This window comes from Scatophagus argus, chromosome 19 (assembly GCF_020382885.2).
Source record: "Scatophagus argus isolate fScaArg1 chromosome 19, fScaArg1.pri, whole genome shotgun sequence".
Classification (NCBI taxonomy): domain Eukaryota; kingdom Metazoa; phylum Chordata; class Actinopteri; family Scatophagidae; genus Scatophagus; species Scatophagus argus.
The window spans coordinates 1593090-1730897 of NC_058511.1; the positions used below are offsets into that span (position 1 = coordinate 1593090).

General features: G+C 44.9%; 11 protein-coding genes, 2 long non-coding RNA genes and 4 other non-coding genes across 31 annotated transcripts in view; 7 read left to right on the forward strand and 10 right to left on the reverse strand.

The window, feature by feature from the left end:
* Nucleotides 1-1906: 1906 nt before the first annotated feature.
* Nucleotides 1907-4578, reverse strand: nkx2.2b (NK2 homeobox 2b). The gene is made up of 2 exons (XM_046373368.1): nt 3765-4578; nt 1907-3046 (listed from the first exon to the last, which is right to left on the reverse strand). Exons 1-2 carry the CDS (start codon nt 4009-4011, stop codon nt 2496-2498), a joined length of 798 nt encoding a protein of 265 aa, XP_046229324.1. The 5' UTR covers nt 4012-4578; the 3' UTR covers nt 1907-2495.
* Nucleotides 4579-8377: 3799 nt separating this feature from the next.
* Nucleotides 8378-41594, forward strand: pax1b (paired box 1b). 5 transcript variants are annotated; one of them, XR_006841680.1, is made up of 8 exons: nt 9152-9274; nt 10870-11433; nt 12570-12682; nt 13162-13396; nt 18786-18880; nt 20363-20516; nt 39728-39836; nt 41445-41594. XR_006841680.1 is itself a non-coding variant. In XM_046373537.1 (6 exons), exons 2-6 carry the CDS (start codon nt 9213-9215, stop codon nt 14246-14248), a joined length of 987 nt encoding a protein of 328 aa, XP_046229493.1. In that variant the 5' UTR covers nt 8378-8408; nt 9113-9212; the 3' UTR covers nt 14249-14941. The 5 variants fall into 5 exon arrangements, 3 of the variants coding, with proteins under 3 accessions (XP_046229493.1, XP_046229494.1, XP_046229492.1); XR_006841681.1 differs by lacking the exon at nt 39728-39836 and having other exon boundaries at nt 41445-41593; XM_046373537.1 differs by lacking the exons at nt 18786-18880; nt 20363-20516; nt 39728-39836; nt 41445-41594 and adding exons at nt 8378-8408; nt 14178-14941 and having other exon boundaries at nt 9113-9216.
* Nucleotides 35438-39905, reverse strand: LOC124050732 (hepatocyte nuclear factor 3-beta-like). 2 transcript variants are annotated; one of them, XM_046373535.1, is made up of 2 exons: nt 39791-39905; nt 35438-36700 (listed from the first exon to the last, which is right to left on the reverse strand). In XM_046373535.1, the coding sequence occupies exon 2, from the start codon at nt 36677-36679 to the stop codon at nt 35573-35575; it is 1107 nt and encodes a 368-aa protein (XP_046229491.1). In that variant the 5' UTR covers nt 36680-36700; nt 39791-39905; the 3' UTR covers nt 35438-35572. The 2 variants fall into 2 exon arrangements, with proteins under 2 accessions (XP_046229491.1, XP_046229490.1); XM_046373534.1 differs by lacking the exon at nt 39791-39905 and adding an exon at nt 38266-38580.
* A 174-nt stretch (nt 41595-41768) lies between the features above and the next one.
* On the forward strand, nt 41769-44489 carry LOC124050735 (protein CEBPZOS-like). Its single transcript, XM_046373540.1, has 4 exons — nt 41769-41952; nt 42374-42491; nt 42567-42611; nt 43220-44489. The coding sequence occupies exons 2-4, from the start codon at nt 42374-42376 to the stop codon at nt 43300-43302; spliced, it is 246 nt and encodes an 81-aa protein (XP_046229496.1). The 5' UTR covers nt 41769-41952; the 3' UTR covers nt 43303-44489.
* On the reverse strand, nt 42932-51788 carry cebpz (CCAAT enhancer binding protein zeta). Its single transcript, XM_046373529.1, has 17 exons — nt 51537-51788; nt 49324-50831; nt 49001-49232; nt 48475-48640; nt 48194-48282; nt 47709-47762; nt 47508-47610; nt 47344-47394; nt 46974-47040; nt 46651-46757; nt 46502-46562; nt 45643-45839; nt 45449-45487; nt 45233-45304; nt 45068-45135; nt 44752-44833; nt 42932-43494 (listed from the first exon to the last, which is right to left on the reverse strand). The coding sequence occupies exons 1-17, from the start codon at nt 51735-51737 to the stop codon at nt 43334-43336; spliced, it is 3258 nt and encodes a 1085-aa protein (XP_046229485.1). The 5' UTR covers nt 51738-51788; the 3' UTR covers nt 42932-43333.
* A 543-nt stretch (nt 51789-52331) lies between these two features.
* ndufaf7 (NADH:ubiquinone oxidoreductase complex assembly factor 7) lies at nt 52332-61789 on the forward strand. 4 transcript variants are annotated; one of them, XR_006841678.1, is made up of 12 exons: nt 52335-52776; nt 52908-53068; nt 53585-53665; nt 53823-53933; nt 54119-54332; nt 54528-54586; nt 54822-54935; nt 55815-55958; nt 56604-56777; nt 57184-57544; nt 61101-61256; nt 61652-61789. XR_006841678.1 is itself a non-coding variant. In XM_046373533.1 (11 exons), exons 1-11 carry the CDS (start codon nt 52674-52676, stop codon nt 57227-57229), a joined length of 1245 nt encoding a protein of 414 aa, XP_046229489.1. In that variant the 5' UTR covers nt 52332-52673; the 3' UTR covers nt 57230-57373. The 4 variants fall into 4 exon arrangements, 2 of the variants coding, with proteins under 2 accessions (XP_046229489.1, XP_046229488.1); XM_046373533.1 differs by lacking the exons at nt 61101-61256; nt 61652-61789 and adding an exon at nt 57006-57043 and having other exon boundaries at nt 52332-52776; nt 57184-57373; XR_006841679.1 differs by lacking the exons at nt 61101-61256; nt 61652-61789 and adding an exon at nt 57725-57934.
* Nucleotides 59903-89228, reverse strand: LOC124050730 (serine/threonine-protein kinase D3-like). 2 transcript variants are annotated; one of them, XM_046373531.1, is made up of 19 exons: nt 88852-89228; nt 87383-87989; nt 77556-77694; nt 75855-75986; nt 73645-73802; nt 70342-70531; nt 70107-70184; nt 69839-70022; nt 69087-69210; nt 68792-68869; nt 66388-66664; nt 63758-63810; nt 63237-63309; nt 62924-63030; nt 62206-62367; nt 61941-62039; nt 61563-61830; nt 61136-61221; nt 59903-60610 (listed from the first exon to the last, which is right to left on the reverse strand). In XM_046373531.1, the coding sequence occupies exons 2-19, from the start codon at nt 87671-87673 to the stop codon at nt 60437-60439; spliced, it is 2673 nt and encodes an 890-aa protein (XP_046229487.1). In that variant the 5' UTR covers nt 87674-87989; nt 88852-89228; the 3' UTR covers nt 59903-60436. The 2 variants fall into 2 exon arrangements, with proteins under 2 accessions (XP_046229487.1, XP_046229486.1); XM_046373530.1 differs by having other exon boundaries at nt 87383-87992.
* Nucleotides 70530-75829, forward strand: LOC124050736. Its single transcript, XR_006841682.1, has 3 exons — nt 70530-70985; nt 73520-73785; nt 75682-75829. It is a non-coding gene; the product is annotated as an uncharacterized LOC124050736 (long non-coding RNA).
* A 10542-nt stretch (nt 89229-99770) lies between the features above and the next one.
* cnksr3 (cnksr family member 3) lies at nt 99771-123580 on the forward strand. Of its 3 annotated transcripts, XM_046374089.1 has the most exons (14): nt 109502-109773; nt 109882-110045; nt 113536-113738; nt 114406-114493; nt 115747-115788; nt 117119-117238; nt 117519-117578; nt 117746-117814; nt 118039-118188; nt 119715-119845; nt 119979-120154; nt 120275-120361; nt 121124-121425; nt 121594-123580. In XM_046374089.1, exons 1-13 carry the CDS (start codon nt 109662-109664, stop codon nt 121411-121413), a joined length of 1692 nt encoding a protein of 563 aa, XP_046230045.1. In that variant the 5' UTR covers nt 109502-109661; the 3' UTR covers nt 121414-121425; nt 121594-123580. The 3 variants fall into 3 exon arrangements, with proteins under 3 accessions (XP_046230046.1, XP_046230045.1, XP_046230044.1); XM_046374090.1 differs by lacking the exon at nt 109502-109773 and adding an exon at nt 99771-99984 and having other exon boundaries at nt 121124-123580; XM_046374088.1 differs by having other exon boundaries at nt 121124-123580.
* Nucleotides 123581-124426: 846 nt separating this feature from the next.
* On the forward strand, nt 124427-130920 carry LOC124051056 (connector enhancer of kinase suppressor of ras 2-like). Of its 2 annotated transcripts, none has more exons than XM_046374091.1 (9): nt 124427-124791; nt 125606-125777; nt 127516-127589; nt 127919-127990; nt 128830-128885; nt 129109-129206; nt 129299-129536; nt 129803-129975; nt 130355-130920. In XM_046374091.1, exons 1-9 carry the CDS (start codon nt 124772-124774, stop codon nt 130532-130534), a joined length of 1083 nt encoding a protein of 360 aa, XP_046230047.1. In that variant the 5' UTR covers nt 124427-124771; the 3' UTR covers nt 130535-130920. The 2 variants fall into 2 exon arrangements, with proteins under 2 accessions (XP_046230047.1, XP_046230048.1); XM_046374092.1 differs by having other exon boundaries at nt 124428-124740; nt 130355-130918.
* Nucleotides 128728-129418, reverse strand: LOC124051060. The gene is made up of 3 exons (XR_006841733.1): nt 129278-129418; nt 129015-129198; nt 128728-128869 (listed from the first exon to the last, which is right to left on the reverse strand). It is a non-coding gene; the product is annotated as an uncharacterized LOC124051060 (long non-coding RNA).
* Nucleotides 130921-130992: 72 nt separating the features above from the next.
* On the reverse strand, nt 130993-136127 carry rps7 (ribosomal protein S7). Its single transcript, XM_046374096.1, has 7 exons — nt 136057-136127; nt 135259-135344; nt 134879-134950; nt 134330-134473; nt 133344-133408; nt 131961-132111; nt 130993-131103 (listed from the first exon to the last, which is right to left on the reverse strand). The coding sequence occupies exons 2-7, from the start codon at nt 135331-135333 to the stop codon at nt 131026-131028; spliced, it is 585 nt and encodes a 194-aa protein (XP_046230052.1). The 5' UTR covers nt 135334-135344; nt 136057-136127; the 3' UTR covers nt 130993-131025.
* On the reverse strand, nt 131590-131806 carry LOC124051109. Its single transcript, XR_006841756.1, has one exon. It is a non-coding gene; the product is annotated as a small nucleolar RNA SNORA73 family (small nucleolar RNA).
* Nucleotides 132562-132778, reverse strand: LOC124051111. Its single transcript, XR_006841759.1, has one exon. It is a non-coding gene; the product is annotated as a small nucleolar RNA SNORA73 family (small nucleolar RNA).
* On the reverse strand, nt 133616-133832 carry LOC124051110. The gene has a single exon (XR_006841757.1). It is a non-coding gene; the product is annotated as a small nucleolar RNA SNORA73 family (small nucleolar RNA).
* LOC124051112 lies at nt 134600-134816 on the reverse strand. Its single transcript, XR_006841760.1, has one exon. It is a non-coding gene; the product is annotated as a small nucleolar RNA SNORA73 family (small nucleolar RNA).
* Nucleotides 136128-136174: 47 nt separating the features above from the next.
* The window catches only part of rnaseh1 (ribonuclease H1), a 2802-nt gene continuing 1168 nt past the window's right edge, over nt 136175-137808 (forward strand). Inside the window, exons 1-4 of one of the 3 annotated variants that reach the window (XM_046374094.1) lie at nt 136175-136321; nt 136550-136651; nt 136870-136994; nt 137567-137746. In XM_046374094.1, coding sequence (XP_046230050.1) covers nt 136587-136651; nt 136870-136994; nt 137567-137746 — 370 coding nt within the window. In that variant the 5' untranslated portion in view covers nt 136175-136321; nt 136550-136586. Of the gene's footprint in view, nt 136652-136869; nt 136995-137566; nt 137747-137808 lie in introns of all 3 variants that reach the window. The other 2 variants (XM_046374095.1, XM_046374093.1) reach the window with 2 other exon arrangements.

Below are 137808 nucleotides of genomic sequence, written 5' to 3' on the forward strand. Positions count from 1 at the left end.
AAGAATTCCAATAAATAATTCTGTGATGAGCAACTTTAAAGCAGCAGTTTTACATATTAGTCTGATGCGTATCATAAATATGAAGCTGCTCATTAGCTTAGCTTAGCACAAAGACCGGAAGGGGAAACTGTTAGCCTGGTAGTTCAGCTCCAGGGGACTAAAAGGTTCCTGCTCCAGAGGAAGTACTTCCCAAAGCCTCAGGAACCTCACGAGGAGCCGCTTCACCTCTGTGTGTGTTTTCAACATGGCTGCCTGTTAGGAAACTTTCTGTCATCACAGCAGCACACTGAGTGTGTTTCCCAAAACATCTGAAGCCTGGAACAGAATCAGTTTGACAGTGAATGTCATATATTTCACCTGATCCTGAGAGATCCTCCACAGGTTCCCACAGTCCCATTCGTTGAGAACTGCTGTCGTGGAAACTTCCTCAGTTCAGTTCCTCCAGTTCCTTCATGGTCTAGAAGGACCTCAGTTAACAATTTATGTCTTGTTTTTTGGTTTGTTCAAAAACCAAAGTGTGTCAACAAAAACGTGCAGTTCTGCTGGGGTTTATATGCAGGACCTTTTCTTTGTATAGAGCAGTTTCCTACTGTTTCCTGTCTTTATGCTAAGCTAAGCTAACAGTCTCTTTGTCTTCATATAATGTGCACACAGAATGGCATCAGTCTGTTCACCTAAATCTGCAAGAAAGTTGAATTTCTCAAAATGCAGTCCTGGAAATCAGAAATATGAGATCAGTATCTCAGTGTCTGTCTGTCTGTCTGTCTGTCTGTCTGTCTGAAGCAGATGGTGAGACTCTGCCTCAGGATCAGGTGTAGAGAAGCTCTCACCTGAAGTCCTTTCTGATGTCCGTCAGTGTTGTGCTTTAGTGTAAATTCTCACATTACAAAGTAAAGTCCTGATGAATCAAATCTCCAAGCAACCACAAAGTGAACTTCAGGCTTTTGTTGCTGATTCTTAATTTGCTTCTTAACTAACAAGATAAACACAAAGACATCATCATTAAAATTAAAAAAACCCACTGACAAGTTCTGGTCTCATGTGTGGACATGAGACGTTTTTTAGAAAGGTGAGAATATTCAGAAATTTATATTGAAAATACTACAAACTGCAGAAAAATGAAAAAAAGTCTTTTTTCCTCTGTATTTTTTCTTCTTTTGATCATGTTGTGACCCCCCTCGGCTTATCTTGGGACCCCCTGGAGGGCCTTGATCCCCTGTTGAGAACCTCTGCCTTAATGATCCTCAGTTCGCTCTGATGTTTTAGGATTCAGAGGACCAACAGCTGGTGAAATAAAATAAACAGAGATGATCACGACGTCATAAAGACGTGTTATAAAATAATAACATGCAATTTTTCAAATGTACCAAACTTCAATAACGTTTTGAATGATTTAAGGAATCTTATGAAAACATTTTAGCACTATTATAAATTGTGGTATTCCTTAACATTTTGAATAGGCCTGAAGTTTTGACCCATTATGATTTATTTAGCGATCCAAATTCACAAGAAACTCAAAAAACTTCCCTAAACGTCACTTTATTTCTTTTATATTTACTTTATTAATTTTCGCCCTAACACCAGTTTCCATCTGCAGGTCGGCCTGCTGCAGGTCCTGTTATAATGGTTGAATAATGAATCACTGAAACTAAAAGATAAAGTTCATTTTGCTCACATACTTGACTTAAAAAAAGATCATTTCTCTGCAAAGAACCTCATCATTAATATTCAGCTGATTAAATTCAGTCAAACCACTCACACCTGCGCCAACGTTTATTCACCAGCATAAATATCCAACTTATTACAAAACAACTCACCGGTCAACATTATAAATAGATTTAGAAAACACACGGAAACATTTTCCTTTCGCGTTAAAAGTGAAACTTTTGCAAAAAAAAAGAAAAGAAAAAGAAAAACAACGAAAACAACCACAGCAAAACGTCCGCAGAGAGAAAATGTTCGGTTTGATCTGCTCTCCGATCAGTTTCACTGCAGTCTTTTTAGCAGTTTGGTTTTAGACGTTCTGTGCGTCTGAGCGCGGAAACAAAGTCCGCAGTCACCTCTGAAGTTTAAAATGAAAATCAGTCAAGCTGTACGAGACAGAAAAAAAGCTCATTTTGTGCAGGAAGTCCGCTGTTACACGAAACAAAAGCCTTGAAACTGATTATTTGAATTAAAAGAGGCTACACACTAAACCAGACACCACCAGAAAAAAACTTGTGCTTTAACCTTGTTTTTAATTTTTTCATGTGGCACGATTTATTCTGCTTTGTTTTGAGACATTCATCCTTTCTGGAAAATACTTTTTGTGGGGGAAAACAAATGTTGATATGTATACCAAACTCCATTCAAAAAAGATGGATTTTTCTGACTTTTCCAATAGAGGCATTTATGATTCAGTGAAGTCTAATCTGGGGAAACAAACCCTCATTTCAAGGCCGAACTGGACTTCTGCTGTGGGGACTGGATCCTCACAAAGAGTTCTGGCCCGGGCTTCACCAGCTCCAGTGGTACACGTGCGCCAGCTGCTGCACCCCCGGATGCTGCTGTGGCAGCCCTGGGCGGTCCGGACCGTAGGCCGGGTGCAGCAGAGGAGAGTAGGCACACAGAGGGAGACCCAGGCCGGACCTGAAGGTCGCCTCCAGGTCCTGCGCTGTGATTCTGTCGCAAGGCTTCCCGTCCCGCAGCAGGACCGGGACGGCGACCCGTGCGGGCGGCAGCAGCTGCAGTGCCTCCAGGCTGTACTCGCTCCGAGCCCGCTTCATCTTGTAGCGGTGGTTCTGGAACCAGATCTTCACCTGGTTGGGGGTGAGTCGGATCAGCCCGGCCAGGTGCTCCCTCTCCGGGGCGGACAGGTAGCGCTGCTGCCGGAAGCGGCGCTCCAGCTCGAAGGTCTGCGCCTTGGAGAAGAGCACCCGCCGCTTCCTGCCGCGGCTCTTCTGCGCCGCGCCGCGCGCCGGATCCCGCTCCGCGTCTGGGGACTCGTCCGTGGAGAGCTCGGGAGATTTGGGCTCGGTACGAGACTCTAAAAGTCCGTGTAGGCCTACTGCAGGGAGACAGGAAAAGTAATCTGATTACTGTTGCACAACAGAAGATAAACTGTTCAACCACGAGAACTTCATAAACAGACTAACACAAATGATTCCATCTCAGCGCGTTTCGTCTGATTCTGTTTGCACAGAAATACCCTGAAGCTGCTCAGGGGAAAAGCCCCGTGCAGAACTCCCTTAGCAAAAACTGGATTTTTATGTTGAACGTGAAGGGTTGGACAGCTGCACTAGTTTAGGATAAAAACTAAACATGAGCAACAACTTTGGACTGGGGTTCTGGGTTCAACAGTTAACATCAGACCTGATAACAAGGCCGCGGTTTATAGTCTGATTACAGATAAAAACAAATAATGCAGTTAATGTAAGATGAGGGAGACAAAGAGTCGCTTTCCAGTTGCGCACGGATGTGTGAGGCTGCCAGAGGAATGAATGATCATCTGATGGCAGTTTTTTTTTTTTTTTAGCATTTTAGTACAAGTAAAACAGAAGATGAATTTACTGAATAGCCTATCTGACGTAGACCAGTAGGTTAATTATATTTTGAGCAGATTAAATAATACAATTTAGTGTTGTTTACTGATTACGCAGGACCAGAAGAGATTCAAGAGTGAGAAATTAGGCAGGCCAACATGTGATATTAATATACTACGTTTTCCATCTTATTTGTATTTGCTTAGTCTCTAAAAGCCTCCTCACGTGAGAAGTGCAGGTTACCGGCTCGGCGGCTCCACCTGCCGTAGATTCCGCCGCCGCCGCCGCCGCCGCCGCCGCGCTCGCGGAAACTCCTGCCGCTAAATCCAAATTTCTGCGCGTTTTCCGGCCCTGGAACCACCGCGGAGGCCTCCTCGGTGTCGTCCTCCTCGGCCTCCTCGGTCCCGGAGCCGCATCTCCCTGTCGGGTTAGGGAGGTCCAGGATGTCCCGCACGGAGAAGCCAGTTTTGGTGTTGGTGCCAAAAGACATGACGCGGGGAGCAGAAGCGACGGATGGATGGGAAGTGAAAGTTCCACGACGCGCCCCGGATGAGTCAGCCGCTGCAGCCCGTCAAAGAGGAGCACACAGCCGAGGGTTTGGGTCCATGAATGTCGTCAGGCGGAGCGGGAGCCCGGAGCTGCACGGGCCGACCGGAGAGGGTTTAACAGCATGAAAAATACATGAGGGAAGACATGAAGACGGAGCGTGTCCTCCGTCCCTTTTAACGGCCGGAGGCGGGTCCTGGGGGTCAAGTGGAGGAGGGTGTGAGAAAACCGGGAGCAGCGCATTAGGAGCCACGCAGTTGGAGCTTCAGGGAGGAGGTGGATGCGTAACGATGCAGGATTACAGAAAGAAGCGACTCGTTTACATTCAGGCCTGTCAGTCACTCATGCGCTTCCTGTTTGCGCTAACGAGGCTGAAGGCTGAGGAGACCAGTGCGTTATGAGATCCGTGCAGCGCCAAACTGCAACAGAAAATGTGCCTGCTGATCACGTTGGCCTCATCAGAACGCCGAGTTTGGCACAAAGTGAAAACAATTCTGAAATGAAAAATACAAACAATTAACTCCTTTCATTTAATTTTACTTTTTTAAATGTAAATCCTGTTGCCGTTTAGATCTTCGTCCATACACCAAAAATTAAATACTGAATCAGCCATATAATTATTAATTACGGCATAAACATGTCAAATTTAAACAAGGCGCGCGCACACACACACACAAATTAAACATTTTCAAACTAATTCCCTGCCACTTTTTATTTATTATTGTTCCTACAGCAATGTAGTAATGTGATATAATGTAATAATGTGATATAATGTAATAGTGTGTTAAATTTCCTGTTCCAGCACGCAGGACTGACGACGGTGATGTTACGTTTTCAGCCAAGGTGAAGCGTTTTAATCGGTACGGTGCCACAATGAAAAGTGTCCCATCAGCAACTGATGCAAACATTAAGGGATCCCGCACTGCAAAATGCTCACAATGAGACACAACAACCAGCACTGAAATGATGTTTTCATAAAATCCTCCCAACACACACTTTACATTCTGGTTTTCCACAACTCCTTTAAACATTTATATTACACTTCCTGTCCCGCTGGTAGACCATGTAAAGTACCCGTAAAAACCCAGATTCACATTAAAACGGATAAATCAGTGCCTTAAGCTTCGAGATGTCGCTCACATTTTTTCGCTGTGTACAAAACTCCCTTGAGAAATCACTACATTTAAGATGACAAGTAAGTACGGAAACACCAAAGACTCGGCGAGTGTTTGAGTGTGTTTCAGTGTTTGTGGTGAGGATTAACTCAAGCAGCAGATGAAGACTAAGTGTTTACACACCAGCTGATTTACTCACTGACACACACACACACACACACAGTTCAGTTCAGCTCAGCTCACATCTCTGCTGTCCCACGAGTTAAATTATTCCTGCACCTGGTTAACACTCATTGCTCTTTTGATTGCCCATTTGTGTTGGCTTCAGTAAAGGATCAGAGTGTTTCCTCCATCTCTGTGACTCCTGTGACCCTTCATGTGTTCATTTAACATCAGATTCATGTCCTCAGTGACCCACAGGAGCGCAGACAAAGTGACCTCAGAGCTTCCGCTGGAGGAAACACGTTGTGTGCAGAGCGCATTACGCACGATTTGGATGCAATCTGACAGAAACAACGCGCTTTGCTCATCCTGCAGCACCTTCACCAGGATTTAATTTCACCTTTGCACACGTTGGAGGTGATGAGGTCTGCTTTAAGCTCGGATGCACCGTAAGATGCTGAATCTGTGGTTTTTAAAATCAGACCAGAAACTTTCTGTTTCCGGTGAAGGCGACTGGCCTTCTTCTGTCTCGTTTTGTGTTTCTGACCGTGAACAACTCAGGCTGCTCTGAGAAGGTTTGGGGTGACGTCACCACGGTTGTCTCGTGTTTAAAGACAAAATAAGACTCGAGTGCCAGATTTTAAAGGATTCAGAAAACATCTCCGCCGCCGACTTCTTCTCGACTTTTGTGGTTTTTACTGCAGCATCTGTGTGTCGGGTTAAGTTTTGGTTTCCACTTTGCTGTGTGTGTGTGATGTGTGTGTGTGTGTGTGTGATGTGCGTGACAATGAGCTGAGCTTTCAATGTGTGTGTGTTGAATCCTGCTGGGTGGTCGAACTCTGCAAACAAACACACGACGAGCCGACAGCCACAAAGGCCGCACAGCCTCCGCATTTATCCCATTTATTCCCCCTGAACACTTTAGAATGGCCTCACACACACACACACACACACACACTCACACACACACACACACACACACACACACACACACACACACACACACACACACACACACTCTCACTCACTGCTGGAATACATGTGAGGCTGCAGGGAGTTGTCATGGTATTCAGACTGCTGCCTTCAATAGACTGGCTTCTACATTCATGACCACACACACACACACACACACACACACACACACACACACACACACACACACACACACACACACACACACACACACGGTTATCAGCTACCCTGAGCTGATTTAACCTAAACGAGTGTAATAATGTGACCTCTTTGTTAATTCATAAAACACAAGTTCAACAAATAAATGTAATAAAGTGGGACCACGTTTAACTTAATATGAGACAGTTAAATATATCAGAAAAATGAGCTAAAATTAAGATAATCTAAAATTTAAAAAATCCAGAAAAATCTAAATTAAAATAACTAAAATGTAGACAGGTAAATAAATTAAATATAAATATAAAGTAAAAGTAAAATTAAGATGATAGAAAAATAAAATAATAAATAATTGAATATAAATGTTGATGGAAACAGATTTTATTTATTTCAGTATTACTGTCATTTAAACCAAATAATTAAAAACAAGCAATCAGAGCTGATAAAATATATTACATCTAATCAAATGATAAAAGCTCATGAAAATAAAAACACTAAATAAATTAAATTCATAAAACAACATAAGAGTAAAATTCAAAACAGAAAAAAATCTTTTATTTATTCTGTTGTTCTGTTTAGATGTCAGTTTTCTAAAAGAACAACACAAGTTGTCACTGAGGGCTTGAACACAACATCCACAATAATTTAAACTTTTATATCCTCTTCCTCCACACAGACTGCAGAGGCAGCAGGAAGCAGCAGCTTCTGCGCATGCTCAGTGGACTGCCGCTTTAGAGCAGTTACACCCTGCGTTCGACCCTGAGCTCAGACTGCCCCCCGCCGTCAGACTGAGGAACTGCAGCTCAGCGCAGTCAGCTTCTACAAAACCTACAGAGGAAGAGAAGGAAGACATGAGCAACAGGTGAGGAAAAATACAAAACATGATCAGATTTCACACGTGTAGTTTAGGTTTTCTACAATCCTGAAGGTGAGCAAATTGGAAACTGTGTTATTAATCTAATTTAATCACTTATTGTAATCAGAATAATTATGTTGCTTTGATTCTTCCTTTATTTTGAAAGGGCTGGGAGGAAGTTGTGTGTGCAGCTCACAATAATTTCATTCTTTTATCACTATCTAACACTTTTTATTTTTTACTTTATCTCTGTTATTCTAATTATTTTCTCTACATTTCTTTAAAGTTACCCCCGAAAAAGACCTACGTGTAATTTGGTACTAAATCATTTGATTTATTATCTTTGTTTAGTCAGCTGTGTCGCGTTTGAAAGCGTTTGTTGGCTTCCTGCTCCATTTATTCCTAAAAATATTCATCCATCATTCATTTATTATTTGAAAGGTTATATTCTTTATCAATGTTTGATCGTTTGCTTGTCTCAGGCAAATTTAACATTTTTGCATGTCAAACTGACTTTTCTGTCGTGACTAACAGACTAAAATAAGTTTACATACCAGCTTGGCAGTTAATTAGAATTCATTGACTGGAAAAGTACAAACTGAACCTGCCTAAAATTATTATCAGATTACTTGGAAATTATTTGGAATTTACAGACATTTAAAATAAAGTTTTACCTTGAAAGGTTGAAGTTATATTCCACCACATTTAAAAAACTATTTGACAGCTGAGTTTTGAGAGGAAACTAAACGTGATGCAAGAAATATTCCAAAAGGGGGCGCTATTGCATTAAAGAATAGGCTAAGATGCCTTCAAATGCAGAGTCAGTGTGGGAGAGTTTAAGTGTGGTGCTTCACATTGTTCTCATGCTCTGCTTGTGAAAACACCTTCCTGCCCGTCACTGTGATTCAGGCAGCACTGACACTGCCGGCTAATGAGACGTTCAGGCGCTGCTCTTCAGCTCGTACAAGCGATAAACCTGAGTCACTTCAGTGTTATACACAGCGTGTGAGCAGTAACGTTATGAGCGAAACTCCATCACCGTTTACACACTGAATTAATCTCAGCTGCGCTCATGTGCAGGTGCGTTCACTGGCTGGACGTCCAGTTTAGATCTTAGCTAACTTAGCTAACTATCTCAGCTGCTCACTTTCAACGGTTTATCTGTTAGGCTACACTGAGCTAACTGTTTCGACTGCTTATCCATTATGCTACTTTTAGCTGAGTATTGATATATATAGTACTATAGTATGAGTCAGCTGTTTATTTCATTTTGCAAAAAATATTTCAACCATTTTTTTCTTCACCTTTGGCAAACTATTCCAGCTGTTTACCCTTTAGCTTGAGCTAACTAGTCAGCTCTTTATCCGTTACGGTTAGCAGGCTGTTTTAACTGTTCATTAGGTTACTGCAAGATAACAATTTCACATGTTTTTCTATAACCTTTAGTGAGATTTCACCCATTTCTCCGTGTGTAACCTGCCTTCCGCTGACACCCAGCCTCAGCATGTGGCGTTCAGGTGTTACTGCTGACTCAGAGTGAAGATTGTAATTTCTTCTTTTTCAAATTACTTGAGTGACTTGATCAGTGGGATCCCTTACTTTGTGTGCATGCAGCATTGCTGGGTGAAACAGTTACGTGTCAACGTGGACTTGGGCCCAGCTTTAAACTCACCAAAGAGCCCTTCAGGAGCCCTCGTTCTTCTGTGTGCGGAAGCCAAAAGATTCTTGGTTTACAGTGCAAACAGGAAACAATGATAATATGACTTGTACCGCAGGAGGAGGAGGAGGAGGAGGAGGAGGAGGAGGAGGAGATGATTCAGATCACCGCAGGCTGCAGTTGGAGCACTGGATGGTGGAGCAGTGAGACGCTGTGGACAGCAGCTGATGGGTGAGACGACAAAAACTGAACTTTTACACGAAAGGGAGGAAGAGTGAATTCATGTCAGGTTAGATGGAAATTTACTGTCCACTTTGGGTGTTTTCTTATGGAGAAGTTGATTTGTTGGCGCGTCCTCATAGGAAAATGGAGATCAGAGTCCTTAAGGCCATCAGCAACACGGAATTCAACTCCAGCGATTCGTGTTGATTCATTAATGAATCAAATTATTATTCTCTGGAGTTTATTTTTTCTTTTTTTTTTTTTACAAACTCAGATTGGCTGTAATGTAGTTTAGTAGAAAACTATGTAACATGGAAATAAAATATAAGAGCCTCAATCTGGGAAAAGTTTTTCAGTTGCATCATTGATCCTAAATGTAAATTTATTTAACGTGAACTCCAGAAAAAAACAGATAAATGCAGGCAATAAGTGGGAGCAAAATGAAATACGTGTCACTCTAATCATGTGTTTTTTTTCTATAAAAAATTAGAGGTTAAGATTGAAGTTGTGAACTACAGATTCACCCAAACAGGAGGAGACTTTGAGTCCTGCATGTCTGCAAATCAGATGGAGACAAAGCAGAAACACTTTAATTCGTGCTGCATTCATTTTGTCCAGAAATTTAAATTTCTCATCCACAGAAACTTGAATCTGCTGTCACACTGCAGGTGTTTCAGAGGTTTACTCTTCTGGAAAGAGAAATCGACTGTTTTGTTATTCCAAACGTTTCAGTTGAAGCGTTTAAACGTTTCCTCCTGAATGAGCTGGGAGTCTGACACATAATGAAAATTATTCCGATTAATTCGTGTTTTTGAGGCCTGTTTACTGGACTAAAGCAGGTTTTCAATTATAATCCGATGAGAAACACAAAAATGCAACTTTTGGTTGCTTCAGTGGTTCAGATTTGAATGAAGCTGAAACCGAAATGATCAACACTAATGAGGCCTTTAGTGAAAATCATCTGCCTCATCGACAGAACAGGAAATGAACACGACAAATGTTTAGATGTTGTACTGTCATGTTTAATAATTTGTTTCTGTTCTGTTTAACCCTATACACTAACGTCGGGTGATTTTCACCCACACAATTTTGAAGTGATCGAATTTTACAACCAAATGAAGGGATGTGTTGATACTTTGGACCAAATGTGTGCTCAGTACAGCTGTGAAAGAAAAACCAAGAGGTGGTCACTGTGTGTCCTATATGGCATGATGAACGCTGGTGTGATAAACTGTATTTTATCCGAGATATTATATCGGGTAAAATATACCCAACGTTAGTGATGGTGTTACTAATTTTAACGTTAGTGTTCTAGGGTTAATAATTACCACATCAGCAAAAGTCATCAAATAATCAGAAGTGAGAAGATGTTTGGGCTGACATGAAACATTAAAGAAAGAAAGATTAAACCTGCTTTTAATTTTTGATTAATTCGAGCTTTTAAAAACAAAAACATCTGGCAGCTAATTTGTCTCCTTCACCTTCTGAATGACTTCGATGAAGTTCGATTTAGTATGAAGAAAAAACAGGAGCAAACGTTTTTCTTTTCGTGTTATTGTGTGTTTGTTCCGCCGCTGAGGCTGAGACCGCTTAGTGATGTAGACGACGCTGACCCGGGATAAAACCCGGACTAACCCCCGTCCTCCTGTCCCCGGCGTGCAGAGCAGAGCTACGGGGAGGTGAACCAGCTCGGCGGGGTGTTCGTGAACGGCCGGCCGCTGCCCAACGCGGTGCGGCTCCGGATCGTGGAGTTGGCCCAGCTCGGCATGAGGCCCTGCGACATCAGCCGCCAGCTGCGGGTCTCCCACGGCTGCGTGTCCAAGATCCTGGCCCGCTACAACGACACCGGCTCCATCCTGCCCGGGGCCATCGGCGGCAGCAAGCCGCGGGTCACCACCCCCGCCGTGGTGAGGAGCATCCGGGATTACAAGCAGGGCGACCCGGGCATGTTCGCCTGGGAGATCCGGGACCGGCTGCTGTCGGACGGCGTGTGCGACAAGTACAACCTGCCGTCCGTCAGCTCCATCAGCCGCATCCTCAGGAATAAAATCGGGACTCCTCCACAGGCCCACGAGGGCCACAAAGCGGCTCAGCTCCAGCACGGACACGTCTACCCGTGCGCCCCCCACACCCGGACCAGGACCGGCAGCGGCCCCGCGGGACACGTCGGCCTGCCGCGGAGCTGGCACGACATCCTGGGCATCCGGGCCTTCGTGGACCCTGCAGGTCGGTGGAGACACTTTGCTGCTGAGCCACACAGGTTTCATGGTTCTGAGACATTCAGCTGCTCTGCTGTTCACTGCGTTTGTTCATGTTGTTCTCAAAGCAGCCCGACTTTAACATGTTGAATTTCAGGATATCAAAATTATCCAATAAGTTTTAACCCTGAAAAACCAAAGCGTCGGGCTAAAAGTCTGAAGCCCGAGCTCACCTGTCGGAACAGGTGGAGGAGGAGGTGGTGTTTTCGGTTTCAGGAAACGTTGAAATGATTTTTTAAAGCTAAGTGTGCACAGACACCAGCGATGAGGTCACTTTTTGAAGGCTTTCATACACAAAGTCAAACTTTAGTGAACTTCTACACACACCGAGTGAGAAGACTCACACATTAAATAATAGAAACCTTTTTATTTGGGCTGTGATCCAACTGATTTACGCTTAAAGACATTGTTCATACCTACAGATCTTTTCTTTTACATTATTGACCAGACTGAATTTACAACAACCACAGAGAAACGTCATCCGCATCGGACCCACGCGTTAAAACAAGTGAATGTTGACATGTACATAATGTGTACTTCAGTACTGCCTTCGTGTAAACGTACAGTTTTGTGAACACATCTGAGGTGTGGATGTGAGTGATTCCCCCTGAAAAGCAAAAGCACAAATTTATCTTTAACATCAACAACTAAAGGAATAAAATCCCATCAGTGAGCCAAACAAAACTTTATTTTTTACTTTCCTGTTGGGCACTGAATTGAAATTGTTCTGAAATGCACTTTTTGTGAGGCAGCTTTTGCTTTTCTGTTCCTTTTATTTCGTTTTGCTGTTTCTGAATCTACTTTTTTATCTGTTTTAGGATCAGTCAGTCTGCCCTCTGAAGCAGAACACAAACAAACCTGTAAACTGAATCTATCAGCCTCAGAGTGTGAAAGTGAAAATGAAGAGAGTGAAAAGTTTTTAACAAAAATATGAACCGTGACCAAGAAGATATGGAGGAAACAAAACAAAGAAATAAATAAAATCAGCTTGGAATTCAGCCGAGTCGCAGAGAAAAGACAAATGATGATGAAGGCTGATGGGGAAGAAACATGTGAGGTGTTTTTAAATCAATGAAATTATTATTTGTTAAAATGGTGTTTCAGCACTGCCTGATGGGCACACGGCTAAGATGGAGGACTGGACCAGCCGGACTAGTCTGAGACCGTGTCCCTCCGGGATCAGCGGAGGGGAGAAAACCAACAGCGAGTCACCGCAGGTTTGTGTTTTACATGACTAAACGTAAACACACACGCAGAAACGTGTTAATATCTTATGTTTGTGATAGTTCAGTTCACTGTAAAAACAGGTGAAAACAGAATAAAAAAAGTAAAAGCCAAATTAAGGGCTTGTAGATATAAATTGATAGAAATGATTGAATTTGGACAACAGACACAACAGACAGGATGGAGACGTGCAGATGTTTTATATTTTGATATACAAATACTTTAGTTAAGTTTGGGATGTGAGTGAAAGTCAGGAATTTAGCAAATTAGGAGGATTTTGTGAGCAAAGTGAGGACATTTTAGTGTTCCTGTTGGGTCTGTCACATGTCTGTCATTGTGGATATTCATGATTTTCATGGACTCCTGGGCTGATGAACGTATTTGTTGTTGTTGACTTGTTGTATTAAAAGTCTGCCCTGAATGGACTCCTGGGTGGATTTGAACGTTAACGTCCTTTTCTTTCCGTCCTCAGTCTTCGTCCAGTCTTCCTGGTTATTTCTCAGCTTGTGCGTATTCTCCACCCAACCAGTACTGCGTGTACGGAGGCCCGGCAGCCAACTACATGAGCCCGGGACACCACTGGCAGCCCCAGTCCTCCGGCCTAAGTCCCGGTCTGCCTCAGAGTCCGGCCCGTTCTGGCCCCGCAGCGCCGCCGGTGGCCGCCGATTTCCACGCCGCATCTTCTTTTAAACTTCCACAAAGAGACGGTGAGACTGAGCTAAACATCAGCAGACCTGATCCAGATGTTTTGTGTCCACAGCGATGACCTGATAGACCCTCGTTATTTAGATCACAGCTTTTTGAGCTGTTCGAGTGGGGAGAACAGGAAGTTTGCAGTCTGAGTGAAATTCACAAAACTCAGAGTGTGTCATCTAAAAAGCCTCAGCAAAAAGTTAAACTGTAAAACCTCAGCTGAGGGGCTTTTTTTTCCCGATTAATGCAACAACCACTCCTGTTCACAGCGGAGACGCAGCTCCTGCCTGTGGTTTTAAAAAAGTCTTTGGTTTGAATGTGGCTCGGGGACAAAATACTGCTGATATGAAGGACCACATCCAGATTAACCAGATTAACCAGATTAACCAGATTAACCCGAGCTCAGCCACATCAGCCAGTCGGAGAAAATTCTGCTTCTCCAGGTTCACGTCACAGACTCATCTAACTTTAACGGTTTGTGATTTTCTCACTAAATGATTACAGCAGTGATTTTAACCAGAAAAGTTCTGAGTCATGATCACAAATCTGATCTTCAGGCCTCGTTAGTTCCTCACAAAGCTCGGCGAACACACAAAGATCACCTGAGTTCAACCTGGTGGAGAAAAGAGCTCACCTGAGCTCAGTCTGACTGACTGACAGTCTGTCATGAAATCCTCTCCTCTTTTTCAAAATGGCTGAAAAAGGTTTGGTGGACGGCAGCTTGTTTTGATTTGCTGAAATCACCCAGAAGTTGATGTTGGTGCTAAGTGATTTTATCTCTGCTGTTTCCTCCAGAGGACAGGAAACCTCAGAGTCCTCTGTACAAACATCCTCACGCCGCTCACAGGTTGTCCTCAGCTTCGTGACGACGCCGACAGACCACGAGAAGACGACCTGACGCTGGGAGGCCGTCAGGTTTTATTTCTGAGCAGTGATGACTTTTTCAGTTCTTCATTCAGTGATTTATTCCAGTTTCCCACGATGAGCCGCAGAGCGACGTGTCTCGCAGGAAACACACAAAACCATTTGTGTTTCAGCCAACACGGTTTGAAAGAAATGATTCTACATTTTAGGAAATACTCTTCTTTTAAGCAAGGAGATTGATTCCACGTTTTATCTGGACCCACAAAACAGCAAACGAGTGTTCTTACACTTCAGTTTTCATACAGATTAAACGATCGAGATATAATGTGAGAATCGGTGAGCTTTGAACAGACCCGTCCAGCTGTTTCCGCGCTTTGTGCTAAGCTAAGCTAACTGGCTGCTGGCTTTATATTGAACAGACATGAGAGTCAAACTTCTCATCACCTGTTTGAACTGATGCTTGATGCTTCATATATTTCTTTCTCCACTTTTTTTGTCATGAAAGGGATGTTTAACTTGATTTGGAAATGTAAAATGTATTGGTAAAGCTGTAAATATATTTTTTCTACGATTGTGCTTAAATAAAGACGTGCAATGGAAACTGAACGTCAGTGGTTCAACAGGACAAGTTTTCCAGATGTCGGAGCGGAGCAGAATAACAGAAATATGATAATAAAAATATATTTTTAACTTCAGCTACTAAAAAGTTTTTATAAGATCTTTTATGTGTCCAAGACACACAGACACAGTACTGCTCACATATTTATACACACTGAAGGTAATCCAGGGTTTTATACAACAATAATAAATGTATTTTTTCTTTGGCCACTGAAGATTTCATCAGTCATAACCTGCTGATATCATATACTCACAGAGGGCTTTTCACTGCGCTTTTGTCAATACTTGAAGTACATTTTTCCCGATTATACTAACATGCTTTCACTTAAGTTGTTGTTAACACTGGTTGGATCTAAAACACGTTTGAGTTAACCTGGAGAAGCAGCTCAGGTTCTGGACTCTGCAGGTCAGGAGAAGCTTCCTGCAGATGAAGTAAAAAGGCGTTAGATGATCCATCAGCAAACAGCGTGAAGTCAACAGACGCCGTCTGTTAATACCTGAACAATCTGAGTCGCGCTGAGACGTGGACTGACAGAGCAAACATCAGGTCATTGTTCTGAGGGAGCGTGTGAGACATTTGGGAAGCCGGCTGAGTCCTCGTTCTCGTTCCTGTCATGTGCTTCGCTCAGTGAGTCAGCAGATTTCTGTCTACAACAATCTGGACTTACAGCTCGGACTCGTTGGGATGAACATTAAAGGATATGACAAACTATCAGACGAAGCACCAGATCCACGTGTCTGCAAAAGAAAAAGAGTTATTATCCAGACACTTCACAGACCAGCTTCTGCTTCACTTTTGACCCTCTGCGCTTGCCGTAGTTCCTGTGCAGGAGGGCAGCAGAACAAGTCGAGTGTGAAACCACAGCGAGCTGTCGGGCTCCAACTCGTGCAGTCCCACAGTGCTGAAGTTACAAGCTTCTTTCACTCTGACATGAGCATTTCAGAACATGTTTGACTGTGGAGCTTTGATAAACAGTCACTGAAAAAGAATATTAAATGGACAAACTGTTCATGAACATGCTGACAAAGTGAACGTGACTTGATATTCAGAATCAGTCAGGCTTCAGTTGGTGTGATCGGTCACAGTCCACAGTTGGACGTTGTTAACACCTCACACAGATTGCGTGACTGACACGCCGTGAGGTTTCATCTTAACGCTCGGCTGCAGTCTTTGCCAGTGTACCGTGGCCTTGGGCAAAGCCCCGCCCCTGGCAAATGGCTGCAGAACAAAAAACTGTGCTTCCTGCTGCAGGCATCAGGTACCACAGTTCAACTCGTCAGACAGAGGAACTCCTCTGTTCTCCAGCCTCAGAGCCCTCTGTACACGTGACCACGTGACCAATGAACGAAAACTGCCCTAAGACGCCAGATTGTTGTTCTTCTTTTCATGTTTCTGTGACGTCTGCAGAAGATTCTTCAGTTCAGAAACCATCACATATCATTTTAATCAAAAGTCAGATGTCACAAAATTAAAAAGCCCAGAAAGCATTCGTAAAGAGAGACACGATGTTTGTCAGATAACAGCGACAAAGCACAAACGCAACTGGTTCACTGGGCCACATGAGAGATGGTTCCCACAGATCTGACCAGAAGAAAACCGTGTGTTTGCCGTCCGATAGCATCTCCAATGAACAGCTGCTGGACGGGCGCTGACAGACAGACGTAACAAAGCTGAGAGGAAGGAGGGAGCAGGTTCGTGCTGTATGGAGAATCAGAAATACCATCTGAACTATTTGACTGTGGCCCAAGTTGCCACACACCCTGCTGACACGCTATATTTAACTTCAAACGCTCCCATGAAAGAGTTTCGCTGCTGCCCCCTCACATTCTGTGGCCAACGCGTCAGCTCCTCTTTGTCTTATCGTTGGCGTTTTGTGTTGTTGCTGATGGCGGCCGGTGATTGTGCCACCTGAGTAGCTTGGTGCAGATGTTTATCGGAGGCCCGCCCATTGTGGCCGTAGCGAGTGTGATGGTTTTTCACAGATTCATGCAGAGAAAGTGGGAAGAATTTGTTTCTGCAGCAGAAAGACAAAGACGAGACACCCTCCACCCCTCCTCTCCACACCAATAACGTCCACACAGGGCCTAACCCTAAAATCACGAAACGCGACCGTGAAGCATTAACACTTTCAGCCTCACCAGAGCTGCTGTGCTTTGCACTTCAGGGCTGATGTACTTTTTACCTTCATGATGAGCTCTGAAGAACAGCAGCAGCCTGATGCACAGACTGGTAGGATTGGAGGGAACCATGAGCTGCTCGATGTATAGACAAATGGGCAGGTTGAAGGAAAGACAAATAAATGAAAAAGTGCTGCAGGCTGCAAGGAAACAAACCAGGAAGGTTTTCATTGAACAACATGTGCTGGATCAGGAATGAATAGGCAACGAGTTCCCGAAAGACATCCATCATTTGACGCCCTTCTGTTGCCCAACAGGTCATAAACCAAAGATCCTGTGCTGCTGATCTGTTAATGCTCCCTTCAGGATCTAAAGGGAGGATCTGGGCTCAGACACATTAACACAAACTCTCACAATATTTGACCTGAGGATTAACACCAGAAGTCTTTTAAAATAGTTGGGCCCACGGGGAGGAGAGCTTAAGCTAAGGTAGGTAAAAATCTCAGGTTTCACGGTACAGTGGAAGTGATGGATCTTTCCCCTGGTGCCTGAAGGCATCATGCTGCTGATGCTTCAGGCCTTCAGTTAACAAGATAATTTATTTTATCACTACAGGAAAGCAACAACAGAGAATCAGTGCTGCACCTCTTTTGTCCTTTCCCCCAGACTTTCATTTCTTTTTCAACAAACACAAAGGCATGCAATTTTTTTTTCACCTGCGCAGGTTGCCTCTTTAAAGGACCAGTGAAGCGTGCCGAGCCGCCGCTGTGCTCTGCTTCTCACCAGGCATGTTGCAGCTGGTCAGGACGGCCATGAAGAACAGTGGAAGTTACATTTACTCCCGTTGTTGTGCAGCTTCATGTGGTGACTAAAGTCTTGTGTTTATTTTTGCTACAGTTCTTTTGTCGTTGTCAACTTTCCATAGACATCATATTAGTTGTGAATTGTGATTTTCTGACAAGTTGTACAGTGCTACAACCCACAGGGACAATGAAATGCTTACTGTGTGTTGTCAGTATTAACCCTCAGGCGGGCAGTTTGTGAAGGTGAACAGTTGACGAGGACTGAAAAAAGATAAGGGGGGTAAAGGCAGAAATGACACATTGACTGTAAGTAAAAATGGCTGAGAGCTCCCCGTAAGTAAGGACAAAACATATAGATCGCCCCCTAGTGGCTGGCTGCAGTACAGGTGCAACAAACCGATAAACAGACTGATGTGGATGTCAGTTACATTTTAAGTAAAGTCAGGTAAATGTTTATGGCTCAAAGCACCAGACGATTTCTATTGAGTGAACCTTTTTTCGATTAAGCTATGAGAAATAGGAGTTATGATGGTGATGGTTATTTAGCCTTTGGTAAACAGTAGAAACACGGTGTTCATGTCGCACAGTTCCCGGGTCTTGGCCCTGCTGGTAGGCTGGTAGGGGGTCTGCAGTTGACTCCTGTTTGCAGGTTTGTCCCCTCCAGGTGACCTCTGTTGGTGCCCATGACCCTGCTGTACATTTATTTAAATACGGAGAGGCAAATCTTGTCCTCTTCAGCATTCAACAGGAATAACAAAAAGTGCTCCTTGCAGTTGAGAGTTGTTTGCAGATGTTGCTTTCTGCACAGCTTTTAAGTTACCGTAATACAAAAACGTTTTAGCAATAACTCAAACTGCTGAATGTGTTAATGGAGTTCAGGCAGAATATTCTCCTGTTATACTGAATCAATTTCACATTGTGTTATTGATGATTCTAGATGGGCAATCTCTGTACATTTGGGCTGTCCTGCATTAAAGTCCCTTGTCTTTTCTCTCCTTAGCCTTGAGGCTAAACACAAACCGACAAGGACACTTCATCAACGTGAACCAAAGAGGAACGAGTTGAAGATACCAAAGAGAAAAATAAGAGCTACAGGTAAGCTTGGACACACACACAAGCAGCGCCTGTTAGTTAACGGTTAGTGAACTGTTAGCTAACTGTCAGCAAACTAGTAGCTAAATGTTAGCAAACTGCTAGTTAACGGTCACCAAACTGGTAGCTAACTGTCACCAAGTTGGTAGCTAATTGTTAGCCAACTGTTAACAAACTGCTAGCTAACGGTCATCTAACTGGTAGCTAACTGTTAGCTAACTGTCATCTAACTGGTAGCTAACTGTTAGCAAACTGTTAGCAAACTGTTATCTAACTGTTACCTGACAAGTAACAAGTAATAGGGCAGTTCAGACAATAGTTAACTTTAGGTATTAGCTAGCTGAACTTTAATTGAGTTTTTTTTAAAACTTTTGTTCTTGTTAACAGTTTTAACAGCATTAAACACCTCCAACAGCAATGTTTAGCAATATCGATCACATTTAATCACTTCCACTTAAAGCCAAAGGAAATAACAACTCTTAGAAAGTTTTCTGAAAGTCATGTTGGTGCATTAACTATGGCAGCACTGTGAGAAATCCTGTCATGTTGTGTAAATAAATGACTCGCCATCAACCGAACAGAATTAATTACACGGTAGTCACTTTTCTTGCTTCCTTGGCAGCAGTGAGATCTCTGTAATTCATCTTGGAAACAACATCCTTTTCCAATGGATCGAGCAACGAGCCCACACAGCCTGAGACATTAATGAATTCAGAGTGATTTCTTTAGACTTTGAAAAGCTGTGCTCTCCCGATGCCTCAGTCATCCGGACGGTCTGATGAATTCTGAGTGCAGTCTGACAGTCGGGAAATGTTTGCTTCTGAGGAAACGGAGGGTGCTGTAGTTGTTTCCTTTGGATCTGTGAGTCAGCTCTTGGACCAGGTCCTGTTCCCAGTTCTGACTGTGTGATAGTACAGTAAATCTCAGGTGTTGTACTTTAACCACACTTGAAGCGTCTCCTGCTCTCATTGGCCGTTAATGTGTTGTCACCTTGATCTAAAGTCTGGGGAAACAGTAAAAATTCCTCACCTGCTCTGAAGCGGTACAGCGGCACTCATTAGCAGAAATAAAACTTAAAAATGTGAGAGTGAACGTTACTGTATGTTGCTTTGTGGAGAACCACTGCATTAACAGCATGTCTGACTTAAATCAATCAGTAAGTGGAAACAGTTCTTATTCTGATGCACTGAAAGCCTTTACCAGACAAAATAAATGACTGCATTATGAAATCAAATAAATCATTTTGTACAATGACTTAATTCAATTTAACCTAAAGAAAACCCTGTTAATAACAGTACCCTCATGTAGTCAAAGGTACTTGGAAGTAAGCTTATTTTAAATAAATTGACATTTCTGCTGACGTCTCTGTCTTTTAAAGCTGGATTTTTACAGTATGAGCTCTCACATTATTCATTCATCTTTTTAGGATGTCTGAAATTGATCATTTCATCCACTTAAATACATTTTGAACTTGATTACGACCAGCGTTCGGGTGAACCCGGCTCCTGGAGGCTGTGGAGGGAGGAGAGCAACAATAAAACCTCTGGACCGGCATTAAAGGAGACGACTGATGAACAGCAGATGAGGACGAGGACGAGGACGCTCTGATATGACGTTTCATGGCACCGGTTTTAAAAAGGTGAGCAAAGCCTAGAAGTAGGTTGTCGTTGATCTCATATATCAGCAGGACGGTAACTAAGCACTGGAGCTGTGGGGTGAATGTCTAATGTGAATACTGTAACCAGGAGTCAAACGTACAACATGGTTTGAGTATTCCTACACTCACTTCTGTCCCAACAGAGGAACTTTAAATGTTTTGGAGCACCACACTTTTAAATTTCCTTCCTAACCACTGATCGTTTTCTGACAAAATGTGAGATTTAAAAAATAACTGGTGTTCAGATGATGTTGGACTACCATCAGCATGAGACTACAACAAACATTCACTCTTTCTATCTGTTCAATGACTTTCGTCGTGTGAGTCGCAGTTTGGTTAGGCAAGCTGGAGCCGTGATGGTTTGTCACTGCAGTCGGTAAAGTAACCTGCTATTGCAATTATTGCTGTTAAAACGGTGATTCGTCAGGGTTGTTAAATGTCGAGTTAAACGACATCTTGCTGAGCTAATCTTTGTGTTTTTGTGCATCACGATGTGAAAAAAGACATAAAACAACAGTAACCTCACCTAAAACCCAATCCTCAGGGACAGATGCATCTGCAGACATGTTCCTTCATTGGTCAAACACATTGCAGTCATTGTAAAGAGACGTGATGGAGAAACGTGGACGGACCACCCACCCTGCCGGTGCTGGACCAGGCTCCTCAGAGGGCAGTTGCTCTGTTTCCACAGGTCACTCACGTCCACCTTATGAACCAGGAGGACGGTGTGTTTATCTGTGTGTGTGTGTGTGTGTGCTCAAACTGCAGCAGAGAGACAAACAGATATTTGTTGTTTGAGGAGGATTAAAGAGCTTGTTCTAATCGACGGTTTAAGTTACAGCGTGTTGGTGAAAGTCCAAATCTGTGCCTTGTGGACAGAGAGAAGGGGGTCATAAATCTCCTCTGAGATGAGTTACTGCAGCTCAGGGACGCTCGGGTGTTTTGGATGGGGGACTGGCATGTAAGAATAGCCAAGACAATCACGGCATCGCTCATGGAGGATATCCAACCATGCAAAGAAATAGTCCCTCTGAGAATTTTCTGACATCCACGTGAGCCTGAAGACATGAGAAAGAGAAACAGTTTTTGTTCTGAAGTCTAATATCTGCAAATTGCAGCTAGAAACACCCAAATTTAGCTTGCAGTGATTCATGGCAGAAAGTCTTTTGCCTCCTCAACTCTGTAAAAAAAAAAATCAGACAAATTATTTGAAATCTTTGCTAATTAACTAATTTATTTTGAGAACTTGTAAGTTGAACTTGCAGTCTTCTGACCTGAAATGATGAGTTGGACAAACACGCTGGTCAAATCATTACATTAAGTTTCAAAAGAAACATGAGCAGACTCCCAGCATGCACTGCATGAGAGTTCAAACTCACCTGAGAACCTTCTTCTTTATAGTTTGAACAAAATGTGTATGATGGAAACTTTTTGCAAAAAGGCAGTTGAACTCACATTTAAAGTTCGTAAGTTGTTTCCAGAGAGTCTGAGACTGACGAAGGTTTTGTTGTTTGTCTGTTTTTCGTGGCCTGTTCTGCTACCTGGTGTTCGTCTTGATGTTGTAAAGCTGCTCTGCTGGACTGTGTTGCGCTCATGTGTAGGCAGGCAGCCTAAATTTGAGTCCAGCAGCAAGACCAGATGGAGATGGAGTGGCTGTAAAAACAAGATGGCAGCCAAGCTTGCCTTGAGCTCGTTGCTTCAGCGGTTGTGGACCTCAGGGTGTGCTGGGTCCATATCCAGAGGTGAGGGGGGTCAGAGGCAGACAGTGACAGATCTGAAGGAGTGGGACTTCTCAGCCCTCTGTTTTGTCTGCGGTCCTCTTCATGTACAGTCGCGGCGGGCCGGCGGGTTTTAGTTTGGCGTCGGAGGGCGGGGGCGCAGTTACAGGCCTTCGGAGACAGTCGCAAGGCTGAGATCAAAGACAACCAATTGCTGGCTGAGCTGCTTCATCAATACACAACAGGCAGAAGTAACGACACACATGGGTGGAGCTGACTTCATGACATCATGGTGAAGTAATGGAGATGGAGATGAGGATCTTTTTCTTCTTCTCTGCTGCAACAACAACAGAGAGGAGACCAGAGTGAAGCTTCTCAGAGGCAGAAATAAACTCACAGCTTGGCGTAAAACATGGCTGCAGTCTGACGGGTCAAACGTGCAGTGCTGAACTGTTATTTCAACAGGTGGCTGGTTGGCCAAATAAAAGTGAAAGATAACAGTGCCTACAGTGCGGGCAGCGACGGAAATTACACCTGATGATACAGAACTGTACTGCTATGGTGGCTGCCAAAAACACGAAAGGCCGTCTTTAGACTTGTGTTCGGTTGGTCTGTTGTGTTTAATGACACCGCACAGCCCTGAGAGACGAGAGAGTCACTAAGTGAACCTGTTCTTTTGTGATTTTTGATTTTGAGTCATGGATGGATTTTTCACTGGTGCTTTAGGCTACTTTGTTGATGTTTTTTTCCTGTGACAAATTCAGACGTGAAGACTGAAATCCACCAGAGTCCTCGAGCCTCAGTACTGTGAAACTACAGTGGGTGTGTTGGGCACCCATTGGTTACCAGCTTAACGTGTGATTCAGTGTATTTTTTTATTTTCTGTGAAGTTGAAACAAATGACCTCTGCTCTCTCTCCATGATGCACCATAATAATAATTGTCACTGACCTAATATTTCTGTGGCGTCATGGCGTCGTATTGCCGTACGTTGGCTTGTGCTGAGGTTCATTTCACACACAGGCACAGTGTTTAAAGTTCCTGCTGCGGAACATATTAAAGGTTGTTTTAACGGACAGCAGGGATGAAACTGAGAAGCTGCAGTCTGGGGAGACAGCAGGATGGAAACCTGCTTTTCTGACAGAAATGAGAAGCTTGTGGGAATTGCTTGCAGAGTGCTGCCACCTAGTGGCAAAACAGAGACGTGCATATGTAGGTTTGTCTTTATACAGCAGCAAAGATGGAACTTTTTCAGGCTGTGTTTGAAGGAAATACGTGAACTTAACTGGGAAATAGTTTGTGTTCCCTCCCTGACCTTTTGTCTTCTTCCTCCATACCTACATGTTTGTCTTTGTATAGATATCAAGTACATATTATTGTGGTCTCATATACTTTTCATTTAATTTAGAACTGAAATATTGAAGCATTGAATACCACAGAAATCAAATATGAATGAAATGAAAAAAGGAGGAACATTTATAACTGCTTTCCAACACAGTGGCCACTTCTCTCACAGTTGTGTAACTTACTGTAATGAAGAAACAAAACAAAACACTGATGTGAAACATTTAACTCTGCTCTGTGGCCTTCATACGTAGGCCAAATGTTGGAGAAGCACCTGCAGGGGAAGCGAACTTCTTGTGAGGGCTGAGTGCTATCTTTCTTCACATTGAGTGAAAACCATCCAGCTGGGAGTCAAATGGATGCAGTAAAAATAGTTGAAAAGAAAAAAACGTTCCCTCTCCTGTGCTGGTCCTGGCCGGATCCTCCACAGCTGAAAACACTGACTGTGTTTGTGTTTAGAGGGAAAGTTTCACATCTATCATGTGTTTGAGACCCCGTCAGTGGGCTGATGGACCAAAGACAGACAGGGAGAGTCACTTTGGAAGCTTCGAATCTCATAATCCCAGCATGTGCAGCACACAGAGCAGTAATACTTTACACAGAGTATCTAATGGACTCATAAGATGGAGTAAATATGAGCTAAACCACCTTTTAGCAGCTGCAGCGCTTTAATGTTCCAAAATATTCTGTAAATTGAGAGCTTTTACTTTCGGTACTTACGCTGCATTTGCAGGCTTTGAGTTCTGCAAGTGAAGCTTACATCACTCTTACACTTTTAGTTTTGACTTTGGAGTGCACTGTCCCTTTAATTCTCATGCATCATTTTATACACAGTTCTTCTTATTTTGACTTGGCAGACTTATATTCAGAAACTCGCTGTGACTTTCCACAGAGTCCGTTAAGAGTGTGAAGTCACTTGAGTAAATTCTGCTGCGCATTTTCCTCTGATGCTTCAGCTTCTCAGGCCGCCGTTGAATCCAGCAGCCCGTAAGGAAAATTCTGGGTTCGTACTCGGCCAGAACCAGAACCAGAAGGCACAGTCCAGTCATCTACACAAATATCCTCTCCTCGACCACATGGCGATTCCTCCCACTGTATGTTTTCCTTGGCCGCAGAGCATATCGAGGGTGCAATACGCTGCACGTTCCCTCTGGTACTATTTAACATATCGACTCCAAAGCTCACAAACGCGGTAACTGAGGGGAATTTTCCGGACCCAAAACTGGACGGTCGAACAGACACTGACCTCAGCAGCCCGAAGGAGGGTTTTACTCCAACTCACATCAGTGTTTCTGTCAAGTTGGTGGTTTGTGAGTGGAGTCCAGCGTAATGTAAGCCTGTACTTAATCCATCTTCGACCGTGTAGTCGATCAGAATGCAAATGTGCCGGGAAGAGGAGTTAAAACCAATGGAGGGAACACTGCTTGGATGTGAGGTTGTTACCCTGAGCAGGAAGCAGGACCAGTCACTGTGTGCCAGTCTGGTTTTTTTAAATTGTCAAGTCAATAAAGACTATGTATTTATTTATTTATTGTTAGGGGGACTCATTGCATCTCTATGTGACAAGGAAGGAGCATTTTTTTAAAAAAATTAGCATTTGTTACTGAATTTTTTGTTGCCTCGTTTGAGTTATTGATAAGTTAGGTTTTGTTCCTTTTTGTAAAAAAATTTTAGCTCAAAAAGCTGGATGATTCTTCACACGTGGCTCAGGTGAAAGTTGTGCGGCCGATGTCAGCTTCCACCATATTTAGTCTTTCCATACTGCACATATGGTCACGGCGGCTTAGTGTGGCGAGGCTGACGGCTTTACAGAAGCTTTACTCTCTCTGGCAGAAAATTACTTGCAGGCTTTTGGAACATTAAGGCTCGATTTGGAAGTCTGACACAGCAGCTGGTCGCCGTAACGAACCGTCTCACCCGCGATCGCTTCTCAGGGTTTCAGACTTAAAAGGATTTCTCTCCCAGATTCCCATTTGGAAGGCAGACAGAAGCATCATGCTGCTGAATGCAGAATGAGAGATGAAATCTAAGACCAAGAGTGTGAGAGTTCCCTACCTCCTCTCCTCCTCGCTTCTTTTCATAAATGCCATTAGACAGCAGACTAATTAAAACAGCTTTAGGATCTCCTTTAAGGAGGTCAAAGGAAACATGCAGGTATCAAATAAGGAAATGCTCACACAACTATTAGAGGCACCCTCTGGAGTTCATCACAGTTTCTCACCAGAAATCAGTTTCTTTTGTAACTGAAGAGTAATTCAGCACCCCTGAAAGTCTTCTTTTGTTGACCTCCACTGGTTGAACACCCTGTGATGTACAGGTGTACTCCAGGACACTGTGACCTCACTGATGGGTGTGGTTAAAGGTGAACCAGAGGACACTTCTGACTACACCCAGCAGGTGGTGCTGGCTGCCCCTCACTTGGTTTCACCTCTCTCCTTTTTGCATGTGCTGCTGCAGCACAAGATGGAAAGAAAGCAGGGACTCACACATCTAAACGTTGCTCCATAGCGTCACTAGTGGTGAAAATCTCTAGAGGAATTCAATGCCCGATTAACAGCATTTGAACCTGCCATATCTTTTTTTAATTAAAGGTTTTGGGGGAAAAAAACTACTCTTCACAGGAGAATCAAAAAATGTGCTCAGTCTGTTGTAGTACTAGGTTCAGTAACAGAATGTGCATTTGAAAAGTACCCTGTGATTTCTGACTGCAGTGATACTGTGTTGTCGCATCGAGGCCTGTAGAGGGCGCCACGGCTCTGCTCCTCAGCCTGTTGCTCCTCCTGTACCCTCGCTATGACTCTGCATAGCATCTTAGCCCCTTTGTCTCTATAAAAGGTGTTTGGACCTCAGTGTACAGAAAGATCTGATCATTTCTGAGGTCATGTTTAAACTTAGGATTTAGCTTAAGCTGTCCTTTTGATGCAAATCAAAGCAATGTCCTAACAAGAATAGCTCTGCAGCCGTGTGTGTGTGTGTGTGTGTGTGTGCACTCAATGTTTCCAGCAGCTGATAAACAGACTGTTTGTTGTGGCTCAGTGAACCGACGCTCATCTGGAAATCCAGTTGTCTTCTTCTCTCATGTTTGGGTCCCTTCAGCAAACAGCAGGAAGGCGTCAGTCCAAACTGTCGATGCTAACACGCTAACCAACACCCTGCTGAGGCTTCACTGAAGGGGGAGAGTTGGAGTTTAAAAAAACTTGTTAATGCAGGCTTTGAGAACTGATTTGTGTAAGCTGTGCTTGTGCCTTCAGACGACTAATTCATGACTCCATCATGTTTAAAGTTAACTAAGCATCATCTGGAGGAAGATCTTTGGGGACGCTGTGCATAAAGCAGCTGCTTTCCTGTCATTTGAGGAGACAGCTGGATAGATTCTCCCCTCAGTGCTCCTTTGAAGACGTTATGACCTGAGAGGATGCTGGCTCAGTTAACTTCCACAATCACTGTCTCACACCCTACTTTTCTCTTTCAGTTTTGATCTGGATGGAAAATCACCACCAGACTCGGTTTATTTATGTGGCCCGTCTTTCTCGGGAGACAGGACTTCTGTCTGATAACCAACCTGTCAGGGTTTACTGCGGCACTCTGCCACTATTTGGTATCGTGGTAAAGTCATCACACTGGGCTTACTGAACTGCTTGGTCTTGAATAATCGTGTTAAAAGAAACAGGGTAAAACAGTTCCACCAGCCTACATTTAAAAATTAGTGATTTTTTTGGCTTCTCTCAGTGTAAGCATTTCATTTAAAGATGACAGGGTAACTTTTGTCATTCTTCACTAAAAACCTCACACTACACAACCTACACTGTCCTGTAAATTTTGGGATTTGATAGAAATAAAAGTGTGTTTGCTTTGCTTTAAGGAGGCAAACAGATAGATTTCCTTAATATTTAAATCCAGCGGATGCACATTTGTCTTCTGTGCTCTCATTTTCTTTGTTCTGGATTTTCTGTGGCTCACTTGGTGTTTGCAGCCTCGTTAACAAGAGCCGCTAATCTGCTGATAACTCCACAGATGTGTTTATCAGTCTGCTGTGTGCTTTACACTGAACGGACATTAAGTGGAGGTCAGAAACACGACGGCAGGGATTTTAACATGAGCTAATGTCTATGAGCTCTTTGTATGCAGAATGCTGTTGACAAAAACATGGAAGTTGTTTTTAGAGCACCATCATAAAGCTTTTAATTGATCTGCCAAGTTTGGTGGCTGCTAATCTTGCAGTAGCTGAGACACAAACGCTTTCAGCAGAGAATAATAATAATAATTATAATCCGGGCAATTCAAATAGAGTGGCAGCAAGTCCTCCGATTCGACGATAAAATATGCTGTTCGTGTGCTCCACAGACTCTGGCTCTAAATGACATCACCAGAACAAGATGGCTGTGCTCGTATCCGGGGTGTTTTGGCTTCACTTTTGGACAGTGGGAGGAAGTTTAGGCGTGTCAGCCATCTTTATATTTGTCGGTGGTGTTGAGCAGGGAGGGTACAGTGACGCTCTGAGAGCAGTGAGAGTGAACCAACATTATTCACTGAAAACTCGAGGATGCTGTCAGTCTGCCTCTGCATCGTGGTGCCATCCAGTATTTTACAGCTGGGATATCTTGGCCTCACCTGCTTCGATTAGGACCACTTCGATTTGACTCCCTGTCTCTTGAGACCATCAACTTTTTGTCTTTAAGGTGGCCAACAATAAAAAGTTCTTCTCAGATTTGGATGAGCAGGCATGAGGGGAAGGAGAAAACTGTGGCAAACCTTTCAGATCACTGTGAAAAATAACACAACAGCAACACAACAAAGTGCATGATTTGTAGTACGTTTACCACAGTCATCAGTGCAGTCCTTTGTGTGACTGTTCAGTTTCGTGTGTACCTGAATCTCTCTGGAGAGAAGACACAACTTAAATCATCTTCAGACATAATCCTTCAAAACTGTTGACTAAGAGCAAGCTAAACATCCACAACTTTTCCTTGAAATGATTCAAACCATAAATAAAAGGCTGAAAACAGAGCTGGACTCTCTGCTGCCCAATATTTGTACACCTTGTGTAGTGGAAAAGCTTTAATAATCTCCAATAAAACATTTCGGTGAGCGTTTGGTGATGGGTGGCCCGCCCCTTTGGCTTAAAGCAATTAATTCAGCTTTCTGACATCAAACTCTCGGCTCAGCTCGACAGCTTGGAGCCCAAATAAAAAAATAAAAAAGGCAAGTTCTCCTGGGAACAGAGTAAAGATGGCAGGCTCCTTTCTCCACTGTTTGCTCAGTGGCTCTGAGAGCAATCTTCCCCCCTCTCCCCAGCCTGAATGAAATGCGAGGACACAAACAATGTGCCGGAGGAGAGAAAAGGCCGGCGGGGAATGAACAGTTTGGAGTATTTGCTCAGTGGAGGAGCAGCCACAAAAGCAGGGCTGAGGCGTTCCCATGAATCAAGGTGCCGTCTCAGGCGCCTTTTTGTTGTGCCGCGCCGGCCATTAGACAACACTACATATAACTGGTTTGATGTCATGTAAAGCCTTTTCTCTGTAAAACTGTACCGTCAGGTGACCTGCTCTGACTTGTTTTATTTGGCTGGCTGACGAAGAGGCGGTTGGCTGAGTTTAGCTCTGCACGTGGCGCCGCAGTTCCAACTTTGAAACAGCTTAATATTCAGCCTGATATTCAGCACACATCGAGTGTTTCCGCACTTCAAACGTGGGAGAATGAAGACGACTTTTGGGCCAATAACTGACGTTTAGCCGTAGTTGACCGTTGCCCCGCCAATTTTTATCCCCAACCCAAAGCCTCAGACTCAGAGCTCTCTGGGTGGCCGGGCTGGAGGTCTGAATGGCATCCAGATTGACGCTTAAGCTCTTTTCACCTTAAGAAAGCGTCATTGTGCATCTCCGTGAATGGCAAACTGCTGTTGATCTAAGATGGACCCAATTTTTTTTAAGTAGGCCTATCTGCAGTTCAAAGACGTCCCACTGCTATTCTCATCACCGCCACATCTGAACAGAGAACTGATTTCACGCTAAGATCAAAGATGATCTTTAAATTTGCCCTTGGCAAGATTTTAATGTTAAAATTCAGTGATCTTAACAGTCTGAAAAGTCTCGTTAAGAGAGATGAAGTTACCGTCTGCTGCCTGTTAACCCAGCGATGACTGAAGGCTGACTTTAGTATCTTTAAGATGTATATCTGCCATTTCCACAACCAAATGTCTGAAGAATGACTAGACCTTTGTTATATATTCTGTTGACTTGTGTACTTTCATTATCCCAAATGTTTCTGACAAAGTTCAGAAGCAGAACGTTCTCAGAATATTCAGAATCTGTTATTTTGTTCAAGCTAACGGTGCATTTCGTTTCCTGTTGCTTTAACTTCCAGGAGAATCAGAAAGTGAGGAACGAAGTTGGCAACTAAACTTAATGTGAATGAAACGTGACCTCATCTGTGAACATGTCTGCCTGGGAGTCATGTGATACAGATTTTCATCAACTCCCATGATCCCACACTGCTTCACTACGTCATGTTTGGACTGAGAGACCCCAAACTGTGTGTTTTAGGAGACACACAGATTTCTTTCTGTTAGCAGTCAAAACACAAAATTGGTTGTGCAAACCAAAAATAGTTTTAACATTCATGCCAAACATCAGATTTCTAATCTTTTGCTGCACAGGAAATTATACGCCACACACAACCTACTCAGCACCACTGACACTGTAAAGATGGCCGACGCGTCTCCACTTCCTCCCACTGTCAGTGCAGTACTGACTGGGAGGTGGACCACAGTTTTCTTATGTCCAGTAACGATGTGAATGTTGTGTTTAAAGTTTACGTTGGCTCCGAGGGCCCAGTAAATAATTATTATCGCTTTAAATTCAGTTAGAAAACTTTACACAGTTTACACTAGGTGCTTATCATCACCTTGCACTTTAATTTGCATTTTAATTGATTATGGAGAACTCTGAAATTTTGAACAAACTTGTATATAAAGCTAATTTTTTATTATTACATTTTTGCAGTTATTTCATTGTTTTACGATGCCTCAGCATCTTCTTAGGGTGTGCGTCAGAGCTTCTTTAGAGTTGCATTCAAATCCCACAGTGTGTTAAAACACGCACCAACAAGAAGGCTTCCGGTTTTTGAGTCGTGGCCTCGTGTCTCTCCTGAAGCCAACACAAAACATCACAGATCCTCATCGTCCATGTTGAGCCGCTGAACAAAGCAGAGCAGAGATGACGATTAACTGTATTAAAAACCTGCTGCCTTTGCAGACGGATGCAGCCTTGGGTTATCTGGCCGCCGCCACTCACTGTGCCTGGCCGAGGGAAAGCTGCTGAGCAAACACAGGTGGCTGCAAGGCAGGAACAGCACACTCTGATGCACAGCAACACTTCCTGGAGACTAGTTTTCCATGTTGGACTGCTGTTTCTGATTGTTGTGTGGCTCACATGACCTCACCTCGACCCCCAGCAGCACGACATCCTTAAATAAACCAAATAAAAACTCTCCCTGCCCTTTTAGGTGAGACATGACTGTCGGTTTTCACCCCGTCAGCAGTGTCTTTCTCTTTTTGGGGAGTTTGTTCCGGAAACCAATCGAGGGCCTTATAAAGCCGAGTGCAAATATGAGGAAGGTGGTCATCGGCATGTGGAGGTTTACTCAGTGCACACACGTCTGACGGCAGCAGGAGAGGAGGCTGAGGCGAGCTGGTCTGAGGAGGAAGAGGAGGCCAAGATGCACACAGAGCAACACAAACTGAAAACCTGCTGAAATGAACAAAAATTGCTGTAGACGAGTGGCGAAAAAGAAATTATAAATCCCACAGTGACCCCAATCCATAAATTCCCTCCCAGCTCAGTGCTAATGTTTAAAACTGAAATGGGAACAAGATAAAAGAAGTGCAGAAACTGTTCTGTGTTGTAGCTATAGTACAGCATGTCACAGCAGTTTGTGAAATTGTTGTAAAATATATTGCACAGGATTTGAGCACACGACACCTTCGTGGTGTGTGACGCCAGCTGTGGGTTTGGTTTGGGAAAGATCCTGATTTTAGTTAAATGTTCATTTTTTTTTATTTTTTATTTTTTTTAAAAAAATCAGTTTGTGAAATACTGATAATATTTAACCATTTGGATTTGAGTAAATTACTTTCAGTTTTGGACAGTTCTTGTCCATGTACACAGATCCTTTCAGATTAAATTTAGTCACTATTTCCTAAATTGCTGTGATACTGAATTGCGTAGTAATAGAATAATAAAATTAATAGGACAGTACACACGTGCATACACACATACTGTATATAGAACAGCTTTCGCTTTTTAAAACCTAACCTGGTAATTATATAAGGATTTTTTTAAATTATTTATTCTTATCTAAATGCATCTTAAAAGAAACAATAACAGCATTTCTCATAAAACATGTCTGTTTAGAAATCTGCACTGTGTTCTCTTCTCCTGAGGCTCCAGAGGGAAATAAGCAATAAGTAACATAAGGAACAAAATAACAGAAATTAATCATAAGGAAAAAAAATGTTAAAAAACAACAACAGATGATTAAAACCAAAAATAAAATGTAAAAACAGCATGTACAAGAATACACTGCAGTGTGGCCTAAGAAGTTAAGAATAAAGAGATTAAAATGATAATAAAAATTAAGAGCAAATATTATAAACAAAGTCTTTGCAGGTGGCCTGTGGGCTAACATTTGCCCTGTTCGGTGATATTAGTATGCAGTTGGGTTTGTGTGACTCGACTATAACGTAGTGTAGATGGTTTGTATGCAACGTTTAGCACATAAGCTTGTTAGCTTGCTAATGACCGCATGCTAGTGACCGTGACTAAGCTGATGATTTTATTTGACTTCCTCACTGAGAACGTGTTAATATGAGTAATGTTAATATGTATACACGTTAACATGAATTGTGTTTACAGACTAACATTTAGCATGGACTGTAACATGCTAACGCTCGAGTGCGGCTGAGGCCGACAGGAATTTGGTTTTTAGGTTCAGAGGTAATTTGTCGTTGACTCTGTGACTTTGAGTGTCGGAGAATCCGATCACCACAGTCATATGGATTCATTCACTGAGGACAATGGACGTCTCTACAACATTTAATGGTAATTTATCCATCGTTTGTTGAGATAAGCCTGAGCCAAAGGGGTGTGCAGACACTACAAGCCTCACTGCTCTGAACGTCGTGGTCTGTCACAAACAAAAGATTTGATTGTGTTGAGCCCCCATTTCATCAGCTTGACCAGAAAAAAGAAAGAAATACGTAAAGGTTCTGGCTGATAAAATCACTAGATGGTGCATGTAGAGATTAGAGACATTTAACGTAAATACGATGAAGTGGAAACAAGTGTAGAATAGCACAAATTAAATTTAAATTGAATTAAAAGGTTGCACCGTTTGCTTCGCGGAGGAGGGTCTGGCTGTAGGAAAAGCAGTGCATACAGGACATCCCTCATGTGTATGCATGTGTGTGTATGTGTGGTAAAAGCTGCTGTCCAAACACAGCACCGCTGGCTAAGCTCTGACCTCGAGTCGCTCGGCATGCAGCCCTCCCATTATTCCTGGTCAGAAAAAGGTCATTATTATTCATAACAGGCTGATTGCTTTCTTCAGCAAACAGAGCGAGTCCAAAGAACCTCCTCAGGCCTCCTCCACGATCTGTGCCTTTGTTTTCCCCCCTCATTTTCCCTTTAAATGTCCCCACCCGTCAAACTGCACACCCTGCATCATGTTCCAGTTCTTCACTGAGGCCTTGTGTTGTTGTCCGTCAGCCGACCGCTTTGGCCCACGCTGAAATATTTCAACAACAGTTGGATGTGTTACCACAGAAGTCATGTTGCTGTGAGGATGAATCCCCCTCGCTGTGGTGATCCCCTGACTTCTCCTCTCGTGTCACCGTTTAGTGACAGAGAGGAAGCGTCCTCTGGACTGTTGAGTGGATTGTGATGAAATTTGGTCCAGACATTCATGCTCCTCTCTTGTTGGCTGTAATGGATGACATCCGAGTGGATGCTGACAGGATTTTCAGCTGAAACTCTTTCATTATCTGACGTGAGCTGCTGCAGTGGCTGTCTGAACATCATGCATTGATGCCTGTGTGTAAAGTTAATGAAAAACCTGCTGTGTCTGTGGACGTTGTTTCTCTGAAAGCCTCCCAGACGGCTCGTAAAAACCGGCCTCAGTGCAGGGTTGTTTACAGGCTCCCCTCACCTCCAGAAGCACTTGGGTTTGATCAGTCGAGCTCTTAGGCACAAGGATGTAAACTTACTGGATGCAGTACGATCTGAGCTGCTTTTGTTTCGTGATGATGATGATGATGATGATGTCTCTGTGTGGCTTTCTGCAGGGTCTGAGGCTGCAGGACTGAAGGACTGTGATCAGGTGTAGTCAGCGACCGATGCAGGCTTTTCATTGGCTGATGTCGATGTTTAGAGAGAACAGCCAGGTGGTCGGATGGGCGAAACACAAGACCCCCCTGTGGGAGGTCAGTGATTCAGTCCCGTATTGTAACTGAACGTTAGCTGCTTTGTTTTGAACTGATATACCAGAACTGACGTAACGCATGACACATATGGACGTTATGTATGTAAATTAACTTCCTTAACCAAAAGCATGGTGTTTTTTTACCTGAACATAACCAAAGAGTTTTTGTGTCCAAACATCATCAATATGTAACCACTTCATGAGATTAGTAACAGAATTTGAATTTGTAAAATGCTTGTCAGCAAGCTTGATTTTCTCTATTTATTATTGCTAACATGACAGCAACTGCATTATTCTATGCATTATGGGGTAAAAATGTGTGCAGACTTTCGTTGTTTATTGGCCTGGTAAGCCCAGCGATCAGCCCATCACAGTTATGTCAAAATGCGAGACGTGCGGGGCTGTAAAGATAATAGAATGACTAGCAGAGAGCACACATGGACAAGGTCTGGACTTTAGTGCTGTACGCCGCTGGCTGAGAGCCAGGCCAGACCATCACGGGGTTTTATGACGCCAGTTCAGTTAGATTCATTGTTAACAACAACCTCACTGAACTGTTAGATTACATTCATCAAAAATCTAAAATCATATTAAGATCAACTGAAAAAAAGCTTTAGTAAATCAACTTTCTGAGCTGAGATGATATCGTTGTAGGCTGATTTCAGCCTGATCTCCCGCTCAATCATCACAGGCCTGAGTCCACCTTTTTATTAACAAGGTGACCTCAGTTGGTGTGGACCAGCCTTTAACCGTCTGTCTGTCATTCTGTCCCTCTGTGAAAGTGAAAAGTCTTGACTCATACAGCATCTGAAGTGGGTGCACACACTCAAACACACTTCAAAGCATCTTATCAAATCAAACTGGGACCTCTGGGCCTCTGGAGACTTGGATTATGTTGGACAGGCTGCGTGGAGCCATTTTCTATTTTATTTTCTGTTATTTCACGTTTTAAAACAAGTCTCCAGCCTCTTCGGCTGTTTGGCAGAATGCTGCACCGCTGTTTCACTGCGAAGCTCCAGAAACGTTTTGTGGACGAAGAAACTTCACCCGACGTCCGCGTGGGGCTGAGGAGACACTGACTGAATGTTCACTTTTGGGGTGAACTGCTCCTTTAGGGATGCTGATCACCTGCTGCCTGAGTGTGAGCTGTGGGCTCTGACATGTGCATGTTGTTCTGACACATCTGCTGATGCCTTCACGTGTCTCTGTGATTAAACCGTTTGGTGCTAATGGCTGACTGTACCTTGTGCTGTAGCTGCAGTGCTGCACTCAAACAACATGCTGACTTCATTCAAAGGGGAGCACGTGGAGTTTAGGCTTGAGAGAACGAGGAGGAATTCAAAAAAGAACATAAAAAGAGGTTTTCATATAAAGACTTTTATCTGTTTCACACGTACAAACACACAAATGACAAACGATGAACTGTGAAAAAACATTTCAGATATCCTCGACAAAACACCTTCGTTCAGAAATGATTTGACTGTAAAAAGTCCGTCGGATTTCAGGAGGAGTTCATTATGGGCCTGCTGTACACTCCGCGGTAGTAGCTGGGGTCGTTGTGAGCGGGGTCCAGGCCGGTTTTGGCCGCCACCAGCGCCCCGGACACCGGGCAGCCGTAGCCTCCGTACACCGGCTCCAGTTTGTGGTGCTGCGGCTCGGACATGAGGTTGTTGATGGAGAACGGGTGGCTGAAGGAGTAGTGGTGGTAGTGGTCTGCCTTCAGGTGCGCGGCCTCGTGCAGCAGCAGCGGGTGGTGGTGGTGGTGTTGATGGTGGTGATGGGAGAACAGGTGCTGGGTGTGCGCATGCGGGGAGGGCACGCGCACGGGGCTGCAGGGCAGCAGTTCAGGCCTGTGCGGTTTGAGGTCGACCCCGGCTGCTTTTCCATCTGAGGACGGAGGTTGAGGTGGAGGTGGAGGTGGAGGAGGGGGAGGAGAGGACGAGGAGTGCGGGGAGTCGGAGCCGCTGCTGCTGGTGCTCACCGAGCCCGGCTTCCCCGCCGCCTCCTTGTCACCTGCTCCGGGCTTTTTCCCGCTCTTGAAGCGCTTCTGCCGCCGCAGGTAGCAGCCGTTCTCAAACATGTTGCCCGAGTCCGGGTGGAGGGCCCAGAAGGAGCCTTTCCCGGGTTTGTCCGGTAAGCGGGGCACCTTGATGAAGCAGTCGTTAAAGGAGAGCGAGTGCCGGATGGAGTTCTGCCAGCGCTGCTGGTTCTGCCGGTAAAACGGGAACAGGTCCATGATCCACTGGTAGATCTCGTTGAGCGTCAGCATCTTGCTGCTGGACTGCTGGATGGCCATGGTGATCAGGGAGATGTACGAGTACGGCGGCTTGGTGTGCGTGTAGCTCCGCCGGTACGGTTTGGGCTCCCTGGACCTGATGCCGCAGGCCTGGCTGTACACCGGGCTCATCACCGGCATGTTCCCGTACGACGGCGGGCTCATGGGGCCCAGACCCGTCATCCCGGCCGCCCCGGGGCTCTGCGGCACCCCGCCGGGCATCGAGGAGTGGCCGACCGGGTTCACAAAATGCGCGTTCATGTGTCCGGTGGCCGTCATGGCGGGCGCGCTCATGTAGCTGCTCATGGAGTTCACGGACAGACCGGAGCTCATGCTGCCCGCTGCGGTGTAACACTGAAACACAGAAGCAACACAAGTTATCCGAACTGCTGATGGACTCAGGACGGAACCTGAACAACAAGTTCGGTTAACACACCTGCCGGAAGGTGAACAATCCGACAGCACAAACGACAATCAGATGACCGAACGGTTCTTCTTTAAAAATAATGTCTTATCTGCACTGAAGATTGTTTTCCTTATTGATTAGAACTCATTTGTTGATTACATTGTCAATTATTCGATTAGCTTTTTTGGTCTAAATGTCCGAAAAGTGATCAGATGGTTTCAGATGAAATATGTGACGAGACAAGCAGAAAATCCTCACATGTGAGAGGCTGACAAGAGGGAATATTTCTGTTTCAAATTTAAAACGTCAATCAGTTATCCATTAGGCTAATCGATTAATTGCTGCAGCTCTCCGCTTATTATTATTCCTCTGTGGATATGATTTTTAAATTTTTCTGTCGATGTCTTTCACATTACGGCTCATTAGTCCCCATCAAACAAATGAGTTAAATACAGATTAATTTAATGTGAAGTTTTCCTTAAAGATGCGCCATATATTCCACGTCCCTTCAAAATCCCCAGCATGAAACAACAGTATTATTATAATAGTATCAAATAAATGTATGAAGTAATACACTAATGAACAGTTAGACTGTTGCAGTAAAAGTCCTCCGAACTCCCACCTTTCTACACTGAGCGCCTCTAACCGCCACCTTTAATCACTTCAATTACACGTTTAATTTATTTATTTTATTTAATTACACGTGTATTGTCAAAGAAAATTATTCTGACGTGTAGTTTATTTATTTGTCAGCATGGAGGTCTGAATGCTGTCTAAAGCTCAAACAGCGGATTTAAATACTGACAGGAGCTCAGAATTCCTGAATGGAAGTTAATTAGTTTTGTTATTTGTTTTTATTTCTTATGATAATCATAATAATAATAACAATAATAAATGTTGTCATGAAACTGATCACGATGCTCTCCGATATTTGCTCTTTGGCTTTTTTGTGGCATTTGCAGCTTTTAAAAAATATTTTATATATTATATATAATATTTTATATATTATATATAATATTTTTCTTTTCTTTTTCGTTTCTTTTACAAGCGCGAAGAGAATCTCAGGTGGCTGATGTGTATTGCAGAAATATTTCCATCTGATTCAACACGATTTACTGTCAGCCTGCTCCGGAAATAACAGGAATTTTCTCACCAATAGTAAACGAAATGTTTTCACAGGTTTAAATTGAAACTTTCTTTTAAAGAATAAAAATTTAGTTCATTATTTTTCCAGCATTATTCTGTTTCTGATGCTCGCTGGTCTCATTTTCATGCACAGCGAAAAGCTGTTGAAGGTTCGCGATTAATAAATATGTAAGAAACAGCTGCCAGTAAAATAAATGCAATGACATATTGCTGCAAAATACAGATTTTAAAAATGTTAACGCGTGGAAAATGTTTAAGTTTAAAATGCTTATTTAAAACGAGTAAAATACGCCGTTTTTTTCCCTACAAACGAGCATAAACATTACGGCTGCTGCGTTCAGGCTCATCCCGGGGTAGATTCACGGACCTCGGCCTCTGCGTAGTAGCTGCTGCCGCTCCAGTCCGGATGTTCGTGTCCCTCCATCTTAACGGCGCTCAGCATCGTGCGCGCTGCGACTCAAACTCATCCAAACAGCTGGGCGCGGGGCGCGGGGCGCGAGGCGGGAGGCTCGAACACGTGAAGCGCACCTGTCGTCAGCCGGCAGCCGGAAACGGTCCGCTCAGCACCGGGACTCACTCATACCTGAGCAGCGGACTGTGACCGCGGACGCTTTCTGCCCAATGAGCCGCTGTGCACCTGCGCTCGAGCTGCTGCTGCAGTCAGCGTCCAATCAGCGAGCTCAGATTTAAATATTCTGTCAGCACGTCGCCGCGTCACACCACGAAATACTCCGTTACACGTAAGAGTCAAACCAGGAAATGTACTCAGAGTATTTGAAGCAGACGTCGTGAGTGCAGTGAAGTGTCCCCTGTGACTGTTGTCCTGTCATATCTGACCTCAGATCAGCTGACTGTGACTTCACTGTTGCAGTTGCTTGAGCTGGAGCTCATTTTGACATTTTTCTGAACTTTTGTCCATTTACTGTCCAATAACTTCAGTTACCTGCAGGTTGCTGCCACGCAGCCAAAGCTGCACGTGAATTCAATTAAATTCATTTATTTTACTGGCAATCAAAATCAATAAGGAGCTGAAAATTGACTCTGATAATCTCTCATTTAAATATATTTATAGTTTACTTTTAATAGTTAGAATCATTTATTGTCAGAAAATTACTTTATAAGCCAAAGTACATTTAATATCAGATATTTTAAGATTGTAGTTCAGTTACTGCTCGTATGGTTGACTTTCGTTTTCAGTAAAAGTGATACTCGAACACATAAACTTTACTTTGACTTGAGTGTGACTTTGTGGTACTTTTTACTGCACTGTGACTAATCAAACTGTACAAACTGTTGGCTTGTTTTAATTTAGAAGAAAGCGTCCTGTTTAATTGATATTTGACCTCTTGGTATACTTCACGTGCTGTTGTCTTAATCAGCCTGAATGTTATCTGAATTTGAACATTGAGGCTGGCAGATAAACGCAGTGACGTAAAAAGCAAAACTTTTCTCTCTGAATGATAGAAAGCGACGTGAAAAGAGAAGACTGAGAAGTGAGTTGTGATGATGCAGTAAATAAAACGACTGTAACGATGACAACGTTAAAGTGACGAACACATTCGTGTATTTATATGAAGTATTCTGTGGTTTGAGCGCAGGCTGCACAGACCCTGAATGTGGTCTGAAGTTTTTCCACTTTAAAGCTCGTTTCTGTCTTTGTGGACTGAAAACCTTCTCGGCCGAGCGTTTCAGAGCCGTCAGACGGCTCACATGATTGAAGTTATTCATCCATTTATTTTTTTGGATGAAACTTCTTTTTCACTGAACTGAGTTTGACCTTCCTGTTCGTTTGAGAGCCTCTCACGTCTCTTTCTTGTCCCGTCCTGTAGGCTGTGTGGACCTTCGTCCTCCTCCTCCTCAGCTGTGTTTGTGGTCTGCCTGAGCGTATTTACCTGGTGAGGAATGTGAAAAGACGACAGGACGGACACGGGACAGACGGTACACACAGCCGAGACCAGAGACTCGTCCTCCCCGCGTGGACGTCAAACAGTCGCTAAATGTTTTTCCCTTTTGTGGTGCAGACAAAGCAGCTGAGACGAGGGAAGACGTCTCTGAAAGTGACTTCTGCTGGGAGAAACAGAGATGAGATCTGTAACGAGCACAAAGCCTGATTGTGATTTCAGTTTTATGTATTTGGTAAATATGGCAGCTGGGCTGACAAACAGGGCAGGTGTTTCTTCCAAATACTGCTGGCAGGTAGTGAAAAAGCAATAAGAGTGAAGAGTCTCTGACAAGCCCTGAATGGATAGAAACACTTTGGGAAATTTATTTTCTGTCTGCGATGTGCCACTAAACAAATGTGAAAAGTGCTGGAAAAATTCCAAATGTTATCTTAATGTGAAGTCATTTCCTCTCTGGCTTCACTTGATCTTTACACGACTCACAGTGAATGAATCCTGAGGACCTCGAGGGTTTCCGCTTCACATGATATGAAAAAAGAGAATCAACTTTTAAAATCTCTCGTTTCTCTGTGGGACTCTGGTATTAATCAGTAGTTATGAATACAGCCGGTCAACTTGCACTGCAGACTCGCAGACTTCCATTCAAACTCAGCTGCAGCTTGCTGTAGTTCAGTTCTGTCATGTCAGCATTTCCTGTAAGTCTGACTGGCTGCAGTTTTAATTAATGAACTACAATCGGTCCTCACTGGCCGAAATGCTAACGAGGAATAAAATTAATATGAATATTATTATCAAACTGGTGGAGATCATCACTGTGAGAATCTGCACTTCACATTTCACAGGCCGACTGAAAATGTAATTCTGACTCATCAGAGTTACACTGCTGACTCTGTGCTGGCTTGGAGTTGTAGTAAAGGGTCAGTACTTGAGTAAATGTACTTCAGTCCACCACAGTCAGTCCTGCTGAGACGTTTGTCTTCTGTCTGAAATGGCCGCTGATCAGCCCTCCGTGACTGAGGCCTGCTCCACTTTTCTGACGCTTGCTGATTATTTTTATTGATTAACTGACAGATGCTCATCACTACATCTGAGGACCATCGAGCCATCACAGTTTCAGGTGTTTGTGCTTGAATAAATAATCGATGAATTGACTGATTATTGTGGCACTGAAGTAAAATGGAAAATAACAACAGCTGGTTGTGTTTCTGGGCTGCTGAGGCTCATGGGTATTGTAGTGCTTAGAAACATCAGGCTTAAAAAGCACATCGTTTCTTTCTTCTCTGCCGCAGCCTGACTTCAACCTGCAGCCCTCACCTGATGAGTTTGTGTCTCAGGTGAACAAATGTTTTTTACTTCAGGCCTGTGCAGGTGCTGGTCTGAGACCTGAACAGCAGAGACCTGCAGCTGTGAGACCACCCTCACACTGTGGCACAGAGCAGACTGACTAACTGGTGTTTTCTCCCAGAAAACCTAAAACAAAGAAGATCCTGCTCATTAATTAGTATTTTCTTTGCATTTTTTCCTGAATCATTTCATTGATTTGATTTGGTTTGTTGCACATGATTTGTGCTGATCAATATTATTTATATTTTCCTCACTCTGCATTTCACACTTTCTCATGTATATTCTGTGTCTTTTCTTCCAGTTTCAGCAGGTTTAACCGGACGTTCCCGTCACCTGAAGCCTCATTACGAGCCGCGCTCTGTTGCATTGTGGCCACGCTGACACCTACTGGTGAGAGTGTGTAACTACAGATGATTCAAGTCACAGCAACATTTCTACTACCACGTGTTTACATTTTATTTTTGTTCTTTCTTTCTTTGTCTGTTCTGATGCCTTTAGACAATTGCAGAAATATTTTCTGGTTTAGTTTCGTTTGTCTTGTAATGATGATGATAATATGTCCGTGTTTAGCGGCTGTAGCAAGTCCTTGTGAGACTCTCAGGTAAAGTGTAAGAGGTGTCAGTGTTTTGTACCATTCGAGCTTCCGTACTCAGGAAGTGGCTGTCAGCTGCCGTTGTCTGTTAGCTTTGCTAGCCCGACGCCGGCGGTACAACACAAGGGCAGAGAAGCTTTGGTGTTAACTTAGCAGTTTTTACTGCGTGAATTCAAACTCACTCTGTTGTTTTATCTGCCCTGCCACGACACTGAAGGTAAGTTTCTAAAGTCTCAGAGGACGTAAAGTGGTGGTTAAAGATTCAGCTGCCCAGTTTATTCATGACGGCTCAACGCGTTTGCTAACTGACTCGCTAACGATAAACGAGAGGAAGTTATTTAAGTGTTTGTCAGGTGACCTCGCGATTGAAGGTGATGTTATCAGAAGTCAGTTTGTCTCTCAATGTGCGGAAATGGATCTGATAGATTATATAAAACTGTAACGTTCACGTTGCTGTGCTTTCTGTGGGAAGTTGGTCGGAAGCTTCGGGAGTGAACACGGTGACAGTACCATTCAAAAGGTGTTTTCGGGTGAAGTCACAGGATGAGAACTGTATCCTATCACACTGGATTCCCCGCGCGTTGTTCATGCTTGACAGTGTAAATAAAGTTGTCCGTGTGCGTCTGCTCTCCCCTCAGATGCCCCTCAAGCCGCCGGGACGTTGGGCTGTCAGAGTCATGAAGAGAGTGGTCCTCGTGGAGGTGGCCGGTGCGTACGCGGCCTTCTGTCTGTTCCACATGATGGACAGGAGTCAAGGTAAAACACGTCTCACACTGAAGGTCATCTCAGTGTGTGCCGAGTGACCGCCATCTTCTGTTGTCTTTCCTGCAGACTTCAGGAACACCATGAAGAGGAGGCTCCCGTCGGTGCTGGAAGGTGACCCGCTTTTTTATTTACTAAAATTTGTTGTTACTTACAACGTGTAAGATCTCAAATGCTACTAGTTCAGTTTTAATGAGCCTTAAAAGCACAAACACTTCAGTTCCCGTCAGTCACTTTTCCAGTCACATCATTGATCCGATTGGTTCCCTGTAATGAATTCACGGTGTGTGACCAGTAGATTTTAAGCAGTTTAACTTAAGTTAGTGATGCGAGAGTATTTCGGTTATTTGGACATAATATTAATTTAAACTGCTCCCAGGTGTCCTGCCTGTGTTTTTCTTATTAAAACAGATGTTCAATAAGAGTCAGTCAGAGATGGTGAAAAATATGTTTAATTTCAGTTGAAGTATTTGTCTTCGTAACACAGGCACAGCATGAATATGAACTCTGTACAGAGTTAAAAAAGACAGAAGGGAACCTGACGGATATCAAACTGGTGAACGTATCCTCTGCAGACTGACACGCGTAGCCATGAAACGTCCCGTTAAAACGCTAAGCACGGCTCCTCCTCAGAGCTGATTGCATCCCAACAGCAGCGTGTGTGCGTCTTTCATCAGCTGACTTGATCTGAAAACCACTTCCTGCTCTCTGTTTCCTCCCAGTTTACTACCGGTCCTACGAGTGGGCAGGGTACACCGGCATACGAGAGAGAGACCACGAAGCCTGGGCGGCCAAACAGAACTGAACGTGCCAGTTCAACGTCGAGGCGGCAGCTGCTACTTCCTCCTCCTCTTGTTCCCGAACGTCTTGCCTCCCGCCCTCGCGTGGCCGAACATCTTCTTTCTGTTGAACATCGTCTTCTTCCTGCGCAGCGTCTTGGCGTCGCGGCCTTGGATCCAGTCGTCGCGCTGAGCCTCCCACTTCAGCTGCTTCAGGCCTGCGGGACAGACAGGAAGTGTTAGGAAGGACAAGGACAGCACGCCAACATGGCTGCATGGATCTGATGTGACTCTCACGATTTCGGGAAAGCAGCGGAGCTCTGCGGGACCGAGGAATGAGATGGGTCGGTTTCAGTTCTTTGTAAATATCACCAGACTTCTCTTGGATTTATGTGAAGGGAAGCTCCAGTATTTATTAACCCGAGTGTCATATTTCAGTCCATTTTGACTGATGGTCAAAATAACGTTTTACTCCCCATCAGCAAGAGAAAGACGGTAAAAAGGGAAAGAAAAAGCCCAGGACAGCCTGTCTGTGTGCAGCCTGTCTGTCTGTGTGCAGCCTGTCTGTCTGTGTGCAGCCTGTCTGTCTGTGTGCAGCCTGTCTGTCTGTGTGCAGCCTGCCTGTCTGTGTGCAGCCTGCCTGTCTGTGTGCAGCCTGCCTGTCTGTGTGCAGCCTGCCTGTCTGTGTGCAGCCTGTCTGTGCCTTCACTGAACCTGACTGGAGTCGTCCGTGAGGCTAAGCAGAAGCTGTTACTGTGTCGGTCGCTCAAGAGAAACTGTTGCCAAAATGTCCTAATGGTGGCCTGCCAGCTGTGAGTGCTAAGAACAGCTGGAGCTTCAGCACAGCCTGAAAGTGAACTCAAAGCTGTCGACGAGTCCAGCTTAACCCGTGAAGACACATTATCTGTTTACACAGCAGCCGGCGCCTCCAGGTGTCCACAGGTCGACTTTTAAATGTCGACAAACACGTGAACCTGCTGCTCACGCCTGCATTACAGGCTGCTGGAGACAGTTTTCACAGGCTGCAACTCATTCGTTACGACGCTCGCGCTGCAGGTTTCCTGAATCCTCACAGAGAAAATAATCAGTTTCCACAAAGACTTTCTACAGGAAGCTCTGAGGCAGGAGAAAGAAAGTTTATGTAAGTGTTTAATCCTAAGTTATTAAACCTGGCAGGTTTATCAGGCAAACTGAATAAAGAAACTCCTGTTGATTTCTGGCTTCATCTCCTCTTTCACTGCTGGCATGATGCTTAAAAATGTCAGACGTGGGTTTAAATCTACCTGAGCTTTATACAGGGCTTAATTTACAAAAAGGGAAATGTTAAGTTATTTTGATACTTTTAGAACATTTTCATTCTATTTCTTTGAGTCTCATTTTGACTGACTGGCTGTAAAATCGGATGACATCACGCTGCTCGTCTGTGGCCTTCGGCTTTCTGATCCAGAGTCAGATGTTACAGCTTGTGTCCCTACCTGCTCTGTCAGTGTTGGCCACGGCGTTCAGTCCGATGTTGTCAAACCTGGAGCCGGCGTTCTCATCCAGCATGGAGCCAAACTGAAAAACAACAAGTGCGTTTAGTAAAAACTACATTAAAATGTCATCCAGGCTGAAAAACTACCAGCAAAACATCAACTGTTCTGGAACAACCTGCTGCGTTTTGGCTGAGCTGGGAAGTGATGGAGGATTTTCTGAGGTTGAAAAATTTAAATCAACTCAAGTAGAGATGAAACAATTAACTTATTAACTTAATTTGACAAATGAACATCGTGAGGCTTTTAATCGACTCACCTCTTCAGCTGAGGCAAACGCGGGTGCGTCTTTCCTTCCCTTCTTCTTCTTCTTCCCCTGTTTGGAACCTGAGAGAAGAGTCAATGATCAGACTGCAGATCACTAAATTCAAATGAAGGTGACAAATTAATTAGGCAGAAAAACAGAGAGTTGAGTTGAACTGACCTAAAGATCCAGAGAAGTCGAGCTCCTCTGAGGATTTTCTCTTCTTCGTACGAGGAGCTTCCATCTCATCATCTGCGGAGAGAAGAGAAGCAGGAAAAGTGATATGTGCTGTTTTTAGATTTATTTCCAGTCATTGATCAGTTCTACGCTTCCTCACACTTTCTGTATGCATGAGATGCTCACACACACAACATCTGTACGTGAACTTTTGCTCACCATCGAATGCGTCGTCGTCGTCGTCTTCAAGCTCTGGAACTGAGAAGACAAAGACAAAACAAATCAATAAAAAGGGAAAATTAACTTCCAAATTAGCTTCCAAGTCAGACAGGAAGATCAGGAAGTTGATTCAAACACATTCAGATTCCTCAGCTTTGAACTGATTCTAAGGAAACTACAAAAATGTTCCCTACTTTCATCATCATCTTCATCTCCGCCTTCATCAGGATCCATGAACGTCCCTCCTTCGTCCTCCAGCTCATCTCCAAAGTCCTCCTCGTCCATGCTGTCCAGAGACACCTCCTCGTCGTCCAGGTTGTCCATGTCCGAGTCGTCCACGTCCGAGTCGGAGTCCTCTGCTCCCTTCTTACCTTTTTTACTCTTAACGTTACTGAAGAGGGAGGAGGTCCAATCAGTCAGCTGATCAATCAGTCAATTAATCAATAAATAAATAACACAAGCTAATTAGCACCAGGGCTCCTTCTTAAACATCACATTCAAGGATTTCCCAGGCCCAATTCCAGGAGCCAGTGTGGTACAGACACAGATGACCGAACAACGCTGACTAACTCGCCTTAGCGTCACTTAGCGTCATCACGCTCGCGGCTGAACGCAGCCTGTTAGGGCGTCAGGACGCTCTGCTGAAGACGGAGTTTTACAGCAGCAGCTTGACCGTCCTGGTGGCGTTTGGCAGGTTGGGGACAACCAAGTTCAAATGAATGAAAAATAAACCCAGAGCTCACCTCAAAATACATTTCTATAATTAAATAAATGAAATTAAAGAGTTTGGTCTGGACCTGCTCCAACTGGAAAGTGTCACGAGATCATCTTTGTTGTTGCGCTCTACAAATGAAGTGAGCTGAATAAGTTTGTTACAGAGTCGGGTTTCTCAGATCTGTGCCGAGTTTAAAGTCTCCCAAACCAATCAATCAAAAAAACATTAAACTCAGCATCGCTAATTTAGACTCGCAATCGTGACTCCAAAAACGTCTGTTGTTTGTTTGTTTGTGGTGCTCACGTGGAACAAAACAAACAAACACGAGGTCTGCTCACCCTGCGAAGTCCAGATCGTCGGCTGGCAGGTCCGTGAAGTACGAGTCTCCCTCACAGGAGTCTGTTTGAACAGCCACAGCGTCAGTTGGTCTGCATGCACGTCGCGACGCTCACGTCAGCTTTAGTGTTGGCTGAGTGTTGCGACTCACCGAGCATTTTCTCGAACTCCTCGTCGTCCACGTCCTCCACGCTCTCGTCGTCGCCGTCTCTTCGCGGCCGCCGAAGCTGCTTCTCCTGCTGCCGTTTCTTGAAGAAGCTGTCGGGGAAATCAAAGTCACAAAGTGTCTCAAAACTCACATGTTGTCCAAAGTCCAAATGAATCACACATTAATTTGCATTTTACTTTGACGATTTTCTCAAAATCCCGTTAAGGTTTGTGTGACATGTGGATGTCGTCCACACGTACACACACACACACACAGACAGACAGACACACACGTGCACACACACACAGGGATGTTTTCGAGCTCACCGATAGAAGAAGATTTCATCCACGGGAATCTGACTCTCCTCTTTAGACAGAAACTCCTCACAGTTCACTGACAGAGAAAAGACTTCACTCAGTTAAAACATGAAAACAGAGACGAGAGCTGCGATGAAATGTTGACTGTCCAGTCATCTGATCATTATTTACTTTTATCATTTTGAAGTCTAAAGAGTCCAAAACTCTTCATTTACTGTCATGAGCGCCAAAGAAAAGCAGCACATCCTGACGTTTAAGAAACCAGAGCCAGCAGATGTTTGACTCAAATGATTAACTGATTATCAGAATCTAATCTTTCTATCAACTAATCAAAAACACCACGAATCAACACAAATTGTCCAAACAAGCTCAAACCCACCTGGTAAAGCGCTGACAGATGGCCTCTTTGACACTGCGGCGTCCGTGTTTTCTACAAAAAGCACAAATTGAGATTCTCGTTAAGTTCATTTGCAGACTTTTCCCTCAGACGCCGACTTCGTTCTGCAGCTGAGCTCTGATGTGAAAGCGTTCTGAGTTCCTTACGTTTTCCCTTCAGCTGTTTGGGGTTTCTGAAGACGAACCGATCCAAGAACCTGATGAGGGTGAAGTCCTGCAGAGGGTCTCCGGAGTACTGGATGGACCCTCCCTGTGGAGGCCACACAACAACACATGAAGCTCCCGATCGACAGCTTTAACAAACAGCACGAGAACAGACGCTGCAGGTGAGGAGTGTAGACGTTTTACCTGCAGGATGGTTTTAGCAAACAGCGACACCGAGGGGTGGAAGTGCAGGGCGAGCTGCAGGAAGGCAGGCAGACAGGCAGGCAGACAGACAGACAGACAGACCAGGTGTTCAGGACAAAAAACTGCTCGGATGTGCTCAGAAACTCAGAAACCTGAGATTCACAAACTAAAATGTTCATGACTGTAAGAGAAAACATTTCAACAATCACATCCAGTCTGACATTTTCAGCAGTTTGTCTTTACATTTTACTTTGTTTTTTCTTTCTCTAAAGAAAGCTAAAAATAAACAACAAAAAAACAAACTCAATCTTAAAGCACAATCTGACTGTGTTCTTCATTCAGATGTTGAAAGAAAATTACAGAAAATTCCAAACTGACTGATTTTTGAGGCACACACTGACATTTTCAGGAACAGTTTATACATAATACAGAATTTCCTCTTTTCAACAAAGTAACTTGTGTGTCGTGATTTGTTTGCTTCTCACCCTCTGCAGCTCCCATAAGGTGGTGCGGTCGGCGCCGCAGAACAGCGGGTTCCTGTGCAGCGGGTCGTAGCTCTGCACGCTCGTCCCTCCTGCAAGGCAACAGGAAAGTGTCAACAATAATCAAAACTCAACAACAACAACGTGAAAAGTGTCCGTGCTGTGACAGTCAGGAGGACCTTCAGACAGAACCTGATTCTTATCAGGCCACAGCGGGAAGATTTCAATCACGACTTTACATCAGAAACTCAGCTGTCGGTTTTTCTTTGATGAACCTCACACACCTTCCAGGTTCTGGTGATGCACCCATGATGCCGCGGGCTTCGCCTCCTCCGTCCCTGCAGTCGCTCCTTCCTGCAGTTTGTCTGCGTCCACAAAGTGCTCCTCTTCATCATCATCATCCTCCTCATTCTCTTCAGCAAGGTCTTTGAACTCCTCCTCCTCCCCGTCCTGAAGATGAAAAACAAAGTCAGATGAATGAACCATTGAAGAAAACTGTCAGAAATGTTTTATGTGATCTAAAACTGCTCAGTCTTTTCAAAGTGATGACCACTACATCTGAACTCTTATTTTTCGTAAGGTGACACAATTAGCAGGTTAATCAATTTGTCAGAGAAATCACTGGCGGCCCGTTTTACTGATTTATTAAGAGGTTTGCTCATGTTCATTGTTTATTGTGACAGTAAAACAAATATTTTCAGGGTTTTGGACTGTTGGTTGGACACACTGACTGTATATAAAGCATCTGGACGCCCCCTGGTGGCTGGCTGCGGTACAGCTCATAAACCCCTCTGAGTCACGGAGACTCACCCCCTCCTCCTGCAGCAGCATCCTGAGTCCCGGCTTGGCCTTCATCACCTCCGACACCAGGAAGAGCGCTCCGCAGGCGAAGCTGGCGTTCTGCTCGGCGCTGACCTGCAGCAGCCGCTTCACGAAGGCTTTGACCCGCCGCAGCATGATGTCAGCCTTCAGAGACTTGTACAGCAGGTTGAGGAACATGCTCTGCCTGGAGGACGACGACAGCCCGCGGTCCAGCAACTTCCTGCAGAGAAGAAGACGGAGGTGATAAAAGTTTAACGGCCAGTGAAAAAACAGAAATAAGGGTACATCCTGACAGGTGAGGGTGCTTCTACCTGTACAGAGCCACGTAGTATCGGTCAGAGACGGTCTGCTGGGAGTCCATCACCTGGAAGAGCAGCATGAGCGCCTGCACGGCCGTGTTGAACTTCACCAGATGAACCACTCTGAACAGGGTGTCCAGCTGCTCCTTCACCTTCTCGTCTCCGGCGCCGGCGAAGGGATACGCCCTGTTCACGCCCGACAGGAGCGCGCTCAGCATCTTAGACTCAATGTCCTTCTTCTTGACGCAGGCGCGGAAGAACGAGAAGTAGATGGTGATGAGCTTGGCGGCGAGCTCGGCCTCGTCGTGGCTCAGCTTCACCTGGCTGAGGAAGCAGACGGCGTAGTACTGCGCCTTCGGGCTGATGTTGGGCCGGAACACGAGCCGCTCCACCTCGCAGCACACCACCGCCTTCATGTTAGGGTGTTTGTGCAGCAGCGTCTCCAGAAGGTACGACGCTTTGGCGGCCGTCTTGTACTCGGGGTCTCCCAGCTTGTTGACAACCTGGATGAGCAGCGCCCTCTCCTGCTCTGGGCGGCTGCACAGCATCTCGTGGGCGGTAGCCAGCGCCTTCGCCTTGGTGGCCGCCACCGTGTCGTGAGCCACCACGTCCAGAGCCTCCACAAACTCGGCCACGTGGTGCTTCAGCTGGTGCTCAAAGTACCAGAGGACGAGGCGGCGGTCGCGGGCGTCGCGGTTGCCGCTGGCCTTCTCCTCCAGCTGGTCGAAAGGGTGCTGGGCGAAGGGGCGGAGCTTCCTGTTCTCTGGCAGCAGGTCGGACAGCAGCAGCTCTCGCAGCGTGTCCAGAGCCATTAGACCCATCCGCCGGCTGCCCTTCTTGTTAACCATGGACACCAGGTTCTCCACGTGCTCAAGCGTGTGCACCGGAGCGTCCTGGATCAGAACCGTCATGGCCGCCATCCTGTCTGCCAGCACGCCGGCGGAGACGACTGTTTTCATCCAGTTGGAGTTAGCTCCTTTCTGCAGGTTCTTCTTGCTCTTGTAGAGCTCCACCTCGGCCTCGAACAGCCGCTGGGCGAGCGTTTTGTACTGGGACACCAGTGAGGGATCCTGCTGGGTCGCCGAGGCCTCAGCCGTGTAGTCCAGGTCAAACCACTTCCCTCCAGGTTTGATGAGCAGGACTTGTCTCTGCTGAAACTCAAACACATTTGTGTTCTGTTTGGCCTTTTTCCCAGCGGTTGTCTGAATGTCTTTTGTCCTCCTCACCTTCTGTGCGTCCTCCACTTCCTGCTTGTTGTTAACCGTCTGCACAGCGCTGGATGTTTGTTCCTCCGCTGAAGCTTTTTTGGCTTTGGCCTTTTGACCTTCCCGCTCGCCGGCGTCTGCAGTGTTGTCCTCTGGCTCGTCTGCCACAACCTGCAGTCCGGCGAACTTCCGGATGCCCAGCTTGGTGATGAATTTCTCCAGCTCGCCCTCCTCCAGGTCGTCTATTGCTCCTTTCTTTCCTCCATCGACAAGCTCGTTGGAGTCGTCCAGACCAGCAAGCATGATGTAGTCGGCCTACAGAGGGACAAGAAAAGAAGAAGAAGAATCACTTTATTGACAGTATATATATTTTTACATACACATACTGAATTCGTCTTCTGCATTTATCCCATCCTTAGTTGAACACACACATGCAACACCCGGCAAATTACATGCAGTGAAACACACACAGGAGCAGTGGGCAGCATCAAGCGCCCAGGGAGCATATTGGGGGGTTAAGTGCCTTGCTCAAGGGCACATCAGCCGGCTAATGGGGGGGGGGGAGCAATTTTTTCACATTAATCACTCCACCACACCCAAATTTTTCCTGCCCGTCCGGTGGGGGAATCGAACCGGTGACCCTCCGATCACAAGGCGCTTCTCCAACAAGAAAGAGAAAGACATAAGAAAACGGTTGTCAGCTTCTCAGATATGACGCTTTTCTCTCGGGCTGGGGGAACCTGTGCTTGATATTTTTCTGAAAACTCGATGTATAGATCATAAGAAGGTTAGCTGGTGGATAAAGTCCCTGTTGCAGTCGCAGCCATGTCATCATAAAGAACGAAAACATTCAGAGCACAGGTATCTGTTAACCTTTTCAATCTGTTCGCGCGATACCTCGTGTTTATTAGAAAGTTGATTTATTTGTCAGCCTAGAAACACACACACACACATTAAAAGTGCGCAGGTTCATGTTTGTTCCCGTTAATTAACCGCTGAGGTTCTTTCTGCTGGACTCACCTGAGTTCCTCCCAGCCGTAAAACCTCGTCCAGACTGAACTCGTCTTCATTTTTCTTCGCTCCTCCGTCACCCTCATCGGCTGCTGAATCCTCATTGTCCTCCCCGTCGCCGTTTTCAGCCTCCAGGTCGTTTTCCTCATGCTGAATGGTCACTTTAGTGGTCGGCTTAGATTTTTTACGGTGCTTGTTTTTCGCCGCCATGCTTGCTGTAGCATGAGGAGAGGTGACCCGGATGTGGAAGAAGACGTCACGGCAGCGTTTCCGTACTCAAAAACAATTTCATTGCGTCATTTTTTTAATCAAAAGAGGAAATTTCTTCAGTAAATCTAATTTTGACGTTAATCTCGGTTCTTTTATCTTTTATAAAAATGTTGTGCAACACATAAAGTCTGATTGGTGTCACGTACCACCGTTCGCCCAATCAGAGAGTTTGTTGTTCCTCCGAAGGTCAAATTGTAAAAATTGATGACACAGGAAATGCAGGGAAATTGTATTTCAAAATAATATAGTAAAAATTACTTTGGGGAGCCAGCACCTCCCGCAGCGGAAAGATGAAAAAGAAAGAAGAAAGTATTTTAAGAGACATCTGGAAAGAGCTAAATTAATCACTATGATTTTGATACCATCATACGTACAGAAAGCAGGTTGTGTCTCCAGTGATATATTTCTGAGATTGTTTTTATTTTTTATTACTTAAAGACACAAAGCTTAATTCTCAAAAACTAACTATATTTTTTAAATTTGGCAACAGAAATATATTCAACAAAGTGTTTCATTGTGAAAGGTTAGCCGGAAGTGCTGTCTTTTATTGCGGCACACTTAACGGTTAACGCTCTATTAGCATTAGCACCCCGCTCGTGCGCAAGGACTTTGTAGAGTTTCCTGTTTTAAACGATCGACAGGCACAAGTCAACACATGTATAGTTTATTAGTTGGCACCCGAAACGAAAACCTCACTTCCGGATGTGTTCCCGTTCGTCTGTAACTTCGTCTTTAGCGTGACTAATGCTAACTGGCTAGCCGCTAAGCTGTCTCAGAGCGGAGTTTAGCACATGTGGTTCAACTTAAAGTTAGATTTCAGTTACACGTGCTTTGTCAAATCATGCTGCCAAGCCGAATATTAACAAGGTCGTAGTTATGTTCAGCTCAACAGCTGGCAGTATGAGGGCCTGTTTTGGTGCTAAAACCCAGCAGCTGATCAGCAGAGTCCTCCTTCATCCTGCCGGTCCACCAGCAGCAGGTGAGCTCAGGAGGTGAATCAGTCAGCTGTGTGGAGGAAGCGATCACACAGTGTGTGAACAGTGTGTGTAAACTGTTGGATCTCATTCAGGACACGTGTTGTGTGTGTGTGTGTGTGTGTGTGTGAGACAGTGCGATGGCGAGCTGCTCAGATCAGACTCCTCAGCAGCAGTTCACCAGACGAGGGGAAGCACCGACCCTCCATCCTGCGACACTTGACCTCCAAAATAAAAGCCACAGGTCCGATTACGGTAGCAGAGTACATGAGGGAGGTACTCACCAACCCCGTGACGGTAAGTTAAAAAAACGCCCTGGCCTGCAGCTGAATTCATTTAAGTTTTAATTCTTACTTTTCTTTGATAACGAAAGAAAAAATTAATCATAAGTCAGTTTTTTCCCGTGTAACTGCTGTGTGTGGCCACTGGGGGCGACAGAGACCGCCGGCCTCGCTGGTCTCTGTCCATGGTGCTTCTCAGCTCAGGGTCACTGGTATCATTACTGTCCTGCTGCCTCTTTGATCATTATTTGCTTTTATTGTGAAGTACTTTCTAAATTTTATTTTGAAAAGTTTAGTGTAAACAAAACTTAACTTTCTTATACAGTACATCACAGCAACCGCTCTGCTAAACAATCTGAGCCAAACAATGACTCAGCTTCTGATGATTGTTTTGATTCATTATGTTGCCAATAAAAGACATAAACGTCTGGAAGTGTTTGTCATCTGACGATTAATCGTTTAGTCATTTGACCAATAATTAATCCACATTTTATTTTTTAGAATCAGTTCATGATTCTGTTTCCTGTCTCAGGGTTATTATGTGAAGAGCAACATGCTGGGACCCGATGGAGATTTCATCACGTCGCCGGAAATCAGTCAGATTTTCGGGGAGGTGAGACTGGAAAATTCCAACTTAAAGTCACTAAAATGCATCAAAAGCCAAACTTTAAATCCAGTTTTTAAAGTTTTGAAAATATGTTCGAAGGAGTTAATGTTGGATCAGGACTGGACTGTGAGCGTCTCCTCGTGGCGTTTGTTGTTTGTTCCAGCTGATCGGCGTTTGGATCATCAGCGAGTGGATGGCAGCAGGTCGACCCGGACTGCTGCAGCTGGTCGAGCTCGGACCTGGAAAAGGATCGCTGGCCAGTGACGTCCTCAGAGTACGATCTCGATTTAGTGCCAAATAAAAATAAAAGCTGTGATCAGCAGCTTTTTTTTTCCTCTTCTTATCATTTAACGTTCAGGTTTTCCAAAAATCCTCATCTGAATGGATTTCTCTCTGCGCATCCTTTGAATGTGAGCCACATGTGATGAAGTTCTGACACAACTTTGTGTTCCCCTCCAGGTGTTCAGCCAGTTGCGCTCCGTGCTCGGCGAGGCTTCGGTGTCTCTCCACCTGGTCGAGGTGAGTCCGGCGCTGAGCCGTCTCCAGGCCCACATTCTGACCGGGGACCACAGCCAGGAGGCGGACGCAGAGGACGACCCGGTTTACCGCCGCGGGGAAGCCGCTGCGGGGCTGCCGGTGTCGTGGTACCGCCGCTTGGACGACGTCCCCACAGGTACGCCGAAGCGGAAACGGGTTTGGGTAAAAGCGGCTGGAGAGTTCACGGGAGGCTCTCAAAGTGGAACTCCAGTACTTTTAATCCTGGATCCTGGATAAGTGCCGGCACTGGTCCACCTCCGCTGCTGCAGCGTCGTCCTCCTCAGTTACTTCCTGTCATCATCATCTCACAGCTTGTCTCTTCCCCTCACAGGATTCACCATCTTCGTAGCTCACGAGTTCTTCGACGCTCTGCCCGTCCACAAGTTTCAGGTCAGTTTGAAGTCTCTGTGTGCTTTGCCTCTTTTGATTCCTATTTGTCTGAATGATATTTTAGCCAACATTGTCTGCAGTTTTCAGTCGAGTCGTCTCAGTCTTCCTGGGTTGTAGCTCATCCTACCAGGGTGTAGTTACATTACACCACCAGGAGGTGGTGTCAGAGAACGGTACCTTCTTTAGTGTTTATTTCACATACAGCCACTTGTTTGTGTTTGTTTGTTTTTGGTAGTGGACGCAGAAAGGCTGGAGGGAGGTGATGGTGGACATCGACCCTGAGAAGCCGGACCAGCTGAGGTTTGTCATGGCGCCGTCTCCCACTCTGGCCTCGTCGTCGCTCATACAGGTCAGCACCTGAGCAGCTCGGTCATGTGACTCACCTGGACGGCTGATGTTGCCAACCATGAATTTCCTTGACATTTAAACAGGAAGTTGGCCTGTTTCAACACTACATGCAGACATCACTTCACGCCGTGCTTTTCAAAATCAAAACGTGAAAGATGATTTAAAAAGAGTCGCTTTCAAACTTTTCCTGTTAGAGTTCCAGATTCAGACCTGTTGAACTGACAGGCTGAAGAGTAACTGCACTGAAACACAAACCGACGTCCTTGAAAACTGGAGCTTCAAATGAGACAGGAAGTCCCAAGAAAACTAAAAGCTGAGGTTTAACTTTGAAGTCTTGAAGACAACAAAGGTCGGCGGCTGGACTCGAACCGGCAGCCTTGCAGTGAAACGTCGTGTGCTGCAGCCATTCGGCTGCTGAGGCCCCACAAACCGTTTGAGGGATGTTTTATAGCCTCCATCTGGTTTTTATTGCCCACATTCAAAGCAGCTATATGTTCTGAACCTGTTTGATTTGGCCTCTCAGGCTCACTTTGGACATCCTGCCAGTGGCCTGACATCATCATCATCATCATCATCAGTCTGTTTGGATGAAGGTCCTGCTGTTTGAGGGGTGGGGCTCAGCCTTACAATCATCAAACCAGAAAGTTTAGAAAGCAGAAGAAATGAGCGATTAATTTTGAATTGAGTTCTTCTGATGTGGTGGCTTTAAACGAGTGAAGAGTTTGTTTTTGTCCAGAAGCCAAAGTCAAACTCCTTCGAAATCCTCCTCAAACTGTAACTGCTGAGTCTTCCACCACCGGGTTTAGTTTTATGGTCCAGGTTGTGGTGAAAGACATTATAGAAGGACAACCCTGTGTGTGTGTGTGTGTGTGTGTGACAGGTAGGTGAAAGGCGGAGTCATGTGGAGGTGTGTGCAGAGGGTGGAGTCATCGTCCAGCACTTGGCCCGGCGGATCACACAGGATGGTGGTGCGGCGCTGATTGCTGACTACGGACACGATGGGACCAAGACGGACACGTTCAGAGTAAGATGACACCAGCACGGTCCAGCACGGTCCAGCACGGTCCAGCACGGTCCAGCACAGTCCAGCACGGTCCAGCACTGCAGCTCAAGAAGCTCCAAGCATTCAGTGTTTGGAGACTTTCACCAACATAAATGTGGTTTCTGATTGTGGTTAAACTTGGTGCCCTGCTGGGCTTGTTGTTATGAGCAGAATATTAGAATCACGTCAGCATCACTTAGAAGCAGATAAGCTCTGAACACCACAGGCAGGATTACATTAGACTGTCCAGGTGCACATAATGAAGTGGACACTCGGTGGCTGACTGTAAATATTCCGTTTGTTATTCATGACGTCTGTAATCAGTTTTGGGCCGTTCATTTCGTGCGGTTCTCTCTTCAGTTGTAGTTGAAGGAAACAGATGGAGGAAGCGGTGACGCCCACCGGCTGCAGGTGGAGCGGAAACTGGGGTCGATGGGCTCCTCTGACTTTTTCATTCACATATTTTAAATTCATTTAACCTCTTCTCACTCAATAAGTAACATGTAACATGAGGCTGCATGTGATGGTCATAAAACGTGTTGTGATGCTCGCTGCCGAGGCCAACAGCAGGCCGATGGGAGGATGTTGAACATCTGAGGCTTTGTTTCATTTTATTTAATACTTCAGGGTTTTAAAGGTCACCAGCTCCACGACGTCCTGCGCTCCCCCGGCTCAGCTGACCTCACCGCCGACGTGGACTTCAGCTACCTGCGGACTATGGCTGGCAGAGACGTGGCCTGTCTGGGGCCCGTCACTCAGAGGAGCTTCCTGAAAAACATGGGCATCGACGCCCGACTGCAGGCGAGTCCGACAGGCTTCCAAGCTCATTTTCGCTGCTGATAACCGGACGTATCATGACAGGGATCAGCAGTGGTTATTTTATTATTCATCCGATTGTTTCTCCAGCAGGCCAGAAGAGAAGCATAATTATAATAACTGCATGTAGCATCTTGTGATAAATCCTAGGACACAATGCTAACAGTGCTGCTTTCTGTCACATTTTTCTGTCTCTTACTGGTTTTTGAACAGGAGTCACTCAAGTTTCTTCAGATCAAGTATAAGACAAAGTAAGATAAGGATCTGTTAAATTGTGACACAGCAGCAGTGGATGAAGTACTCAGGTCTTTCACTCAAGTAAAACAAGAGTAAAATGTGGTTCTGGAGTTCAGGAGCGGAAACCTTTTGACCAGCCTGTGGTTCTCTGCAGGTTCTGCTCAGGAACTGCAGCGACGCGTCCACCAGGAAGCAGCTGATCAGCAGCTACGACATGCTGACCAACCCCACCAAGATGGGCGAGCGCTTCCACTTCTTCAGCCTGCTGCACCACAGCCGGCTGGCCAAACCCGAGAAACCAGAGAGGCTGAAGCTGGAGGTGAAGAAGAGGAGTCCGGCACCGCTGCCTGTGGCCGGATTCAGCGAGCTCAGCTTCTCCTGAAGGCCTTAAACGCTCCGGAGACTGAACTGTTCCAGAGAGGTTCAGGAGCTCGGATGGACGTTACAGAAGAACCGTTTTCACCACATTCATGCAGGAGGATGAGGAAAAGAAGAAACCTTCCGTACTGAACCAGGTTTGTCCACCATGAACTAAACAGACACTTTCTCAAGTCAAAATGCAAGAAAGTGAAACGTTTGAGCATTTCTTGTTTACCTGGAGATGTGCCCTGTTGCCTAATAAAGTGAAAAATCTATTTTTAATTTTCCAAATCCAAACAGTCAAAGCATTGTTTTCCCTCACCCTTCAAATTCAGTGTGTGTGTCACCTGATACCACACGACTGAAGAAAACTGTGACACCACTGGAGGTCAGAGGTCATCCCGCGGCGGGAGGATCTTTTTCCTCCCTGCTGCTGCGCCGTCGCTCGTCCGTCTGCCTTCGTCCGCATCTTGAAGCAGTTAGCTGAGCTCACTGTGGTGCAGCAGCCATTCACAACGAGCCCGCCGCTCCTCCAGTAGCAATTAAAAGCTTGAGTTACGCGTGTGTGTGTGTGTGTGTGTGTGTGTGTTGCCAAAACAAGCAGCCGCCCACCAGCGGAGCACCGGAGTGAAGCGATCGTGTTCAGGACTGGTAATTAAATGATCGTTTCCAAACATCCTGCTGTGGATTGTTATCAGCTTTTCCTCTGATTCAGGAACGTCGCCGTGTCGCACATTTGGAAGAAATTAAAAGGATTTTATTGAACGCCTCCACGTGATGTTTCTCACCTTCAAAGTGCCAACAGACCAAATCAGAAGTGCCTTTAAATCTGAGCTGACTTTAGCCTGCGATTTGACTCAGTTTCAGCATCAGTGTGTGATTCAGTATAAAACAAAGTTCTGAAGTGGTGGCAGCACATTAACCACTAAGTGCACATAAATATATGTACACATAATACATTAACGCTGCAGAGTAAAGACAAAAGAAGTGCATATTCTCAGACTTAAAAGCAAACGAAGCAAAATGTTGCTAAGATAAGATAGAACTTTATTTTTCCAGAGAGAAACTTTGTTGAAAAATTGTTGAAAATAATTGCTGAAATTGTTGCTATGTTGATTTCTTTGCTTGTTTCCACCCGCCAACACTTCTGTCATCATTTTTAAAATGATCAGCAGGTAAGGATGTCTTTGAATCATACATCATCTCTGACTTTCATTCTGTTCTCAATGACCAGAAACATTGGCTGAATAACCAGGACGTAAAATGAGATTTTCCCAAAAGTAAATCATACAACTTTAATAAAATTCACCAACACGACACAAACATTCTTGCAAAAATATAAAACGTGTGAAATAAGTTCTCAGGATGGCGTCAGCTCAGGGTCAAACAGGCTCTACAGTTCAGTCTTTTTCTCTCAGGCGGGTTTCCACAGAAAGACAGAAGATAGCAGCTCGAGTCTCAGCTCGTCTTCAAACAAAGTTGCAGAAAGAATCACTGAAAATAACTCTGATTTGCCTCTCTTCAAGCTTGTTTTATCGAGTCCTCCCACTTCTCTTACAAAAATTCCAAGTTAAAATACTGCTGAAAATAATAAAAGTTAGCCTGCTACACTAAAATGCTCAAAGTTAAAATTCTAACACGGTGAATGCTCAACTCCACTTTTTCACAGGGTGCTGTTAGAACACCAACAAGCTAAGATGCTAGCTTGTTAACAAGTAAGCAGCTAACATGAGCGTTTTAGCCGGTTCATAGTCTTGGGTGTAGATTCCTATGAAGATATCAACAAAAACTAATCTAGGAGCCGACTTTCTGTGTGGGCCTTATTTTATTTATTTCTGGTTTTGGGAGGCTCACGACGTTTCCCCCGATATGTTTTGATTTGTTTTTCCAGATTATTTTGTTTCCCAGACATCTCCAAAAGAAGTGGTGAAAAGTTAGCATGACATATTAGCCAGAACAGTCTCCACTATGAGAGCAGCAACCACCTTTAGCAGTTTTTGATTGTCGTTAACATTTTGACAATTAGCATGTTAGCATGTTTAGGTCACAATGGTGAAGTGGAGGCTGTGAATTAGAAGCAATTATGAAAATGAAACCCAGGTTGAGAAATACCAGGGTCGTCCTCAAACATTTTGATATTGCAGCATGTTCGCATGCTAAAGTTAATTAGAGTCCAGCAATGCCAGCATTTCCTGAGTCGCTGCAGGGAAGCTACAGAAAAACCATAGACACTTTCCTTTAATATCTAAAGATAGGTAAGCATGTTAACTGGTCAAATGTTAATATTCTGTCGAGTAATATTATCCTCCAGCTGAGATGTCCTAAAAAGGCCACCGTACAAAGGATGAACCGACCGAACGCTCAGGCCAAACTCAATTCCATCCAGTTATTTTGTTTTCTGGAGTGTAATGAACTTCATAGTTCTGTTCCTCAACTCAGTTCTCATAAAACAGATTAGAAAGAAGATGAACAAACCAGAAGTTATTATCAGTGAAATTCCCCTTTTAAAAGAGTTTCCCAATAGTGCAAAGACATCACAACAAGAAACAACAGAAAGGTTAGCGTCACAAAGGACGACTTTGACCGAATGTGGAAAAATATCTCACGTCTGTTCACAAATTTGAGATCTAAAACAACACCATCAGAAAAATACTGTGTTTGAAATGAAGACATATAAAAGCTCTGTATTTGTTTTTAGCTAGCCCTTCTGTGGCTTCACTGGCAGTGCAGACGTTTACTGACTGCTGAACTGTGGGACAAAATCCCTCCAGCTGCTGGCTCACGGCGTGTGTTTGTTATGGCTTGTAGAAAAGCGCAGTGACGAAGGAAAAATCTAAATGTGTTCAAATTAAAATCCTCTGGACCTGAATTATCGCCGCAGTGAGAATGTCAGTGTCCTCACGCAGCTGCCTGACCGCCGCGTCCTGGCGATCCACGAAAACGTTATCCCACGCCATCTTGGGGAAAACTCGCAATCTCCAGAGTGTCCGCCACAACGGCTGAGGGCCTCCTCTGATCTGCAGGAGATGTTTACCCCTCGGGGACTTCTAGGGGTCCTCCTCCATGTCGTCCAGGTTGGGAGACATGATGAAGTGTTTGGGGTAGTGCAGGCCTCTCTCGTCAGCGTACTCCTCCCAGCGGGCGTCGTCGCTCTCGTGGGTGATGTATCGCTCGCCTCGCCGAGTCTCGAACTCCCTGAGGTCCAGCCATGTCTGGTAATCCTGCAAGATGACAAGAACCAAACAAAAAAGGTTCAAATTCCAAATCCAAGAACTGCTGTGAAAGTCGGTGTGAAGCCTGAAAACGTTTTCCCCATCAGCTTCCTGTGATGACAGCATGAATGCAACATTTGAACACAAAGTTCAAAGAGTGTTTTTACATGACAGATTTGTGTATATTCATGTGAGCTGACCTGGTTTGAAGTGGGTGGTTTGGGCACCAGTCGGGATTTAGCAACGTTTTGATCGACATGTGAATATGTTATGTTCTAGAGAAATACGTTTACATGGAGTCAGTGCACCTTTACAGTCAGCCTCCTGCAGTGTCCTGTCTACTTGAACAACTGTGTGAATAAGAAATTAGAGTAAAGCAAAGTTAGCTTGTTAGCTTGTTTCTCCACTTCAAAACTCCACCAGTTTTTAGGTTAATTTTTTAAGCACAGAGGGTGTCATATGCTGTGCAGATTGTAACACATTTCCTGTCCGGCTGCAGTGTTCATCATCAATCAGCGCACGTCGGATTGTTACCTGCAGCCACGGGTGGCTCAGCGACTTGTCCACGCTGAAGCGCTTCCTCATCTTCACCTGCAGCAGGTTATTAATGAGGTCTGTGGCTGTGAGGGAGAGCAACAACATTAGCTTCATTCTTGTGAGTAATACGAATCTATATTTCCACAAAATTTGAAAACTTAGGGCCTACGAAATGCAGGTTCAACTCAAGAAGGGTATTTTATGTATGTTTGTATTTGTGTTAGTCCTTTAAATACAAAAGCAGTGTTAATAGATTTTAAATATTCTAGTAAATTCTCGATACATCACAGCTGAGAAAATGAGTAAAAATGTCCTTGTTGGCATCAGCTTAATTTGTCCAAAGACGCTATGGCAGCTCTGCAGCTACTGACTGGATGTTGAGGAGTTTCATCTGGTTTTTGTGTCGTATAATTTCGTATCTTACCCTCCTCTGAGATCTCCTTCCATGGGTTGGGTGGGTACATGAAGGCAGCGTTCTGAATCTGATCGTTGATGTCTTCGTCTTCGTTGAAGGGAAACGTCCCGCTCAGACTGACGTAGATGATGACGCCGACCGACCACATGTCCAGAGACCGGTTGTAGCCTTTGCTGCGAAGCACCTCGGGCGCCAAATAGGCCGGAGTGCCGACCACCGAGCGACGGAACGACTTCTCCCCAATGATACGAGCAAAGCCGAAGTCGCAGAGCTTCACCTGCGGGACAAGAGAGGTGAGCACCGATGACACCACTCTGAAGTCTCGTCAAACTTTTAAAGGTAAACAAAGCGGTCAATGACGTGAGTTTTATGATGATCTGTTCTGACCTGAGGAAAGGGTTCTGCTGAGGCCAGGAGTACGTTCTCAGGCTTCAGATCACAGTGGACGATGTTCTTGAAGTGAAGGTGTCTGAGAGCCACCAGGATCTACAGATGTAACATGAAGAGGCAACACCTCGGTCAGAATTGGCAAACAAATGACAAACAAGTTGGAAAGATATCAAGCAGGCCAAACATCTGGTCACGTTGGGGAGCACAAACAAATACGGCCAATCATTTCAAAATCACTCAGAGGTTCCCGGGTGTCACTGACCTGCGTCACCAGGAACTTGGTGAGGCGTTCGGGCAGTCGGCTCTTCTCACTGGATAAAATCATCTCCAACATGTCCCCATGAAGCTTCTCCATGACGACGAAAACCTGCTCGGGCGTCTCAAACATGCACTCCAGATTGACGATTCCCGGGTGGTGGAGGTTCTGTCAGAGTGAAGACGGGACGGTTAAAAACCGCAGGGTACACCTTTGAAATTTTAATACATTTTCTAAGAAGAAGAATCAGCTTTATTGACAGTATATATATTTTTACATACACACACTGAATTCACTTCTGCATTTGTCCCATCCTTAGTTGAACACACACATGCAACACCCGGCAAATTACATGCAGTGAAACACACACAGGAGCAGTGGGCAGCATCAAGCGCCCGGGGAGCATATTGGGGGGTTAAGTGCCTTGCTCAAGGGCACATCAGCCAGCTAATCGGGGGGCATTTTTCGCATTAATCACTCCACCACACCCAAATTTTTCCTGAGGGAATCGAACCGGTGACCCTCCGATCACAAGCCACTTCTCCAACCTCTGGGCCACGGCTGCCCCCATTTCCTATTTATTTGTTCATTTCAGTGTTGTATTTATAGTTGCTCAAGTTAACAAATCATCAAGACAAAACATAATGAAGTGAGAGATGAACGTGAGTTAGAGCAGGTTTTATATCAGCGACGTGTTTAGCTGCTAGCCGCCGGCGTGTCGTACCTGGAGGATGGCCACCTCGTTCCTCAGCTGGCTCTCCTGCTTGGTGGGAAACCTCATTTTATCGATGATCTTGATCGCGACATCTCTGCCGCTCTTTCTGTGTTTACCTGCAGAGGGTGAGGACGATGACATTTAAGCTCCCCGTTGATATTTTATTAATCTGTAACTCTAGCGATGTGGAGTAAAGGGAAACAACGATCAATCAGTGTGCATTTTCCCACATTTTCAGGCAGGCAGATGATTGTGAGACAATAAATAAAGTCTGTGAGTCCAGCTCAGTAAGTGCTGTTGTGTTTTCTGCCATGTGACTCACCTCCGTAGACGATCCCAAACTGTCCAGAGCCGAGGACCTCGTCAGCAAAGATCTGGTACACTGAACTGATATCCTGAACAACAAGGAGATCAGAGAGGTTTAGGTCCAAATGTGGACGGCAGCGACCTCAGATCAGCTGACTGTGACTTCACTGTTGGAGTTGCTTGAGCTGGAGCTCATTTTGGCTGCAGCTGATGATTCTTTACATTATGGATTCATCTGCTGATTATTTTCTCCATTAATTCATTGATTGTTTGGTTTATAAAAATCTTAAAAATAGCGTCAAACCGGATGTTAAGAATGCATAACAACAGATTTTACAGAAATATTGAAATGCATGTATTAAACTGTATTTCTGAGTCTCGTCTGTGGCTCTCACACTCTCCCTCTCCCCTCAGAACTGTCGGGGACTCTAACCTTTGCCGTCTTTGCAGAACATGTTGGGTTTGGTTTATCATGTCGTCTGTCGTAACTGCAGAGAGTAGCTGTAACACGAGGAGATAATATGAGCAATGACTTACCACGTTTTCTTGTATCTGGGAGTTGGACACTGATATGCTGATTGATAATTCCTCTGAGGAGACAAAGACACACACACACAGTGTATGAATGTACGAGCTGCAGTGGCTGTAAGCCATGAGCCTGACTCGTGTGTAAAGCCCCTCACTTACAGCACAGACGTGTGAGGTTTTATTTTTCTAACCTTTAAATCGTTAAACTCTCATTTCCTTCGTTTCCTTGTTTGTTAAAGAAAGAGGTGACAGAGGAGATTTCCAGCTGAGATCAAACCAAAAGATTTGTTTGTTCAACACGTGATGAAAGAACACACAGGATGTTTCCAGCTCCAAATCATTTTTCCAGATTTCACAAAAATTAAAGCCTCTGTTTCCGGTCCGTCTTTCTCCGTGTTTGTGTGCATGTGCATGTTAAGGAAACTCTTACAAATTGTTGCTAATGTTAATTCAGGGTGACGTGAAAAAGCTGAGGGCGCGTTGTGTGAATTTCCACTGATCAGCTGATATTGATTTCAAATCGCTGGCCTGGGTTTAATTGGTTCAGCCCTTTGTGATCGATGCAAACAGTCTGCTGTTGGTCAGCCGCCTGTTGATATTCAGGTCATCAGTTATGCCATCGTTCAGTTAGTTTATGTAACTTTATCGAAGGAAAATGTAAACTGTGTGAAGTCCAGATTTGTGGTTAAAATTCAGGAGTCCCTTTATTGATCTTGATGGAAAAGACTTTCATTTTAAACAGGATATTATTTCCTGAGATGATTTTAAGTTCTTGCTGTTGGTAGTGTTTGCACCGCTGACTGTTTCACATTAAAAACCTTCCAGTGGTTCAAGGACCAGAATCTATTCCATTGGTAGGCTTTTATTTTGAAAAAAGGAAGTGCTGTGTTTCATTTACAGGTGCTAAAAAGAGCACTGACATTGACAATTTGGGAGACATACTAATATCAGTATCAAAAAATATGGCCAGTGCAGTGGTGTAGCAGTTAGCACTGTCACCTCACAGCAAGAGGGTTCCAGGCTCAGATCCTGGTCTGGGCCCTTCTTTGCTTGGGTTTTTCTCCGGGTTCTCCGGTTTCCGCCCACAGTCCCAAAACATGCACATTAGGTTAACTGGCTACTCTACTTTACCCCAAGGTATGTGTGTGTGTGTGTGTGTGTGAGTGTGTGTGGTTGTCTGTCTCTGTGTGTCAGCTCTGCGACTGACTGACTGGAGACCGGTCCAGGGTGAACCCCGCCTCTCACCTGTAGTCAGCTGGGGGAGGCTCCACCCCCCCCGCGAACCTGACAGATAATGGATCAAATCAGCTGTTTTTTTTTTCTGACTCAGCATTGTGAAATGTTTCATAACTTTTGTTATTTACATTTTCACTTTGGTTTACTGGAAGGGCTTTTATTTTATTTTGATGTTTACACACTAAGCAGACTGGAAGACAGTTACACTGCAGCAACAAACTCTGACGCTGACTTTGAATGCAGCATTAATGACTGCGTGCCTACTGCTCACTATGCACAGAGTTTATGTAACTTTATTGACAACACTGTTTGTGTATTAGAGCTGCAGTGTAATGTAGATTAATGTTTGCCGGCATATTTTATATTTCCTCTCATCTCTTTTGAATTCGCACTCCTCTTGTGGTGTATTATTATGGTGTCAGAGGTCCACCGTTGGACTTGTCGTCATTGAGATGATCAAAAAAACAAAAAGCCTTGTTACATCATCTGTCCATTAACTTATTGATGCATGATGCTGTAATTTAATCGCAAAAAACTGCTTTTTTTGGAAGGAAACTGAAGCTTGATGTTAATTACTCAACAGGTGGAAAACGCAGCTGAGTGAGTCCACTAAAGTATAACTGTTTTATAATCATGAAGGCCTTCTACAATATTTAAAAGGTGATTTATTTTTATTTTTTTTAATGCCATGAGGTCCATTTAGGCATTTAATGCTGGCGATCTCATTTTGGGATGAAAATTCTTACTTTCAGACTAAGAGACACTTTAACCTGAGATGAATTTGGGTGGAAAATCCTCTGAAATCCCTTCAATCATGTTAAAATGTCAACAGGCAGTCAATCTGTGTGTGTGTGTGTGTGTGTGTGTGCGTGTGTGCGTGTAGGTGGGGTTGTATAACAGCTGCCTCCTGAAACAATATTTGGAAGCTCTTCACAGACAAACCCACACATCCATTAAAACGTAAAAACATTTCAGAGTCTAATCTGATTTGAGAAATGACTCCATTATGGTGTCAAAAGGTAAAGTCAGGTGTGGATTTCCTGATAAGCTTTAAAAACAAAATCTCCCTTTTGTTGAATATTAGATCAATGAAGATCAACATGTGTGCATACAGTATATTAAAGCCAGAACTGGAGTTTCTGAGCATCTCGTTTGTAGCCCTGATAACCTTTGGAGTTCCTCAGGGATCATTTTCTGGACCTCTTAATTTTCTTTGTGCTTCTCCAAGCAGAAGTTGCAGGCAGGCAACATATTTACTTGTTTAAGTATAAGTCTGGTGGTATTTTATGAAGTGTTTAGTCCTGTTTGTTTGTTAAAAACTACACTGAACATCTGTTTTACGAAACGACTGAGCCTTTTAGAGAAATGAAACCATACATTTGTTGTTTCTGACAGCTACTCACTGTGGTCCTTCCCCTGCCCGGGCCCGGTGCCAACGCTGGCTTTGGGCGTGACGGGCATCATTGCCTGTCGGATGGCCTTCTCCCAGCTGTGGCCCACATCCCGCCCCACGCCAGAAGCCGCCAGGATGGGGTTGTGGTGCAGGCCGCCGTTATCCTCCCCGACGTAGTACACCATGTTGGCTGTGATGACCTCGAAGCAGTGAGGGTTGCTGCCCTGGGGAAGGCTGCTGAAGTCCTGCGCCGGCTCCACCTGCAGGATCTCGGACAGGGGGATCTCCTGCAATTTGTTTGGATGAGTACAAAGTCAAATTTAGATTCCTGTTCTCGTCATGTTTTACACACAAACCCCACGTTCCTCTTGTTAGACGAACCTCCACTTTCAGCCCAGAAACCTCTGCACTTGGTCAGAACCATTTTACGAGTCATTTCAGTGTTGAAATGATCCACAGGACAGCTTCAGCTGCTTCTTCCACCCTCCAGCCTACACATCTCCTCGCTCTGCTCAACTGTGAGATGCTCTTTGAGTTTCAGTGTTTGGAGCTTCTCTTCCTTCCTTCTCTTTCAGAGTGCAAACCCCCCCAAAACCACCCCACCCCCCCAAAAGCACTAAACCCTGCCAGATCAAACATATAAAGCAGAACGATCGGCCCAGTGGTGTCTTCATGCCCCTCAGTGTCGGTGAACGTTTTGTGTTTTGCCAAGCTCGTCCTCCCTCCCTAACCGCAGACTCTGATCAGGATCCATTCATCCTGCCGCGCTGATTAAAAGGCAGGACGTGCCTCAGCCGTTTTGGGCACGAGGCAGCGTGGCGACGAGCCAGAGAGACGGCAGGGAAGCGACCCGAGGTCCCAAAAATCCACCGCAACCCCTCCTCCCCTCCCTCATCCCGCTCCGCTCGCCTTCTCTTCAAAGGAAGGTCTCTGCAGCGCTTTGTGGTAAAGGGCAACAGGTCGCTGGCAGACACAAGATGAAAGGGGTCGGAGTATGAGAGAGGAAAATGACAGAGAATGAAAAGAGCTGCAGCTGCACTGACCTTCAATTCGTATGTGATCATTTGATATTTCAAAGAATCTAATTTTCCTTCATGGAAATTCAAATTGGACCAAAAAAAGTTGGAAAGTCAGAAAAAAGTTGTTCAAACTTTTAACCTCATTTTTACCCCTCACTTTCTCAGTGGGGGGCAGACGTCCACTCAAACTGCACAGTCCAAACATACGAGTTCTGCTGCTTCAGAATCAGCCCTCCAGTAAACTGCAGGCCGATAAGGCACACGTACTGATGCTCCCAGTGCAGAATCACAAGGCGGTTTGTTTGGGATTTAGGAAACACTCTGCAGTTACTCTTTAGTGCAGGCTGAGCTCTGACAGCATAAACCTGAAGCTGTGGCTGTGTCTGTTTAATTCCTGGTCTTTGGCTGAATGTGTGGCTCAGTCGATGTTGTTCTGAATTTAGCCGTTTCGTGACTACTCTTTATTGTGTTTCACTTTGTCTACTTACCTGCACTTATTTCTGTCCTTGTGCTGCTGCAACACCTACATTTGCACCCTGAGGAAAACGAAGGCTCGTCTTATCTAACTGCTCCTGTGAGCAGCAGTCATGAACACACTGTTTAGCCACACAGGATGTGGACCTGCAGTGCTTCAATCAGACTGACACATGTGTTACCAATACACCACAGAAGCTCAAGAATACAGTGGCTTCACAACCACATCAACCCACTGTACCAGTCTTCAGTGTAGTTAATGTTACTGCAGACCAAAGCCTGAGCCAGCAGCAACTGAGGGCAAGCCCAGTCGCACTGTGCCCACAACCAGCCGTGGTCTGATGCATTATACATAATACTGGATCATGATACAGCTCAGCCTTCCTCTGTGGATCAGCAAGAGCATTTCCAAAAAAATCCTGATTGACAGTTCATTGAAAGTAGAATCACTGCCTTGTGGTTGTGGGCCAAGTTGTAGTCAAGCTGTACTTAACATGAGTCATTCTTGACCCTGAAAACAGTCACTGAAGAAACACCACAAAGCCCATTCAGTGGCTTTTGTGGCATGTCTAGGAAGTTTGAGTAACACAATGACAGAAATCAGTAGACAAAAAAAACTACTAAATTGATCTTTGACTTTTTTGTGATTCAAAATCTGCCCCACTCCTCTTAAAAATTGAATAAAAATGACACTTCAACATCAAAGGCAAAATATTTATCAAACACAAACAATACTGCTCCTGTTAGCATCACTGTAAAATTTGATTTTTGATCATGTTCTTCTTTTCTAAAAGCATCCAGACCTGATCAGAACAGATCGCGTGTTAACGTCTGATGGCGGTTACTGTATGAACCCGACTCCCTGCTTTGTTTGGCTGAGCGGCTGAAACCGGATCTGAGCCGACTGACGCGGTCTCCTACCTTGTAAAACCTGGCTCCACTTTCATTCTGAAACAGAGTCAGACTCTTGCTGTCCAGCCTCCAGTAATGTCTCTTCCTCTGGAAAGACAAAAATAAAGTTCATCAGGATAAAAGCGTTGAAACACATACATATACTGTTACGCATCGCTTCAGGTCATCTCATGTGACTGTTTTATCGATAACGTTTAGCATTTATCCATTTTTGTATCTGATGTTTTTGATTGTGAGTGGCAGAGTCCACCATGTTTGCTCAGAGTGTCAACACAAGCTCAATTGAGTCTGAATCTCTTCTCACCAGGTTGTCGTGGCTGGTGTAGTGGACCATCCAGCCCTCTTTCACCACCGTGGAGCTTTTCCTCTTGGTGTGTTTGATGGACTGAACCACACGCATCAGAGGGATGTTACTGCTGGTGGACGGGCTGCATGTGAACAAACGAACACATACAGAAATTTTAAGCAACGCAGCAACTCAAATAATGAGGAATACAGTCATCGTCCTGACTTAAATGGACAATAAGTAAAGTTTATTTACACAAACTATCCCTGCTACAGACTTCCCGTGAGGATGTTGATTAATGGGCTTCTGAAACTGCCAGATGCTCAGTAATTCAGAAGCAAATAAATCAAAGTAAACATCTGTCTTACTATGATTATGATGCTGCCTCTCTACTCTGACAGTTCAGGCTGTCTAGTCCTCTGATGAGTAAATCCACCAAGCAGAGCAGAATATCTTACTGGAACTAAAACAGATCAGGTCAGACCCACTTATCTGCCTTGTTTTATGAAAAAATACATTATCGAATTAAGTGGTTGGTATTAAAGTGAACTGTGACTTTTGTTGAACATCTGTCACCACGGCAGCCAAAACAACTGTTTACTGTAGCATTTAGCTAAAATTCTAAGCTATCATAAAGTAAATGTGAGTTATGCAGTAACATTTACCCAATGCTAACCCTTGAGATTTAAAGTTCAGAAGCCTTCAAATGACGTCTCCTTTTTAGCATCCCCTGCACCCTGAGGATGATGGGAAATCAAGGTTAAGTTCACCTGATGGCTCTGAGCGTCTCGTCATCCTTCTCGCCGTCCGTGCAGGGACCCTCGATGAAGAAGAGCTTCTCGTCGGGCGTGGACAGCTCGTCCTGCTCGTCCATGCTGTGACCGCCGTCACTGTTGACGTCACAGTTGTCCACCTCCATCGTCGCCTCGGAGTCCAGGCTGGGACTGGCTGGTTCTGCGGAGACGCAAAGTAAACAGTCGAGTTCTGACTGCGCCTGTTGTATTGTGGGAGCTGACGTGTGCGGATGAACGAACTCACCTCCATTAAAGTCGACCTCGCCGAGGCAGTCTCGGGGTACTTTGGCAGCACATCTCTTATGGCAGTTAAATTTGCAATCTGAAGTAGAAGAAGAGATGTATAGAAGGTCAGTCACCCCTTTCAGAAAAGTGACCCAGACAGCTTGTTTTGTCAGTCTTCAGTGTGTGAATCAGTGGAGTGATTCAGAGAAGAGGTTAGTGATTTAAGGTGACAGTTAACTCATGTGTGTCTTCACCTTTGCACTGCATCCCCTGGCGGAAAAGGCCCTTCAGCAGACGTTTGCAGAACTGGCAGATGGTGGGCCGAGTGTATGTGTGGACCGAGAAGGTGTGGGGGACTTTGACCCGACCCAGGACCATCTTCTCCATCCAGATTGGACGACCGCTCAGAAGCGAGTTACGCTTGCCGGCACCCAAAAGGGGGCGCTGCTTCGACCAGGAGGGAAGGAAGAAGAAGGGAAAGAAATGGGAGTTTGTCCATTTCACCAGCACAAGACTTAAGCATAAATACAATCTGACAGAACTGACTATACAGTATGCACATGTTCTTGGCCACACTCATCATTATCATCAATATCTGATCTACTTGGAGGCGACCTGATCAAACAGTAGATCCCGAACCCCTCACTGCCTTCTCTGGATTTCCTTCTGTGTCCAATCACACAAAGCGTCACAGACTGCATTCATCACTCTGCTCTCTAATAGGCTCATCACAGATGGACTCATGAGATACTTCAGTGCATCAGGCTTGAGACGATCCGGTTCTTCCCGAGAGGTTCCCTGAAGACCTCCCATAAAACCAGGCTACCGTTTTAAGAACCTGTTTACAGCCTCGCTATCAAACTAGAAGGGCCCTCGGAGAGCACAAACCTCCTCCAAGGTCAGTCCACTCTTCTATGATCTGCAAATCTGCATGAGCAACCACCATATAACCACCCAGATAGATTTCAGTAACGGAATTATATCAAAATGTGGTTGTCACTTATGATAAGTGTGGCATTACACACTTATCGTGCAGAGACCCTGAACCTGTCCATGTTTTCTTCTGCTAACGGTGTGCAGATTCAGAGCGTCGATGATCGGGTTACACTGCTGTCTCTGTGTCTTTCTGCTCGGTCCAGGTCCTGTATATGTATATATCGAGCTGCAGTTCTTTCCGGCGGCGTGGCTCCTTCCTGCGGGGGTCTGCGGAGGTGTGGAGATGTTTATATGACAGACAAACAAACCAGACCACCTTCATGGAGGTAATAATATCTGAGCTGAAAACAATCCCCCCAGTCTGCTTTATTTATTTTAGCGGAATTTTATATTTATTCATTTATTTTCTTTCCCTCAGTCCTGGTATGCACGTGTGTTTGTTGTTGTATTTCCCAAATACCCACAGGCTTCATAGACATTTGGGGGAAAAAATGATGATTTAAGCTGACTTTTCAAAACCTGCAGATGTTTTTATTTTATTTTATTACTTTTTTTTTTCAAACAAAAATATCCTCTCATAGTTTCTCCCTCCAGAACTTAAAGGGAAATGGAGGGAACAATCAGGTTCAGGAGGTTCAGCTGAGACATCAGATTTGCAGAACTGCTCCCTCGTCGTGAAAGTAGAGCACCAGTGAAATCTTTTCTATCCACTGGAACAATGGCCGTCCTTGTACGACGTGCAGCTAACAGGCTGCGGTCCTGGCACAAGCAGGAAGCATGTGACACAATGGGCCTGAATTAGTACAAACACTTTGATAATCCTCCTGTCTCACACCACAGTCTGATTGATCACGTCTGCACAAACCCTGTGACAAAAGTCCAAAAGATCTTCGAGGACGTTCTGACGGGAGAGCAAAGGAGATCCTGGATCACAGTCTCAACCTGATGAAGCCTTCCAGGGTGCACTTCTTGTTTTCATTTACATACATAAAATTCCAGAGGCGACAGTGAAATTACTTTAATGTTATTTAACTGCTGCTGATTTTCTTAAAACAAACAAATCCTCTTGTCTTCTGACAGAAATTATAGCAAACTGGTGGCGGACAGGGACAGTAACAGCCGAAAGGCTGTATGGAAGGACAAACTGGTGTCTCTTTGCATTTAAAATAATTCAAAGCCAATGCCAAAGTCTGACACTAAAGCTGAAGCCAACACAGCGTAACCTTTGGAGGTCTGATTCAGTCATGTCCATCGCCTCTGTACATATAAAAGGCTCACGCTTAGGTAACAAACACACAACCGACTGTAATCAAGCGATTCAGCTCCGATCCCACACACTGGACCTTTAAGTGAACAGTGAAAGCACTGAATGTTAATGACTTGATGGCAGAGGGTGTGTGTGTGTGTGTGTGTGTGTGTTTTAGTGATATGGCCGAACTGACCCTTTGAAGGTGAGCAGTGCGTTGGACCGTGAGCTTACTGTGCCGTGACTGGAATATTTTAACAGCAGCTAAGAGCAGATGTTGTGTTAATGAAAGCACAATAAGATTTTTATTTATAAGAACGTTTGCTCACTCAGCCTCTTCGTGTGTGTGTGTGTGTGTGTGCGCGCACAATGATGATGGCCCTGATAACAGTTTGTTTGTTCCAGTTAGTGTGAAGCTCTGACTGTGACTCATTTTGTTTGATGGTTTGAACGGGATGGAAAATCCAGTGGTTCGCCCCCAGGCATCAGAGAGAGAGACTGTGTGTGTGTGTGTGTGTGTGTGTGTGTGTGGGCGGGGGGGGGTGAGAGAGGGAAACTACAGGAAATGGCTCACTGGTTGCACAACGTAAATCTGCAAAACGTGGAAAGTGTGTCTTCATCCACGCCGTAATCCAGTATTTGTCAGAAAACTTTCTCTCACTTCACTGATGCTCCTACAAGCTCTGTCAGATGTGGAGCGAAATGCCTCATCACATATTAACTCTTGATTTATATAACGTTGTTGTGTTCACACTGTATTTTATCAGGCTGAGTTGTGTACAGTTGTTTGTGGTGAGAGAGCAAGTCAAGTCAGATACTGGAAATAGAATCTGGTACCTGAGGTATCGTTTAAGTACCGCTCGGATCTCGAGACTTCTTGAAGACTCGGATTACGCCGGACTAACTGCCATTTTATGTTTATTTTTCCCTTTGTTTTTATTTTCACTGTTCAAAAAAAACAAGTCCTCATCTTCTGCAGTTGTTCAGCAGAATGCTGCAACGCTGCATTGCTGTGAAGCTCCAGAAAAGCTTTGTGGACTGAGAACTTCATCCGAGTTTTTGAATGACATATTCCTTTAAATTCTTTTAAATGAAACGTATCTTAAAGGAGCCTTGCCCCCCTCCTGTGGATGGGATGGGACTGTGTAAGAAGAACACTAAACACTGACTTAAAGGTCAGAATGCGTCTGTTGTGTATCTGCCGTATTTAAAATAGTTCTCAGACGTTCTTCTTACTGCTTGGTGGTCAGATGCTGAGACCAGAATCAGAGCAGAGCAGGAGAGGTTCCCCACTCCTCTGCAGGTCCAGAACAAAACCTATTCTGGTCAGAGCTGAGCTTGAGCACAGTGCGGTGACTGGTGGTCGTGAACCTACCTCCTCCTGCGATATTGGGGTGAACTCAGTGGAAGGCGGACGAGGGATGAACATGACGGCGCCCGGCAGGGAGACGTTGGACAGCCGTCTCTTCTTGACACCGCTGCAGTTGTTGGGGATCTTGAACGCGCACCGTTTGTGGTAGTTCAGTCCACATCCTGGAGAGGAGCAAATAATCTGAACTGTTATTTCATTTCATCTCGCTGCTGTGAAGGCCTGTTTCAGCCCGTTTCTTCTGGCTGTTTCACCTGCTTCCAGTCTCTGCGCTGAGCTAAGCTAATCGACCCCCAGCTCAACTGTGTTTCCCAAAATGCTGAACTATTCTCTAACATTTGTTACTCATCTTGTAGATTTTTTTCCCTCCAATTTTACTTGCAATGCAGAAAACACCAACAGAATCACAGAAACTGATAACTAAAAACCAAATCAACTGAGAGGAATTTGACACTAACGGCTAAATTACACTGTGAATATTGTGTAAATTATGACGTGAAGCGGTTTGTTTTATTAAAGAATGCAATGTTTTGTTTTATTAACAATATTGAAGCATTTTCTCAGAGCAGAATTTTATCAAAATTCTGGTACCTGAATTTTAAAGAGTTCAGCATGTGGCCTCAGGCGATTGAAGCTGTCTACCAAATTATACTCTTAAATGGTTTAAAACTGTGATTTGCACCATTGACAAAAGCCGTCATGTTCCATGGAGCCTCTTGTCCGTCACTCGCATCAGTCGGAGCGAGTGGGCAGATTCTTCCGTCGGTGTGAAGACTTGGCTTTCTAAACGTTTCAAACGCCAAACGTGTTGTACAAGCGGAAGCCCGACATCAAGCGTCTCCTTTCTCTGCTTGGCACCACTACAGATACGTTCTGCTGTGAGGTTTCCGAGCACTGAGATCAGAACTTGAAAGCTGTGAAAAATAGTTGCAGGAAGTCGCAGAGTCAATGAAGACATCCTGCCGTACAGTCGCTGCAGCTTGAAAACCAGTGCGGGAAATCTGTGTGTATGTGTGTGTGTGTGTGTGTTCTGTGCGGCCTTTGATTTGCAGGTGAGGACTTGGTCAGTTCGGACATGGAGTCACTTACGCGGTTTCATGTTAAAACATCAGTTTTAATATTCATTAAGAGGGAATGACATGCAGCTTCCAGTTCTCCTCTGTTATACTCGTTAAAGTTTGCCTCACATCACCACCGCCAGCACACATCACTTCCTCTCATAAAAGTTTAATTGAGAGGAAGCTTGTCTGAATTGTTTTGAATACCCAGATATCCTGACGATCCGTTTTTGAGATCGCAATCAGATGGGCCTGACACCTGTGAGCTGCCACGGAGCTTCCAGGTTCTGCCGTTATGAACCGACGAGTGCTTGTGCAAACAGAAAACACACAGATGTCACGACAGTGTGTGTGGAAATGACCTCAGAACTCACCAGGAACTCCAAATCTCTTTGTTGTGTTCTTCCTCTTGTTTCTGTTTGCTCACGCACTGCAGGACGCCATGAGATGAGTGTGAATTCTGTATGTGTGTGTGTTTGATCAGGACAGACCAACAGGAAACCCCACCAGTGCCAAAAATTCATTTCTTCATTCTTACATTTAATTTGGAAATTCTGGGTTTGTTTCTGCTTCCTTGGCTTTGCGCTGGTCGTCTCTGCTGTGTGTTTCTGCTCTCATTAGCTTTGCACAGCTGCTCGATGTGCACTGCGTAGTCCATGTTGAGAGAATTTATTGTGCTGCTTTGTCGTGCTGATGTTACTACGCTCATGCACTCCTTTCTTTCCTCTTCGGCTAAGAGATGTCACAAAAGTCAGATTTCTCTCCAGGTCTCTACTGATTTCATTTTCTCAAACTTCAGCGTTTTGTTCACCTCCTGCTCCAACTGCAAAATGAAAGGTGATGCAGCCTTCTGGAAAGTTTTCCTGCGTCTTTGTGGACTGTTTTCAGCAGCTTTTAAAACCTGTTTCAGTTTGGCCTTGGTCTCATTGTGCTACATTTTATATTGTAGTGTAGCTTTATTTATTTATTAATTTATATCTTTCAGGTTTCACGCCCCCAACACTTCGACTGGAACAGTCAGGCAGTTCATTCAGGATGCTTGTGACTGCAGGTGTCAACCACAGCAGCACAGTTAGTTATCATCGCATGACGTGGCCTTTGGTAACCCAGCAGCAGTGAAACCCCCGGCACTGCAGCGCCTCCTTCACACATTCTTACCTTCACATTTGAGGCCTTGTCTGACGAGCCCCCACAGCATCTCCCCGCAGTCGTCGCAGAAGGCCGGCGCCTTGTAGGAGTGGACGTACAGCGTGTGAGGTCGGATCTGGAAGTCCTCGGCTGTGGCGAGAGCTGAAATGAACAAACGCAGAGTGTTCAAACAACAAGAGACAGCAGGGGGCGTTTTCCACATGGAAGTTGGTTTGAATGAAAGACTAGAAGACGCTTGTCCCTTCTTTTATCATATCGCCTCCATTTGTCATCAGCTACAGCTTTTAGGAGACTATTTCAGTTTTATAAACCCATTTCATACATACATACACACACGCACGCACACACACCTGGTCGGCCTGTAAAGTCAGTGTGTGGGAAACACTGATTCATCACAGTTAGTTATCTCGCCCGCTGACCCCGCGGTGAAAAAGAGATGACCCCAACAGTCAGACATGACCTGTTCAAGCCTGTGAGAATGACTGGCATGCTGCCACTGACGGTCACAACTTGTTTGTGATCTACCAATCTGTTGCTGCACCTGCTACCATCAGATCGACTGACTGAATTCGAAAGCCAGACAGAAAAGCAAAAACACGTGACTCATCACGTGATGACAAGCTTGTTTTCTCCGATGCTTCTCAGAATTATACGATGCAGATATACTAATGGAGAGACACACTCTGCAAGCTGTGCTGTGCAGCAGCAGCAGCAGCTGGAGAAGGAGGGGGAGGAGGACGAGGATGAGGAGGAAGTGGTCGCGGGTTTGAGCCCGATGCGGTTCGAGGCTGCGACTTTGTTTTCTTCCTCGCGTGTAATTCAAACCCGTCGCTGCTCCGCATCGAGGTGTTCAGCTGTTAAGGTGTCAGCTTTAGTTTTTACAACCCAACCTGTCAACACGACTCAGGAAATGACAATCCTATACACAATATTATGGTTAGAGCATACGGGGTGATCCGGGGCGACGCCGCAGTGGCGGAAACAAGATCTGAGGTGACCTCATGGCGTTCACTCAGAGGTGGATTTACAGGAGAGGAGGCTGAGACAAAACAAACGGCTGCATATGTGAAGTGCTTTAAGTTGACACTGCACTGCCAATGTGCACACACAAGCGCTAACACCTGTGTGATTAAAAATGATTATGAGATTTTGTGTTGTTACTTGACATCTAATCATTTGACTTAATCAAGAGTTTCAGTTGCACTCAGGTGAGAATCCAGTCAAACGGCACCCAGTTACACCCAGCTTCCTCATCCTGTCCCTCAGTGCTCTGGAAGGGCCCACCCTGCTGTGCTGTGATTGGCTAGTATTATTACCTCAAAGTGTGACTGTGAGTGGACGCTAGCTGTGAGTCCCACCTGACTCTGCTGTGAGTGTAAATATTGGCAGCTAGGAGATGATTTTGATTGTATCCAAAAGCTGCTCTTTAATGGTCATTATTAGCTGAGTATTTTCACATTGTTTTTTGAGTTTGCAGTCACAGTTTGGTCAAGTTTATGCAGCAAAACTTCTTTTAGATTAGACCACCACTGGCACGACCATGAGGCTGACTTTTGTGGTTTTTGAGTAAAACATCTCCCCAGCTTGATGAAAGGATTGTCATGAAATTTGGTTCAGAAATTAGCACCATCGGGTCAAAATGTGACTTTGTCCAGTAGAGGCAGGAAGCAAACTGTAATGACATAGAGGATGTGGGCTTGCAGGACTTACCGGAGAGCACCACCTCGACCAGGTCACCTTCGTGGATCTCCTCTGCCGAGGTCAGGCGCTGCAGGATGTTGTCCGAGTTCAGGTCATGGCGGAAGAGCAGGATCTTGTCATACATCCCAAAAAATCCACATTCAGGGAACTGAGGAGGAGGAGGAGGAGGAGGAAGAGGTGGTCAGGTATTCACTCAGAGTGAGGTTTACAGCTACTGTTTAAATCCACTGCTGCCCAAAAGCTGAGGGACTTCACTTCATCTAAGTACATGTTTAAACTGCAGGATATTTACAATTTATATTGTGATCCAGTGAATTTTCTGGTTGCTCACATGAATGAAACAACCAGATGTGAGATGTTTGTTTTTGATTAACCCACCAAATGAAATGGCTACAGTACATCCTTTACCCATCCATGCCCACAAAGTTATCACAGTATTACAGATTCCCACCGTCTGAATGTGGCTCGTAAACACTGGAAACACTATTCACACACACGTACGTGACGTGTGGTTGTGTTTTCTGTTCAAACTGAGGACACTTTAAGAAATGTCGTGCTTTCAAAGCATCCAGTCAAAGAAAGATGGAACAAACTGTGCGGCACTAGTGAAAAGGCCACAGGCTTCATCCTCTGGGAGGTCATTAACTGACTGTATTTTTATGTTTACTATTTTATTGTGTCATTTTGGCCCGACCTTTATTGCAAAAGACATTTCCATGCTGAGTAAAGTAGACAGATTTTATTTATATAGCTGAAGAAATATTCTGATAAACAGTTTGTCTTTATAAAAACATTTCTACATGACCTCATCCTGTGTGCTGGCGCAGCCCGTTTCTTAAATTAACCATTAGCTAATCTTTTCATAGGAAGACCACATGATGTGTTGATGAAACACATTCAGAGAAACACCGCACTGGCAAACAGCCAAATTCTGCTTTTCACCGTGGCTGCAGAATCAGTTTCCACTATTTACAGCCAGCTTTAAAAGTAATCTAATTTTCTGGTTAAAGCACCACAAGCTTCCAAAACAAGAAGGTTTCCCAGCACCATGTAGGTTCAAGTCTGGGTTGCTGTCCTTGTCTGCTTGCTATCATCATGTGAGAATCTTAGTGGTCCCTGGGAACTAAATGAATTCATATTTTTTAAGTCTTAAGTGGGAATTTCTAAATGTCGGTTCACCACTTCAGTGCAGACTGAAATACCTCAACTATTCAATGAACTGCTTTTAATTTGATTGAGCGACTTGACTTTTTGTCACACCAGCAAAAATGTGTGGCATTTTTTTTTTTTTTTTTTAAACAAAACAAGTTAAAGTGTGTGTGCAGGGTTTGGGGTTCAGCAGGCTCTGCAGCCTGCAGTCAGGCAGGTGAAGCAGCTTCCTGCCCTCAGCTGCTCTCTGTGTTAGCAGGATGTCAGCAGAGTGCAGGCAGCATGCAGCATGGATCCTGCTGCTCACGCTGCCAGCAGGAAACCAGGTGACAAGGCGCAAGCTGCACCGATCACATTAAACGTGCCGCAGACACACACAAACGTCCATCATGAATTATGGCTGAGTTCCTGTCACTGACACCCAGCAGTCATTAGCCATGCGGCTGCACACCAACGCTCGGACAAGCGGACACGGGAACAGTCGCTCTGTCAGTCCTGCCCTGGAAGGGTTCTCCGCTGATCTCAGCTGAGGTCAAGCTCAGTTGGTTGATCTGTGACGGACTAAAATCCATGAATGGATTACGAGGGCGCAGTCACATGAAAGGCCCCCAACCCCCCACACAGGAGCAAGACGCCCACAACAACAAACAACATGGCTGTGTTTGCATGAGGCACAAAACGACACAGCTAGCATTATTTTTTAGTGTTTGTAGCTGTTTTGCACAGAGGTGCATCACATTCACAAAGGGAAAAAGAATTAAAAACATTCACTGTGTCATAATTATCAAGATGAGCTCTTGAATTCTGAGATCAGGAGCCACATGCTGGCTGTTCTTTGTGAATTATCGCGTTTTGTCAGAGGAGCTCGACAACCGGCAGATCAGACTGGGCAACTTGAGATGCCCACAGTGCTGACATGCTAATGTTAATACAATCCACGTTAAGTAACACGAATGTGTGCCAGCAAATAAAAGCAGATTAAAGCGTTGCCCACAGTCTTATCCCGTAGCTGAGTTCAGCCACGACTGACAACTGAGCTACATTAACTTTTCTGCCTTATTTAAGCCTTATTTTGTTTGTGAATTCAATGCACTTCCATCATTTTGTGTTTCTAGTTATTTTGCCTGTAGCAAACTTTAAAAAGCCATTTACCATCTTACTACATGTCTTGTGTTTTCACACTGTTTCTTTTCGTCAAATCACCAATCAATTGTGTGTCTGTCCTCTCGTTCTGCAGCAACTCTGAAACCATGACAATACAGGAAGCTGAAAAAAATCCTGCACGAGGACTGTGGGTGAGGACCGAATCGGCCAGAAGTGAAAACAGTGTTGAGCTGCCATAACGACGCATTTGGGCTCCGTCCAATCACGTCACAGCCAGCAGGTCAGCTGCTGCATTCTCTGAGGTGAGCAGGGAAACACATTAAGAGTTCTGTTAATGGACAAGAGTGTGTGTTTAATACACATTGATCCCCTCTTTATGGTTAATCCTCCATTAACCAGGCTTAACCTCCGCGCACACACACACACACACACAATCCTTTTCACATTCTCGTCTATACCAAACTGAAGCCACATTTTCGACACAGTTCAGTTCTGGTCGCCAGGGTCACAGAGATCAGAACCTCCAGGCCGTGTTGCGACCTCTGACCCCTGATGCAGGAGCTGGAGCAGGAGGCCGAGACATGTCTCAGTCTCTACCTTCAGGCCTTGTGTTTACCGAGTCAGAGGGATATCCATCACCTCCCGATGTGTGCAGCACTCATGCCGTTATCAGAGAGTGTTCATGAAGCCCGGTAATCCTGTTCTAGAAGGGAGAAAGCACGTTCCACATCCAGTCTACAAACAAAGAACCTGCTTCATTAAGTTTGGGCTAAAACGTGATTTCCTACTTCACGTGCTGCTTTCCTGCAGCACTTTTACTTTTAAATTTTACAACAATTCAGGTATGTGATGTAATGTAAAGGAGGGATGTGAAAAAAAAGGTTAAGCCACACTAACAAACTCATCCCTCCGTGACGCTCGTTTCTTTGACAAACAGCAGCTTATCGCTTCATTTTTCCCTCACACGTCTGACAGCAGTTTATAAAAGCACTTGAACAGGCAGCACAAACAGATAAAACAGCCGTCCTCTTCCGCTGCAGAAAGCTGAGGGCCTTTCAGCTCCAATAAAACTCTCCAACTCTTTCGCCGTGAGCGTGCAATTAGCCTGGAGGGACGACTCTAAAAGGGACTGATGGGAAATTTGAAGGCAAACAGCAGTGCGCCCGTTTTCCCTGCATCCGCTCGCTCTGTCACCTCGCTCAGGAAACAACAGGAAGCGGCGCTGAGTGGGTCAAGGTTGTCGGTGCGCGAGTGTGTGGGAGTTTCATTCATCCACTGGTTTAAAGGACGAAATCACTGCTGAATGCTGTGAATGAAAAACCACACACACCTGATTTTCAGTGTGTGAGTGATTTTTTTTCTTAGCTCTTAGCATTAAACAAAACGCACAGCTGAAGCCGAGTCGGAGAGTCACCACAGTTACTACAATGCATCCTGAGGGGAACATGAATGACTGTGGCCAGCGGCACAGAACGCCTCAAGTTTTCCCCTTAAATATGACTAGATAATTTCTCCTTATCTGAAGGACTTAAGGGTTTCCTTACTTTCCTTACTTTTCATTGCCAAGGTCTTTTGCACAGCGGTTTAACTAACTTCAGGTTTTCCTTAAATATAACCAAGAAAAGGACAAAAATTTAAATACTACTTTTTGGACATTTTGGGGAAAGCACAAAGAGAACTGAATTAATGTGTTAATGTCTGGCTCTGAGTGTTGACCTACCGAGGGAGAAAAGTTTAAATACACGAATACGTACAAAACGCACACTGAACACATAAATCACTGCCATACACCCACACTGCTTTGTGTTCTACATCTGTCAACACACCAACATACAGTACTTCCTCTTCAAATACCTCAGTGTTAGTGAGTGTGTGTGTGTTAGAGTGACCTCAGTGTTTCCTCTGGATTCTTCAGCACCACCTCCACAGAGGCTGTGATTTTGGAAATGTGACCACACCAGTTTGAGCTACGATGGTTCATTGATAAAACACACTCACAGGGTTGGCCGGGTCACTTTAAAAATGTATACTGATACATTTACCAATTGCTTGTTGACTAAAACACAGCCTACCAGCCAACCTCCAGTCATCACAGCCTGAATCAGAAGACCAAACCTAACCAGGGTACTGGGGGATGACGTCTTACTGGAAGTTACAAGAAAGCTTCAGCGCGAAAAAGAGCGTCTCTGTAACCATAGTAACTCAGAGTCTGTGGTGTGGTAACATTACTGATTATTAATTTATTTTTCGCTGTGTGAGAGCTGTGAGCCCCGTTTAAAACTGTAATCATGACGAGAATCCCAAGTTTTACATCCTGTACAGGATTCTTACAGCCAAATATCAGCGCTAAAAGCATCCTTTAAGTTAAGGTGTTCATCCTGTCAGTTCATTTACACATCAGACTAACGCTGGACGTTTCATTGTTGAGTACTTGTGTTTTTTTGCCGTATTTTAACGACAATGCTGGCCACAGTTGTGGTGATGCTGTGAAGCAGCTACACAGGGCGGGATGCAGCATTTACTTTTCTGTTTAGTACGACAGGTAACAACTCTACAAAATGCTAAGCATCTTTAGTAGGTTTAATGTGCACACACAGAACTGCAGACACGCTGCGATCACGGCGACTGAAGTCACCATCACAGGAACAGAATGAACTGCAGCCGTCAGTTGAACCAGAACTGGGGTCAGATCAGGGAACCAAAACTGAAAACACACCCGCTGCACAAAAGCCACAGAGGAAGAACACACACTGGTCTGTAAACTCCAGCTGAAGGAAAGACACATCCACCCTTTCCCGCCCACCTCTGCTCTGCAGATCTGTGACATTAACTTAGGAAATATTAATGTGGACTTAAACCAGTGGGCACCACAGTATTCTGTGGTGACTCAACAACATTAGATAATAATGTCATGTCGACAAAGTTCACACTCAGTCCTTCTCAGAAAAATATGTGCATCCTTGTGGTCTAACAAACATGTCGAAAATTCTTCCTTTTGTGTGAAGTGACGACCTCTCAAGCTCACTGTGACCTCAGAGGTCACATGATCAACCACGAGAAGAGAGCCGCCTGACCCACTGGTCCTGACACAAATGCAAGTAATGCTCCTTTAAAGCCCCGCAGCAGACAGGCCTGGTGACCCGTTTACATGATGTCACCCACAATCTGGATGATCGTCAGACATCCTGCTTGGATTCCACCCGTGAGATAGCAAAGTAAATATTAAACCCAGACCAACTTCCTGTTTCTGATGAGATGACATCAGCCAGATAGAAACTAGCCCACTTCCTGGTTCTTATCAGAACCACAGGTACAATGTGAGCAGGTGAGGTAGGCTGGCACTGGGGGTTATTTAAATCTTGGCCCTGAATGTCATCGTCTCAGGTGGACATATTTTAATTGTGACTGTTGCACTGGAGACTTAAATGCCCTGAATTCAGTCTTCCAGGAAGGAACTTTCTGCAAGGCTGCACGCTGTTCCAAACTCAACCTAGAAATTCCTCCAGTTCACGTGTATTTGCTGTTAAGTCATTTAGTTCACAACAGCTACACAACCTGCGATGCTCAGCTCAGTGGGAAAATGACCCAAATTCAAACAATTTCAGCACTAAATCTTACAGCCGCAGCCGGATAAGCTTCCGACAGCCATCTAACTGATGTGAACCGAGAACACAGAAAAAGAATCAAACAATAAAGCTTGAGGTTAGAGCCACGGGAAAACACAAAATTAAAAACAATAAACCTGCAAAGTATCTTCACATTGTCAAGCCAGTGACGTTTAAAACCACACTCTCATAAAAGGTAGAAGAAAACAAGTGGAGGAAAAACAATTCAAATGAAATCGTCTCGTTGCGGAAAATAAGTGTGTGTATCCTTACAAAAGCTCAGACAGAAAAAGTTAGCTACTAGCTGGCTAACACAGGGAAACATTTAGCAAAAGAGAAAGCCTGAGATGGTGATACATTTGAGATAAATAATCTAATGTTTAGATGCGTATTAAGCCCTTCTTTCCATCTGCAGCTGTCGTGCAAGCTGCGTTCACAGCCGCACTACCCGCACTCAAAATGAGTGGGCTAAAAAATAAAATAAATGGACCAGAGTCTTACTCATTCACCCACAATAATATCCTTAGTGACTTGGTGTTGCATCAGGATTTTACAACAGGTTTTAGTTTCAGACAGCAGCTGCGTGTGACATTCAGGATCAGAAAACAATTGAGAGAGTTTGAAAAGTTAAGCCAGGATTTTAAAAAGTTAAAAGAGAGAATGAGAGCCAAACACTGTTAATGGCTCTTAATTCAACATCTTAGACAAAAGTAAATGAATGACGGGATCAAACCTCCTCACTTAACATTTAATCACATCTAAAAACCCACATTAATAAAACACAAATCCAACACCACCTGCAAACACTTGTGCTAATTTTGGGTGAGTCTCATTTTCCCTTAACCATCCCTTTGTCATCACTGTCATTAATGTAATCCAGAGTCACGCATCATCAGTGGTTGGAGCTTCACTTTAAATGCATTTTTTATCACCACCATCTTTTTTTGTGTTATTCAGTTTTTCTCTGCTGACTGCTGCAAAGAAAACGATTCACGTAAGTTTCACCTTTCCTGAACTTCTTGAAAAACTTCCTAATCAGTACACAAACAGGATTTATCCTCCCTGAACACACCGAGAGAAAGACAGAAAGAGGAATTTGATTATTACTGAGTTATTATGTGATGTTGCCATGTCACGTCACCTCTTGAGGCCTGCATCGGCTTATTTAATGACTGACTGAGAACATTTTGGTTAGACGTGATTGTAGTCCTTATTTTCCAACAATTAGCACTAAAGAATCAGAACATACAAAGAACCTCGCTTACCACTTAGGTTTTAAACATACTGACCGAGCTAGTTATTTCATTCATTGAGCAGAAAGACGAAGACAGTGGAAGAAAGAGAGAAACCTATTCACCGTGTGTCCTTGTAAATCCAGCAGGATGTCAGGTAACGGCTGCTTTCAGCTGAAAACCTCAAATCTCTAGAAATCAGGTCCCGATGAAACAACCTGAGACCAGCCTGACTAGCCTGAATTTTTCCTTTTTGTACAAGATTTCATCTCTGCCATCACCAAACTTAAGAATCTGAATAGTTTCACATCGTTTCCTTTTAACAAAAACAATACTTGACTAAAATCATAAAGTTGAAGAAGTCAGTGTAAAAATCCTTCAGTTGTGACATTAAAAACATTGTGTTAATTAAAGCTGGAGTCACTGAAACATCTGAAGGTGTGTGAAGCATCCACTCAACAACACTGACATCCCTCCTCCTCTGTCTCACCATCATTCACTTCTCCACCTGAACCACCACCTGGCCTTGGTAACCGTGGAAACAAGCAGGGGACTCGTTGCTGGGAGCGACGGAGACATGCTGTGGTTTAAATGATGGTTCAGGGGCGATCTTAATCTTTTTTTTTGTTTTTGTTTGTTTGTTTTTCACAGGTTTATCTGTGGTCTTAAGCTCCTTCTCTGTATTTGCACAGACGGGATGAGTGCCGAAGAATCGACTTCACAAATTCAGGTAGGATTTCGTAAGATACAAGGTCTCGGCCGTGAGCTTAGGAAGTGCTGTAACACAGGACAAGCAGCAGGAAAATGTTTCCGTCATGAGCCCCCTGGCTGATGAAAGCAAATGTGCCGCAGAGTCGGTGAGAATTCAGGTGTACTTGAATATATGTGAGAGAGCACTGCTAGAAAAAAAGTTTTAGTTAAGAGTTTAATTACACAATCCAGGATGGGGCCGTGTGTGTGTGTGTGTGTGTGTTTGTGTGGTATTAGTGGGGGAGTGGTGACCTACAGGGGAAGGGAACTTGGGGAACTTCCTTGCCTTCTTACCACCAAAACCCCCACAACCCGACTGTCTCCTCCTAATCACACACACACACACACAGCAGTAGAGAGTTGACATAACGGCAGTAAATCAGACCTGAGAGCTTCCATCCACCCACAGACACAACTCACAGCTCCATGATGTGGACACAAAAGCAGGAAAAAGAAAATTCCAGTGATGATGTCATTTTGTAGGCCAAACTGGAATCCAGTCCCACCACGTCGTCCCACTGAAGGTTCCCGCTGGGATTTCTGCTTTGAGTTTTAGACCACTTAAGAAAACCAGCAAGCAGATGTGATGTTTACACATGCTGTGCGACATTACCAAGCAATCAAACATCCGTCACTGTCGGAAAGTAACTACATTTACTCAAGTACTGCAATCATGTATACATTTGGAGTTCTTTACTTGAGAGCAGAGAAAAAAGCGCAGAGAAAAGAAAAGAAAAGAAAGTTTTATTCTTTGTACTTCTCTGATCGATCACCTCACGACCCCTCAGATTCATCTGGCGACCTTCTGGAGGGGCTCGGACCCTAAGTTGGGAACCACTGGATTCCAAATGAGCTCTAAGTTTGGAATTTTAAAAATAACCCCTCTGTGACAAAGATTCACAGAGCTGGAAAACGCGATTGCCATGACTGACAGGTCTGTCAGTGCAGACTCGTCTCCACCTGCCAATCAGACTCCTTCATCGTGCACAGCAACAAACAGTGAGCAGCGCTGACGGACAAACTGACCACCCTGCAGCAGCTCCTCGAACACAACACACAGCTGTGAAACAGGAAGTGAAGAGCGCTGACACAGCAACACCAACCAGGAAGTGACATTCCCTGTGAAAACGTTTTTACTCAGCCAGTGACAGGATGCAACAAGTGAAAGTGTCCTACAAAAAAAGCTGCATGGAGATGGTGATGTTGGTTAGTCTGTCAGACACTTGATGACCTGTCCCAACAGCCTGTCAATAAATTCATCAATCAGTCAATCACTGAGAAGGCTGCAGCAGTGGGAGTTACTGGAAGACGTTTAAATGAGCACATCACTGGAGTTTCCTCTGTCTGCTGTCATGCGATGCAAAACAGGTGAACCTATTTGGTTTACTGCAAAGTGTGGGTGTGTGTGTGTGTGTGTGCGTGTGTGTGTGTGTGTGTGTGTGCATACATATGTAGGAAAAGCATGCAGCGCAGTAAAGACAGGTGGTGTGTTCAGAGCAGGCGGTAAAACCAGTAGATGGTGAGAGATAACGTCGATGTGAGAACAGTTGAACTGCACATGAAGCCTGAGAATCAGCTCTGCAGCCAACACAACACGGACTCAACTGTAACGACTGGTCAGTGTGAATGGCAGCCGAAATATCAACCAGATGGTGAGGGAGCGCGCACTTTCTCAGAATTCTGAGTTTCGACCTCACAATTGTGATTTGTTTTCTCCTTCCTGGACGGCTAGTGTGTTAGCAGTTAGCTCACCAGCTACAGCAGCTCACCAAACAAACCCTGCAAGTCGTCACTACGTCACGAGGCCTCTACAACCAAATATTAAGCAAATCACCAGAACCTTATCTCATAATTACGAGACAAGGATCTCATTTTTCCCTCATAATTACAAGAAAAACTCTCTAATTTCTTTTTTCTCATTTTGGGCCAAAAAAACAAAACTTGAAAACTTGGAATTACCCCCTACGATCAGAGGTCAGAGGTCTGTAAAATGTACCTTCTGATCCACAATGGAGCAGACGAGCTCTCTGACAGCAGACAGCGAGTGGTCTCCGGGGTCGAGAGTCACCGTCTCCCTGGTGAGTCCGATCTGAAGCAGGAAGGAGACTCCATGGATGGAGCCCCGCGAGTTTGTGCGGCTGGGGGCCGTCTGGCTGCCGTTGGACAGCCGGCTGCAGAGCGTGGTTGGTGGGCTGGGAGACGGCGACGGGGTGGGTGGGGCCGCATTATGAGGGAGGGTGGGGAAAGACCGCGGGGAGGCCGGCGGCGGGCTGTTGTCGGCCGACATTGGCTGCTATCTGCGACGTCGTCCAGGCAGCAGAAAGGCGTTGTGGGTGAACGACATCCAAAAAAACGAGTCCCGACTGATCAGAGCTTGTTTTTCTAGCTAGCTTGATTTGATTCACATTTCTCAACACCAAAATCCTGCAAGAAAGGGTTCTTCTCACTGCCGGGCATCTCTGAGGTAGAAACAAACCAGAAAAAATCTATCTCAACAGTCCAGCTCCTCAGGCCTCCTGCAGGATGACGCTGTGGACGACACAAAAGTACTCCTGAAACTCCGCAGATCTGTGGTTTCTCCTCGCTGTTTTCACCGGACACATCTGCTGAGAGTCAAAGACAGCAGATTAAAGAATTGTTCCCGAGAGTTTATCTCTCCACATCTGTAAAGTTAGTCACAGAGTTACAAAGTAGTTTGGTATCCTTGTAACGACTTTCAAAATCACAACAAGATTAAAACACTGTCACAGACAACTGAGTCTTTGCAAATTCACCTGCACAAGAGATCACCTGTGACATGCTGTAGCTGGTAAAAGGAAACACCATGAACCGCAGTGAGATTATGTAACAGTTTGGGAATATTATGAGAACATTACAAAAACTACGGTCCCTTCCAACATGACCACAGGAGGAGTTTGTTTTGTAAAACAAATGCTGACAACACATTAAAAGCTCAGGTCAAACAAATTACCACAAAATAGACAAACATTTTCTGAAATTTCTGGGCCAATTTGGGTTGAATGGAGAAAAGTTATATTATACATTGAACAGACTGCAGCAGCTCTGAGCTTACTTAGATCATTTAAGTGAGGTGGAACAAACTATCACATCGTGGTCATGGCAAATTCAGCATTCCAGTTCAGTAAAACCGATTACAGTCCATTTGTGCCGTTATGGTGGACATAAATGTCACGTTTTAACTCTGGAGCTACTTTATATTGTTAGTCATGTTTCTCCATAATGCTCACCTGCGTTTGCCAAGGGCACAACGGACCAACACCGAAATATACCGAAATATAAGCCTAACATTGTCATTATTATTGTTCTTGTTGTTATTACCGCGTTATTTCACTTGGCAAAACAGGCCTATCAACCGACTCAAGTTTGAACGTAACGTAACAGCCTGTCGTCCCGCAAGTTAGTCATTCCCACAGCTGAAAAGAGAAGTTGGAGGCTTTCCGCTACCTTCAATGTGCCTTCAACTCCCATCGAGCGGCTGAATTTAGCGAGCTGGGTCCGGGTTGGTCGGCTGTCCTCGGTCCTCTCGCTCACATGTAAGTTCAATACTCTTTCTTCTCTCGTTTCTTTCAAACTCCTCCGGCGAGCGGCGGTTCAACCAGGCAGCTCGAGTTTCATAGCGGCTCTGACTGTAACCGCGACGGGCACGCAGAAACAAACTACGACTCCCACGGGGGAGGAGGAGCGACGGGAAGAGCACTCACTCTGATGCCATTTCAAGGGACCGAGACAACTCTGAGCAAGATAGTGAAATCGTAAAAACATGAACATGAAATTGCCCTTTTGGCGACTCTTAACTTGGCTACTAATCATAAATGTTTAAAATATTAGTTTCAAATCGTCACTCAAAATCCATTCACATGTTTTCTGGTGCTTTCAACCCCATGTCACAGTGCTCCGTGGTCCCTTTCACTCTGTTGAAGGCCCAGCCAGGAGCAGAGCTTGCTTTAATTATTCTGAGTCTACGTTGTCTGTCCAGTTCTGAAGACATTTTAACAATCCTCACATTCTGTGACAATCAGGGAGAAGCAGGAAATTCAGCCCCTTTAGCTGTAATAAAATAACTCACTTTGCAAAGCCTGAACGTGAAATTAAAATCTGACTCAACAAACCAATGGATTTCGCTTTCAGATGTTTTCATTCACAGAGACATTTTTTGTGCTTGTAACCTACCATTTGAGGAAATGGATCTTCTTTTAACCTTCATAGTGCAGTGGGTGAAACACTGGTCCATTTGTGTTTATTCTTCTATGTTTGAGGATTCTTGAAATAAATTAATACTAACAAATATAAAAATGGCACTGAGTATTTTTTCCACATGTCATCCAATTTTTATTTTTCAGAAAAAAGGGGTGGTAGCCCTGTGATTCAGACCGGGGTTAGCATTAGCTGAACATGAGCAAACACAGACCAAGGCTAAGCTAAGCTAGCTAGCAAACACGAGCAAACTCTTAGCCCTGTGTCATAAAAGAACACGACGAAGACAAGACGAAGAAATAAAGAACAGAAGAGCTGATCTTATGGACCTGTGAATCATAGGTGACTATTAAAGAGCAGGGGGCGTTCATGTCATAGCTCTGCTGACATTAACCAGTGAGACATCTCAGCAACTTTTCTAAAAAATCAAATGCTGATTATAGACCAGAGTGATATATCTTTCCAGCATAGACAATCATTGCTTGAACCCTGCAATGATATTTCAAAATCTGTGGCGCCATCTTCTGATGACAACCGCTCCATTACACGAAGTGCAATTCAAGTGGCTTCTCGACTTCTTAAAAATAATTAAGGCAGACAAAATACGACAGTAAAATATCCTTAAACTACCAAAATGTAGAATGGCCTATTTCGGAACAACCGACTACTTTATTACTGGATTACTGGAGTGAATTACTGTTGCATTAATATTTATGTTCTTTAATTAAGTTCTTAAATCTACTACATTACATCACAATTTGTCAATCAAATTTTGATTACTGAGCTAAATCTGAAAATTGACTAGTAACTAGTAAAATTATCAAGTAAGTGTAGTGAAGTAAAAAGTACAGTATTCCCTCTCAGATGTGGTGGGATAGAGGTTTAAAGCAGCAAAAAATGTAAATATTCCAATGACATAAAAGCACTATGCAGCTACACAACAAATGTCTGGATTTTCTCAGAATATCATGACAAGGACCATAGATGTAGAACATCTATGACGAGGAGCAACTCTTTGTACCGGGAAGCTTTGTGAATTTGGCCCCAGGACCTTGGGCAGCAGTGGCATAAATGGCTGAATAGATTCAGGACAGATGGAGCCAGCAGTATGAGTTTACTGCTGCTGATACTGCCAGAAATACTGTGAGCACTTCATTTGTGTTTGTGTTGTCTTTGAAAGACAGACTGTACAGCACTGACAATCGAAGCTTCATTTTATGTTGTCTTTCAACAACAGATTGTACAGCACTGATAATCATCTGTTTTGTTTATTCATGACAACCGTTTATTTACCCCCCACTGCACACCACAGTGTAACAGAGGACACTGGCAACCACAGTAGAACATCCACAGCAGTTTGCTGTAGATGTTGAAAGACCGCAGTGTCCTTAGGAAGTACAACCTGCTTTGTGTCTTCCCATACAGGTGGCTGGTGTGTGTTGTCCAGTCCAGTTTATTATCCAGCCACAGCCCAAGGTATTTGTATGATTCCACTGCATCCACCTCAGCTCCCTCTAGCAGAACTGGTCGCGGTCTTGGTCTGGACCTCCCAAAGTCAATGCCCAGCTCCTTAGTCTTAGAGGTGTTGAGCTGTAGGTGGTTAGTGTAACACCAGGCAGAAAGGTCCCTCACCAGGTCCCTCCTCTCTGTCATCCCTGATGCATCCAACGATGGCTATATCGTCGGCGTCCTTCTGTATGTGACACAGCTCCGAGTTGTGACAGAAGTCCATGGTGTACAGGGTGTAGAGAAGAGGGGCCTCCCTGTCTCTGCTCCTGAAGGCAGCCTTCTTCTTGCTGAGGACAGCTTTGACTTCCCGTGTTACCCATGGCTTGTTATTAGGGTAACAGCGGACAGTCTTGACAGGGGAGACCACGCCTGCGCAGGACTTCAGGTAGTCCGTCAGACAGTGTGTCAGCCCCTCTGTGTCCTCATCATGCAACTGTGAGCACTTCATTTGTGTTTGTGTTGACTTTGAAAGACAGACTGTACAGCACTGACAATCGAAGCTTCATTTTATGTTGTCTTTCAACAACAGATTGTACAGCACTGATAATCATCTGTTTTGTTTATTCATGACAACCGTTTATAATGATCCCAGTCACGATAAAATAGAGTTATGGAGTTACCACCACAACTGTATCCTGACTGACATCTACATCTGTACAGCACAGCAGAAGAAAACAGATTTTGAAAGGGAATTGCCATTGACAACTTTTAATTGTGTTTTTATTTTCTCTCATTTTTTGTTTAATTATTGTTTTATTTATTATTTATTAATTATTGTTTTATAGTTTAAAACCACACACATATATATATATATATATATATATATATACAGTATATATAGATAGATATATAGATAGATAGATAGATATTGTATATGGTGTATATGGAGATATATATTCAAGTTTTTTTTTTCCTCCATATGGGAAATGGGAAAAACCGAAGCACTCGGAGAAAACCCCACAGAGCAGCACAGTGAGCACATGTGTACTTCTCACAGCCAGAAGGTGAAGGTCTGGAACTGAATCGTCACCTTGTCGCTGCGAGGCCACAGTGTTTAACACTGAGGCACCTGTACCGCTCTGAAACCTGAAGTCCCGCGTCACATCCAGGCTGAACAGTCTGTGCTACCAGCCCGACTGAGGCTGGCAGCACAGGGTGTTCAGCTGGACGTGAGGCGGGTCCTCGGTTCTCAGTAGACGTTTGTCACAGCAGACATTTTGACTTGTCATAGCAGGAGCCAGCATGGACAATACCAGCACCCTGCAAATGACTCATCTAAGCTGTCAAAATGTCTGCTGTGAAAAGGTCTTTCCACTCACTCACCCCGAGACCACAAGTGATCACTCTTAGCGGGGGACGGTGTTTGTGATCAGTGGTTTGTTAAGGCCTTAAACACACACCGGAAGAATCTTCTGATGCCGGTCTTCTTTGGTGGTGTCAGATGTCTCTTCAGAGCCTTACTTATGTGTGTGTAAATGAACTCTTCCTGTAACAGCAGGTTTAGTTGGACCAGCCTTACGCTTCCCATGTCCTCACGCAAGTCCTTGTACACCGCCTTGATAATCTTCTTAATGTGCTGTGGACTTGTCTTGACCGTAAAGTCAGAGCCTGCCATCTCTGTGAGAAGCGTCTTCTTCAGTGCCGTGATAATGGTTTTGATGACATCTAGAGACACATGAACCCACTGATCTTTGAGAATCTGGCTAACCAGACCCGTCACAATAAGATGGCACAGTTTTTCCTGCTCTTGTACTTGGTCAACTATGGTTCCACCCGTAGCTTCATCGCACTCAGCTGCCCCATCGGTTGTAGTAGCTGGCGCTTCATCGCACTCAGCTGCCTCACCGGCTGTAGGAGCTGGTGCTTCATCACACTCAGCTGCCTCACCGGCTGTAGGAGCTGGCGCTTCATCGCACTCAGCTGCCTCACCGGCTGTAGGAGCTGGCGCTTCGTCGCACTCAGCTGCCTCACCGGCTGTAGGAGCTGGCGCTTCGTCGCACTCAGCTGCCTCACCGGCTGTAGGAGCTGGTGCTTCATCACACTCAGCTGCCTCACCGGCTGTAGGAGCTGGCGCTTCATCACACTCAGCTGTTTCATCTGCTGTAAAAACTTCTTTGAGCTCAGGGCTCAAATTGTCTCTTTCCTTCTGTGAACGACCCTCTGTGAGGGCTGGCAGATTGACCGCCTCTCTCTTGATCTTCCTCAGAGCCTTACTCATGGGGCCCCTCTTTCTCTCCAGTTCTTGTGCCTGCTGGTTGACCCAGTTCCACATCAGCTTCATGAAATAGTCCACTTCGCCGTTGATCAAGTCCATAATTTCCCGCCGTTGTTCTTTGGGCTGCAGGTTGTGGTACATTAAATTACTTATCCGTTTCTGGATAACTAAGCCTCTGCTGGAAATATCACTGGACACTTTTTTGTAGAGGCACTCCTGAGGTGTGTCCTTTCTGTTCTCCTCATTCTCCGGTGGGATCATGCCCTCCACCACCCACTCCACCCCGTCGAGTAGCCTCACCAGTGATGTCTTTTCAGATGAATAGCAGCGACATTTTATCCTCAGATTGGCCAGAAGTTTAATGGCTGACTCCTTGGCAAACCTGAGCATGAAAAGGGTCTTAATCTTATTTCCCACCTTTGTCCAGCAGGATGTTTTGACATTTGATTCAGACTCGCTCTCCATCAGGATGTCCAAAATCCCAGACGCTGCCTCGTCTGTATCGTAGGCGGCGTTGGACTCAAACTGTTTAAGCTCCTCCATCGGAATGTCCTCAGTGTTGAGAGGGAGGACACTCTGCTCTTCGTCCAGGATGGTCTTGATTATGTCGATGGACGCAGAAACGAGGCTTCCCCGAGAGGAAGTTCTTTCAGCTTCTTCCTCTTCCACAGAAGTTACGGGGGTCTCAAACGACAGCCCACCAACCTGCTCCATCGGCGTTTCCTCGGGCGTCTTCACTTGTTGACCGTTGTTGCCCGTGCAGGTCATCTTAGCTGCAAAGTTCTTCATGACTTTCAGCAGGTGTTTGACCATCGTCTGAATTCTGCGGGTGGAAGCCTTGGAGGACGTCTTACTTCCGTCGCTGCTGCTGCTGGAAAGCTGGGAGTTCACTCGCTCCGCTACTTCTTCGGCTACCAGCTGTGTCACTTCCTCTGAGCTCTGGCAACAGATGTCCTCTGGGACACCCATCGCCTCACTCAGAGTCTGTGAAATAGCGTCACCCAGAGACTCGAGGACCTGCTCTTCAGTTACGGTGACGTCCCTCTGGGATCCGCCAGAGCTTTTGCGTGATTTGGGAGGACTTTGCATCAAGTCCTTCCCCTCTGACATGATCTGTTTCACAGCTTTAAGAATGCTTCTGGATACGTTATCAATTATATCCACGCACATGTCAGTGATGATGTTTTTAATCTTACTGTCAGCAGAGCCCGATTCCAGTTTGGCCCACTGCGCTGCCGTCAGCTTGCCCAGGAACACCTGGACAAGTGGGCAAAGAGTCTCCTTTGTGGTCGATGGAAGGGCCTGATCCATCTTCTTTTCTTCGTTAGTTGAAGTCATCCTGTTGATTTTTTGTAGTTGCGTATTCACTGTTTCTCGTTTCTCGTGCGATGGCGTGAACGTGTTCTGAAAACTCGGAACTGAACCCAGCAGAATTTGCGTTCCATTTATAAGGAACAGAATGGCTTTGATCCTTTGATCCTTTGATGACATCGTCACATCCCAATCACATTAATATAAGTATATATCACATATGGCACATAGCAACAGCTGGTAAACCCCGCCCCCAAGCATTGTCCAATAGCAGCTTAGCAACTGTTACTATGCTTGGCCAAATGAGAACTGTTTACCATCTTTTGTTGGGAGTTGTAATGCAGTGACATCATTCAGGGTAAAGTTTTTTGTTTTGTTTTGTGCCTTGAAGTCCCAGCGTCTATCGAAGATCAAAGGCGCTGGAACATTCCTTTGATGCATCCATTATAAATAAGAGCCAAATTCCAACATAACTTCAGTTCCGAGTTTTCAGAACACGTTCACAGCGCTCGCACGAGACACGAGAAACGAGAAACAGTGAATACGCAACTACAAAAAATCAACAGGATGACTTCAACTAACGAAGAAAAGAAGATGGATCAGGCCCTTCCATCGACCACAAAGGAGACTCTTTGCCCACTTGTCCAGGTGTTCCTGGGCAAGCTGACGGCAGCGCAGTGGGCCAAACTGGAATCGGGCTCTGCTGACAGTAAGATTAAAAACATCATAACTGACATGTGCGTGGATATAATTGATAACGTATCCAGAAGCATTCTTAAAGCTGTGAAACAGATCATGTCAGAGGGGAACGACTTGATGCAAAGTCCTCCCAAATCACGCAAAAGCTCTGGCGGATCCCAGAGGGACGTCACCGTAACTGAAGAGCAGGTCCTCGAGTCTCTGGGTGACGCTATTTCACAGACTCTGAGTGAGGCGATGGGTGTCCCAGAGGACATCTGTTGCCAGAGCTCAGAGGAAGTGACACAGCTGGTAGCCAAAGAAGTAGCGGAGCGAGTGAACTCCCAGCTTTCCAGCAGCAGCGACGGAAGTAAGACGTCCTCCAAGGCTTCCACCCGCAGAATTCAGACGATAGTCAAACACCTGCTGAAAGTCATGAAGAACTTTGCAGCTAAGATGACCTGCACGGGCAACAACGGTCAACAAGTGAAGACGCCCGAGGAAACACCGATGGAGCAGGTTGGTGGGCTGTCGTTTGAGACCCCCGTAAATTCTCTGGAAGAGGAAGAAGCTGAAAGAATTTCCTCTCAGGGAAGCCTCGTCTCTGCGTCCATCGACATAATCAAGACCATCCTGGACGAAGAGCAGAGTGTCCTCCCTCTCAACACTGAGGACATTCCGATGGAGGAGCTTAAACAGTTTGAGTCCAACGCCGCCCACGATACAGACGAGGCAGCGTCTGGGATTTTGGACATCCTGATGGAGAGCGAGTCTGAATCAAATGTCAAAACATCCTGCTGGACAAAGGTGGGAAATAAGATTAAGACCCTTTTCATGCTCAGGTTTGCCAAGGAGTCAGCCATTAAACTTCTGGCCAATCTGAGGATAAAATGTCGCTGCTATTCATCTGAAAAGACATCACTGGTGAGGCTACTTGACGGGGTGGAGTGGGTGGTGGAGGGCATGATCCCACCGGAGAATGAGGAGAACAGAAAGGACACACCTCAGGAGTGCCTCTACAAAAAAGTGTCCAGTGATATTTCCAGCAGAGGCTTAGTTATCCAGAAACGGATAAGTAATTTAATGTACCACAACCTGCAGCCCAAAGGACAACGGCGGGAAATTATGGACTTGATCAACGGCGAAGTGGACTATTTCATGAAGCTGATGTGGAACTGGGTCAACCAGCAGGCACAAGAACTGGAGAGAAAGAGGGGCCCCATGAGTAAGGCTCTGAGGAAGATCAAGAGAGAGGCGGTCAATCTGCCAGCCCTCACAGAGGGTCGTTCACAGAAGGAAAGAGACAATTTGAGCCCTGAGCTCAAAGAAGTTTTTACAGCAGATGAAACAGCTGAGTGTGATGAAGCGCCAGCTCCTACAGCCGGTGAGGCAGCTGAGTGTGATGAAGCGCCAGCTACTACAACCGATGGGGCAGCTGAGTGCGATGAAGCTACGGGTGGAACCATAGTTGACCAAGTACAAGAGCAGGAAAAACTGTGCCATCTTATTGTGACGGGTCTGGTTAGCCAGATTCTCAAAGATCAGTGGGTTCATGTGTCTCTAGATGTCATCAAAACCATTATCACGGCACTGAAGAAGACGCTTCTCACAGAGATGGCAGGCTCTGACTTTACGGTCAAGACAAGTCCACAGCACATTAAGAAGATTATCAAGGCGGTGTACAAGGACTTGCGTGAGGACATGGGAAGCGTAAGGCTGGTCCAACTAAACCTGCTGTTACAGGAAGAGTTCATTTACACACACATAAGTAAGGCTCTGAAGAGACATCTGACACCACCAAAGAAGACCGGCATCAGAAGATTCTTCCGGTGTGTGTTTAAGGCCTTAACAAACCACTGATCACAAACACCGTCCCCCGCTAAGAGTGATCACTTGTGGTCTCGGGGTGAGTGAGTGGAAAGACCTTTTCACAGCAGACATTTTGACAGCTTAGATGAGTCATTTGCAGGGTGCTGGTATTGTCCATGCTGGCTCCTGCTATGACAAGTCAAAATGTCTGCTGTGACAAACGTCTACTGAGAACCGAGGACCCGCCTCACGTCCAGCTGAACACCCTGTGCTGCCAGCCTCAGTCGGGCTGGTAGCACAGACTGTTCAGCCTGGATGTGACGCGGGACTTCAGGTTTCAGAGCGGTACAGGTGCCTCAGTGTTAAACACTGTGGCCTCGCAGCGACAAGGTGACGATTCAGTTCCAGACCTTCACCTTCTGGCTGTGAGAAGTACACATGTGCTCACTGTGCTGCTCTGTGGGGTTTTCTCCGAGTGCTTCGGTTTTTCCCATTTCCCATATGGAGGAAAAAAAAAACTTGAATATATATCTCCATATACACCATATACAATATCTATCTATCTATATATCTATCTATATATACTGTATATATATATATGTGTGTGTGGTTTTAAACTATAAAACAATAATTAATAAATAATAAATAAAACAATAATTAAACCAAAAATGAGAGAAAATAAAAACACAATTAAAAGTTGTCAATGGCAATTCCCTTTCAAAATCTGTTTTCTTCTGCTGTGCTGTACAAATGTAGATGTCAGTCAGGATACAGTTGTGGTGGTAACTCCATAACTCTATTTTATCGTGACTGGGATCATTATAAACGGTTGTCATGAATAAACAAAACAGATGATTATCAGTGCTGTACAATCTGTTGTTGAAAGACAACATAAAATGAAGCTTCGATTGTCAGTGCTGTACAGTCTGTCTTTCAAAGACAACACAAACACAAATGAAGTGCTCACAGTTGCATGATGAGGACACAGAGGGGCTGACACACTGTCTGACGGACTACCTGAAGTCCTGCGCAGGCGTGGTCTCCCCTGTCAAGACTGTCCGCTGTTACCCTAATAACAAGCCATGGGTAACACGGGAAGTCAAAGCTGTCCTCAGCAAGAAGAAGGCTGCCTTCAGGAGCAGAGACAGGGAGGCCCCTCTTCTCTACACCCTGTACACCATGGACTTCTGTTACAACTTGGAGCTGTGTCACATACAGAAGGACGCCGACGATATAGCCATCGTTGGATGCATCAGGGATGACAGAGAGGAGGGACCTGGTGAGGGACCTTTCTGCCTGGTGTTACACTAACCACCTACAGCTCAACACCTCTAAGACTAAGGAGCTGGGCATTGACTTTGGGAGGTCCAGACCAAGACCGCGACCAGTTCTGCTAGAGGGAGCTGAGGTGGATGCAGTGGAATCATACAAATACCTTGGGCTGTGGCTGGATAATAAACTGGACTGGACAACACACACCAGCCACCTGTATGGGAAGACACAAAGCAGGTTGTACTTCCTAAGGACACTGCGGTCTTTCAACATCTACAGCAAACTGCTGTGGATGTTCTACTGTGGTTGCCAGTGTCCTCTTTTACACTGTGGTGTGCTGGGGGGGGTAGCACATCCAAGGAGGACACATCCACATTGGATAAACTGATCAGGCGGGCATTACAACATTAGGTTAATTGGCTGCTCTACATTGCCCCTGGGTGTGAGTGTGTGCATGTGTGGTTGTTTGTCTTTGGACTTTGGTCTGTCTGCATCTCTTCACAGAGGAACAGAGAGGAGGAGAGCCATTAAAACTCAAATGTTTCCATGTCCAATTTAACTCTATACATTAACTGAACCACTTGCAGCACTTCTTCTGTATCTTTGAAACAATTTACTTATTTACTCCACTTTAAAAACAGGACAAGATGTTCATGATGCAGGGTAGATAGAGGATAACCGGGTGAAGGCACTGCAGACGGAGGAGAGTCGGGTACAGATCGAGTAAGGATGTCTTCTTTCTCTTCCCAGGAGCATCTGAGGTGTCTGGCTGTAGACCTCTGTAGAGACATGAAGCTCCCTGGGACGCCTGGACACAACAGAAGAAATGGAGCTGGTATAATTAGTGAAGGAAGTTTTAGCCTGTGACTTTGTGATTTGCACTTTGTTAATTCACTTTCTTTCAACACAAGTTGACATACATGATCTTATATATAATAATGTGGCAGAGCAGGTGGCAAGCTACACTTGAACATACATCAGCATGATCAGAACGACCTAAAAAAAAAACAAAAACAGAAACCATCTTTGGGAAAAATTTATTTAATGTGCACTTTGAGTTTTATTTTGGCCCATGTCCCATCAGCTACCACGGCTTTATGACTTATACTGCAGGTCAGCCACCAGGGGGAGATCCAGATGCGATGGCTTTACTTGTGGAGAGCCGATACGTTGTTATCGTAATTAGGCGTAATCAATATCGATTTTAAACCTTGTGAAGTTATAATGTCCCGTTGTCCCCACAGCACGTGAAGGCAGCATCAGCATACTCTTACGGGATTGGTGGACAAGGGAGAGAGTCGCGGCCTGGTAACCTGACACCGGCCCCACGCGCTGCTCGGCTGGTGTGTTCTGCTCCGCCTGTTAACTTTCCCCACGAGCCTCCTCAGTCAGTCAGTGAGCGGCCGACCGTGGGGCCGGTAGTCCCTCCGTCTGCGTGCTGCATCGGGTCAGCTTCAGTATGAGCTGTTCATGGCGGTAAACGGTTTGATTTGGTAGTTGGAGACGCCAGAGATAAATTAAAACCCTTTGGAGAGACATGGAGGCTGTGAGTAAATGGACCCCGCAACAAGTGGCGGATTGGATGAGAGGTAAGGCTGCCAAATAGTGAGACTAACCGCGTCTGATGGGTCACTGCTGGGGGAAGCTAACTTAACGGTCCTGTTGCGGTTAATTCAGTACGTGCATCGCCTGCTGTTAGGTTGGGTTTGAAGTTTTGAAATAGTTTCATTTCAAATCAAGCTGTCAAATCCCGTCATTTAACAGCTTGATTTGAGTTGAAGCTTCAAATTAAAGCAGCCATCAGTCGTTTTGACCGCAGAAAACACACTGTCTGCGACACAAAGTAAAGTTAACGGTTCAGCTGTTAACGAGGGCGACTTATCGTGCTAATTATGAGAAGTCCTTCTGGTTTTACATAACTGCGATGTTCACACAGTCAAAGTCGAGATTAGAAGTTCACGAATAAGAAATGAGGTTTTCTCAGTTGCTCATAATTCAAAGGACGTGCTTGTTGTCCAGCGTATTAAAAGAGCTGTTTAACAACAGCAAAAAATTTATTTACATATTAATATAATATTACATGTTGTGTAAACATGCTGTGTAAATACAAACAGTGACAAAAAACTAAAAATTGCTAAATTCTGCTTTAAATCGGTAACAATAAAAGAGACAAATCTAATATTTGAGTAAAGCCTTCAGCGCTTGACAGTTTTTACTGTCTGCAAAGATGGTTGAAATTAATTAGACTTGTGGTGTGTGTGTGTGTGTGTGTGCCTGCAGATTGTTACCATGTTTACCTTTTTATATTTTTACAGTCACATTTCTGCTCTCGGTGCAGCTCCACACATGATGCAAAATAAAAACTCGCTGGATGGGATTCGCACACTCACATGAAGCAATAAACAGGCCCGACCAGTTAACAGATCAGCCATAAAGTGGCAGTCAGACTCATGATTCTGCTTTGATAAAGAAGTGTTTTTAGTCAAGAGGAGGGCAGTCGTTTGTGCTGCGGATTTTGAAATCACGCTTTGTGTCTCCCGTGCTGATAACGAGTGTTTTTGCATTCATAGTTAGTCTTCCTCAGAGGTGAACACGGATGCACAATATTGGATTTTTGCCAGCACGTTTCAACTCATTTTGGTTGATTGCTGCTGTCAGTACTGATATATGCACGTGTTTGGTTTGCTTCTAACTGTGGAGAACATCAAGTATATTCTGATTGTTGTTATTATTATTATCATGCCTGTTCTTACTGTGATGGCCCACTTTGAAAATGTGCACGTTCACCAAACCACTTAGTCAACGGTTCCCATCACAGCGTGGAATTAAAGACGGTCATATTGGCAGAAATGTTTATTTCTCTGATTTCTTTTGTGTTGAGAAATGAGTTGAAAAGCTGTTGCATTAGTCTTTGAGCTCCGCCGAATGTGTTGTTTCTTTAAATCGATACGGTGTGTTATTTTTGTTCAGTTCTAACGTAAATGATGCCCGACCCTTAAAGCTGTAGACTTTAGATTGTTCGAGTCGTGTTGCCGCCTGTTGATGCTAACCAGAGGCAGCCAGAAATGCCAGTTGCTGACTTGTCCTTCTGAGTCCAGGTTTGGCTTGTACTCTGAGGGGGAAATGGTTTTACAGAGAAAGTGAGTTGTGGCGGTGGGCAGTAAAGACCCAGACAATCCCAGCTCTTGATGAAGGTCGGCCTCCTGCCGTGTGGAGGGTCAGAAGGTCAGCGACACTTTGGAGCACATCTGACTGTCACACTTAATTCTGCATGACAAGAGGGAGAGACACACGGCTCAGTCATGTGGTCTGGATGGCTCAGTGGAGCTCCTCCTCTTCCTGTGTTTGCAGTCGCTCAGCGTGGGGACTGACTGACCGATTGTCAGCCTGGCTCATTATCGGAGTTTGTTTTTCTGTCAGGTTGCTGATGGAATAAATTGAAAAATGCGTTACTGATTGATTTCACTGTTTTTTGTCTGAGCGGCAGTCAAAACTCAAACGTTTAGTTTGATATCATAAGACCAAGAAAACCTCTCACTGATCATCTCAGCAGCTGGAAGCTTATAAATGATTAAGTGATTTTCAAACTGACATTTCAGCTCTACCTGTTGGCAGGATCAGTTCTTTCCTAGTTTTGGTCTTTTCATGGAGTCTTTTACAGAGTGAATTTTCTCAGCACAGTCTGGTATTTAACAGACGCACTGTTGGTGTTGTTTCTTTGTCTGAGAAACTAAATTTGTTGCTGATCCAGAGCCTGTTGCAGTACTGAGAGCATAACAACAGAGCAGATTGCTGCCTCCAGCTATACGCACTGAGGGTGTGTGTGTGTGTGTGTGTGTGCGTACACACATTGTACGACTCAAGCAACAGGTTGTGTTCATCGGAGGTTCAGTCGGTCTGGTTAAAATCCCCCTGTTTGATCTGGACTCGGTTCCCCCGGGCCGGCTGTCACTGAGCCGCTCCAACTGACCACGAACGCCACACACACTTCATTCAGGCTGGAGGCAAACAAACTCCTGACGGGTTTGCAGGCTGGTGCCAGTTTGAATTGCAGGAGCGTAACAAGTTTCTCCACATAACAAAGTATTCCAAAGCTAAGGCTGTGTGTTGTCATTTCCTGAATGGATCTGCTGATGTAGTTGATCTAAGAACAAACTGAATCTGACGGAGCTTTTGTGCCGGTTTTGGACACATTTTCAGTCCACACCAGGATGAGATTTGACCATCAGAACTGTGACAAACGTGTAGCTTTAAATAATCTGTGTTAGTGGAGCAAACTGATCACACAGCTGAAGCTCAGAGGTAAACACACTCGTCTCAGTGATCGAACTCGGCGTGTTCAGACACATCCACATACTTCTCTGCTCGTCTGGCAGGTGCTGCCACACACCTGAGTGACGAGAGGCAGAATAAATAAGATGACACATCCAGTTCTCTTTGGCGAAGGGGCGTGTGGAAGTAAAGCCAACAGACGGGAAGCACTGACACCCAGCAGGAAGTTCCTGGCGCTGAGTGCAGTAGATTGCAGGTTGAAGTGTGTGATGTGCTGGGAGATCAGATTCAGTAGTTTGAACCAGGCAGGGCTGATTTGTGATTCCTCTCAAAAATGTTTGTTTATGTTGTGCATCTCCGTTAAAAAACAAACAGAGCAGGTTTTCTGTAATAATTTTTGACATGCATGTGCAGGAGAAAAAGGCAAAATCTCCAATTTCCAGACCTCACAGTGTTTTTTAACATGGTCCTGATTAAACAAAGCTCTTTTATTTTCCCATCAAATCTGATTGCACTTTATTGTCTTTATGAGGCATTGTGCTTTAATGCTTGAAAACAGCTTTAACACGTGTTGTGAGGTCATAAAACCTCCTCAAACCCCCAGTTATGTAGAACTCCAACAGGATTTTCGTTTCCACTTCACAAGCAGCCAACGGTTTGGAAGTACACAAGTTTGTAAAATCAGATTGTTATCCCGGGCTTTGACTCTCTGACCCTCCTGTTCCTCCCTGCTGGTGTTGTTTTATCTTTGAAAACAGTGAGCAGTGGAGAGCAGCCCAAACTCTGCGTCAGTGTGCTTTCACTTTGAAGACTTTCATGTAACAGTGGCCTTCCTGCCCGCTCTTTTTTATTTTTCAGAAGGAAGGAAGGTCACGGGTCCGGGAAGCCGAGAGACATATTTTAAAATATCTGTCCTCTGTAAACTGGTTTTATCACGGATCCTGCCCATCATAAACCGTCAAACTAACTGCTGTACTGTCAGTGTAACCACAGGCGTTCCAATTAAGAGCAATTTGAAGGGTGTGATTGCGCTTACAGGTGGTTTCTTTAGAAGTGAAAAAGTTGTTATTTGTTTTTGGTTTATTTGATTCACACTGACCAACCGGAAGGCTGCCAGAGTCACGCCACTGGACACAGCTCCTCCCTCTGCTTTCCGAGATTGACGAAAATGCAGCGTTTTGGTCATCAAATTGAAAGTATGAAACGACATCTCAACAGCCAATCAGGATGCTGACTGGCCTACGGCAAACAAAAAAAACAAAGCTTCCTCTCGTGTCTGCACCTGTCGCCAACAGGACTCACAGGAGTAAAGCGAGACGGGTGTGACGTCTCGTCCTGTGAGACGAGACCGCAGTGTGGCTTTGCCCTGATGATGAGGATCTGAGGTGCACGTGATGAAGTTTCCGTCGGAAACAGAGCGTGAAGGCTGGTTGTTTGTTCAGTGGGAGGAGAACGTCTTCGCCGTGTGGAGACGTAGGCCTGATGGATGGATGGCTTGATGCCAGAGCTGGGGGTTAAATCCTCTGCAGAGACACACACATGGAATATAAGGCCAAACAGGGCCATGAAACAATTAAAATATACCAGCAATAGACTCTGTGTCACAACAGCAATTAGAAAACCGCTCAGTAGAAGGTTTGATGGTTTCGCAAGAAGTGAAGAAGCTTCCTCTGCAGCTCCATCCAGATGGATAAACAGCACGGCTTAATCTGGAAACTAAAATGTTAAAATGAATAAGTGCTGCAGTTTTGGGCTGTCTGACGAGTTTATGTCGCGATCGACCATATTTAACGTCCTTGTGCTACTTTGTCGCACTTAGCGTAACCTGATGGAACGACAGAGTGAGACAGCCAGCCAATAAGGCAGCAGGATTAATGAGGAGCCTGAGCTGAAGAAGATCAGATTAATGCACTTTTGTGTTTTGGTGGGGCGAATGGAGAAACTGGTCAGTTATTCCCAGTCTGGCTGCAGTCTACGGGGCAATTCAAAATGAAGAAAAACAGGCTATTGATGGAGATTAAACACTGTTGTTAAAACTGCTGATTGGGTTTTCATTTGCATGAAAGTGGACTGATTGTCCTGTCAGGTGATTTCGATCACAGCGTCCAGCAGCTGGCAGACGTCCCTCTGCTGGTGTGGATCCAGGAATAGCTAACTTTGAGTTGAGTTCAGTCACAGTCGCCCTGTGCTGTGGGATCACAGCTCAGCTCTGCACACACTGGACTCCCACAATTCCTGTTTGTTTGATTTCATAAGACTGCTGAGCCCAGATCTCAGAGCTCAAGGAAATCCTTTTTCCTCCTGAATAACATTTGCTCAACAGAGAGTGTGTTCCCCTCCGCCGCCTTGCACCAATGAGAGGAGATGAATGGCCGGGGTGTGTGTGTGTGTGTGAGAAGCTATGAATAGCCTCAGTGCTCTTTTGCCACTTTTCCTCTCGGCTCTCCACCCTCGCCCTGCTGTGGTGGAGGTGGGGTAAATATTCCTTTTGTTGCCCCCAGCTGGGGAGTGTCGACCACGAGCTCCGTCTTTGTGCTTCGACAACACAACATGTGCAGTTTGTTGTAGTGAGCAGGCGACGTACCGCAGGGTTCAGCAGTCTCATTGAAATTCAGAATAAATGAACTGAATCAGTTTGATTAGTTTAAAGGCTCTGAAAAACTACCCACAAAAACAAGTAAACAAACTGCTTGTAAACAGCGTGAGATGAATTACAGTCGAGGAGTTCGCTGGTCTTCAACATGAGATGTTTGCAGAACGTTCTGGTTGTGTTCTCTCTGTGATGACTCTGTCGAATGTTCCCTGTCAGTGCGAGGGATTTGTGTCTGCGTGTAAAACATGTTGTTTGTTTTCATCTCTGTGACAAATGATTAACTGGACTGTTTATGAGCAGCCGGAGTTTCACCTGCCGCTCTTTTCACTGGCTTCTTCACGTGTTTGACCGCAGCCACGCAGGCTGAAACACTTTGTCACCGGCACGCCTTATAAATACTCTGAGTTACTGTAGGAGACGGTTAGAAGTGCAACCATGTCAACAGAGCCCACGCTTTTAAAGGAACTGATGTCTAAATGAAGCTACAAGAGAAAAGACGTTTCTCTGGCTCTAAGACTTTCTGATAACAAGCCAGCATTTATCATCATATTTAGTTCTCTATTGTGAAGCCCATTGATAAACTGTATTGATCTAAGCCATATCTCAGTTCAGATCATATGGTGCCCATTTTAACCTGTAGTTCCCTCATCTGTCAAGCTGATGTCCAGGTGAGCTGTTGCTTCCTCATCCAGATTGTTGGAATCAGTTCAATATTCAGCTGTGACTTTGGAAATGAATTCTCGCTGGCAGTTCCTCTCAATAAACCCCAAACTCCTCAGAGTTGCCCCGAAGGTTACGTCACAGCTGAGGAGCTCAGCCGAGATCAGACAGATAAACACATAGCCGTCAGCGGGGTTTGACATCTTGGCAGGTAGTTGAGCATCAGTGACTGTCTGAACCGGCCATTTTGCGGTGATGAAGTAAAACGTTCCCACCCTGAGCTGCTGCCGCCGGTGGGTACACAGAGGGTTTCCCACCAGCAGCTGACTGACAGGAGGACAGAGGCCCACAGCCGTCTGCAAATATAAGACTGGACGGAGACGAGAGCACAGACAGAGAAATTAACTTTTGTTGCATCTGTGACTAAAGTAAACTGTGGAAATGTACCGCAGTAATATCAACTCCTCCTCTAAAGCCCCACAAATCTGAACTTTCTTCTGAAGGTTACCAAATGCTCAGAATCTAAAGATATCGTTGGTGTTATCAAGAAAAGTAAACTGAGTGGAGACGTTTACTGAGGCATTCACTGACCTGAACACGGAGTCGGTGAGAATGTAGCTCTGTCAACAAACAGGCCGAGATGCAGACTGTTTTCTCGTGTGGACCGAGCTGTGATGTTGGCGACCTCAGAGCTGATTAGGTTAAGATTAGAAGCTTTGTGGTAAATCACAAAAGGTCTGTAATGGTTGTGCTGCTTCAGGTGAACATGAGACATTCAGGCAGTGATTTTCAGGTCTTTATAACCTGGCAAACTGTAGATTGTTGGGTTTGGTCTTAATGCTAATGTCAGTCTTACTTAAATGTTCAGAAATACAGAAATATTTGAAAGGTGAAAGAATGTGGGAAGCCTGTGTAAATCATCTTAATGCTGCACTTTACATTTCACTGCTGAACATTTCGTTCAGTGCTGCTTGAGGAGCCTCTCTGCTCCTGCTCCTGCTCCTGCCCCTGCTCCTGCTCCTGCTCCTGCTCCTGATCCTGCCCCTGCTCCTGCTCCTGCTCCTGCCCCTGCTCCTGCCCCTGCTCCTGCTCCTGATCATTTCTCACCGTCAAAGCTGCTTTCCAAGAGTTTGTGCCAAGTGCCAAACCTGACTGCAATGTTCAGAATGAGAAAAATGTCTCAGCTGTCATTTTATTTCTCATTAGAACATTGGATCCAGTGCAGTTTTTATTGCATATTTGATTTATTGCTCAAGTTAATCCTGCTGCGACCAAGAGTCTTATTCTGCAGTGTAACTCATGTCTTTAACTTTGTTTACAGTCAGTGGAGAGTTCGTGTTCATTTGTGTGAAAGATGTCAAAATAGGATGAATGTGGACCTGAACCCATGGACCCATCAGCACTGAGTGCCCTGGAGGTGTGTGCTCGAGTTGAGGGATTAATCAGATGTGAAGACAGACGCTCAGGTGTCGGCGTGTTAAGGTTGCTGTTGTCTGCAGGGAGGTTCGGCCCGGCCTTGTCACGCCTTCATCAGCAGGTCGTTTGGCTGTCGCGTGACATTTAGTCGACCCTGCTGTGCGGCTGAGAGATTATCGGCCTCCTTGGGTGTCAGTAATGTGATCCAGGCTGTCGCCAACACATTCCTGTCGGCCACAAACTCCCGTCTGCCAAACATCACAGAGACGACTCTGATTGCACACGGGGAGTTTGTTTCCCAGTTCGGTCTTCCAGTGTCATGGAAGTTTGCATCTGGGAATCTTTGCAGGAGCAGAAGATTTTTACTTGTATCCGACTGAAGTTCACTGAAGTTCAGTTTTCATTTGTCACCCCAGTCTGATTTAAATTTAACTGAATCACTCACAGGCAGCTTCATCCTTGCTGAAGAAACTGAAGTCTTCAGAAAACTGAAGACTTTTTCTTACTGTCAACTGGACAAAATGAGTAATTTAAAGATGCCATGAGATGATAATTGAATCTGTTAGTCAAACAGTCTGTCAGTAATGAATTGTTCTCCGTAAACTGAGCCCATAAAGCCTCAGCTGATGGTTGTAGCTTCAGCACAAAGAAAGTGGGTGTGTTGTTCTCGGTGTGTGTTGTTCTCAGTGTGTCCCAGGGTCGGAGGTGTCACATCAGCAGTTAGTTAAGGAGGAATTTTCCTCCCTGCTGTCAGAGGCCATCTGTCGTCCCGCGTGTCCGTCCAAAGACAAACGGGAGTCTCAGATTCTTCGGGACACTTTAATGACCACATGTGGGGGCAGTTGTTTTCACCTCCTCTGTTGGCCCACTGATGTCCAGCTCGCTGCTGAGCTCATCGCGACGTCTGCCATTTGGTGGACGTTATGGTGCAAAAGTTTTAGTTTCAGCAGTTTGTCTCCGGATGTCAGTGAGTGAATCAGTCCTGACTGATTAATTCCACAGCTGAAATGTAGTTTTATTATGTCAATTTAATGTCAGTTTCTCATCTTCATTATTAGCTATTAACTGAAATTTGTGGCAGTTGGACTTGGATGTTAAGAGATTCTCTACAAACTTAATCCAGGACTGCAACTCTTTCTCTATAGTCTGCCATTTATTTTTCCAATGAATTGTTTGGTCTATAAAATGAAAATGTCCATGCACAAGTTTTCACAGGCTGAGGTAACATCTTTCAGCTGCTTGATTTCTTTAGCCGGCTGTCTAAAACCCAAATATGTTCAGTTCTCTATAACAGAAGAAGAAGAAAACCATCAAATGATTGCATGTTCGAACCTGTAAATGACTTAAAATTGTTGCTGGTCAATTTTATGCCCATCAGTTCATCTACAATAGTTTTGTGTTTGTTCTTTGCTAAGAGCTACAAATGTTATCTTGATTACACTATGTGAGATTTTAAAACCTTAAATTGAAGATTACTTGACCACGGTTTAGTTTAAAGCTGTTGAACAGGGAAGATTTTAAGCTTAAACCTGCACAGACAACTCGTCTCGTCTGTGCTGATGTGTCAGTAGGAGCATGTGGTGGACGTCGGTTGGTGCTCCTCCATTGATCCAGCGGTGAGAACTCTTTCATCTCGGCTCCCTCTGCTGCCTTTCACAGAGAGCTCAGAGGTCGCAGTTCAGGGTCGGGCACACAGTGGCGCCGCCGGAGCTGGCGGGGTCCCGCTCAAGGTCACACGAGGTCACAGGGATTGAAGTTTGGATCCGGACAGTCCTGAACGGGACTTAAGTGCTCAGCGTGCAGGATGGATCTGAAAAAATATGTGAATGTTGATGAAATCAGCATTGAACTCTTTATTTGTTTTGGCCTTTTGAAAGGCTTCCTGTGGAACTTTGACCAGTTGTCGCACTATGGAGACATGTTGTAAAGTTTGGGTCCCCGTTTTTGTTTGTCCCTCGCACGGGGGATGGGATACTCAGTCCTGCCGATGGTTTCACCAAGAAACACAGCAGCTGACAACTGCTAAACATGGACCCAAACAGTTTCAAATTCTTCAGAAACTTTCATCAGTTTTGTCATTTTAGTAAACGTCCTGATTGGCTTTGCAGGACAGCTTTTGATCCTCTAACAGGAAGCACTTGATATGAATGCAGAAGTAAAGCGCCAGAGGTCAGAGTTTGCTGTCGTTGGCGCTGGAGGGCAGTGCAGCTGACATGGCGAACGTTGGGGATCAAACCCGGGACGTCCTGTGTGCAGGACGGTCGGGTCGTCTGTCTGTAAGAGTCCAGACTGATCCCGAGGTAAGGCGTGGTGTGTTCGCTGCTCATGGATCAGCAGGAAGAGTCAACAATCAGTGTTGACTCAGCAGCTCTGTTTGCTGCCAAACTCGAATGGATGATAACAGAGCCGGCTTTCACTGAAACTCAGCTGCTCAAAGGTTTTGTTTGCTCTCTCATATTGTCATCTCATTCTGATTAGCTACATGCCATCAATTTGTTTTTACTGAATGTTTACTCAGCGTGCCGTGTCTTCGTCTGTTTCTCAGGGCTGGACGACAGCCTGCAGCAGTACATCCCGTCCTTCCAGCGGCAGCAGGTGGACGGAGAGAAGCTGCTCAGGATGTCCCACCAGGAGCTGCTGTCTCTGGGCGTGACGCGGGTCGGACACCAGGAGCTGGTGCTGGAGGCCGTGGACCTGCTCTGCGCCCTGGTCAGTAACTTCGTCAGGCTTTTCCTCACGATGGACGTTAGTCTGCTGACGTCACGCTGAATTCCATGAGCAGGTTTTTTTCTTTGCCAGGTTTTCAAAACAGTATGAACATGTGTGTGTATAAATGTGTGGAGGATCTTAATAAAGAAAAGAGTTTTAACTAGAAAAAGCTGAATTTTATGAATTTTCTCCCTGCTTTTGTTATCGTTGCTCCTACTTCCCTTATTTGAGTTTATCAAATGTTATGAAAGCAGGAAGTATAATGTTGCCATGGAGACATTTACGGCTGTACGCTGTAGCTCTTTCTTTAGTCTTGTGTGTTTACATATTGACTGATTTGCACTGTGAAATGCATATTGCATTGTCTGCTCACAGAGGACGAGTGCGTTTTCTCCGTCCGTGTGATCAGGCTTACGTCTCCAGAGAAATGCTGTTACACGTCTTGGCTTGGACCGCGCCGACCTACAGTTCCTGTCCAGTTCCCTGCTCTTAGTTCAGCACGGCTGTTATGTGCAGGTTTATCACGTTCACTGGTCGATGGTTCTGCAGAAGCTGTATGTGCTGGACTCACCTGACGAGCGCCGACGCTCGCTGTGCGAAGCCTGCGGTTCTGTTCACCACATGGCCACAGAAGTCCTGTACCAAACCCAAACATCTCAGCTCTGTTACACCTGAGTAAACATGTGAAGCTTCACGCACAGATGACCTTGAGTTTTCTGTCCTGCAGGCAGCGCAGTCATACCAAAGCAGCAGGTCTGCACTCACCAGAGGAAAGTAAAGGCACATTCTCCTTTTTTTCCCCCGTGGACATGGCAGAGAACAGACACACAAACCACAAACAACGCAGCCTGATGAATAACCAGAATGTGATCAGAGGAAGTGAACTGCGTGTCGTGAAGCTCAGCTGCTGACAACTGAGGAACGACATGTCGTCTCTGAGCGCTGGCTCTCTGAGCTCTTACTGATAGCTGTGGTTTCTGCTGCGCCGGCTCTCATGCCAGAGAATGTGCTGATGTAAATAAAAGGCACTCTGTTAAATCGTTATCAGATCATTCAGCACACCCACACTGCTGGCTTTAATATTTCTTCACTGTGAAAGAGTACAGCGAGGCGAAGATTTCTCTCCCCAGATCCCATTCTTGCTCCTTGCTCCAATGAAACGCACTTTGAAAATGTTTAGTTTCACCGTTCAAACTGAAATTGCGCCGTCTTGCTCTACAGTGACCAGAATTAACGTTGGCACCGTACTTGTCTGCAAATCACGGATATCCTGCAGCCTTACATTTCTTTACGTTTCAGTTTTCAAGCGCTGTGTTTAAGGCACAGAAACCACCTGGTTAGGGTTTGGACCTGGTTTTGTCGCCACAAAGACGTCTGGAAAATGTTGCTTGAAGTAAACATAAGAGAAATTTCAAACATGTAAATTCACATTTTAGATCGACTACTATATTTAGTATGATTTGCCAAAATGACCAAAATTGCAAGTTAAAAAAAACAACCGTCAATTTGGAGAGACAGCGTCAGAGCTGAAGATTAAGCTCCCCTGACCAGAGTGCAGACAGAAGCCCTCAGTCAGCTGTTTGTGAGCTCCGGCCGTCTGTGGCCCAGTGAAAAGGAGGATTTAGAGCCGGTGCTGAGGTTCAGTGTTGTCACTGGACTGAATGGGATCCAGCAGAGCCTGATGCTGTGCTGCCACCACTCACACACAGTGAAAAGAAGAGGATGAGGCACATGATGAATACTGCTGATTAAAAAGTTAAAAACAGCTCCGGGTTTCTGTTTTAAACACCTGAAGGAGTCGGGATGTTATGAGCAGATAACATCAGCGAGTCAGGATCATGAAACTGGAAACGTGGATTAACATTAACTGCAGACCTGAGACTGAGCGATGGTTTAGAGGGACTTATTTTGCAGTGTGAGATTTGTCCAAAAAATGTAAGCAGTAAGTGGAAAATGTACAAAAGGGTTGAGAGAAGTTTGTGTCCGATCTGACTCAGCTTGTTGGAAATAAAACGGTGACTTTATCTTGACGTAAAGCAGATCAGCTCCAGCTTCTCTGGTTCTTATGTTCTGTAGGTCCTGTCCATCAGCACAGTTAGGGCTGCCGGTCCGCCTCCACTTCCTCTTCATCCTTAAACACGTACACGTTATACACATGACGATTAGTCCATCAGTTGTCAGCTGCTAATCCGAATGTCCAACTTGCCTGATTTACGGATTTTAAATATGAACATTTCCTGATATCTTTAGTCCTGAAGAGAGATGCACTGACACGAGTGAAGAGGGTGGTGAAGAGCCCCTTCATCGACAGCAGCTCGTCTTCCTGTGACGCCGAGCTGAAGGTCAGCTGACGTCTTGTGGATATTTTTTGCAGCATGGAGTTTAGTTTACTGCTCTCTGGTGTGGAGCAGGAAACAGATGTGAGCCCTCCCACCTGTCAGAATGACCCACCCACCACCACCACCCTTCTCCACACACACACACACACACACACACACACACACAGGAAGAGCCGTTGCACTTTTGTTCCAGCAGCAGCTTCCTCTGGCTGTCAGATGATCAGTTTTCCCTCTCAGTGCAGCAGGAGACACTTTCCCTGTGCTGACTTTTACCTCCCAAACACCACAAGTTTATCTCCACAGTTAGAGAACACACACAAAGCCGTGCTGTGCTGGTGGAGATGAATAAATCTGCTGTTCGTGTGTGACGACGTCTCGTTTAGTTGAAGCTGATATTAAAACTGTAGGCTGTAACTCACAGATCAGTGTGTGAAAATCCCTCTGATCGGCATTTCTTTTTCAACTACAGGAACTTTCCTTGTTGATTTGGACCTCGAGAGACTCGTGTCTCTTTGGTCATGTTACCAGCCTGATGCTGCCTGTCTCACTCCAGCAAACATCTCACTTCATTTCAGAGATCTTCTCTGACTGACAGATGTGCTGCAGGGCCGATGAGACCTTTTTACTTCGGACAGGATTTAAATGTTGACCTGAAACAAGATTTTTAGTGGTTTGTACAGCGCAGTCAGTTGACAGGCGGGCCGTCAGTTTGCCTGCAGATGTTTTCATTGGCTCTGAGCTTCACAACACCTGAAACATCTGAGCTGCCTCAGGCAAGTCAGCTGACAGTCAGAATACATTAGAGAAGAATTTAGTCATCTGCAGTTACTGATCAGGTCTGAAGAGTCCTGATGCACATACGACTCTGCATGTTGTGCACTGTGGACCCCTGGTGCCGAATAGCGAATAGCCGACTGATTAATGTAAATAAATCTGTAAAACTGCGTGAATAAGAGGGTGAAGCGTCTTCTCCATCTCCTTTGATCTGACATATTTTTAAAGCAGCAACTTAGAGAACAAACCAAGCGATGCAGAGGACCGAAGCAGCAACATTAATCTTACTGTTCCTAAGAATTTACTCGTGTACTGATAAAATATTCGTAACATTCAGATGTGTAATTGATGTGTTTTCCTTTTCAATCTTTGGGCAGAACTACGGCGTGGAGTCGGACAACCTGAAGACTCTGATGGGGAAGATGAGAGCGGCGCACCACAGCCTGAGCAGCGCCGTGTCGCAGCGCAGGAAGAACCCCGCCTACCACAGCAAAATCTCCCATCAGCCCTCCAACGACTTTCTCACCGCCGTGGTTGAGCTGATCGGAGCCGCCAAGGGTCTGCTGGCGTGGCTGGACAGGTAGACGCAGACACACTCAGGACATTCAGACTGAACGCTCGTTTTTGTTTTGTAGTTTTGTAGGTCAGCAGAGTTGTGACAGAAATACAAAGGTGCGTTAAGAAGCTCCACCTGGCACACGGCGATCAGCGCTGAAGCTCCTCCTCATACACGGCGATCAGCGCTGAAGCTCCTCCTCACACACGGCGATCAGCGCTGGTCCTTGTTAACACGTGTGCTGTGTGTCTCCTCGGCTTGTTTCAGCTTGAGGAACATTCCTGCCCCAAAACACACCTGACATCTGCCTCGTGTCTGGTCGCTCACACACACAACTCAGCCTGACACTGAATGCATTTTACTGACTCAGAATCCAGGATCGAAACCAGATAGTGTAGAATCTGCAGAACTGAATGCTCTAAACTTCAGAGTCGGTAATCAGCTTGGGGTGGCAGGAAGCAAACTGCAGCTTTTTGTTGCTGTCTAATTGATGTTCACAGCATGAAAACAAGTGGAGCAGCAGATGATCTCCAAAGATGTTGATTAAACGTTCTCCTTGGTTATTTTTGCACTGTTGAGCTGCTCACAAACAAAGGGAGGTGCTGAGGCCTCATTACAGAAGAGCGTCCGGGGGTCCAGGTGTTGATCACGTCGGTGGGCGAGATGGTTTTACTACATTTTGTCTTTTCAGGACTCCTCTGACGAGCGCCAACGACTTCACCTCCACCAAGAGCAGAATCATCCAGCTGTGTCTGGAGCTCACCTCCACCGTCCAGAAGGTCAGTGAGGCCCCTGAGGCCCCCCTGGTGGTGTTCAGATTCAGATGTTTGGAGCAACTTGTGCTCACATCAGAGAGAAGAAGGAGGTCGTGAACATGTGACCCTGTGGGACTGTTTGTGTTCAGGCTCTGATGATGATGATAATGAGGCAGATAGCTTCTGTTTACACGTACAAAGTCTTCTTGATGATGGATCTCTTTCAGATATCAGCTTTACCAAAACAAGCAAGAACAGGAGGGGATTTCTGCATTTTAACTCTCTGCCCTTAAATTCAATTTCCATGAATTTAAAAGATTTCTTGTGCATCATTTCATAATATTTCAACACAATTTAGCCATTTAGACATTTATGGCGTCTTTGGGGGAAAAAAGCACTTCAGTTAAAGCATTTAGATCAACAAATGACATACAAACCAAAACCAACATTGTGTTGGTGCGTCTCTCAGCCTGTTGGTTCCTACTGAACACATAAATCTTTACAAACACAAAGAAGGAACAACACTGTGGCTTACTGACATGTTTTTAATCATTTTTGACAGCTGATTAATTAAACCATTAACTCACTTAGTTAGCTTATTAAAGCTATTGATTGCTATTGAGAGCCTGTTTTTTACAGCAGGTGTGAGCATGGCAGTAAACGCAGCAGCTTGCTTGGCACCTTCCCTTTGTTGAGCCTTACGTGTCATTTAGAGCACATGTGTGATGGCTCTGCTTGGTTTACAACAAGCTGCCAACAACAAAGGTGGAAGGTGGTTTTTTTAGGATTCATCTGTGCAGTTGGATGTTCTTTGCAGCGTTTCACAGCAGCGCTGAGGCGTCTCCTCGCCGTCTGTCCTGCAATCATCCTGTCAGCCTGTTTGCAGGGAGCTGTTATTTCACCGACCACAGGAGGAATCCTCTCGGTGTCTCTGGGAGGTGTTTGCGGTCCCTCCCTCTGGTTTCGCTCTCCTGTAGGCTGTCATTTCTCAAATATTTGTTTTCCCGTTGATTCCTTTTTTTTGTCTCCACACTCACAGCTCTTCACAAAGACAGGCTTTTGTAAAAGAAAAAGACTTAAATCATGTGACTTTCTGGATTGTCCTATAAGTCTCCAAAATAAAAGCACCAAATCAGAGGAAAGGTCTAGAAATAAATCACATCCTGGTATTCATTTTACTGCAGAGAGAAGAATGTTTCATCCTCCGTCTGTCTGAACTGTGCTGGTTTGTTTTAGTGTGACGTCCATCAGTCAGTCTTTCTGTCTCTTCTTCGCAGGACTGTACTGTTTATGAGATTGAAGAGAAGATTCTGGAAGTGGTGAGTTTTGCTTCTCTTTTTTCCTCAGGGGTGGATGTTTGGAGATGCTAAGGAAGGCATATACACACACACACACACACAGACTGAGTCAGTGGAACACACCTTTCCTGTCTTCCTTTTCCTGTCTTCCTGTCTTGTACTGAGTGTCCCGTGGTGTTGTGTGTGTGTGTGTGTGTGTGTGCGCGTGTGAGTGAACCTGCAGGTTTGTTTATTCAGCTCAGGACCGTCCACTTCCTGTCTTAGATATCTCTTCCTGTTGGTTGTCCTGTTGTTCCCGCAGTATTGAATCAGCTGATTTCGCTTGGCTCCCACAGCGACCTCGGGCTTCCTCTGACTCTCCTCTGAAGACTTTCACTTCAGTTCTGTAAATAAACTGTCTGTTGCACAGATTAAACCACTGAGATGTAACATTTCGATCACTGGACTGAGCAGAGCCAGGCTAACTGTTTCCAGTCTTTATGCTAAGCTAAGCTAACAGTCTCCTGGCTCTGTGACTGGGACACAAAATACTACGGGACACGATACTAAATATTATAGAGCTTTGACGTTCATGCAGTTTTGTGTGTATACAGCCATACAGACTGTTCTTTATAAACAAGCATTAAGAATTAACAAAATATGCAAATCACATCAGCAGACAAAAAACCAATGAGCTCTGCGGAGGAGCTTGTTTTTCTGGTTGACTTGTAATTTCCTGTGGGTTGGTGTTTTCCTGATCAGCTCCCAGCTTTCCGTGACCTCGACCTCCTGCTGAGCTTCAGGGCTGCGTGTCTGCTCAGTGTAATGATGTTATGTGTGTCGCTTGTCGAAGGCCTCAGGCCTCTGGAAGATCCTTCTGTCTGCTGTTCAGCAACACCAGGGGTGAAACAAGTACTCAGTGGCAGTACCCAGGTGTAAAAATATTCTGTTATAAGTAAAAGCCCTGTGTTTAAAACTTGCTGATACAGCATTACTGGTATCCAGGTGTACTTAAAGTACAAATTTATAAACACGTGTGTTTATATTGTGAAAAGAAAAGTTTTTGCAGGATGGTTTTCTCGCATGTGGTCGTGGTGCGCTTCAGCCTCTTGTGGCCAACATGTGAATGACAACAACAAACACACAAACACAAGTTAAACAAAAAAATGACCTCAACGGGAAAATGATCCTCCGTACATAATTAGTTATCATAATAGATGCTGAGTGAATTTTTGTCAGTCAGCTAGTTGTTTCAGCTCTATATGTAACTTTATATTATTTCGGAAATTGAACTGTTGATCCTGATGTTGTTTTCATACTTTCGTGTGTGTGTGTGTGTGTGTGTGTGTGTGTGTGTGTGTGTGTGTTTCAGTCCCGAGCTCTGAATGCCATCTGCGAGAAGACCGTTCAGGCGACCTCTGACCCCTTAAAGAGTGAGATGGCCTGTCTGGAGGAGGTGCACATCACCAACGTCAAGCCTGGGGAGGGACTGGTGAGCTCACAAAATAAACAGCAGGACAGACGTCATCACTTTCATTCAGGCCGTATCAGCGGGACGTCACTTTCACATGAGTGCCGAGTGTGCTGAAAAGAAAACCCACAATTTGAGCCCACTTCCCCTGAGAAACACTGACGGATATTTCAGTGCTGCACAGTGAACCACAGTCAGAGTCAGAAACAGAAGCACATGTAAAAACTCCAGGTCATTTAAAGAGGATTCACATACATGTTCTCACTCTCACTGAGTCCTTCGCATGTGCTTAATCTTCCAGGGTATTTACATCAAGTCCACCTACGACGGGCTTCACGTCATCACAGGAACAACAGAGAATGTGAGTGCACGTCCAGAGCTCTGATTCTGAAAGTCGTGTCAACGGCAGGTTGTTGCTTCACTGCTGAAACAGTGGAAGAGATGGTGGTGTTGTGTTAGCGTGTTGTGTTAGCGTGTTGTGCACTGTGTTCAAGCTCCCTTCTAATGAAGTGAAACATTCTGCTTCAGTCTCCTGCAGATAAAACCCAGAGAATTCATGCAGGAGATGAAGTCATTCAGGTCAACAGGCAGACTGTGGTGAGTGAAAAGCTGAGCCAGGAGACTGTTAGCTTAGCATAAAGACTGCAAACAGAGGAAAACAATTAACCTGTGGAGGCAGCTTCACCTTTTTTTAATGAGCAGTGAAATTTGGGTTAAAAAAAGAGCTGATTTCAAACAGTTAAAGTCTAAATTCCGGCTAGCGCCCTCCACAGGCTGCAGTGTTTGTTACTGCTCAGTGTTCTTGTCTGTGATTGGTCCAGGTGGGCTGGCAGTTGAAGCACCTGGTGGAAAAGCTGAGGGCGGGGTCTGGAGGTGTCATCATGGTGGTGAAGAAAAGGCCGTCTGGAACCTCTGGTGGGTTTGCGCCTGCGCCGCTGAGAAACCTGCGCTGGAGGCCACCACGCGTACAGGTGAGCTGCTGCAACACCACGTCACCTGTGGGGTTTGAGCATGTCTAACTGAGGCAGTTCGTGAGAATGAGAACAGCCTGTCGCATTGCGGGGCTGGAGGGGAAGTGATTAAAGCAAAGCAATGTGATGTTTGATGAGAAGTCAGTTTGAGTCCTCAGATTTTTAGGGCATATGGCTGCCAAGCTGCCATGGAGCTACTGAAGCCCCAGCAGCCGTTGGCTTCAAGCAGGCAGCTCTCAGGTGTGAGTTCGCTGTACGACGGCGAGGCCGACCCTCCCCTCTGGTGCGTCTGTCATCGTAGCTTTCAGTGTTGTTTCAGTTGGTGAGGAATCCAGGCAGAAAACACAGCAGCCACCCAGTCTGCTGCTCCTCCGAGGTGTGTGGGTGAACAATGCATCCTTTCTTCCCTTTTCCTGGAAAAAAGGGGGATAGGAAACACTCCAAACATCAGGCTGCATTGATGTCAGACATCTTTGCAGGGTGACTCATTCTTTACTGCACAATGTGACAATTATGAATTGATTAAACCGCCTTCAGGAGTTTTTGTGTTGACTGACTCCAGGATGTGTGTGTTTAGGGAAGATATGCTTCATGAATGCCCTTCGACTGGTTCAGTTTCTAATCTCAGCTGTCTTTACCTCACCGTCACTCCTTCTATTCAGTTCAAAGGCCACCTGAAACTGTATGGGGCGGGGGAGTTCACGAGCTGTACTGCAGACAGCCACCAGGGGGCCACCCTGATGTTTGCTCTCAGGTCTTCATGACCTCTGCTTTCATCTTTAACAATGTGTTGTATTCTAAAGGCTTGTTAGTAAGCAAACCTTTATTTAAACAACACTTTGTATAACACAGTGTTACAAAGTGGCTCACACAAGAAAAACACAAAATTATATATTGCAATAAAACAAAGAACAAGCACAGTAAAAACACAGAAGAATAAGTACATTGAAACAGCAAACAATACAATAAAACAACATGCGATCCAAACGAGCCAAACACTATCTTTGGAATAGAGTTTTCTAAAAAGCTTATCTGTAGAAGAAGGTTTTCAAAGCTTCTTAAAACTGTTGACACAGTCAGCAGATCTAATGTGTTTCAGAGAGTTGGGCCAGCACAGCAAAGGCTCCATCACCTTTTGTCTTGAGGCTGGACGAGGTTGTGTGTGTGTGTGTGTGTGTGTGTGTGTGTGAGGAAGCGTGTGATTGTAAAGCAGCTGTATGACACAGAGGAAGAAGACAATATTTGTATGGAAATTAGAATCTTCTTATCTTGTTAATCTTTAATTAAGCGAGAAAACGTGTTTCTGCGTTTTTAACTCAAACTGCTGAGCTGAGTGAAGTTCCTGTGTTTCTGGAGCTTTGGAGGCGAAGAAGGAAACAGAGGAGCTTCCTCTGCAGCTGGAACGTCTTCCTGTCGTTTTATGATAAACTCCACCTCATCTGCTGTCTGCTGTGTGACAAAGCTGGACGCCAACACTGATTAGAAGTCGTTACATCTACCAGCTCCATTTCTCTTGTTGTCTCCAGACCCCTCAGGGAGCTCCAGGTCTGTACAGATCCCCGCAGCCGGAAACCTCAGACGCTCTTGGAAAGAGAGGGAAGACAGCCATACTGGATCTGTACGTCCCTCCTCCACCTGCAGCACCTTATGTCCCGCTGTGAGTTCACCCAGTCATCCCCCTTTTACATACAGAAGAAGTGCTGCGAGTGGTTCAGTAAAGGTGTAGAGTTAAACTGGACGTGGAATCATTTGAGCTTTAATGACCTCCTGCTCTCTGTTCCTCTGTGAAGAGACGCAGACGTGAACGTATCACCAGGTGTGAAAATGAGGCCGAGGTCTCCCAACTCGTGCCTGGACGCAGACGCACGGCGACGCCTCACTGATGACAACAGGACGTCCTTCAGCCCCCCACCTGAACTCAACCAGCCAATCCCTGTCCGCCTGAGACAGCGCTCCTCCACACGCTGTGAGTGCACAGATTGCAGTCTGAAACTTGCAAAATGTCTGCCGTCGACTAAGATTAAACAAAACGATAAACTTGCATATGCACGTTTCAACTTGCGTGGTGTGTGGTGTCGGTTTGCAGGTAAACCTCGACCCGTCTCCATGCCAGTGGAGTCGTTTTCAGGAGCGTCTGACCCGTCCTGCAGGCCCGGGTCTCAGATGAGGAAAGGTGAGCTCTACCTGTCCAGCTGACCCAGATGCAGTAGTAATCTAACAGTTTTTTTTTAACAGCTGAGGACAGACGGTGGCAGGACCAGCCACGTGCTTTGAATTTTTATCTCGTCGATTATTAACCCTGAAAGCTGGCGCTACAGCGACACAGCAGATTTCAGTCACGGGTCTTAGAGCAGTTCACCTTCAGAAACAAACTGTGTGGATGTGAAAGTGTGTGTGTGTTGGCAGTTTGTCAAAGATAGCAGGCTGCTTATGGAAGTCAGAGCAGTTGAACAAGAACACATCAAGCGTTGGACTTTAAACGCTTCAAATGAGATGAACAGTAGAATAAACTCAACACGCCAGCAGCTGTGTTGTGTTTTACGCTGAGTCATCTAGTGAGTCATAGCACTGAATATGCAGTCACGCATTTGGAAACATAAATTCGTTTCTGGCCATCATTTCCTGTGTGACATCACAGGATCTTTAACAAACTGAGTGACCTGATTGATTTTAAAGCCTCAAAAACAAATTAAACAGAAAATTATCTCATCCTGCTGGCTGATTTTTATTTGTTGTTCCAGAAGAAACGATATTTTAACCGACAACTTTTCACCCTCTGGCCCTCACTTCTGGAGTAAAAATAACCAAAGTGAGGTTATAGTTACGCCTTCAGGCTTCACAGCGCAGCTATGGATGCATGTGTAAAGGAAACATTTTTCTTACTTTGAGTAGACGGGACGTGTTAATTCATGGTGCCATCCCGTCTCCTGAACAGGGCAGGACGTTCTGCACAGATATCTGAGCAACGAGCGAATCAGCACCATCAAGGAGGAGGAGCCGTGTTTCCCGCTGCCGTACCGAGGTCACCCGTCTGCCCGCGGCGTCGACCACATCCGAGGCAGCCAGTGCTTTATCAACGCCGACCTGCACAGCAGCGCAACCATCCCTTACCAGGAAGCAGCGTCCAAAAAGTCTGCAGCCGTTTCTCCTCCTCCGGCGGCCAGCAAGCAGTCGACGTCGCTGCTCGGAGGCTGGCTGGCTCGTCTCAGGCTGCTCAGCCACTGACGGGGTCTCCAGGTTAGTTACGACTGAATTCTCCTCTGGCTCCTTCAGGAGGTGGAGTATTCTCAGCCTGAGCCTCAGGACGCGGCAGGAAAAAAGCTTTTCAGTATCTGTTCACAGAAAGAAACAAACCGCTTCACCACAGAGCAACAGGGTTCTGCCGAGTCTCCGTTTTGTCTTCAGGATTTCAGTTACCGCCATGAACCCCCGTCGGCCCGCCCGTCTCGGTGAGGCTCAGATGCACTCCAGGACCCCGTGCAACATGAGACATCCAACCACAGAAACTTTTTGCACAGTTTCATAGCCGCGCAGCTCAGTGGATGGAGATGTTGGTCTGAAGGTCGGTTAGCCGCTTTGGTCCAGGCCGAAATATCTGAAAACTGTTGGATTTTAATAAGATGAGAAATTTGTGCAAACATTCGTGGTCTCCAGAGGATGAATACTACTGATCGCACCACCACGAGTTTGACATTTGTGTTTTTAATGGAATATCTGGAGTTGACGTTCATGACATGACGCACGGTTAAGTGGATCCAGATTTATTCTGCAGTTTGATCACCACGGCTCTGCAATACGCCAAAACTTCTGTCAAGACAAACACGTGTGAAACATACCTCTCTTTTAGCCTTAAAGACATTTAAGAAGAAATGAATTTAATTGCTGAAACCTCAACTTCTCGTGTTGAATTTATTTAGAAAGTTTGGGCCTTTTTTGGAATATTGCTGATGAGAAGGATGTGGGAAACTAAGCAGGAACTACATATTTCAGACTGATATCAAAGTAGTCTCCAAATACTTAAACCAGGTCTGAATTTGAAACCGTTTCGAATATGAAAAATGAGATTCGGTTAACAAACTCAGTGACAAGTTTGAATGCTGAAAATAACCTTTCAGTGGCTGACAAAGTTTGGACCTGTTCAGGTTCCATACAGGAAGTTCAGCTTGTGCAGGGAAACTTCATGGCCTTTTACCCAAAATGCTTAAAAATGTCTTTTATTTTTGGCCTAAAACTGCTGAAAATGAAGCTGTTTTTTACCAGCGGATTCTGGTTTCATGACAGGAATCAAGAAGCAGAATAAGAATCAATAAAACCAAAAATGAATTTCAAAGTTCAGATTCAAAGAGCTAAGAATGAAACCTCAGTGTGTCTCTAGTTTAAAAATGGTCAGACATTTCTAAAGATCACAGCTGTTGCATCTGGTCCTCTCCTCTCAGTCTCAGGAGCTTCCTGTGTCTTAGGTTTGTACATATGTTTTAAAGTTTTTATTTTAGAGTATAGTGAAAAGTAAACACAAGAGGTTAGCACTGTTATTAAGCATTTCTGAAGCTTCACTAAAGTCTTGTTACAGCAGCTGTAACAATTTCAACTTGTTTTCTAGAGCAGTTACAAAAAGCTGTAACAGTCAGAGGCAGTATGGCAAATTACAGTAAAATGTTAATGAAACAAAGCTTATGAACAGGGTAACGCTTCGCTAACGCTTTGTGCCTTGACGCAGGGCTGCTGGAAGTTGCATAACATTTTGGGTAAAACCAGCTAATCTTAAATATTTCAGGTGTGGCTTACCGTACTTTAAAAAGGATTTACTGGTTCTTCTAAAGGTCCTTTGAAGATCCACTGTGTATTTGAGGGTTCTTCATGTGCCATCATGAAAAGCGTTCCGAAGGAGTTCCTCAGGGAAGCGTCTCGGATCCCCTGATGTTTACAGTCTGAGAAGCTCCTTGTGTTTCCTCAGATCTTTTTCTTGTGTTTCAGAGTTTATGGTTCCGTTGCCATTAGGTGCCTTTACACTCACAAAATATGCAACGTTATGATAGAGCTATGAGTGTAACTGAAGCTGTAAATATCAAAGAGGCGACCTTCTGTCTTCTGGACAGAACAAAGAGTTTTCCAACAGTTTAAAGATTTTAGATTTTTGTTTTCTGAACATAACATGAAGAAAATAATATAAAATTCTTCATTTTACAGATTGAAGGTTGAATTCATAATGAAACATGCTTGATTTGTTACACACTCGTTGTGGTGTGACCAGCAACATGCAGAGGCAAGTCTTAGCTAATGTATACGTATCATATTATTAACCTATTCTGTCCTGTTGAGTATTATGTGAGAGTCATTTAACTGGTTTTATTCTTCATGTGTAAATCTAAATAAAGTGCAATTTATTTTAAAAGTGTGGTATTATCACTCTTGTAGGAGGACAAGTGCCTGGTTTTTGGAAGCTGTACACCCTTTTTTTCTATAAAACACACATTTCATTTTAAAGGATAATCAATAAAACACTACTGGATAAAACCAAAATGTTCAGCTGTAACATTGTCAAAGTCTACGTATAGCTCTGTATTCCCTGTGCTCCATAAATCAACCTGTGCAGTGTAAACATCAGGAGTCGGTTGGTGAACTGTTGGACTTTATGATATACAATTACAGTCAAATTGTCAGTGAGTTCCACTAAAAATGTCCATTGTTACTGTTGGTGAGTTTAGACTGAAACAGCCAGTGAAAATACAACAGCATAAATAGTGATGCGTGAAATTACACGAGAGTTTAAAAATTAGATAAATTATTTGTCAGTATTAGCATACTGCATATGTAAGTGGGTTAAATGAAGATCAGTCTGAGAATTTGTGCGGTGATTAACAGAGTTAAGAAGAAACAAATTACAAATAATTTTATCTCTTTGGTAAGGTAAAATGAGTCGAGGAATGACATTCACTTACGTGTTGAACAGCTCAACCTGTGATCAGGGAGGCTCAGCGGTTGCAAATCCAAGCAGAGTTGCCAGGCTAATGGCGCCATCTGGTGGACAATGACAGCTACTGTGAATAAGGAAAACGTCTTCATTTTCAATCCCTGACCAAACAAACTGATTTAACATGATGTAACAGGGATTATTTTCCTACAGACCTGCAGTGAAGACTCCATAATTCAGAGTATAGTCGTTCACACATGAAGTTCACATTTACCTCCACCAACAAGCTTCATCTCACTCCCTGTTGTTTCTCTGTCTGCGTGTGCAGTCTGAATTTCAGTAATTTAAGTCTAAAACTGTTTTGGGTGATCAAAACAATTACCAAGCTGAATAAAAAGGATGTATGCTGTAAATCAAAGAGGAAGTTTCTGAGCACAAGATCTCTCAGAAATAGAATAGAGCAGCGGGGTCGAGAGGAACGTGTGAAACAGGAAGGATGGTGTGGGTACAGGCATATGTGTATGAGTGTGATTTTTGACTTTGTGGTCTGTTCAAAATGCTGAGAAAGTCAAGTTCCTCCCCCACTTGAATGTCAGTCTGCTGCAAAGACGCCAAACTGCTGGACATCCAGACTGCAGCAGGTAGGACCTCCTTTAAAGCTTTTCTCTCTACATGTCAAGCGTCACATTCATGTAAGTAGTACACAAAAGACAAAAGTCAATCAGTCTGAGGTCTACACACAAATATGTTTAAAGGTGTGGACAAATGAAGCCAAATCTACTAGCATGGTTAGATACGACTGCAGAGTTCAGTGAGAGGAAATACTGTTTAGAACGCATGTATACCAGACGGGGCTTTAGAGGAAGGAGAATCATTTACTCTACACTGAAATGCAACACAGCCGGTCTAACCCTAACCCTAACCCTAGTTTTTACAGTACAGAGAACAAAAAACTCTTTAAATATGATAATAAGGTCCTTTCAGCGTTCAGTCAGATCACATGACCTGCCCCAACAAATTGGGTTTGTTTGGATGTCAATTTGAAAGAATTTGTAAAAGTTCAAATTTACACTCTTTTTTTCCGTGTGTTTTTTTTTTTTTTTTTTTAAGGATTTTTAAGCCTTCTGTTGGCTTAAAGGCTGAGGGCAGATTTAAGAAACAATCAAAAGCTCCAGAACAGCAACACAACGGACCTTGTAGTCACCTTCACAAAGATTATAGCTGCTTCTCAAAGTCAAGGATGCTTCCTCAGTCGGCTGGGTCCTTTCCAGGCGGGTCCTACAGAGGCCAGGGCATCATTCCTAAAACAACTGAGGGCGACACGCTGAATGCAGCATCTTGAGCAAATATTCTGTCTTTTAAAGTATGCCAAATTAGCTAATAGCAGTTCCTGTTAGCAGAGTAGTCTTGAATGTACAACAACTGCATTACTTTGATACTGAAGAAAGCTTAAAAACATAAAGGCATCATGTGGGTGATTACATTGAAACCTGCTGTCTCCTCCAGGTCGGCTACAGCCATGAGTCGGCGGCGGATTTCGGTCAAAGATCTGGGCAAAGTGGACTGTCAGGGTTGGCTTCTCCGCAGGAAGCAGGGCCGTAGCTTCCTGGGAAGCAAATGGAAGAGATACTGGTTTGTCCTGAAGAGGAGCTCTCTGTACTGGTACACCAACAACATGGTGAGTCCCAGCAAGACTTTATTCAAGCGGTAACACAGTGACTCAGCAGTGAAGTCCTCGTAACGCGTCTCCAGACACCTGCGTTCAGCTCTCGACTCGTGACGGCAGGAAAGAAACACACAAAAGGGAGAAGAAGAGCACATCTAACAGCAGACACGACTTATTATTATCACTAATCAAGTCATTATGAGGAAGTTTCTCATTATTCTGAAAGTCATTATTTCAAGAAAGACTCACAGGACTCTTTGTATTTCCAGAAATCAGCTTCCGTACAAAAGTTCTAATTGGCTAATTCAAATTTCAAGTGTGAAACTTGATGAACCCGACAGCACTTAATAACACATGGAACTGCAAACGATGCCCACATTTCAGACGTTTGTTGTTTTCTGCAGAAGCTCCTCTTGTAGGGTTCTGTTTCTTGTGGTTTTAGCTTGCAGTTTATATTTGTTGCTGCAGCCCACAGTAATATTTTAGGTAAAAATGTTCTTCCGACTTGGTGGCAGCAGTTTGTATTTGTCTCTGTGGTGACCTAACATCAGCAAAGGGCCAGCATGTGGTTGAAAGTCTGAAACCACAGGAGCAGAGGCTGCTGGGTGATGCTCATGGTCTTGCAATCCCATGTTCAACAATCATGTATGGGTGTAACGTTCAGGTGTCCACATACTTTTCACAATCCAGATAGTCTGCATCTGCGGCCTTCGACACAGTCTCGCACACCATCCTTCTGGACAGACTTTCCTCTATCGGCATCACAAACACACCTCTCAAACGGTTTCATTCATACCTTTCAGGCCGCACTCAGTTCATTCAGTTAAATTCACTCCCCTCCCACCCAGTCCCCGTTACAACACCTGTTGTTCATCATTTACCTTCTCCCCCTCGGTCACATTTTCCACAAACATTAAATTCACTTTCACTGCTACGCGGATAACACCCTGCTTTACCTTTCAACCAAACCCAACGCCACACTCCCAAGTTCCTCCCTCACCAATTGCCTCCTTGAAATAAAATCCTGGCTCACCTCAAACTTCCTCAATCTAAACAGCAATAAAACAGAACTTTTTCTGACAGGAACAAAATCCACATTAAACAAAGTCCATTGTCCATAACGTCTTTACTCCCTCCCAAGTAAAGAGTCTGGGGGTCATCCTCGACAGCACTCTCTCCTTCACCTCCCACATCAGTAGTGTCACCCGGTCCTCCTACTTTCACCTCTGTAACATCAACCGTCTCCGTCCTTCCCTCGCTCTTCACTCCACTGCCATTCTTGTTCACAGCCTCGTCACCGCCCTTGTGACCATGGAGAGCAGAGCATTCAGCCGCTCCACTCTGGAACTCACCTCCACCTGACCGCCGTGACGTTGACTCACTCCCACATTTCAAATCCAAACTCAAAGCCCCTCTGTTTAGACCGGCACACTCCCTCTGACCACAACTGCGCTGTCTATTTTAAATTGTATTTTATTGTCTCTTATTGTTGCTAATATTGTCTGTTTTTATAGTTAATGATGTAAGGTGACACTGAGTGTCTAGAAATGCGCCTATAAATAAAATGCATCATTGTTATTATTATGTGTTGAAAAACTTTATTAGCCAAAGCAAATCACTGTTACACGTGCCGTGCAGTGAGGCGTACCGTTGACCACAGAGTCCGATCACAAGCTGAGATCAGTTTTTAGCCGCTGTGCTTGACTGTGAGCAGATGTTGGCTAAACGGTGTTGCTTCTCGTCTCTGCAGGCTGAGAAAGCAGAGGGATTCATCAACCTGAGCGGCTTCACCATCGAGCAGGCCAAACAGTACAGGAAGAAACAGTATGACACGTTTGTTCTTCTGTTTTCTGTCGCTCTGTGCGACACATAGTGAAGGCCGATGAGGATGAAAAGAAGAAAACCAAAACCACAGGCAGTTTGAGTCAGCTGTCTGTGGCCAAGCAGGCGGCCGTTTCACCCTCTGCTAGCATGAAGCTGCATCAACATGCTGCACAGAAGATAAATTAACATGGGGAGAAATGAGCTGCAAATGTCAAACCTTCAAATCTTACTATTTTCTGATCATTTCTTCCTTTATTTTCATCGGTGTAGCTTGCTGATCACTAATTCTCTTTGTTCCATGTTACTGACCACTCAGTGTTGTGTTTCAGTGCCATAACGGCCAGTCATCCGCTGGTTGTGACCATTTTCATCGCTGCAGAGAGCTTCACCGACATGAACATGTGAGTGTTTGGTGTCATCTCACGGCAGCAGACAAGTTTCTTTGCTTTAACGTATCCTGAAGTGACTGATGATTGCACACTGTAGGGCCCTCGGTGTTTAGATGTAAAACTTCCTGTCACAGTTCTGTCTGCCACAGGGTAGGAAATCTCCCAGGGAAATGAAGACTGGTTGGTGACCAGTCAAGCTGGCTGGCAGCCTGGCACGGGTTCTGTCTGCTTTCATGTCTCTATTATCGACCACACGCCTGACGAAACTCTCGTTTTTGTCCTGTGTTGTGGCCAGCTGCTACAGGAAGTGATCTGGTTGTCTCTGTGACAGCAGTGTCAGTAATAACGCCGTCTGAAAACACTGGGGCATTTGGTCTGTCTCCACTTAACTCTGGAAGGATTTGTCTTTGCATGTATTTTTTTCACCCTATAATGTATTAGTAATTTTAGCCATGCTAGCAGCAACTCAAATGTCTCAAAACTATTGGAAAACACCATGAAATTTGGGTCAAACCTTCATGTTCCTCTGAGGATAAAGTGTAATAACTTTGATCCTCTGACTCATCAGTTTGTTGCTAAGCACCTGCTAAACGAATGCTAAGCACTGCTAATGTTAGCATTTAGCTCAAACGGCGTACAAGCTGCTTGCAAGGCTCTGGACTCTTGTCCAGGTTTCACTGCAGTTTAATGATCTTTGTCTCCACACAAAACAGATTACGTTTCCCCCCCCTGTTGTCGACGTCATTCGACTCTCATTTTCCCTCCACGTCTCGTTCTGTGCTGCGATGCATCACTGCCGTCCATCATGTCGAATGTTTCTGCTCCATTAAAGGCAGCTTGCATGTTCACAGGTGGCTCAGCAGACTGTCCGAGGCGGCTGCGCAGTGTGAACTGATCAACGCCGAAGGTCAGTAAAACAGCAGGAACATCGAAAATATGTTAAGTATTAAGATTCAGTTATTAACAAAAGTATTACTGAAGTCACGTGCATTAAATTAAACTTATTTAAAGTATATTCCCCTCTTCAACTGTTTACCTTCCTCCAGTATTTCCTCTTCCAGGCTTTGTTGTTTTTCTTTCACTCCTTCTTTCCTGTTCCTCTGTTCACCTGTTTGTCTGTCTGTGTGCAGAGTGTTACAGTGAAGACAGCGATCAGGACGGGGACGAGTGTGAGTCCGCTTCCTGTTCCCTGGGCCCTGGACTGGAGGGAACAGCAAAATCTGAAAATGTGAGGGACAAAGTGCGAAGGGTAACTAATGACATTTATTCAAGTCCTCCACATAGTCTGTCCAAACTTACTGTCCGTCTCACGTCCTTCAGTCTCTCTGTGAGCTTCCGTCCTGCACCTCAGTCCCGTCCACCACACCGGCCTCCGAACACAGACGCAGGAGTACATCGGACAGTGCAGGTTTAGAGCCAAACAGAGGAAGGAGAGCAGCCTCAGAAGGAGGTGAATGCCTGTCCTGGCTGGACCTCCCTGAGCCGGGTGGAGTCGGTGAAGGAACGTCTCTCCCTCTGATTCATTTCGCAGAGAAAAGAGAAGAGGAGGTCATCCAAGGTAAACACCTGGAAACACACCTGATCACCATAAAAACTGAAGGTTTTAAGTGTTCAACAAAAAAACAAAAGAAAAAAAAGGGGCCTAAAGTGATGTCATTTGAGTCAGGATTGGTTTAAGATTATAGGTTAGAGGCTTCAGGCTTCATTATTGGCTACTTGCAAAAAAAATGGCGATGGTGGAAGGACAGCGTGAACTGAACCTGGTCAGTTCAGTTGCCCATTGGCGGAGTACTCCTGTAAGTCAAGACCTCCTCCCGTTTCCAGAGAAACCAGCTGATGAGCTGGAGTGCCTGTACAACCACCTGAAGGCGGCCAGATTGTCCCCGATTGGACAGTCCAGTCAGAGGGACTTCAGAGCGTCGTTCATCAGACGATGTCAGAATGACAAAGTCAACGAAAAGCTTCACCAGCTCAGGATCCTCAGCAGCACATTAAAGGTGAGCCAGCAAAAAGGAAAATGAAAGGTGAGGTTTGGATCTTATGAACGGTGAAAGATGCTTTGGGTCAGGAGGAAAACAAACGGGACATCCTAGAGAAGTAGACATCAGATAAATAAGAGACGTGTCGTCCGTCTTCTATGTAAATGGTTTATTCATTAGCATGTCAGTGTTTGCTAAGCAGCAGTTAACACAAAACACAAGTGAGACTCCTGTGAATGTTTCCTGTTTAAGAAGAATCTGGCCGTCAGACAAAGTGCATTAAAGATTATTTACAGCCTGCCAAATTTGTGTCCAACAGTTTTCAATATGTGGAGCCTCATGGTGGCGCTAGAGGGAAAGTCATCAGGATTGTACGTCTCTTCTGTCCACCCTTTAGGCCAAAGAGTCAGAGCTGCGAGTGATGGAGCAGATCCTGAGCGACCAGGCTCTCACGGCATCCACATACAGGAAGTGGAGACTCTCCAACATCATCTTGCTACAGGAGATCAGTACACATGCAGCAGGGGGCGCTGCAGAGGCGAGACCTCCTGAGAGGGCAGCTTTGAGCTCAGACTGAGGCCCAGGAGGATCACCTCACCACCCCCTCCCCACTGTGGATTAGCCAGAGGCACAGACAGCAGGTGACTGGACCTCACTGGGTGAACTGGGACTTTGTTCAGCTCAACTTCAGCTAATTAATCCTTCTACTCCACTACATTTGGAAGCTTTAGTTACTTCACAGATTTACATTATCAATACAAATAAATGTGTTATTGTAAATGAAGCTACACAGCTGGGCTTAAAGTTGTTAAAATTCAGACTTCAACATGAAAGCCAGGAGCACATTGATGCATTACTGGTCACATAATGACTCTACAATGAGCCAAAGCTTTTACACGCAGAAGGCTTGGACTTCTGTATTGTAATACTGCGACTTTTTAAAGATGAGAATACTTCTTCCCCTGCTGTCTGATGGTTCGGAAATAAAATTTTCTGTATGGCAAAGAAAAAAAAAAAAAAAGACACCAACAATAATGACAGTAAACAAATTTATTTTGTCATCTGCATTTACAGCTGGAATTCTGGGAATTCAAACACGACGTCTTTGCCTGTGAGCTTCTTGTAGACACCAGAGAAAGTATCAACCTGAAAGACAACAGGAAACGCGTTAAACATCAGTTTTATTTACATAATCTAACTGTTTAACTGACCTCTCATGGCCTTTTCTCTTTACTGAAACAGGACTGAAGCTCAAGATTTTGATTACATCTTACTGTGCTGACTCCAGATTTACTCCAAAGACACACGTGATGACGTTACTGCAGTCTTCAACTCACTTCTTTTTATTTAACTTAAAAACCACATTATATTGAACTAGTTCTAATATTTACATGTATGTAAATCAAAAAGGACAAATTAACAGCTGAAAAAGATTCAGTTAGAAACAGAGCTGAAGCATCACCTAACAGCATCAACAGAAGCTGAACTTCAAAGGTGCCCAAAAGTGAAGCAAAATGTCTGGCTCGCCCCCTGGTGGCAGGCTGCAGTACAGCTCATATTCTAGCTTCACTTTGGCACAGTGGGATGAAATGACGTGTCGTCCATTTTTACAGAATTCAGTGGGTGAACACATAATGTGCACTGCATGGTTTAGCTCCCCAGTAATGGCCCCAAAGGACTCTGGGAAGATGTAGGAATATGCAGGACGCCCGTCCTCACCGACCGGCGGCCGGGGACGGAGCTTTCTGTCCGACGGCGTGGAACGGGACTGTACGTCTCAGCTCAGAGCTACGCTCCCATACGCCACCAGGACAGAGCCAGGAGAGCAACTCCTGGATGTCCACGTCGGACAAACACAGAATCAGTCAATAACTGCAGATATTCAAAGTATTTCTCAGTTTTCTGGTGTTTTGTAGGCCAAAGGATTAGTGGGGAAAAGGTTCAGCAGATAGTTGACAAAGAAAATAATCCTAAACACGCCACTTTGCAGTTCACAAACTCACTTTGTGTTCCACGTTGTTCTGCTGGGCCTTGTCCAAATGGACCTTGATGAGCCTGCTGCTGTCCATCTTGACTCTGATCCTCTTACCCACGATCTCACTGGGGAACACCAGGTCCTCCAAGATGGCGTCGTGGACCGCAGTCAGAGTACGGCTGACGAGGGAATCAAAGAAACCACGTTAAACTCAACCTTCACGCAGGCGCATCAGCAGCTCAGGGTCTGTGCTTCCATAAGCAGAATCAGTCGACTGATATAAAACTGCACGTTTTCTGGTCGTTTCAGTTATTTATTACACAGAAGATGCCAAATATTCCCCTGTTCCATCCTAAAATGTGACCATTTGCTGCTTTTCTCTTTTCTATCATTCTGAATAAAATATCTGGTTTGGACAGTTGAAGACATCAGCTGAGACGAAACAGACTGATAAAGTCAAAGAAATTTTATGAACTAAACAATTAATGCAAAAAAAGGCTAACTGACAGAAAACAATTAGCAGCAGCGCTAATCATCGCAGCATGTTTTCTGTTTCATTATTGTAGTCAAACTATAAAGACACGAGCATCGCTTCACACTGTATTTGCTTTGGAGTCATGATGAACACATGATGTGCACTGCATGGTTTAGCTCCCCAGTAACGGCCCCAAAGGACTCTGGGAAGATGTAGGAATATGCAGGACGCCCGTCCTCACCGACCGGCGGCCGGGGACGGAGCTTTCTGTCCGACGGCGTGGAACGGGACTGTACGTCTCAGCTCAGAGCTACGCTCCCATACGCCACCAGGACAGAGCCAGGAGAGCAACTCCTGGATGTCCACGTCGGACAAACACTGGGTCCGTGTCCCCAGATGTCTTCCTTATAACCCTCCTATTTTCCTGTCGTTTCCTGGCATGGTTTCACTTTGCCCAGCTTCAATGCGAGGCTGAGACCAGTTATGTCCTCTGATAAAACCAAAGTTAAAGCAACTCTTTTAAATGTCCAAACCCTAAATGAGTACCGTCACAGACGACTAATAAAACCAGCACAAATTGCAACAAGCACTGGCTGGTTCACATTTGGCAGGCAAGTAAAATGATCAAGTTAAAATATTTTCTCTAAACAATCAGCAATTTATGAATGAAGTTATTAGTTCTCTTTAACCAGTTCTGCTTAGTGATCAAGCAACCCCACCGACATTTCTTTGACTACGTTTTACTACAGCACAGGAAGCAAGACAAAAGAACCGAATGTACATTCACCATCCTGACCAACATCCCAAAGAAACTCCTGCTTTCGTTTTCAATTCAACTCAGTTTATTTATATAGCGCCAATTCACAACAAAAGTTATCTCATGACACTTTCAGGCTTCATCAACAACAACAGCGTTCAGCCTGAGTTTCTACTCACCTCCTGGGACGCTTCTGCTTATTCTTCGTGCGGCTTTTCCTGGTGGGTTTGGGCAGAATTCTCCTCTGAAAAAGCAGAACCATCGTCTGATTAAACTGCGATCAGGATTCATAAACACTTCAACAAAACAAAAATCACCTTCTTCATAAAGATAATTTTGGAGACACAGGAAGTGGTAACTTTGTATCATTATAGTGGTCAAAATTCAAAACTATTCTGAATAAATCATCAAAATCTGACCAAACAACCATAAGTCAAATCCTGATATCAAGTAATGTGCACTGCATGGTTTAGCTCCCCAGTAACGGCCCCAAAGGACTCTGGGAAGATGTAGGAATATGCAGGACGCCCGTCCTCACCGACCGGCGGCCGGGGACGGAGCTTTCTGTCCGACGGCGTGGAACGGGACTGTACGTCTCAGCTCAGAGCTACGCTCCCATACGCCACCAGGACAGAGCCAGGAGAGCAACTCCTGGATGTCCACGTCGGACAAACAGTCAACAAAACAGATCACATCATCTCTTGCGCTTCCCAGGACAAGTTTTACCGTTTCTGTGCACACATCAGTCAAAATGGGTGGAAAATTTAAAAAAAACTAAATTCCTGTTCTAAATTCCTGTTCTCCAACAAGAGAAATGAGACACATTTCTCTAGAGAAAGATTTTATGATTTACTCATCAGCAACAATTTGCAGATGTCTCAGAAGAAACATGACTCAGCTATCACGAATCCAAACAGTTGTGATTTTCTGGTGCAGCTCACGGGAAAACTACACTATTTCACAAAGTTGTAAAGCTTATTTAATGGTGAAAAAGGAGCTCCACTGCAGATACAATCTCCACTCTGGTTATACAAGCAGTGATGCCAACAGCATCCCTCATGCAGTCCCCACAGCATGTCCTCGGGAAGGTCAGCTTTCAGTTATTCACGTAAATGTGAGAGGGGCTAGAATCTGACACAACTCTGCAAAAATCAATCCTCCTCACCTGTGCAATGAAGACCACGTGCTTTCCGCTGAACTTCTTCTCCAGCTCCCTCACCAGACGCACCTGAATCTTCTGGAAGGACTTCAGCTGAGGAACGGGAACGAAGATGATGATGGCTTTCCTGTTGCCACCAACCTCGATTTCCTAAAAACAGTGAATGTTGAAGTTAGACTTCTGTGTGAGAAACCCACCATCATTGAATGGTGTCCTAATTCATCCACAGCCAGGTGGAAAACAGGTGAAGAAAGTTAAATGGATCTAAGGATAAAGCAATGTGCACTGCATGGTTTAGCTCCCCAGTAACGGCCCCAGAGGACTCTGGGAAGATGTAGGAATATGCAGGACGCCCGTCCTCACCGACCGGCGGCCGGGGACGGAGCTTTCTGTCCGACGGCGTGGAACGGGACTGTACGTCTCAGCTCAGAGCTACGCTCCCATACGCCACCAGGACAGAGCCAGGAGAGCAACTCCTGGATGTCCACGTCGGCTTGATTTCCATTACAACATTTTCTCAACGAACGCTTCAGCAGCAACACTCGAGCCTCCTACCTTCGCTGCAGTGATGTTCAGCTCTCTGAGCTGAGCCTTCAGGTCAGAGTTCATCTCCAGCTCGAGCAGAGCCTGCAGGGAGACAAAACATCCGTTTTCACACACCTCTGCCACATATATTTTTTTTTCTTCTTCACATTTTAAAATCACATTTGGGATTTTGTTAACACGAACATCATCAGTTAAAGTAAGAAGATATCGACTGTGTTCAGTATTTCTGGGTGATGTCTGTTTGAAAGAGTTATAGAGTCAGTGACATCAATGATTCTGACTCTTACAGCAATTACCACAATCCCAAAACCTGATCACATTACAGCATATGTAGTAAGACCATCCAACTACAAAATAAAAGCTTATGATCTTAAACCCGGTCCTCTTACCTGGGAGATCCCAGACTCAAACTCGTCTGGCTTTTCGCCGTTAGGCTTCACTATTTTGGCGCTGGTACTGAACATGGCCTTTGTCTCTGCAAAGAGAAATAAAGACATGCGGGTCACATACACAGAGACCTGACTGCCACAGATCCTGGAGGGGCTCCGTGCACACCAGCATGTTGGAGTAACGCGCTAAGTTCGGCTGAAGGCAAACCAGCTCAATGCTAACCTGGAGCAGCGGCTAAATTAACCTGACGAGGACAGGTTTCAAAAGGAAACAGTGTTGGACAAAGTGATAATCTCTACGGGAAAACCTGTGAAGTTACACCAGAAAGAATCTGGCCTCTAACCTACGTTAAGAACTGCAGGTTAGCTACATCAGGTTACCGTTAGAATTAGCATTAGCTAGCTAATGTGATTTAGCCGGCTGTCATTTGTCACTGCTTCAATTTCGAAGGGAACTTTAATGCGGCAAATGACAGCAAGTATTTTTATTTCACATAGAACGACTCACACTCAGAGCTTAACGTGTTCAGTTTGCTACACTCTCCGGTCGGTGCTGTAGCTGCTATGTGAACACATGCACGGCCTGCTAACTGCTCCCTGTTACAAGAACCCATTCACCTGAGCTACTCTACTATGCCTTATTTTGTGAACTAAAACGGCCATCCGCCGCCGCAAATCGCATAATCTAAGGCATCAGAGGCTTACAGTGATTTACGGTGGGCAAACACAAAAATCAAACAACGTTAAAGTACATTTTGAAACAGAAAAGCCAGTCCACAGAAAAATGGCACAACTAACCTCTGTCAACGACGGCCAAGGAAGAGGCCGGAACATCGCGAGAGTTGTATTAATCCAATGCGGGAGTCCCATGTTGCTATCGCGAGGGGTACAGAGGCCACGCTAGGAGTGATAAGAACATCGCGAGATTTTTGTCAGAACATGGATGGAAGTAGGATACAGTGCTTGTCAACATTACTCTTGGATTTCTTTGTCGTTCCTTTGTGTGCAGAGTTGTATAGGTGTTCAACAAACGCTTAACCCCGATTATACAACTACAAGAGAGGTTGATACAATTATTTGGAATATTTTTTGGCGTTTGTGTTTGTTTTTTCAGCGCATACAAATCAACTAATTAGCTAAAAGCACTGCTAGCTCATTGCGTATGGCGTATTTTGGCCCACACCTTAGTAAAATACAGATTTCATGATATTTCACTGTGGCTAAGGTCATGCCACGATGTAAGCCACTGCGATGTCACCATGGTGATGATTAGACTAACTGGTCTTTTCAGAACAGCCCGCAGGTGCGTTTGCAGTGCCGCTGACGACATGGCGAAGGGCAAGTTTTTCTACGCTGTAAAGAAGGGATTCAAACCAGGAGTGTACAGTTCATGGTGAGACTGTTTTACTGTGTGACAGTCCCTGACTGTTTAATGTCAGCACAATGATTCCTCTAAGTGTGCTTCAGTGAGAGGAGGTAACGTTTGCATGCCAAATGTCTTTCCTGCACCTTATTTTGAATGATATGTTTTGGAGAATTTATGTCTGCTGTCTGTAAAAGTTCATGTTTCCTGAGCACACCGTGGATTGTCTGTTTTTCACTGTAATTTAGGAATGATTGTAAGATCCAGGTGGACAAGTTTCCATCAGCTTCCTTCAAGAAGTTTGTGTCAGAGAGAGATGCCTGGGCGTTCGTCAGGGGAGAAAAGCTTTCTGCCCTTCCAGAGGTGAAACAAGGTACGCCTGTGCAGACCAACCTAAAGGTTTCCTCATGTACAAACCCGAGCAACAGTGACTTCTCCACAGGGTTGTAAAATGATCAGCTCTTGAGCAAGGGCTGATCTGAGAACAGCCTGTCATTACAACACTGAAGCTGTGATCCCAGCACTAACAGTCAGCAGTCTTCTGTTTAGCTGTGTTGTCTGTAGGGAAGACATGGAGTCATTTCCTGCATGCCCTGAACCAGGACTGTGTAACCCAGCCCTGCATGGATGTCTGTTTTCATGTACTTATGTTCATTTATGCCTACTTGACATCACTTTTTTCCCTCAGCTCATAAGTTGATAAGATTTCCTACCGTGTGGTGACTTTTTATTCTCAACATTGTTCCTATAACAATTTTTATGAGTGAGTCTGTGAGATGGCAGATCTGCAGGACCATCACCTTGATGTGTGGTCTACAGTTTTGGGTCAGGGCTAAATAACCTCATACAATCATAGAAATAAGACGAGCAGAAAATCTGAGATGGCGTTTAGTCTGCTATTTCTTAAAGTTGCAAAAATCAGCATTTTTTGATTTTGGTTTTTAGTTGCTCAGACTGTGGATTCGGCCGTCGATCTGCTTCCCAAAAGAGGCCCAGAGCCTCTGGAATACATTCCTATTGGTAAGAAGAGATGTCATGCAGACGAGGAGACGCCGTCGCACCCCAAGAGAGTCAAACAGTCAGAAAGTTCGTCATCAGAAAGCGCAGACGGATTCACATACATGGGTAAGATGGTGTGTGGAAAGTGCTGCTAGTTAACACATACCATAATGTTCAGATGTTCAAAT

Coding starts and splice junctions, on each gene's coding strand:
- ndufaf7 (XM_046373532.1), top strand. CDS start 52,674: ATGTTCAGCTCAACAGCTGGCAGTATGAGGGCCTGTTTTGGTGCTAAA. Junction 53,934..54,118: donor TGGCCAGTGACGTCCTCAGA/GTACGATCTCGA, acceptor GTTCCCCTCCAG/GTGTTCAGCCAGTTGCGCTC. Junction 54,936..55,814: donor CCTCGTCGTCGCTCATACAG/GTCAGCACCTGA, acceptor TGTGTGTGACAG/GTAGGTGAAAGGCGGAGTCA.
- LOC124050732 (XM_046373534.1), bottom strand. CDS start 38,340: ATGCTGAGCGCCGTTAAGATGGAGGGACACGAACATCCGGACTGGAGC. Junction 36,701..38,265: donor GCTACTACGCAGAGGCCGAG/GTCCGTGAATCT, acceptor TCTGTGTTTCAG/TGTTACACCGCAGCGGGCAG.
- cnksr3 (XM_046374088.1), top strand. CDS start 109,662: ATGGATCAGCAGGAAGAGTCAACAATCAGTGTTGACTCAGCAGCTCTG. Junction 117,239..117,518: donor TCAAGCCTGGGGAGGGACTG/GTGAGCTCACAA, acceptor TTAATCTTCCAG/GGTATTTACATCAAGTCCAC. Junction 119,846..119,978: donor GCAGCACCTTATGTCCCGCT/GTGAGTTCACCC, acceptor TCCTCTGTGAAG/AGACGCAGACGTGAACGTAT.
- pax1b (XM_046373536.1), top strand. Junction 11,434..12,569: donor GGCCTTCGTGGACCCTGCAG/GTCGGTGGAGAC, acceptor ATGGTGTTTCAG/CACTGCCTGATGGGCACACG. Junction 12,683..13,161: donor CCAACAGCGAGTCACCGCAG/GTTTGTGTTTTA, acceptor TTCCGTCCTCAG/TCTTCGTCCAGTCTTCCTGG.
- nkx2.2b (XM_046373368.1), bottom strand. CDS start 4,011: ATGTCTTTTGGCACCAACACCAAAACTGGCTTCTCCGTGCGGGACATC. Junction 3,047..3,764: donor CAGGTGGAGCCGCCGAGCCG/GTAACCTGCACT, acceptor GTCTCCCTGCAG/TAGGCCTACACGGACTTTTA.
- LOC124050735 (XM_046373540.1), top strand. CDS start 42,374: ATGCCCCTCAAGCCGCCGGGACGTTGGGCTGTCAGAGTCATGAAGAGA. Junction 42,492..42,566: donor CATGATGGACAGGAGTCAAG/GTAAAACACGTC, acceptor TCTTTCCTGCAG/ACTTCAGGAACACCATGAAG. Junction 42,612..43,219: donor GCTCCCGTCGGTGCTGGAAG/GTGACCCGCTTT, acceptor GTTTCCTCCCAG/TTTACTACCGGTCCTACGAG.
- LOC124051056 (XM_046374091.1), top strand. CDS start 124,772: ATGTCAAGCGTCACATTCAT. Junction 129,537..129,802: donor AGAAGAGGAGGTCATCCAAG/GTAAACACCTGG, acceptor TCCCGTTTCCAG/AGAAACCAGCTGATGAGCTG. Junction 129,976..130,354: donor TCCTCAGCAGCACATTAAAG/GTGAGCCAGCAA, acceptor TCCACCCTTTAG/GCCAAAGAGTCAGAGCTGCG.
- LOC124050730 (XM_046373531.1), bottom strand. CDS start 87,673: ATGTCGGCCGACAACAGCCCGCCGCCGGCCTCCCCGCGGTCTTTCCCC. Junction 77,695..87,382: donor GCTCCATTGTGGATCAGAAG/GTACATTTTACA, acceptor CCTCCTCCTCAG/TTCCCTGAATGTGGATTTTT. Junction 70,023..70,106: donor CGAGGTCGACTTTAATGGAG/GTGAGTTCGTTC, acceptor GCGTCTCCGCAG/AACCAGCCAGTCCCAGCCTG.
- cebpz (XM_046373529.1), bottom strand. CDS start 51,737: ATGGCGGCGAAAAACAAGCACCGTAAAAAATCTAAGCCGACCACTAAA. Junction 48,641..49,000: donor TGCTGCTGCAGGAGGAGGGG/GTGAGTCTCCGT, acceptor TTTCATCTTCAG/GACGGGGAGGAGGAGGAGTT. Junction 46,563..46,650: donor GGAGTTCGAGAAAATGCTCG/GTGAGTCGCAAC, acceptor CTGTTCAAACAG/ACTCCTGTGAGGGAGACTCG.
- rps7 (XM_046374096.1), bottom strand. CDS start 135,333: ATGTTCAGTACCAGCGCCAAAATAGTGAAGCCTAACGGCGAAAAGCCA. Junction 132,112..133,343: donor AAGCAGAAGCGTCCCAGGAG/GTGAGTAGAAAC, acceptor TTCCCTCGTCAG/CCGTACTCTGACTGCGGTCC. Junction 131,104..131,960: donor AGAACAACGTGGAACACAAA/GTGAGTTTGTGA, acceptor GTTGTCTTTCAG/GTTGATACTTTCTCTGGTGT.